The sequence below is a fragment of the Vipera berus genome (assembly GCF_964194415.1).
Source record: "Vipera berus genome assembly, chromosome: 1".
NCBI lineage: Eukaryota > Metazoa > Chordata > Lepidosauria > Squamata > Viperidae > Vipera > Vipera berus.
In genome coordinates, this window is record NC_138202.1 from 272,174,586 (window position 1) to 272,279,519 (window position 104,934).

General features: G+C 38.5%; 2 protein-coding genes across 4 annotated transcripts; both read right to left on the minus strand.

Moving 5' to 3' along the window:
- Positions 1–2,733: 2,733 nt before the first annotated feature.
- On the minus strand, positions 2,734–29,875 carry FBXO30 (F-box protein 30). Of its 2 annotated transcripts, XM_081317470.1 has the most exons (8): positions 29,768–29,875; positions 17,073–17,119; positions 16,687–16,779; positions 15,767–15,806; positions 10,149–10,208; positions 9,965–10,048; positions 6,088–8,149; positions 2,734–5,315 (listed from the first exon to the last, which is right to left on the minus strand). In XM_081317470.1, exons 5-8 carry the CDS (start codon positions 10,154–10,156, stop codon positions 5,112–5,114), a joined length of 2,358 nt encoding a protein of 785 aa, XP_081173596.1. In that variant the 5' UTR covers positions 10,157–10,208; positions 15,767–15,806; positions 16,687–16,779; positions 17,073–17,119; positions 29,768–29,875; the 3' UTR covers positions 2,734–5,111. The 2 variants fall into 2 exon arrangements, with proteins under 2 accessions (XP_081173596.1, XP_081173597.1); XM_081317471.1 differs by lacking the exon at positions 10,149–10,208 and having other exon boundaries at positions 29,768–29,874.
- A 12,555-nt stretch (positions 29,876–42,430) lies between these two features.
- On the minus strand, positions 42,431–104,422 carry SHPRH (SNF2 histone linker PHD RING helicase). Of its 2 annotated transcripts, none has more exons than XM_081313053.1 (30): positions 104,176–104,422; positions 101,656–101,819; positions 97,625–97,754; positions 94,608–94,823; positions 93,812–93,890; positions 93,383–93,533; positions 91,412–91,517; positions 88,888–89,144; positions 87,158–87,829; positions 85,941–86,192; positions 83,623–83,701; positions 82,994–83,157; positions 82,648–82,904; positions 80,687–80,808; positions 72,179–72,267; positions 69,653–69,745; positions 68,878–68,985; positions 64,334–64,476; positions 63,058–63,231; positions 62,624–62,686; positions 62,002–62,227; positions 60,857–61,000; positions 59,506–59,607; positions 57,888–57,959; positions 56,468–56,656; positions 55,932–56,024; positions 55,615–55,701; positions 48,235–48,413; positions 45,030–45,110; positions 42,431–43,843 (listed from the first exon to the last, which is right to left on the minus strand). In XM_081313053.1, the coding sequence occupies exons 2-30, from the start codon at positions 101,683–101,685 to the stop codon at positions 43,747–43,749; spliced, it is 4,455 nt and encodes a 1,484-aa protein (XP_081169179.1). In that variant the 5' UTR covers positions 101,686–101,819; positions 104,176–104,422; the 3' UTR covers positions 42,431–43,746. The 2 variants fall into 2 exon arrangements, with proteins under 2 accessions (XP_081169179.1, XP_081169178.1); XM_081313052.1 differs by having other exon boundaries at positions 101,156–101,819.
- Positions 104,423–104,934: the final 512 nt, after the last annotated feature.

Genomic DNA, 104,934 nt, shown 5'->3' on the forward strand with positions numbered 1-104,934 from the left:
TCCCACCACACTATGTGAACCAACTACACCACACACCGGCCTCCCAAGTCAATTCTGCATAAGATTATGTCCCATTTAAAAGCCTAACAGCCCACGGATAAAAGCTATTTTTCAGCCTCTTGGTACGGCTGGCTATATTCCTATATCTTTTACCGGATGGTAGGAGAGTAAAGAGATACCGTCCAGGGTCTGAGTCATCCCTGAGAATCTTCCTCACTCTTCCAAGGCAAGGAGCCCTGGCGATGTCATCCAGTGGTGTCAGGGAACAGCCCACAATGTCTTGTGCTGTGCTCGCTACCCTCTGTAATACTTTCCTATCTGCGGCTGTCAGACCAGCATACCAAACCACAATACCATACGAGAGGACGCTCTCTATAGTAGACCGGTAAAAGAGGGTCATTAGCTGTTGTTCTACCCTGTTCTTCCGCAAGACCCTAAGAAAGTGAAGCCTCTGTTGGGCCTTTCTAGCCACCTGGGTTGTGTTAACTTTCCAGGTCAGATCTTCACAGAGGTAGACTCCCAGAAATTTAAAGGAGGAAACTCTCTCTACACAGTTCTCTCCAATGTAAAGTGGGGCAGGTTCCTCCTTTTTTCTCCAGAAGTCTAACACCATCTCTTTCGTCTTGCCGATGTTTAGGTGCAAGTTGTTGTTACTACACCATATGGATAGTTTTTGTACCTCCGCCCTATATGCTGTCTCATCCCCACCTGTTATAAGACCCACCACAGTTGTATCATCTGCAAACTTGATTATCGCAGTGGATGGGTCAGATGATACACAATCATAAGTGTATAAAGAGTACAGGTAGGGGCTAAGCACACAGCCCTGTGGCGTGCTGGTGCAGAGCTTCAGGGGGGTGGACAAAGCAGAGCCGACCCTCACAGAATGATCTGGTTCCATCGAGTCTGTGCGCTCTTAGGAAAGCCGGACCCCCTAGGCAGGAGGGGAGACTCAGAGGACAGTGGGCAGGCAGGCAGGAGGAAGAATCGGCGCCGATTTAGGAGAATTTCCTGGGGACTTGATAACAAAGACCCAACCAGACAGGACGCTGCTTAGATTTGTCGAGATTAATCAAGCGGACCTGGAGATATCCTAACTAGCTTTCCCACTTCCAAGCAGAATAAATGTCTTGCTGCCAGATACTGAAGCAAGGCTCCCAAATCAAAGGTACAAAAACAGAAATTTCGCGGAACCAAAAGTCCTTCCAAAAGGTGCTGCGCACTGTATAAATGTTTCATAAAAAAAATCCGTGGGAGTAAGAATCTCTATTGTGTTTGTTAACATTGGCATGTATTTTGCTAAACCCGCCTACCTGTTGAGGGGTACTCCGTCTGTATGTCATTTAAAGGCCAAGTACGGCCCATTCCCTCAGAACTTGTACCCACCCAAGGAAGCAATTCAGGTTTCAAAATGGAAGTGTTTATTCTCCATAAATGATTACTTTTCTAAGACTGAGATGAAAGAATAAAAATACCATCATTTAGTGAGATAGGCTTCTATATTCCTCAAATTAATTTCAAAACTTATAAGAACTGATCGATGGAACCAACTTCTTGAAACCCTTCTTCCTGTCTCCTCATATATTACTGGACAACGCGTATAATTTCACAGTGTATTCTCAAATAATTTATTAAAACTGGAATGAAGTATTGTAGAGATATATAACAAATCTTCCTACGAAATCAGGAACTCGTTTTGCAAATTTAATACAATGATCCCATTTGATCATATGTAGCTTTTCATAATCCCATCTCTTTGTAAGATTATATCCAAATAATTATGCATTTTTGCTACTGCACGTTTGCTTGAGAAAAATATATACTGCATTTCTTGCTTAACACCTGTATTGGATATTATACAACAGTCTTATAGAGGTAAAGGATCCAAAATTAAATGTACCTGATACTTAACATTTATTGGCAAAGAAACACCTTTTGTTATTTGGAGAAAGCTTAATTAAATTTGTAAACATCCTTAGGGAAATGCAGAACTATTTTTGTAAAATAATGAAAAATGCATTAAGATGGCTACTTAGAACTGAATTGTCAAACCCTAACAATTTTTTTTAAGGCCAAAATAATTCCAAGCCAATGTGTATGATTGATCAGTAGGTACATTTGACTGAAGTTCTTGCTACTTAAAAATAAATCTTCATTTATTTCCAAGAAAAAGTGTGAATATTGGCTGTTTCAATAAAGTCATGACCCAGGACATTCTATGATGTAGTGTTTTTTAACCAGAATCTTTTCATGCTACTGGGACTTAAATTATTACATTGTAGCTCACACAGCAGTACAGAAATATGGACAGTTCTAAAGAGTTCACAGGATTGATCAACATATCAAGTCTAAACACTAAATTGTTAGATCATATTGCTTTCACTTCTAAAATATCTGTTTTTAAAAATCTCATGATTTAAAAACCTATAGATTATAAACAATAAACAATTTATGACGTATTCCCACAACTGACAAATCATGGGGACTTTAGTAGCAATATTAACTATAGTACTAGTGCTAGAATGAATTAATGCTAATGAACTAAAGCAACTAATGCTTTTAAAATACAACTTTTCTTCATAAGTTTTACCTTTTTAATTAATGACATACTGAGCTATAAGAAATGCTAACTCCAGCAATAAAATCATATTTGATGCTTCACCTTAACTATATAAGAATGGAGATTTATTAAGGAAAAAGTTATTTCCCAAATTATAAACAAAAATCATGTGCTAAACAAATGTCAAGTGTTTTTATTAGTTATACTAAACATTGCAAAACACAGCATTAAGTGAACATTAAAACAAAGTAATGGATTGCCAGTAAGAAAAACAGTTGTATATGTGAAGTTTTAAAGGCAATTCAAATGGAACAAACTAGGAGAGGTTTCAGTGTGACTTTAATATGGAAAGTATACTATTGTAGAGGAAATTAGGTATTGACAAACTACTACTTTGGAAAACTGCACAGCAGTATAAAATACTGATACCCTTTTAACTGTATTCCTCCTGTTTGTGAGAATATTTTAATATTTAATTATTCTTTACAGCAATAATGTTTAATAACTCAGGCATAAAACAAGAAACAGTATTGGAATTTGAAGGCAGAAATGCAAGTAGTGTTAAGAATGAACTGTTCAAAATGCTTAATGTAAACAAATAAACTAAGCATTCATTATAGGTTAATCCACATTTCTTTAGAAGCCAAGAGATTTCTTGAATACTGCAGGAAGCCTTTACAATTACAATATACGTACTCCTTACATAAGGGCTGAGGTATATTTTGCCCATCTGTTCTTGAGGAAAAGGTAGAATGGTTTATGTATTGGTAAAATATTTGATGAATAACAATACATGCATAAACAGCTTCCAACGCCTGTAGAATGAATATTCTTGGTTGTTTTAGGTTGATAGTACTTTTGCAAATGAAATCTCTATGTGTCAGGGTCAGGTTTCCTGGCTCTAGTATAAACCTCTGTAAAAAAAATCCAATATGTTATCAAAACTAATATGATACTGATGTAGCATTCATTCTTTTAAACTGCTAAAACTATAAGTGTTTTTGCAGCTGAAGATTCCACCAATTGCAGGAAACTTTTTCTCCCATGTTCTTCAAAGAGAAAGGCAGCATTGTGAAAATAATTAACTGATCCCAAGATCCAGGCATTGTAGATAATAGCTATATAAAACATATTCCTTAATGATCTAGCTATATGGCACCAGAATGAGACTTAGCTTTTTTAATAGAACTGCTTAATAAGACAATTACTTTCCAGACTAAATTTATGTCAACATAGTCTTAATCAAGTATATTTGAATGATTTAATATATTGCCAATATATAGCTAACTTTCCAACACTTTGTTCTTTAAACTGAAACATTGTATTATTTTTAAACAAACTTGTTTTTTTAAAAATTTGTGGCACCAAGCTCAGTAAACTAACTGTATAAGAATTAAAGCTTTTGAATAACATCAACAAAGGCATTTTGTAAGTAGAAAAAACAATCACCAACATTTCCTCATTATGGAAGACTATGAAAAATATGGAGTTATGAAATAAACATTTAAAATACACTTTATCCAATGAATTAGTTCTCATCTTATAAAGATGGTGTTTCAAGAGCCCTATCCTAACCACATTTGCTAGGACAGAAATTCCAATGGAATTTAGTGTACTGAGAATGAATCCTAAACTCTAAAGTAGCCTTGAAACCACATACTACATCCAGATTTGTTAACATAACAGAATGTATCTCAACACGATAAAACTTAAGCCCTTTGTTAAATGTATTAATCTAAGTATTATGAAATCTGTATAGCTAATTACAGCAAAGAATACATTTTTTCAAGATTACCTTTTATTAATACCAAACAATGAAAAAGTGTATTGATCCAAAATTCTAGCCTAGGTATTTAGAGCCTAAAATGAAATCGAATTTTGTTCCATTGAACTAACAGAAGTTTATGTTGAATATCAAGAGAAGGTACTATTAGGGAAAAAAAAAGATCTACCTCAGAATTCATTTGATAGGATTTTGCTGCATTAAATTAGAAGTTTTGATCCTAACTCCAAATACTTGTGGATTATGCTCCTATTCCATTTGCATTTAACACTAAAATCACACTTTGCAATCTTAGCAAGAAATGACATTAAATAACACTGTATCCAGCTTATATGAACACAGCAATCCAAAGAATGAAAAGACTCACCAAAACATATGCTACTAAATTTCAACTAGCATTCAATGTTACATTCAAATTTGCAAAGAGACAAATTATACAAAGACTTTTAGCTTGGATGAGCATCTCTCTTGAACTCACTAAAAAGAAATGGATACAGTTAGTCAGGGAAAACCCAAAAGAAAAAAAAACCCTACAAATGATAAAAAGTCATACAGAACTCCCCTGACCAGCAAGTTCCATTTTTAAGGCAATTTTTGTTCATTCTAACCAGACCATATTATAAAAAAATAAATGCCACTTCAAAACATCATGTACATTATGACAAATTTATCCAGAAATCATATTTAGTAAATTAATAAAGTGTCACAAATTATCATCCAGAGGTTACTTCAGGTGCTTGAGTGTGCAATTAGAATTATTCTTCATCTTTAAAGTACAGGCTTCAAGACTGAGCGCAACGACCGTCCTTCTTTTGTTAGTTCTCTTGTGACACACATACATGGCAGTGGCACAGCTTCCTCCCGTTTCTCTACAGCATTGTAACTGCATTTCTTCAAATGATCAGCCATGCTTACAATGTCCGCAAATTTCCATTCATTTACAGTACAAAAAGCTGTGCTGAATCGCCACACCTAAAAAAATAAATTTCTCTTAGCATGATGATATATTTATTAGGACTCATTCATGTGCACGTCATGTAGAACTGGCATTTATAGCACAAATGTTAAGCATAGACTAGATTTTTTTAAAAAAAAAAAAGAATCTCCAAACATCTTTTCCTATGAAGGATAATGTACAAAACATGCCACAAATTTCAGTATAAGCATTAAAAAAACCCTGCAAACTAATATGGAAATGTGATGACATACTGTATATTTACGTGTATTGATCTATAAAATGATACAAACGTATTGGCTGATAAGGCTTTGAAAAAGTGACCTGATTTTCCAAATTTCTGTTTGATTCCAGAGTTTTGCCATTTTTAGGACACACACTTTTCTTGCTTTCTCTTAATTAACTTAGCTGTAATTAGCTTGAAAAATCTGGATACAGAAAGCAGCTGTAGGGCAGATACCAGTATGCCCATCACCTGAAAGTTGAACTCTTTCTTGTATTTATTATTGTATTAACTATACTGCTCAAAAAAATAAAGGGAACACAAGATAAGACATCCTACTATTAAATACTGTACACTGTGTTGTTTAAGTGTTCCCTTTATTTTTTTGAGCAGTATATATTTAGTTATACTGTTCTCCAAGTTGTTTCTATTTCATTGTTCCCATACTCTAGACACCTGCCTCCCACATAGGACTTGAGAGAGAAATATCGGGACTCAATCTTTATGCAAAGATCATTCCAATTCAAAACAGAGGTAAGCAAGTTCTCATAATTAAATATACAAACCTTTTCTTTTATTTGCCATGAAAAACTTCCATCTGGATATAACCTCTTTTCCCACAACAAGATGACCATTCCGCGTGCGTGAAGTAAGCTTCCGCATACATCCCTCATTAATCTTGACACTTGTGACAGCTGACATAAACTGAAACCATCTAGAAAACCTGCAATGTGTTGTAGGACCTCAAAAGGAAGATTACTGAGATTGTCACTATGCAGCCCTAAGCAGCATCTCTTATCAGGCTCTGACAACACAGTCGATATAGAAGGCTGAACCCCAAAGGACCGAAGATGCCGATCATGAATAACTTTTGCTCCTTGTGTCGAAGGACAAAATCTGCGCTGAGAATATGTACATCCATAATATGCCAAAGGACATCGCTGCTCCATCCAGCCATTTAGGCCAGCATGGATATCACCGTGTACATTCTTAAAATGTGAAGAAAATTCATTTCGTCTAAACAGTTGTCCGCAAACAAATGTAAACATGGAACGCTTTGTTTGGTATCTAGTCACACATTCTAGTACCAAGTCTAGCCCAAGAGTCTGAAAAGGGCTTGGATTTGACAGCTGTGGATTTGCATGATCACAAGCAGATGCTGAAGCAATTTCCCCTACCATTGTATTTGTGGCCAGAATTGCAGAAGGGAGAGAAAATGTCTGAGTCCCAAAATCAACATGGTATCCATCAATAATACGACAATCTGATATTCCCCTGCCACCAGGAGAATCTCCGAGACAAAACAGCAATGCTGCTGTGATTAAGTCTATTCCCTGAAGATCCATAGGATCCTCTGTTATTTCCAAATCTGATGTATCTACTGCTTTGTCTTCCTTTGATGCAGATAAGCAGTAATTTGCCAAGTAATTGTAGGTGTGGTGAGGAATTAAAGAAAATACATCATTTCTGAGTTTTTCTTGTTCTAGTTCTCTCTTTAGTAGTTCATCGTTACAGTCATGTGACGTATATATGTGGTCAGTGGTGCCATTAGACAAGCTGTGCAGAGGTATTTCATATTTAACTTGTGCTACAGGAACTGAGTTACAAACATTCGCTGCTTTATCACAGGGAGATGCATTGTGAATAATATTTGCTACATTAAACTGGCTGGAATTACATATATTTAGTTCTTCATTCTGTTGCAGTTTCTCTGTGCTTGAATCATCTAGATGAAAGCCATTACATAAAGAGATATTATCATGGCTCATATTCAGTTTGTAGTGTTTTGTAGTATCATAACAAATGTCACTTGACCCGTTTTGTTCTAATTGTCCATTTTGATTCAAAATATCCAACTTAATACCACCAACTGCTCCCATGCCATTTTCCTCTACAGAATCATGTTCCACCATGGTTTGCATGCTGCTATTACATATTTGTTCTTTTACACAGAAATCTGCATTTGTTTTACATGGTAAGATACTGAGTTTTGAACTTAGCAAGCTGGTAGCAGTGTTTAGAATATCTAGAGCTGTAGCTAAGCTTTTGGTTGTTTCCACAGTGGCTTGATAAAGTGCACCAAATGATTCTTCATCAACAGGCAATAACCCATTTGCAACTGTAGCATCTGGGACACTTACAACAGAAGATTTTTCTCTGGGTTTTAACACAGGATCAGGAGTTTTTGATGTCATAGTTGCAACTTTGAGAGATTCAAGAAGCATCCGCTGATCTTGAAGGGCAAGAGCCATATCTAACTGTTCAATTTCATCAACATCTTTACTTAGATTCTCATAAGATTTTCGATCTGCATAACTGACTGGCCATCTATTCCATTCCATAGTGCAGCATACAACACTTGCAGGACAGGTTTCTAGATGTTCAGCAATTTTGTTTCGGGTTACAGTAAATGGGCAGCCAAAGCCACTGTTGAGACAAGGCACTCGTTCAAGTGGACATAAAAGGCGATGCTCTTCAGCTTTACATAAATGAAATACTGCTCCACAAACCATAGGGCAGCCAATTAAGTCACAGGAAATCCCAGCTTCTGATCTAGTCATACAACGCCGACTAATACAGTTGACACAATGTAAATGCTGAAGATCTTCCATGGTGGCAGCTTCAGTGCTAGATATAGAAAACAAGAAAGCCAGAGAAGATATCAAAGCTTTTGGTTGCAAGTTAGAACAAACTATTTCTGCAAGGAAATGAAAGAAGAGCTAATATGTTCAAAATCGGAAGAAAATTTTGAATACATCCTGTTTTAAAAATTAAACCCATATTTTATTCCCCCCCCCAAAAAAAAAGAAATTTATGACTGTATGCAGAAAATTAAACTATCCAATGCAATGAAAACAATATTAAATGAGATAACAAAAGAGTAAAGCCAAGGAGAGAGGAAAGACAGAGTACAATATTGGGGCCAAATGTGCTAATCTAGAAAAGTAAGCAAGCTGGAGCTCACCACAGAGAAGGTTCTTCAAATTGACAAAATTAATAGTTTTTACTATAGTCTTTACATGCTCATTTTTACACATATTAAGTTGGGAAACTTCTATGTTGGCAATTTAGAGCACTGTAAGACAATATTCATTTATTTATTTATTTTTGGGACTTATATGCCGCCCTATCTCCCGAAGTACTCAGGGTGGCTAACAACAATAAAATACAACGATACAAAAGTTAAAAAGAATTAAATTAACAGCCCCAATAAAATAAATTAAAATTGAAGTTAAAAATTAAAAAAAACAATAGCTATGGTAGCAAAGCACCTGCTCAGGATGCTCTGTGGCAGACCTCAAACCGATTATTTCAGAAAAAATGAAATTTCACCTCCACCTTTCAGCACACACTAAAAACATTTCAGACAATCTCAGATCTCAACCAACACAATGAGATTCTAACAAACATTACACGTTTCAACTGATAAAAGATACTTTTTAATCTGTCTCACATGTAGCCTGCATTTCCATAACCAGCCGTTTTTCCGTTTCCCTTCCCCTCTGCCTCACTCCAATTTAAATCCTACCTCAGTATAGCCACAGTATGGCTCCGAGGAAGTAAGCGATAAAAGGTGTTAGTTGTAAAAGGTGCTATTCAGACTTCTTCCAATTTATAGCAATAATATAAAAATTGAGTATCTATTTAGAATCACATGGTAGAATTTTTTCAACTTCTCATTTTTCATCTTGTGGTAAAATATAGAAATTTATTGGGCTTATGACAGGGGTCGGCAACCGGAAAAAGGAAAAGAGCCACTCAGAACCGGTTCCATCACACAAACAAAAAAGTGGGAGCCGCAAAAAGTGCGCGCGCGTGCAGGAGCCGGCTCAAAGAGCCGCATGCGGCTCCGGAGCTGCAGGTTGCCGACCCGTGGCTTATGACTTACTCAAAATTCAACATGGATGTAATACTATTGGAAACTATATTAATATGTTAAATATTTCAGGTTTGTTTTATTTTTTCTTCGGGCCTTTGAATCGGTGTTGACTCAACTATATGAACAAGTTCCTGCAGTTTTCTAGGCCAGATTTTGTTTGTTACTGCCTTCTTCTTAAGGATGACAGACTGACTGGTCCTAAGTCACCCAGCTGGCTTCATTTCTAAGGCAGGACTAGAACTCACTGTCTCCAGTTTCTAGTCTGGCGCTTTTAACCACTACCCCATCAATTATTACATCAAACTGGTTATCTTCAATCACCTACACAATGTATTACAGTACAAAAGTAGAATACAGCCTACAACATAATTTTAAGTACTGTCAAATTTTCTCTGAACAGTCTTAAAGACAAGTGCATGTTGTTTTTATTTATAAGTTTGCATTTTATTAATATATTATTGCACTGAATTGGATTACATTATTATTATATTTAATTTCAAAATAATCACCAGCTTGGAGACCAATCTTATCTGAAAATCAAATTAATACACGTTTGAACTTACTTTTCTTCAGATGAGCTCATAGCTGGCATAGAAGAAAGACCAATCCCTACTGATACAGTAAATGATAAATTTTTCAGGTGGCACCTATAACCAAGGAAATTTTGATCAATCACCAACTAACTTCAAAGACATTTTCTTTGTTCTATATTTACACAGAGATTATAGTTACATTTCAATAGTATACCAGTACATATGCTTTGATCGTGTTCATGGTAAATTTGCCTTGATTGGATATTATCTGGTTCTGGAAAATTAAGTTTAAAAGATATTGTGCTGCTAAATTATATCCCCCAAGTTTGGAATCTGTCTTCTCTTTGCATTCATTTTGTTAATTTGTTTGCATTTTTATACTTCATTTTGTTTGAATTGGACTGTTTGGGATGTTTTTACTATCACTTATATACTTTTAACAAAATTTGTAACATGATCTAAAGTAATATGATTACAGAAAATCATACTGGTGCTTCATGCTATATGCAGACCCCAGATAATGCCATTGGATTTTAATGGAAAAATGTGAGGAAAAAAAATCAGTGGCATGATTTGGGGCCTTTACACCAAGGCATGAAGAATACAGGTAGGGCTTAACACACTTGTTTTCTCTCAGAACTGTTCCTCCAAACTCTAAAAACTGATGGCATATACAGTCATGGCCGAAATTGTTGGCACCCCAGAAATTTTTCCAGAAAATCAAGTATGTCTTACAGAAAAGTATTGCAGGAACACATGTTTTGCTATACACAGGTTTATTCCCTTTGTGTGTATTGGAACACAACAAAAAAGGGAGGAAAAAAAGCAAATTGGACATAATGTCAAACAAAGCTCCAAAAATGGGCTGGACAAAATTATTGGCACCCTTAACTTAATATTTGGTTGCACACCCTTTGGAAAAAATAACTGAAATCAGTCGCTTCCTATAACCATCAATAAGCTTCTTACACCTCTCACCCGGAATTTTGGACCACTCTTCCTTTGCAAACTGCTCCAGGTCTCTCTTATTGGAGGGGCGCCTTTTCCCAACAGCAATTTTAAGATCTCTCCACAGGTGTTCAATGGGATTCAGATCTGGACTCATTGCTGGCCACTTCAGAACTCTCCAGCGCTTTCTTGCCATCCATTTCTGGGTGCTTTTTGATGTATGTTTGGGGTCATTGTCCTGCTGGAAGACCCAAGATCTCAGACGCAAACCCACCTTTCTGACACTGGGCTCTACAGTGCGACCCAAAATCCTTTGGTAATCCTCAGATTTCATGATGCCTTGCACACATTCAAGGCACCCAGTGCCAGAGGCAGCAAAACAACCCCAAAACGTCATTGAACCTCCACCATATTTCACTGTAGGTCCTGTGTTCTTTTCTTTGTAGGCCTCATTTCGTTTTCGGTAAACAGTAGAATGATGTGCTTTACCAAAAAGTTCTATCTTGGTCTCATCTGTCCACAAGACGTTTCCCCAGAAGGATTTAGGCTTACTCAAGTACATTTTGGCAAACTGTAATCTTGCTTTTTTATGTCTCTGTGTCAGCAGTGGGGTCCTCCTGGGTCTCCTGCCATAGCGTTTCATTTCATTTAAATGTCGACGGATAGTTCGCGCTGACACTGATGCTCCCTGAGCCTGCAGGACAGCTTGCATTCCTTTGGAACTTGCTTGGGGCTGCTTATCCACCATCTGGACTATCCTGCGTTGCAACCTTTCATCAATTTTTCTCTTCCGTCCATGACCAGGGAGATTAGCTACAGTGCCATGGGTTGCAAACTTCTTGATAATGTTGCGCACTGTGGACAAAGGCAAATCTAGATCTCTGGAGATGGACTTGTAACCTTGAGATTGTTGATATTTGTTCACAATTTCGGTTCTCAAGTCCTCAGACAGTTCTCTTCTCCTCTTTCTGTTGTCCATGCTTAGTGTGGCACACACAGACACACAATGCAAAGACTAAGTGAACTTCTCTCCTTTTTATCTGCTTTCAGGTGTGATTTTTATATTGCCCACACCTTTTACTTGCCCCAGGTGAGTTTAAAGGAGCATCACATGATTGAAACAATCTTTTTTATCCACAATTTTGAAAGGGTGCCAATAATTTTGTCCAGCCCATTTTTGGAGTTTTGTTTGACATTATGTCCAATTTGCTTTTTTTCCTCCCTTTTTTTGTTGTGTTCCAATACACACAAAGGGAATAAACCTGTGTATAGCAAAACATGTGTTCCTGCAATACTTTTCTGTGAGAAATACTTATTTATTTATTTATTTATTTATTTAAATCCCATTTATATCCCGCCCTTCTCCGAAGACTCAGGGCGGCTTACAATCTAAGCACAAATCAAATGTGCTTAGCAATAGCCTTCATTCTATGTATATGCCTGCTTATTAGGGCTTTCTCCCCCCCCCCCAAGCGGCATTATTACAAAGTCAGCTTATTGCCCCCAACAATCTGGGTCCTCATTTTACCTACCTCGGAAGGATGGAAGGCTGAGTCAACCTTGAGCCTGGTGGGATGCGAACCTGCAATAATTGCAGGCAGCTGGTGTTACTTAAGGAGGCATTAGCCCACTGCTCCACCAAGGCACTTGATTTTCTGGAAAAATTTCTGGGGTGCCAACAATTTCGGCCATGACTGTAACTATAATATGGTATAATTATACCAAAATTACAATATCATACCCATAGTTGGGGGGGAAACAGGCCTCCAGAATTCTGAAATTCTGGAATTCTACAATTCTGAAATTCTACAAATATTGAAGATTCAGAGTGGGAAAATTACCCCTTTCAGTACGTTTTAACAAACAATTGTGTCTTATTTCTGTATTATCAATGTCTTCACATGAAAAGATGTCAGCATTGTATCTTCTGCTAAATCTATCCAGACTCAGTCCAGTTAAAGTTTAAGAGCCAAGTAGATTTATAAATAATCATCTCATGGGACTAGAATGGAAGTTCGCCCAGAAGAATGGGTAGTTAACATTATGTCTCTGAAATCTGAACAGTTTAAAATTTTAATAACTCCAATAAGTTCTCCTACATGCTAGCCTAATTCATAGTGCTAAAACATAAACTTGTTTGTTTTTTGGCAGGATATGTGAACCTACATATTATGGCTTCACAATATATCTGAATAAGGCCACCAGTTATAAGGGCAGCCTTATACATTTCTAAAAAAAATTCTTAAAAAGCTTATTGATAAATCAGCTTAAGCTTCCTGATTATACAACAGAATCTAGAACATGAACAAAATGTTCACGTACAAAATGTTTTTAGTTCCCTCATTTATTATATAGATGACTATTAACATTCACAAAGAAGTCAGATAGCACCTTTTCAAAATAACACGTTTTATTATAAGGCATAATTTTTTGTCAGCTAGAGCTCATTTGCAACCAAAAAAGGGAAATAAAAATATTACATATAGAAAAAACATCCACCCATTTTAACATCCATTTTAAACATGTCATTAAAATCGGAGAATATTTACATGGCATGTGTTGGAAACTCCCTAATGAAGCTAATTTAAAAACTAATTAACACCTAAATAACTAAGTAACTAGAGAAACAAAAATGTAAGGAACCAAATAATACCTTAAATAATACTATGCCCATATGTCCTATATTGCAACAACTCTAACTTAAGCAAGACAATTCAAATTTGGAGATTAAGAGTAAGCCATAGTTATCAATATTTGGAATGCTTACTTAGACAACATAAATCATAGCTGCAGATTCAGAAATAACCCAATACTTTCTGGTGAAAAGAAATGTATGCTTTATAGGAAAAGAAATTTGAACACACTTTGAATGCTGATATCAAATATGAATTAAATTACCAAGAATTAGACACTACTTTCTGGCATTCTGCATTAAAGTCTAATATAACACTACATGTAATTAATGTATAAATCCTATTGAAGGGATTTTATTATGCATAAGGTTTATTTATTTATTTATTTTATTACATTTATATACCGCCCTTTCCCGAAGGACTCAGGGCGGTTTACAGGGTGATTAAAAAACAAAGATACAAAAGTTAAAAACAAATTAAAAAAAATTATATTCGTCCCTGCATAAATAAAACCCCAGTTAAAATTAAGATTAATTCTCAGCCTGGGCCAGAGAGCTTGAAGAGCCAGGTCTTCAGGTCCCAGCGGAATGAACGGAGGTCGGGGGCAGTCCTCAGCTCCACTGACAGCTGGTTCCAGAGGGCAGGCGCACCCACTGAGAAGGCCCTATCCCTGGGTGTCGTCCGCCGGCAATCTCTTACCGGTGGCACCCTGAGAAGACCCTCCCTGTGGGAGCGCACTGGACGAAGGGAACTTGATGCCGGCAGCAGGTGTTCCCTCAGATATCCCGGACCCAAGCCATTTAGGGCTTTATAGGTCATCACCAGCACCTTGAATCTCATCCGGAGGGCAACCGGGAGCCAATGCAGCTCGCGGAGTAGAGGTGTTACATGGGAGTATCGTGAAACCCCCATCACAACTCGCGCGGCCGCATTCTGCACCAGCTGAAGCCTCCGAGTGGTCCTCAAGGGCAGCCCCATGTAGAGAGCGTTGCAGTAGTCTAAACGGGAGGTCACGAGCGCATGAGTGACTGTGCGTAGAGCATCTCGGTCCAGATAGGGTCGCAACTGGCGCACCAGGCGAACCTGGGCAAAAGCCCCCCTGGTCACGGCTCCTATATGGTCTTCAAAATTGAGTCGTGAATCCAGGAGAACGCCCAAGTTGCGAGCCCTATCAACGGGGGGTAACACCTCACCCCCCATCGTTAGATGGAATAGTCTGGTTGACCCGAGATGCCGATATGCACAGCCACTCAGTCTTGGCGGGATTGAGACGAAGCCTGTTTCTCCCCATCCAGACCTGGACCGCCTCCAGGCAACGGGACATCACGGCGAGGGCATCGCTGGGTTGGTTCGGGGTGGAAAGAAAAAGTTGGGTATCATCAGCGTACTGATGATACCCCACCCCGAAACCACGAATGATCTCACCCAGTGGCTTCATATAGATGTTGAACAGGAGGGGCGAGAGAACCGACCCGAGGAACTCCACAAATGAGAGGCCTCGGGGCGGATCTCTGCCCTCCCGTCAACACCGACTGCGAACGGCCCAGGAGATAGGAGGAGAACCACCATAAAACGGTGCCTCCCACTCCCAACCCCCTGAGACGCCGCAGTAGGATACCATGGTCGATGGTATCAAAAGCCGCTGAGAGATCTAATAGGACCAGGACAGAGGAGCAACCCCTGTCCCGAGTAATATTGATATTAGTAGTGATACTTTGTAATCATCTTTGTTTATGTGCAAGCAGCTTTGTAGGAGCTTTATATTGGGAAATTAGTTATATAAAAGCAAATGTTTCATGCTTTAGGTACAGGGGATTGCTTACATGAAAAGAGCATGGTAAGGGGAGGGGGAAAAGGAGTTATGGTGGAGCCTGGGTTGTTGTGTACGAGTCATCATCTAGGAATTATTTTTCTGTACCTTTTGGTTCCTAGTACCAAGACCAGATCTCTTTGTTCTGGAAAGGTATAAAAGGTGGAAGACATCTTTCCTGGTTGTTGCCTTCATCTCTCTACCAGCCACGAAGAGAGATGTGGCCACCCAACTCTATTTTGATCAAAATAAAAGTTGTTTGCTTGCTGAAACCTCGGCTCAGGAGTTTCTTTTGGCTCTTTTAAATTCCTGAGTAATGCTGGGGCAATTGTGAGGCTAAGTGTAAAACCTTACACTATAATAAGATATTCCAAAGATTTTTTGACATTTAAGTAGTCTTTATAGAAACCAAATGTTGTATATATATATATGTATACATACTTGAATCTGTTCTCTGAAAATTCCTAAGTCATTAGAAGTCCTGAAAGTGAAAAAAATGTTAGTCAATGAAATGTATATTTCTAGAAAACTCCTACATATTACTGCAAGCATTACAGTGCTTTGGTTGATGCTGATTCATATTTCACATGTGAATAAAATTTATAAACTTCCATCATACTCTAAAACAGACAGCCCACAGCCAAAATAATGTATACCAACTCTACTTTTTTAATCAATAGGAGCAGATGAAATACTAAATGTATGAAACATATGAATAAGCTATTACACAGAAAATCTAACATTGAAGATTGGTTTAAGTGGCTGGGCCACTCCCCCCCCCCCCAGTATATTAGGAGCCCTTTTCCTGGTTATGTTAACCTCTACTGATTATAATTTTTCTCAGGTGATTGGTTGTTACTCAGAATCATTTCATTGAGATAGGTAGCCCTATAAATTTAATGGATGGATGGATGGATCTACAACAGATGACTTTCCAGTCTTTAAACACATCCAGTAAAGAATTATTGATGTCTAAGTAATTAATCCAATTACTTATATATACTCAATCTTAACCTTCACTTGCTTTCTAGTAAATTCAAGCCATTGTTTAAAATTTTGCTCTCTGGTATGACAGAGAATAGAATTTGGCTTTCTGTGTGACATCTTTTCAGATAATCTAATAATGCAATTTCATATCCTTATCCCTGACACTTTTAACATGACTAAACTTTCACCTTTGTGCATAGGTGTTTCTTTTTTTCAAATTCCATGATCATCCTCACTGATATTTTCTGAATGACTTAATTTGTCTGAATCCTTTGGTGTCAGAAATGAACCTATCAGTTGGGGGGTAACATTTACTCAATGGAGAATAAGCTAAAAAGGTAAAGGCACAAAAAGGAAAGAAACAATCAACTTACCAGATTAAAACTTTCCAAGAAACAATACAGCAGTCGAGTTTTTTTGTATAATCTCCATTCTTATTATATTTAGATGGCGGCACAGCTAAAACGCTACAAAGATACAGAATCATATGGATACATTCTTTAAAAAGCCCATAAAGCAAAGTCTGGAATATCACTAGATTTTTTAAAAAAATCCTCTTCATGTTTTAAATTGTAAACATGTGAAATAACTCCTTTTCTCTCTTAATTTATTAAACTGCAACCAAGTAAACAACACAAATGTATATTTAAAACTGTATATAACATTTTAATAAAATTCCTTCCCATGTAATGTTTCTATTCAGTGCTTCTCCCCTATTTTCTTCCTCTCCATATGTCTTTCATCTTCTTGCTTTTATTACCTTATTGCCAGAATAGATTTTCAGCGGTTGTGGGTTTTTTCCCCCTCCTGTAACAAAAACAAATTAATTAAATTCAATAAAATGTCACCTCTGTTTTAATGCAGTTTTATTCTTTAGACTGAAATAAACTGTGATGATTAGGAAAAATCTTCAGTCACAATCATCTGAATACTGATGTGAACTTCAAAACAAAAGAAACCATACGTTTACAAAGGAATTTTCTCTTGATAGAGAAAAGTGAGACAATGAAACATATATGAGCTATACCCAGCTCAGATTTGTCTGCCCACGTAACAGAAATCCACGATACAAACAATTGCAAAGATTATCCAAACTCTTCTTTTACATATATGACAGAGCATACTCCATCTGTTTTCTGGGAATTAAACAACTGGCAATGAGCTGGCAAAATTTAAGGGACTCAGAGACTGACAGAATCTAAGGAATTCCTAAATGCTATGAGGGATTTTCCAATCTCAGTGGTTAGTCCACAGGTCTGCAACATGCGGCTCTTTCAGCCGTCTCCTGTGGCTCCTGGTCCTCTGCCATGTGCAGTCCAAAAAAAACAAAAGTGGGACTAAAAAAGTTCAACCAATCAATTCAAATATGCAGGGTAGGTGCATATCTCACCTTGGCTCCACTCTTCAGTCAAACCCTGTTCTGCGCATGCGCGCATGTACACCCATGCGCACATATTTTTTGAGGCTCCCAGTTTTTCCTTTTGTGAGGGAACCGGTTCCGAGTGGCTCTTTCACTGTTTTGAGGTTGCTGACCCCTGGGTTAGTCATTCAGAGACCCTGATCAGTACATGCTGGTGTACTGTTACAAACTGAGAGCTGATAAGAGTAATATCAGTATTACTCTTATCTTATCTTATCTTACTTACAAGTAAGTAAGAGCTGATAAGAATACTGTATATCTTGTAGTGAATTAAATCAGGCACATACCAGGGTGCAGACTCAAACCTACAATGTTGAATAGCAGTGGTGGTAGATGATTTTTTTTTAAAAAGCTCCTTTCTGCACTACCATTGCAGGGTTTCCAGGGGACGGGGTGTTGTGTGGATCTGATCTGTTCAAGACTAGCCATGAGGAAATCTCATTTGATTACATTGCTCACATCAGCTCTTAGACACGGTCCTTGGAGATATTATTGACTTGGAAGGGAGTGCCATTTGATCAGAAAGTATAAAATCAGTTTGAATTATTTTGACTAGAAGTACACAAGACACCTCTAGGGGTTAAGCCAACTCCTTGTATTCTGATCTCTAAAATTCAGCATGGACAGCTTGCATGGGCCCAGGAAGAATCAGTAACTCTTTAAGAAAAAGTTATGTCCATTGTTACATAAGAGGTGATAATCCTCTGGATTTTAAAATTCTGGGCAACAAGTGGCAGTTGCAAATATTAAAAATATTCCTTATAATACTGTCCAATTATAAGCATGGTGGGAAGGCAGTAAGTACAAAATTAGACTCTGATTTCAGACCTGCATATAACACAAAACTCTGTTACCATGAGAGAGAAATGCAACTGAATCTTCTGAAACTCTCAGCAAGCAGCCTGTAGAGCCCATAACCACGAGGTATCTACATGGAGAAGTTCTACATCGACATGAAGATGTATCTGAAGATTTCAGCATCTATTTCTTCTTTGGAGTTGAGTCAGGGATGATTTTACTGGCACTTGAGAATCTGATGGATTCATAAGCACCAATAAGCTAAAGAAGCCAAGATAACACAGAGGTGCAACAGAAAGAAGCCTGGGAAATTAGCCTATAGTTGACCAGGGAGTATTGCTTCTGAAGGTACAGATATCTTAGCTGGCACATCAGATACAAGTCTGCTGGGACCAAAGCAGACCAGTTTTGGCAATCTATGCTCTAATATTAATCTTTTTATTGCATAGAACTATCTATTCCATGTAGGGTGACCCTTGGAGACTTAACTAGAAGCTAAATCTGACCCAGAACAAAGTTGCCTATTTGTTGTGTGGGATAGTTATATGGGACCATAAAGCACTCTTCCTATTAACACTGCACTGGTTGTCCTTGAGCCACCAGACCCAATTTAAGTTGTTTAGCGTTGGTCTATAGCGGTGGCTCTAAGGGACGCGGTGACTCAGTGGGTTAGGACGCTGAGCTTGTCGATCAGAAGGTCGGCAGTTTGGCGGGTTGAATCCCAAGTGCCGCGTAACAGAGTGAGCGCCTGTTACTTGTCCCAGCTTCTGCCAACCTAGCAGTTCGAAAGCACGTAAAAATGCAAGTAGAAAAATAGGGACCACTACGGTGGGAAGGTAACAGCGTTCCGTGCGCCTTTGGCGTCTAGTCATGCCGGCCACATGACCACGGAGACGTCCTCGGACAAGCGCTGGCTCTTCGGCTTTGAAACGGAGATGAGCACCGGCCCTTATAGTTGGAAACGACTAGCACGCATGTGCGGGGGAACCTTTACCTTTACCTATATAGCTCTAAATAGCTTACGACCAGATATGCTTCAAGTAATGTCATATGACTGATGTGTTTAGATTAAATTTAAAAAGCCTGGCTCATGATCCCATTGGCTGGTTCGGCTTATTGCGCAAAGGCCAAAAATAGTGTCTTCCCAGTGCTAGTTGTCCCAACTACAGAATTCTCATCCAAGGTCACTATCCTTTTTTAATGAACAACTGAAACTGCTCTTCACTTAGAAATGTGTAGGAATAATACAATAGTGCCTCTGTTGTTATTATGCTGATCCATGATTTTTAAAAAAATTTTTTAAATTGTTACTTATTGTTAATAATTATTGGTGTCACGGTCCTGTTTTATCTAAGTCCAGCCTTTCTCCCCTCCTCCCCGACACCTCTATTTCATATGTAATTTTCTCTGGTTACTCTGAAAAAAGGACAATACAAAATTAAATCCTACGTAAGTCCCAAGCTATGGAATGCATGCCCTCAGTAATTTTATTTGGCTCCTGTCTATCTGTGCCTTTAGGAATTGGAATAAACATATTTTTATCCTTTCATTATTAACTTTAGCATTATTTTTTAAAAAAAATTCCTAATTTCTAATCATTATTTTAACAATATTAAACTTAAGAGTATCTGAATAGGAAAGTGAGATATAAATCAAATAAAGAACTAAGTAGTGAAACCACTTATTCTAATTAATGCTATAAAATTTATCAGCACTTGATGAACACTTGTATTCAAGAACTGATAACAAATGTCCTGTTAGAGAACACTTCATGATAGAGAAGTTTAGAGCAGGAAGTAGATGAAAGAAAAGCAGTGATATCCCCAAAATCAGCCTTCCCTTCCCAATAGATTTCCAGATGCATTAGTAAACATGCTTTAAAATGCTACATGAAGATCAGAGGAAGAAGTTACTTTTTTGGCAATTGCAACTGGTGCAAATTTGATTAAAAAACAGACTAGGAAAATAATAGATCTGATAAAAAATGTGCATTTTCCTATATTTCTCTCTCTTATATAATGGTACCTTACTGAAGCTAAACCAGATATAGGGGTATTTTTAGATTTGTAGTCATTCTGCAGTTAGATTATAACGTTATAACTAATGTTGATATGATGCTGCACATTTTCACAGGACTGACAACTGAATGCTCAGTAACATGCATTAGATCACCAAATACAGGCAAAGAATGCAGAGATTTGTTAGTACTTCACAACCTTTCATGGTTTACTAGGTAATTCTTCATAATCTTAGCATTAATCCAGTTCTTAAGACAAATATTCTGTCTTTTTGCTGTCCCACTGAACTACAAAAAACTAATGTGTCCCATAAATAGCATTCAATTATCACATAATTGAAATATAGAACTGGACATTCTTATTCATAACAGTTACATTCCAGCTTATAATCATGGTTAATGAAATCACAGATGAGTCACCAGGCCTATGATACTTAAGAGTTAGACCTGGAAAATAACTAAAAAAATTACAAAACAAAATCATGAAAAAATATAAGGAAAACATTGAAATAAGAGTAGTTATAAAATTATTGAATCAAAATATGGAAAGAAGGGGAGTAATCTTCCACTTGCTCCTGCTCTGAACTGTCTGTGCTGCTTCCTAATGAACCTTAGTTGTGGTGGGTGTGACTGTATTGAAAAGTAGCAGATAATTACGCTTTGCCAGGTCTTGCTTTTCAGAACCTGTCCTTACAGACTTGAAAAGCAACTTCTAGCTGCCTACTGAACTGAACGCTGTCATTCATTAGTGGGGCAAATTAAAACACTTTATCCTCTATGGCACTTTCCAGCTGCAGAATCTTATCTTTTCTCTCAAAGGCAAAGCTAACATGAACACTTGCCACATCTCTTAGCAAAGTTCTCTGTTATACACTTGCTCACTTTCATTATGTGCAGGAAGAGAATGAACATATAAAGTCAAAACAGTATAAAACACTGGGAAACAGAAGCCAAATCTGTAGCCTTTTGCACATGTACACAATGGTGGAGTTCAGAACTGATAGCCAAAAACTGCGGACAGGCAAAACCTGTGTACCACAGATAATGAGCTCTGGTTTATATAAACAATGGTAAATATCTGAAACCCCAGATAACAAAGCCATGGATAATGAAGTCCAGTTATAGAATTTTCCCTTAATTGATAATCAAGATGTACTAATTGCCCTAGTGGACAATCACTTAAATATGAGCCAGCAGTGTGCTGCAGCTGTCAAAAAAGCCAACACAGCTCTAGGTTGCATTAACAGAGGGATAGAATCAAGATCACATGAAGTGTTAATACCATTTTACAATGCTTTGGTAAGGCCACACTTGGAATACTGCATCCAATTTTGGTCACCACGATGTAAAAAAAGATGTTGAGACTCTAGAAAGAGTACAGAGAAAAGCAACAAAGATGATTAGGGGACTGGTGGCCAAAACATATAAGGAACTGTTGCTGGAATAGGGTATGTCTAGTTTAATCAAGAGAAGGATGAGGGGTGACATGATAGCCGTGTTCCAATATCTCAGGGGTTGCCACAAAGAGGGAGGCAAGCTATTCTCCAAAGCGCCCGAAGGCAGGACAAGAAGCAACGGATGGAAACTAATCAAGGAGAGAAGCAACCTCGAACTAAGGAGAAACTTCCTGACAGAACAACTAACCAGTGGAACAACCTGCCTCCAGAAGTGGTGAATGCTCCAACACTGGAAGTTTTTAAGAAGAGACTGGACAGCGATTTGTCTGAAATGGTATAGGGTTTCCTGCCTGAGCAGGGTTTTCAACTAAAAGACCACCTTCAAAACTCTATATTTATTTTTATTATTTTTATTATTATTATTATTTTTATTATTATTATTATTATTATTGTTATTATTATTATTATTATTATTATTATTATTATTATTATTATTATTATTATTATTCCTTTACTTGAGCACTTAACCCAAGTTCCCATAATTGAGACACCCTTTCTTACTTTATTAGTTTCCAATTAAATCTGCATTTTTTTAAAAAAAATAATTATTGACAAAAAGAACAAAAATGCAAGAAAAAGTATTGCAAATGAAATAAATCTTCTGCTGCCGTTTTGTAAACACTAGTGTCTTAAATCGCAACAATACCATCCTTCAGTTCCTGGAAGTTGTTCATGAAATATATCAAGGGTTCTTTCATCTCAAGTTTCTTAAAGTCCATAAATCCAACCTCTCATTTTCAATGTAAGTTTAACGAGAGAACATTTCCATCTACAGAGATATTGTTGAAAGAGTATTCTATATAAACAAATATATTTTTAGTAAATCTGCCAAAAGACAACCTTAGCGACATTAGCCAAAATACTACTGTCATAGCCAAGAAAAGCAGGGAAAATAAAGCCCCAAATACTGAAATACTTAAATCTTTCCAATGTATGTAATTTATTGCATATGAAGATTTCTAACATATGCGTTTTACAATTTTGTTTCAAATTTCTTGAATGCTAGTATTTATGCTGTTATCTGCTGCAATAAACTTTTAAAACTTTAGCAATGCATCTGAGGGGCTTATTATTCTAGAAAATACTTTTTGCACTCTTGTGGATGATTATTGACTAAATCACAGCTGTGTTTTAAGTTATTCAAATTGAAAAAATAGTTCAAATGAACTGGAGCCAAATCTATGAGCACGATTTTGAAATATTTCCTTCCAAAGGTCGCCAAATAAAGTAAATATTTCTATGATTCCTTCCAGCCAACATCATCTTTTAATACAGTTCAACCATATTTTTTTCATATAAATAATTGTCAATTTGAGACACAAACTATATCCGTTGGGTAAAACTAGAAAATAAACCTGGGAAATACAGGGAGTAGAATGTGTGCATAAGGAGCTGACTTGTTATTCAGCAACGTATATTTAATTACACTTGTCACCGCATTCTTGCTTGCAAGAACCAAGTTTCGCTTACTGCAGTGAAAATGCCCAGTCATAGCAACAGAATAATAGCCTTTGATATGCTGTGCCTCATTAATGATCAAATCTTGTAAAGCAGCTGCTCCTTTCTCATTAGGCAATGTCAGCAAGTAGGTTCAGTTCGTCAGATATGTTGAAGTACTTGTGGCTTGCCTGTTACCAACCAAGAAACCTAAAAATACACACAGTTCTGGTGAGATGTACACTGCTCTTAGAAGGTCCAGGCCACCTGATGTTATTGTACATATTACAATCAGCTGACTACAGTTGCCAAAGCATGTTTGGAAAGTCTGCTAGCACAAGTAGAATTCCAGCAAGCCAATCACCAATGTTTACATGAACAGCAAAGATCATGTTAATGATTTGACACAGAAATTACTCCAAATACCATCTACCTCTTTGGTAACCAATTACTTAGTGCAACAGATGTAAAACCTGATAGCTGAGTTGTAATTCCACTTCTGATCATCTTTTATCCATTTTATTTTTATTATTTTATGTTAAATTGTTGTCTTCCTGTTAGCCGGATTAAATCAGACTTCAGCAGCTCAGAACTCCCAATGCTACCCACAGGAACCTCCAAGTGGAGAAAAGAAAAACAGTTTACAGCTGATTTACTTTTTTTTTAATCCCATTTATATCCCGCCCTTCTCCGAAGACTCAGGGCGGCTTACAATTTAAACCACAAATCAATGTGCTTAGCAATAGCCTTCATTCTATGTATATGCCTGCTTATTAGGGCTTTCACTCCCCCCCCCACCCAAGCGGCATTATTACAAAGTCAGCTTATTGCCCCCAACAATCTGGGTCCTCATTTTACCTACCTCGGAAGGATGGAAGGCTTCTTTTAATCATTTCTAAAACTTGATAAATTCTTAAATTTAAATGCCATGAGGCAACTCAATGACAAATTCAACCTAACTGGCATATGGGTAATCAAACTTAATGACAAAAATTGCTTGACTTTTATCCATAGTTTGTAGCCCTCTTTTTCCCTTTCTTTTGTTCCTCCCCTTATATAAATGGGGAAAAAGAAGATACGACGTTAGTTACGGTATATTTTCTTGGTACATCTGAATCTGGGAACAATGCCTATTAGTTTCTAAGAAAAGAAGCCAATTTTAATTAAAGGATTCAAGATTCTGGTCTGAATGGAAATCTGCCAAGTTCACATATCATAGTCAAGCATAAAAACCAATGCATAATTCATTAATACACAGCCCTCACATGAATATATTAGCAAAACATTACACCAAAAGTATAAATATGATTATATAAGCCAGGCATGTCAAATTGCCGGCCCACGGGCCGGATGCATCACAACGAAACCGCGCCCTCCCCATTGCCGGCAATGGGGAAAAAGTTGCAATACGTTGCGCGACGAGTTTGACATGCCTAATATAAGCTATATATACTATTATGTGAACATATTTAAGGAAAAAAAGCTAAGAAGTACACAGGAAGTATGGGTAAATCTTTTTTGCCAATGATTTCTATTCTACTAGTGGAGAATTTGGACTGAATAAAACCCAATTATAAAGTTTTTAGAACATTCGGTTTAGGCGCGACCTGTGATTTCATGGATTTCCTTTAAATTAAGAAATAAAGATAAGATTCTTATTCTTGATGCTGCATTCCATAGTGAAACTTTATGTGTCAAGGTATCACTAGATCAGAGAGATCTGTTTAACAAATATTCAGCCATTACAGTGTAAAGGAAGATATTAAGACATAGAAGTGATCGTCATGTTATCCTAAAAAAATAATACAATTGCCATCTATCTTGGTAACTAATTTGCCACTTATTCATTACCAGCTGCTATGTTTTCCTTAAAATTTCAACAGAAAAATATTATCAAAATCAAAATTTATAAAAATAGAGAAGCGCACTTGAAAAAACTCTTAACACAGGTGACTGAAACAAACAGCATGGCAAGAAAGGTCATAAAATGGGGGAAAATTCAATTAACAACTGTCTTGCTTAGCAACAGAAATGTTAGGCTCAATTGTGATCATAAGTCAAGGACTACCTGTAGTCTTTGAACATTTGATGGTGGATGATGTCTAAAACAAAAAATTGCCAACTGTACTTGACGTCTACTAAATTCATAACTGTTAAATTGAGGGTCTACTTGTATATTTGACTAGAATTTTCCATAATCTAATAATAAATCATTACAAAAACTCTAGATGTGTTTCGGCTCAATGTCAAAAACCTACTTTTTCTTTTTTCATTTTCTTCCTATTTTTTCCTGCAGCTTTTTTGGATCAACCAAATGTCAATCCATTGGTGGTGACAGAAACTGACCAATGGGATTGTTGCCTAAGCCTGAGATCATGGACTGAGAGACTGACTGGCTGAAAATCACCCAGCTGAGTTTTTTGCCTAAGGTAAGACTAGAACTCATAGGTTTTTGATCTGAAGCCTGAACCACTAGATCAAACTGGGTCGCATCAAACACCTACATCAATATTGTATTTTACTTCCATCAATATTTCTCATTTGAATATTTCTAGGGGAAATGATATGTAGACATTTTTTTAAAAATGCCTAACTAAAGGTGTTGGCTAAACTCCTCTGAAAACTAATGTTCACAATTTGGATAAAGTGCTTAAAAATATCAATTCTTTAATATGCGAGTCCATGAATATCCGAAAAACAAAAAATATAGCATAATTATATGCATATTGGTTACCTTTCAGTGACTGCAAACAGCTTATTCTGTACTCAGATGCAAATGCTATAGCTGCAAATAAACTGTCTGCCTATTGAGACTGGAAATTATTGAATACTGAATTTTAATTCAGACAATATAACTTCATAAGAAAATTAAATATTTTTCAAATATTAGTTGCTATAAGTTATATTACAGCATTTGCACCCTGACAGTTTTGTAAAGTAGAATATACAAGAAAAGCTGCCCAGAAAACCCTGCACGTTGCATCCACTAATGTTTTATGGCATGGGAGGAGATTTACACTTAATTTAGGAACAACAGATTCCAGACACATCTCTCTCTTCAACTCAATAAAAAGAATTGTCAATGCTCTATTCATCCATGACTTCCTCTACACAATTTACCTCTCAGCGTGTACAGATGTTCTCTGAATCAGAACCATAATGTATTTTAAATAAAACAAAAGCATACTTAAAAATCTTGTAAAAGAGTTCCCAGAAAAAAAGAAATGCGAGTTAGGCATGAAATATATTTCTAAATTATTTACTTCTCATCAACTATGATCTGAAAACACAACACACACTTCTATGCTTCATGCCTAGCTACTCACTGACATGTTTTTCATGTGGTGATACAAGTAATCCTCAACTTACAACTGTTTGTTTAGTGACCATTCAAAATTATAATGGCATTGAAAAATGTGACTTATGACTCTTTTTCAGTTACAACTACCAAAATTCAGATGCTTGGCAACTGGTTCATATTTATGACCATTGCTGTGTCATAAGGACATGTTGTACCTTTTGCAACCTTCTGATGAGCAAAGTCAATGAAAAAGCTAGATTCACTTAACCACCAGGTTACTAAGTTATCAACTGCAGTGATTCACTTAACCATGGCAAGAAAGGTTGTAAAATGGAGAAAACCTCATTTAACAAGATCAATTTTGGGCTCAATTGTGGTCATAAGTTGAGGATTACCTGTAGCTACTTAACCAGCAGCCATCAATTTATCTCTTCACTGTCCTAGCTAACCTAACATTCAAGAGGAAACCCCTACACGTCATATGAATGGCAACTAATCTGGAAAAATAGGGATTTTTTCCCCAAAAATAGTTGTGATTTAAAATATTTTTTAATCAGAATTAAGGCAATTGTACATAAACCTACTTAGAAATCATTACTGCAGATCTCAAAGACTAATTTCAAGGTCTATTTCTCAATATGTATAAGTTTGTATTGTTCATGTTTTGGTTTATAAAAACATGCATTTCTGCATGTAGTCGCAGCAGGTGGCAGCACCCCTGGAAATGCAGCAGGATCAAGAATATCAAGGCTGTAGGCTAAATGGAGAAATGAAAAAAAAATCAGAAAAAGGCAATTTTAAACTATTTCAGTATTACTTCCCAGAATATTATATGGACATGTTCATAAAATCACCAATACTCACACTCTACCTGAATATGATTTGGGGTTTTTATTTCATCCTATAATTTCTGAAGAACTTTCAGAAAAAAATGCTTTATTGTGGAATATGGAAGAGCTTAAAGATAAAACAGCAGACAGTATTTCAGCAGAACTATTTAAAAATAAAACATGGTCCCCTCACATCCCCCCAATGAAAATGTTAGTGTTTCTTGGCTTACACAATAGTCCTTAGCCTATAATACTCTACCTGAATCAAGAACTATTCCAAATTTCATTTTCAAAGAACTGTTGACCATTATGACTCAGCTAAAGTCAAAACATTATTATATGACACTATGACACTATCATATATGATGAATTACTTAGTATTCATTTTCCATTTTCACCAAAATCCAGAGCTAGGCACATGAAATAACTAACATTCACTCTATTCTTTCATTGCTAGAGGTTTTGACATGTAAACTTCACAAGGTTTTGTACTGTTCCCTAAGATACCAACCTGAGGATGAATTGCTTCCTGATATACTCAACAGGAGAAGCACTGTAGTGCTCCTTTTGTGGCTTCAATTAAATCAGTTGCTGTAAAAAATTAACCGCAGTCCTAACAGTATCTGGTTTCCAGCTTTCAGAATGTCAGACCGACTTAACTTTCAGCAGAGGAAAAAAAGCAGCATCTTTTCAGATATTTACTGTATACACAAGACTACAATGCTTCAATTAGGGATCATCTCAAGAACCATCCAGCCTTGCCTATTCATCTTTACGGAAAAAAATGGTACACCACCAGCTGCCTGCAATTAGTGCAGGTTCGCATCCCACCAGGCTCAAGGTTGACTCAGCCTTCCATCCTTCCGAGGTAGGTAAAATGAGGACCCAGATTGTTGGGGGCAATAAGCTGACTTTGTAATAATGCCGCTTGGGGGGGGGGTGAAAGCCCTAATAATAAGCAGGCATATACATAGAATGAAGGCTATTGCTAAGCACATTGATTTGTGCTTCTTAGATTGTAAGCCGCCCTGAGTCTTCGGAGAAGGGCGGGATATAAATGGGATAAAAAACAACACCTTTCTCTACAGTCAAACACAAGGGCGCCTCTTTCTAAGACACAAGTTTTCCTTCCAGGACAGTTTTTGTTGTTGTTGTTTTGTTTTAATCTAGACTCTCTAGAGCAGGGGTCGGCAACCTCGTCTCTTTTATGACTCGTGGACTTCAACTCCCAGAATTCCTGAGCCAGCATAGCTGGCTCAGGAATTCTGGGAGTTGAAGTCCACGAGTCATAAAAGAGCCGAGGTTGCCGACCCCTGCTCTAGAGGCTAACGCAGAAGAGGGCTGGCTGCACTCCCACTTGCTTCGTGTTCTCGTTTATTTCGAATGCCCCAATTTAAAGAAAACCTTCGACGGAATAATTTCACTTGGCCTGGAAGGAACAGTGGGAGGGCTAAGAAAGAAAGCAAGCAAGCAAGAAAGAAAGCAAGAAACCGCGATGACTTGCAGCTGTTGTTCCTGCGCAGCGAACAAAAGAGCTTTCTTGGGAGCAGCAGGCGGAGTTGGGCGTGCCCGAGGTTGTGTGAATCTGCGCACCTTCCCCATTATTAAACCACCGATACAAACTACGCGAAGTCATCAGCCCGGGATGAAGAAGGGGACGGCCTTCTCCCTCCCTCCCCCCCCCCCCCACACACACACTCTTATGCCATTGTCTCCCGGGTGGTGGAAGGAGAAGGGGAAGGGGAGGGGAGGGGGGGTCGCCAAGGGAAGAAAGGCACCTCGCCGGACACATAACGCCTTCGCCCATCCTTTCACCCCGGAGCCTGCCAACGTAGCAGAGACCAAAGCCTACTCTTCTCTCCTTCTTCTTCCCACCACCCACCCCACCACCCTCCGGGTCAAGCAGGCGCCGAGCTCCCCGGGCCACCTCATAAAGGCACCGGCTGTCAAACAACGACGGCAACCTGATCTCTCCCGGTCTTCCGGGAAGCTGTGGCCGCCCGCCTTAGGAAGGCCCGGACTCCGCTGGCCTGGGCAGGTCCCCAGCCGCCAGCAACAGCCCGAACGACAACCCCACCGTTGGGCCGATTACCCGTCTGGCCTCAGCAGCAGCAGCTGCAGCAGCAGCAGACCCCGGGCCAAACCAAACCAAGCCAAGCCAAGGGACCCTCCACCTCTCGCGCACTAGGACTCACCGCCCAGCCGGTCTTTCCCCCCCCCCACCTCCTGCGTCTGAAGGATCCCCCCGAACGGTACGCCAGCCTTCCCCGAGACGTTCTGGGGCTCGTTCCGGTGAGGGGCGGGGCAGAGAAGGCCTCGTTCCGGGTGCCGCTCCTTCGCCCCGCCCCTCCATTCCACGCCAGCTGGGGAGTCGGGGGAGAGGCCTCTAAAGGCGTCGCGGCCAGTCACGTTAATGACGTAGAGACGCAAGTGTCTTATTTCCCCCCCCCTCCCCTCCCCTCCCCTCCCCTCCCCAAAGGAGCAGGACAGGGTTGTTCCAATGTGGTAATTGCGCCGCTTCTTATAAGCGGCCTCAAAGCTCGCTCGCGGTGTTGCCGGAACGTTCGGTGTTCCTTTTTATTAACGAGAGGTTGAGGACTTGGCGGTAAAAATCGCCCTCGTCACTTCCACTTTATGCTAAGTCACCAACCGTTCTTGAGTGGAAGAAGAGCGAACGTCACCAGTGGGGTTTTTATTGGGGTAGAATCAGGGGTAGGCAACCTCGGCTCTTTTATGACTCATGGACTTCAACTCCCAGAATTCCTGAGTCAGCTATGCTGACTCAGGAACTCTGGGAGTTGAAGTCCATGAGTCATAAAAGAGCCGAGGTTGCTTTCCCCTGGGGTAGATCAACAGGTTTTAAACCAAATTACAAAGCAAAATTACCAAATTACAATTACCAAATTACAATTTGTAAACCAAATTACAAATTGCAAGACAGGGAAATAAAGGGCATGAATATGATTTTTAAACCGACCACTACTATTGAGTTAGAACTCGGCACCCCGAAACAAGCAAGTGATTTTTAACTGTTAGAGAAAGAACTCTCCATAAAGTTAGTTTTCAAAATTTACATTGGAAGTAGCGTCGTGCGTTGTACAAGTAAAATTTTATTATCGAATTTATTTGCTACCTTATTGTTCGAAGCAACTCTGAGCAGCAAAATCAAGGCTCGGATATAAAATTGTTATGGCATATTGTTTTTAGGTAGATCATTGTTCTGAACCAGCCCTCTTCTGGCCTTGAGTAAGGCAACCCCTATTCAGAAAGAAGAGACTGGAGAGCGTCCAAGGCTAAAAGGCATCTGCCAAGATTTAATTACGCAGTTAACAAAAACACTAGAGCTTGTCTTCTCAAGCGGAAAAGTTGCTTTCAGCAACCAGCCCCTCCCCAAACACTCCTTTTATAGAGAGCTCAGGGCGTGGTCTCCCTGTGCCTCCTCCCGAGGAGTCCCACATTCTTTCTTTGTTTGTTCCTGCTCGACTGCCTCCTGCATCGGGCGTCCTTGAACAGGGCCAGCTCTGGGTCATCATCTTCCGCACTATCGGGCTCACACAGCTGAGAAGAGGGCCCCGGCTGGGAACTCTGCCAAGCCTCCACGCCATCATCAACCGGTTCGTCTCCCACACGGTCCTCCTCCCCCTCATCTGAGTCATCCGACACCTCTGAGCCGGCTGCCGAAACCACAGGCTGGCCCTGAGTCACAACAATCATACCAGATCTGTATGGAAAGGAAGAAGAGGGTAAGACAGAACTTTAGTTCAGTCATTGGCCAACAAAAGTACAATCAATAAAACGAACTAAAATTATCCCTTTACAAGAAGTACTATTAGCATGAATGACTGAACCTTTATTATTAAAGTACAACCATGTACGGGCGGCGGTGCCTCCAAAGGATCCACACCAAAGGAGACGCTGGGCCATGGAGGCGACGGCGGCGTGGGCCACAGCAGCAGCAAAAGCTTCTCCAGGCCCCGGCCGACCACTCTCACCAGGATCCTTCGATGCCGGCAAAAATGGACACGGCGTAGCGTCTCCGGCCTGCACTCTGAGCCGTTTGCAGCCACGCCGAATGGGTGCCAACGACTCCTCTGTGCCCTGTACGGCGGAAGCGGCGGGGGCGAGGGCGGCGGTGACAGCCTCTCCGGGCCCCGGTCGACCGTTTTTGCCCGGGGGCCTTTGACAGCGGCGGTAGCGGCGGCGGCGAGGCATCTACGGCCCACACCCTGAGCCACCTCTTCGAGACACCTTGAACGGAGACGGCAACAGCAGCGACATGACACCAGGGACTCCCATGCCTCTGGGAGGCCGTGCTCCGGACGGTCCCCAACCAATGGGGGCCTATGGAGCTGCGGCCGGGAACAACGCCCAGAGGATCAGGGAGGAAACTGTTTGGGCGGCTGAACCACCAAAGCTGACGCCAGTTAATGAATCCCTCCACCTTGCCTTCTGCCCACTCTCAACCATCCTTGCCCATTCTCTCCCCACAGGACATAACGGGCCTGGGTGCAAGCCACGGTGGCAGAGTGGCTTGGCCTTACACCTGCAACCCCATAGAGGTGAGAGCTCTATGGGGTATGCTTCACCCAGAGTACGTTCTGGACCACCTCCGGAAGCAGAGACACAACCCATCGTGAGAGGATGAGGAATGGCCTGCTTCTGGGGGTTCGCCCGGCCAAGTGGCAGTGGCAGGGTGACGATCCAGAAACCCACCTACCCGACTCGACCCTCCTGCAAATTCACCATCCAGGGGACTGCCTTCCCGGAACCCCTTGTGACTATGCTCCTTCAATACTCCAGCACAGTACTGCACGCCCTCAGGGGTTCCCCCCTCTCCTGGGTGCGACCCGCCTGCACTACATCCAATCTCGATGACGGGCCCGACCACTGGGCCTCTGAGAGATGGCCGGGCAGGGTCAGGGGCCTCCAGCATAAGCCCAACAAGAGGCCCCTGATTAAGTTCTTAGTTAAGTTTTTTGTGGGGTTAGGGAGGGGGGTGGGAGAAGACTATGGTTGCGCGGGAAAGGCACGCCTTCCAGCCACCATAACGCAGGCCAGGCCTACGACCATTCGCGACGGTGTAAAACGAGGACCAGTCGCCGATAATACCCAGTGGCGTACTGACAAACAACCCATTCCCAGGATGGTGGGGAACGGCAGAAGGTGCACAGACAGAGGGCCATATCGTCACCGGGAGTGTCATCTCCGCTCTGTACAGGCGGTGAGACGCTCCGACCCTCTGTACTCCCCCGGAGGACCCGGGAGCGAAGGTGTGCAGCCTCCAATGCTAAGGCTGGTCTACCTGAATGCCAGGTCCGTAGCTAACAAAGCTCACCTCATTCGTGACCTAGTGGAGAGCGAGCATGCGGACCTGGCTTGCATCACGGAAACCTGGCTAGGCCCAGAGGGTGGTGTCCCTCTGGTTGACCTCTGCCCGCCAGGTTTCCAGGTGCTGCACCAGCCTCGGACCCATGGGAGGGGCGGGGGAGTGGCAGTTATCATCAGGGAATCCCTTAGCCCGCGAGAGACCACCGTCCCTCAGATGGTCGGGTGTGAGTCTCTCCTACTGAGATACGGCCCAGGGGCGCAGTTGGGCCTGCTGCTGGCGTACCTACCACCTAATCGTGCAGCGGCGGCCCTGCCCGAGCTACTCGATGTCCTCTCAGGGTTGGTGGTTGAATTCCCAAAACTCATGGTCTTGGGCGACTTTAACCTACCGTCCCTGGGAGGATCGTCAGAACTGGCTCGGGAGTTCATGGCTTCCATGGCGGCCATGGACCTGTCGCAAATAATTTCTGGACCGACTCATGAGAGAGGCCACACCCCAGACTTGGTTTTCTTGTCTGGACGGTGGCGTGATGATATCGGTGGGGGTGCCACGACTGTTACGCCCCTGTCATGGACCGATCACCACCTCCTGCGGCTAGACTTCCCCTTTGCCACCCCCCACCGTGGGTGCACGGTGCCAGTCAGATGGTACCGCCCTAGGCACCTAATGGACCCTGATAAGTTCCAGGCAGCGCTTAGGGACACACATGCACTCCCTGCTCACAGCTCGGCGGATGCCTTAGTGGAAGCCTGGGAAAAGGCAGCCACGGAGGCTCTGGACCGAGTTGTACCCTTGCGGCCTCTGACCCGGCGCAGATCCCAGCGAGCCCCATGGTTCACTGCGGAGCTCCAGGAGATGAAGCGTCGGAGACGGGGCCTAGAGAGCCGTTGGAGATCCAGTCGATCCGAATCCGACCGATTGCGACTAAGAATCCTCACCAGGTCTTATCTCGCTGCGATAAGGGTGGCAAAATCCAACTACTTTTCCACCCTCATCGCGTCCGCAGATAATCGCCCGGCTGCCTTGTTCAGGGTGACTCGCTCCCTATTGAACCAAGAGGTGAGGGAGGAACCCTTGCAGGGTCGAGCCGAGGAATTCGGTCAATATCTGCTGGATAAAATTGCTCGGATTCGAACTGGCCTGGACTCCAACTGGGCTGAGCTGGAAGAACAAGACATGGACAGTCTTGTCGACATCATCTGGGAGGAATTTGATCCTGTGACTCCTAAGGAAGTGGACAGGATTATGAGAAGGTTGAGCGCCTCCACATGCTTACTGGACCCGTGCCCTTCCTGGCTGGCCTATGCAGCTCGAGAGGGGACACGAGGCTGGTTCCTAGCGGTCATCTCTGCTTCTCTGAGTGAGGGTCACTTCCCCACCGCCTTGAAGGAGGCGGTGGTGAGACCTCTCCTCAAGAAGCCCACCTTGGACCCATCCTCTTTGAATAACTTTCGTCCTGTCTCCAATCTTCGCTTCCTTGCGAAGGTTGTTGAGAGCGTGGTGGCGCACCAACTTCCTCAGATCCTGGATGAAGCGGTTTATCTAGACCCGTACCAATCGGGTTTCAGGCCGGGCTACAGCACGGAGACGGCATTGGTCGCTCTGATGAATGATCTCTGGAGAGCCCGGGACAGGGGCCATTCCTCTGTCCTAGTCTTATTAGACCTCTCGGCGGCTTTCGATACCATCGACCATGGTATCTTACTGCGACGCCTCAGGGGACTGGGAGTGGGAGGCACGGTTCTGCGTTGGTTCTCCTCCTTTCTCCAGGGTCGCTCGCAGTCGGTGCTGGCAAGGGGACAGAGGTCGACCCCGAGGCCTCTCGCTTGCGGAGTCCCTCAGGGGTCGGTCCTCTCGCCTCTCCTGTTCAACATCTACATGAAACCGCTGGGTGAGATCATTCGCAGCTTTGGAGTAGGGTACCATCAGTATGCTGATGACACCCAGCTTTTCATCTCAACTCCAAACAATATCAGTGATGCCCTCGACGTGTTGTCCCGCTGCCTGAAAGCGGTCCGGGAATGGATGGGGAGGAACAGGCTTCAACTGAACCCGGACAAGACTGAATGGCTGTACGTACCGGCAAGCCAGGATATTCAGAACGTCCCATCCCTTAACATCGGGGACAAGTTACTACCCCCTGTTGATAGGGCCCGCAACCTGGGTGTCCTCCTAGACTCGCAGCTCTCCCTGGAAGATCACATAGGAGCTGTGACCAAGGGGGCCTTCTCCCGGGTTCGACTAGTTCGCCAACTACGGCCTTATCTGGACCTGGATGCCTTACGTACAGTCACCCATGCCCTTGTGACCTCTCGCCTAGACTACTGTAACGCTCTCTACATGGGGCTGCCCTTGAGATCCACTCGGAAGCTTCAACTGGTGCAAAGTGCAGCGGCACGGACACTCTTGGGAGCCTCCCGATACTCCCATATCACACCTCTCCTCCGTACGCTGCACTGGCTTCCGGTTGCCTTCCGTGTGAAATTCAAGGTGCTAACAATGACATACAAAGCCCTACATGGCATGGGTCCGGACTACCTACGGGAGCACCTTCTGCCAATGTCAGCACCCCACCGTCCTGTGCGCTCCCACAGGGAGGGCCTCCTCAGGGTGCCACCGCTCAAGGAATGTCGGCTGGTGGCCCCCAGGGGGAGGGCATTCTCAGTGGGTGCGCCAGCCCTCTGGAACTGCTTGCCAACCGAAATCCGGATGGCCCCCGACCTCCGCACCTTCCGGCGCGACTTAAAAACCTTCCTGTTCCAGCAGTCCGGCCTGGCCTGATAGCTTTAATTGGGGTCCCAGTTGGTTTTTACTATTGTTTTTATTGTTCTATCTGTATTTTACCTACCTTACTCTGTACACCGCCCCGAGTCCCTCGGGAGAAGGGCGGTTTATAAAAACAAACAAATAAATAAATAAATAAATGTATATATTGAGATTGGCTGAGCCCCCCCAACTCACAGTGACAACAAACCCTCCCATCTTATTACACCTTGTGAGCTAATTGCACAACACACCGGCCTCACAAGTCAATCATACATAAAATTTATAAAATTATTTCCTGTTCAAGAGCCTAGCAGCCCATGGATAAAAGCTGTTCTTCAGCCTGTTGGTATGGCTGGCTATACTCCTGTATCTCCTACCCGATGGTAGGAGAGTAGAGATACCGACAGGGTGTGAGTCGTCCCTGAGAATTTTCCTCGCTCTTCCAAGGCAGTGAGCCCTGGCAATGTCATCCAGTGGTGTCGGAACAGCCCACAATGTCTTGTGCTGTGCTCACCACCCTTTGTAATATCACATAATTTTGCTACTTTAAAAGAAATTTCTCTTCATTATTTAACAATCAGAGTTATCAGAGTGCCCTGGAAATTTAAATAAAAGAGGGGTAATCAACTGGCAGTAAATATTCCTGTAGGATTGGCAATGCAGAAGAGCATGGACTGTGGTTTCTATGATAGCTATATCATGGGTAGTATCCGGTTTCACATGAGGTTTGCTATATTTCTTTCCAGGACAGCTGTGGGGAAAAGTGGATAATCAATTCCTCTGCAGGTTAACCTTCTTAATTCCTGATATATGACTTTTTGGTGATTTGCAAGAGAAAGAGAGACTACACGTGCACAGAAATAATCTATTTCACTTTTTCCATGGAGAGGGTTACAAATAATAGCACCTACCTATTATCCTGTAACGTTGGTCCAATGAGTTTTATTTCCTAGATGTTTTGCATTTTGATGCAAGAAATGCATATATCTGTACAATGGACCCCAAAACAGACATGACACAGTTAAAATGTGAAAATATGCAACTCTCTAAAAACTGCACTTTTTCTTTAATACTTCCTGGTTTCATCCATGTAAGTGATGCAGGGTGCCTGCTTTATGTTCTGTTTATATTGAACAGACAACAAGGTAAACTGCACACTTTGTGAATGGTATCTCCATATATTTAGAAGTTTAAACTCTTTTCTTATATTGTTGCTGTACACAACATACTTCTAAAAGACCAGAATTGTTTATATGATTTTCCCTTTTTCAAAGTTAAGTAACAAAAAATTTACTCTTTAACTCCATGTAGAATTAAATAGGACTCTGAAGATCTTCATAGCAGTTTGGAAAACAAATGAGGCAGTGGAAGCAAGTTTATAAACAATTTAAAAACTGCAGTAGTGTTGTATATATACCGGTATTACCATTCTTGTTGCACAATCTGTGAAGTTGGTCTTAATGTGGAACACATGGAGGCCTCCCACTTTTCTGTTACAATATTCTGGATCATTAAAGTGCAGATCAGAGATCCTCAAGGAAAAATATGCTTTAAAAACAAACATCAATAAAGCAGTTCACAGTCTATCATTGTGCAATCTAATCAATGTATGTGGGACACTGAAATGTGATTTTTTCCCCCCAAGATCAGACATACTAAAATGAGGGCAGGCATTCAAGCACCACTGATCCATTGTTACAGATAAATTAGAAGGCCAGGACAAAGTGAATGTCTTCTCTTGCTGTCTTCTCTTTTATTTCCTTTTGCTTTTTACTTCTCAAGCAAAACAGGCCAAGAAAAGTTGGCCCGATTAATGCTAGGCCTTTCGCATTATGTGGCATTATAACTAGGTTGCCCATCTAAACTTGACAATTTTAAGATACAGGTGAAACTCGAAAAATTAGAATATCGTGCAAAAGTTCATTTATTTCAGTAATGCAACTTAAAAGGGGAAACTAATATATGAGATAGACACATTACATGCAAAGCAAGATAGTTCAAGCCGTGATTTGTCATAATTGTGATGATTATGGCGTACAGCTCATGAAAACCCCAAATCCATAATCTCATAAGCATGCATATGTACTCAGTACTTGGTTTGGGCCCCTTTTGCAGCAATTACGGCCTCAATGCGGCGTGGCATGGAAGCTATCAGCCTGTGGCACTGCTGAGGTGTTATGGAAGACCAGGATGCTTCAATAGCGGTCTTCAGCTCTTCTGCATTGTTCGGTCTCATGTCTCTCATCTTCCTCTTGGCAATGCCCCATAGATTCTCTATGGGGTTCAGGTCAGGCGAGTTTGCTGGCCAATCAAGCACAGTAATCCCACGGTCATTGAACCAGGTTTTGGTGCTTTTGGCAGTGTGGGCAGGTGCCAAGTCCTGCTGGAAAATGAAGTCAGCATCCCCGTAAAACTCGTCTGCGGAAGGAAGCATGAAGTGCTCCAAAATCTTCTGGTAGATGGCTGCATTGACCTTGGACTTAATGAAGCACAGTGGACCAACACCAGCAGATGACATGGCTCCCCAAATCAACACAGACTGTGGAAACTTTACACTGGACTTCAAGCATCTTGCAGTGTGTGCCTCTCCATTCTTCCTCCAGACTCTGGGTCCTTGGTTTCCAGATGAGATGCAAAAGTTGCTCTCATCAGAAAAGATGACTTTGGACCACTGAGCAACAGACCAGGTCTGTTTTTCTTTAGCCCAAGTAAGACGCTTCTGACGTTTGTTGTTCAGGAGCAGCTTGACAAGAGGAATATGACATTTGAAGCCCATGTCCAGGATCCGTCTGTGTGGTGGCTCTTGATGCACTGACTCCAGCCTCAGTCCACTCCTTGTGAAAGTCTCCAACACTTTTGAATGGCCTTTTCCTTACAATCCTCTCCAGGCTGCGGTCATCTCTGCTGCTTGTGCACCTTTTTCTTCCACACTTTTCCCTTCCACATAACTTTCTATTAATGTGCTTTGATACAGCACTTTGGGAACATCCAACTTCTTTTGCAATTACCTTTTGAGGCTTTCCCTCCTTATGGAGGGTGTCAATGATGGTTTTCTGCACAACTGTCAGCAGTCTTCCCCATGATTGTGATTCCTACTGAACCAGACTTGAGAGACCATTTAAAGGCTCAGGAACCCTTTGCAGGTGTTATGGCTTAATTAGTTGATTAGAGTGGGACACTTTGAGCCTAGAATATTGCACCTTTTCATAATATTCTAATTTTCTGAGATTGTGGATTTGGGGTTTTCATGAGCTGTACGCCATAATCATCACAATTATGACAAATCACGGCTTGAACTATCTTCCTTTGCATGTAATGAGTCTATCTCATATATTAGTTTCCCCTTTTAAGTTGCATTACTGAAATAAATGAACTTTTGCACGATATTCTAATTTTTCGAGTTTCACCTGTATGTGGACTTCAATTCCCAGAACTCCTTGGCCAATATTGAGGCCCATGGATCTTAAAGTTGTCATATTTGAAAAGCACTATTTTAGCATTATTTGCCTAACATAGCCTCTATTTTTCATGTTGCATAATAGCTCAAGCTTTCTCAAATCCTATTTTTCGCCTAACATATATTTATTAAAGGAAGCGGAACTCAATCTATTCCCTACCCCAGTCCCCTAATACATACAAAACAATGATATACAGAAGGAAGACTAATTATGACCACTCACAAAATAAAAGTGCAATGTAATTTAAAACATTTTTATTTTTATCCCACCATTAGCATAAATAACTCAAGGCGGCAGACATATCCTTACTCCTCCTATTTTCCTCACAAGAACAATCCTGTGAGGTGGCTTGGGCTGACAGAGAGTGACTGGCCCAAAATCAGCCAGGTAGCTTTCATTCCTACAGCTGGACTAGAAATCACAAGTCTCCCAGTTTGCAGCCTGATGCCTTAAAACACTCAACCAAACTTGTTCTTATTGCAAAAGGAGTAGATTTATCAGGCTGAAATCATTTTAATATATTTTAATTGATTTTTGCCTTTACTGGCAGCTTCATGGAATCGATCAGTTAAGTTCTTACATACTAAATTCTCTTGAATGTCACTGAACCATTAGCTTGAAAGTGTAATTTATATTCTATGCAGCATCATTAGTCATTAGATATGCCTTAAAAAAGGATGGAAGTTACCGCTTCTAATGGAATATATATTGAACAGGAGGAAGACATACAAAACAAACATCAATAAGAAATTCATTTTCAAAATATCACTAATTCTGCCACTTTTATTAAAAAAAAAATCCTGGAAAAAATTGAGCTGTTATTCAAATGATGGCACTATTGAAAGAAATTGAATTGTTTTCTGCCCTAATTAGCAACATGATTTGAGTGCAGCTTGAAGGTTATAAGCAGTCTTGTTAAGGAACTCTGTTCATAAAAGCATGCCTTAATCAAATCAGAATTCTTTAGGCAGACATGCTAGGCATTTAAAAAGGTCTGAGATAGGGCATAAGAAAAGCTGGGCTAGTATGACCTAGTTGCACAGTAAAAAATATTGGCTTGGCTTGGGAAAGTATAGCCCTGTCTTTTTTGAAGAAACCCCCCCCCCCCTGCAATATAAGCTTTTGACTTATCTGGCTGGTTCTGTGGGGGAGGTATGCGTTTTCATTTTTAAGTAGTTTTAACTATTTTTAAATACTGTTCTACCACTTCAGGAATGAAATATCTTTCAATAAATTCCCCAATGTGAAAAAGATATAAAGAGCCAAAGATTTTAATACACCAGCCCTTGTTCTAGTTGGGACAAGTCTCTGGGATGTCCCAGAATGCCAAGGCAAGCTCCCTAGTTATTTCTTCAGTAATGTGATTTAAGAGGAATCATGCCTGTGAGAGATAGCTAGCCCCCCTCCCGTGTGTGTGTGTGTGTGTGTGTGTGTGTGTGTGTGTGTGTGTGCTAAGAACTTTTCTCTCAAAAGTATTTCAGTTTTTCCAGAATTTTAATTCTAAAATGCACTTTTCGTAACAGCCAGTTTATGGACTGTGATTCATCTGCTCTTTTCCTTAAATGGAGCAAGTAAGGAAAAAATAAAGTTATATCCTTGCCTAACCTATCCCTGCCCCCCCCCCACTCTAGTTTGGTATTTCTTTAGCCTCTGTTAATAGTACGACAATTCTTGTAAACAACTTTTATGTTCCAGGCAACCAAAAAAGGAAGTAAAAGGCTGGTTCTACTGAGAGGGATGCTTTGCTAGCCAAGTCTTCAGACTGCCTGAAATGGTAGAAACTTTTGTCACAACTGACCCAGCTAGCTTGTAGTTAAGTAAACACATAAATATTGCTTGTTTGATGGAGAAAGCACTTTGTTATTTCCAGGTTTTGCACATTTTACCTATTCTAGGTGGTAAAATGTTTTCTTTAAAAAAATAAACTGATAATTTAAAAACTTTACAATAATTAAAAGTTCAGCAGCTGAATAGTTAGTTGTAGTAAAATTGTGTTTACGTACCATCCAAGCACAAACTGTAGCTCTAGCAACCAAGGACACACTGCCAAGCCACTAAGCCCCAGGGAATCTCTAATCCAGCCCTAAACCAAGGACAGTTCCCATTAAGTCCCAGAATGTTTTTCCAAAAATAGGAAGATTCAATTATTGGCATTGTGGAATAACTCAGATTTGCCATCTATTTTTTGTCTTCTTGTCAAACCCAATAGCTAAATCACTTATTCTCACTTTAAAAGACAGGAACTATTACCGGTACTATGTGCAAGAGTAAATGATTCGCCAAATCAAATTTTGCAAAGGCGTCTGAATCAAATGGTGTACAAGGTTCCAAATCAGTTATATCTGCCCTGTTATTTTCCCAGCATATTATTTTTGCTGTTGTCAGTATGTCTATTAATACATCACACTGTCCATTTTCTGCATGAAAGAAAAAAAACAACAGCCTTCCCATTCGAAGAATCCTAAGGGTATAAAGATGCAGCAACCTTTTACTGTCATGTCTGGGTCTTAGAATCATATAGGTTGTCCTGGGCTTATGATGGCAATTGGGACCAGAATTTCTGTTCCTAAGCAATGCAGTAGTAAAGCAGAATGTCATGTGACTGCACCACCTATAAATGGTAATCATGGCAGGCCTGGTTGCAATCGTTTAACACCAGGATCATGCAGGTCATTAACTGAGCTCATATGGCTGCAACATGGAAAGAGGCAGGAGTTCTAGGCAAACAGGCCAGGAGGTGACAACTACAGGACAGACGGTAGGGAGTGTGGGCAAATGTTGCCACCCTGCCGGGAAGGGAAAGGTCCATAGCCCCAAGTCTTCTGCACCACACCATGCACCGATGCCAGCTGGGGTGATCCTCCTACTGGCCAGTGAGACAGGGACATTTCCCCAAGCATGCCCAGGATGCCTGGTGGGTACTTGGTTGAGGGATTCTTGCATGGCAAGGTGGCCAGAGGGAGAGGTGGCAGCAGGGCCTTGCATATGGCCAATGAAGCCCATTCTTTGTAGGGCTTGAGGCCAGCCAGAATTGGTGTGCCCAATGAAGGGTAGGCAGGCAAAGGTATGCTGGGAGGGGTGGCGGCAGTTGTAAATGCAGGTTGATTACCAAGCACTTGGACCAAGCAGGGGCATGGCGTTGACTAGAACTTCAAGGACCAGTTGTAAATCCATCTTTTTCAGCACTGTGGTAACTTCAATGGTCACTGAACAAATGGATGTAACCACTGACACACTGAGCTTGATTAGGTAAATTTGTAAAAAAAACAAGGGACTGAACTTGATATCCCATGTATACCAGCGTATGTGTGTGCTATTTCCTTTATTTAAAAATATTTTTTTCTGCCTGGAAAGAGGCCTCCAAACTAATAATACATAATAAATACAAAGAAAGTAGGGGGCAAAGCTTAGGTACAAATGTTGACAACATAAAATATCCACAATGAAACTTTCAGCCTGCAAATATGACTTTAAATCTGCATTCTAGTCTTTACCTATCTAGAACTGCCAATTTTGTAAAATTATTCTACACAGATACTTTCTAAGAAATTCATATGAAATCTCAATGAGTTTAGTTTTATTATTATTAAATTCTTCACTCTTTGGATACATTTATTTTTTTTTATTTTTTCTACTATGAATGGTTAATAGTAAAAATGAGTGAGCAATACAACAGAGCTAGTAATTAGCAAGTTTATCATTCTTTGCTTACAATCGTTACCAATTTGAATGCAAGAGGAAGCATTGCCATTTTTAACAGAATACAAATACCCAAATTTTAAACAAAACAATACAAATTTAGGAATCTTTAAAAATCTGAACATATCTAAACAGATATGTCTAGCTGTCATTTTAAGACAAAGATCATACAAAAGACATTCATTTACAAAGGGCACATTAACAGCAAACTTAAGAACAAGAAAAAACAAATTTAAATTGGAGTATCATAGCATAAATATTGTTTTATAAAAACCAAAATTGTTTCTAAAGATTAGCAGGTTAAGAATAAATGATACTCTGTTACTTGCATGATCTCACAGGAGCACCATTAGAAGTTCCCTCAAAAATGTAACTGCTTATTTTGAAACCTATTTGAATTATTAACTGCAAAAAATAAAATTGAGACAATACTTATTTAAGATATCTTTCTTGCCATACAAATTATTTCTTCAATGTTTAGTTGAACATACTGATGAAGCAAACAATATGTGCCTCTTATTTAATTCTCTTAGATCAGAAATTCTAGGCCTAATTCATTTGTGCATCCAAGCAATGATGCCATCTATTTGCTCCCACTGCTTTCAGATATATTTTCTAACGTAACAAACTACAGTGAATTAACAATTTTATGCACAATTCAGGATGGATTACAGTTCTTACGTTCTTTGGAAGTACAAAGTTATAGTTTATTAATTTCTAAAGTGCATTTTCATTAACCAAAATAATATGTTGAAGAAATTCAAAATCACAGAACTTAAAATTATTTATCCATATTGCCATCCTAAAATGAATATGTAGTTGGTGACATCTACCAGAATTTCTGACAGTTAACCCATATCATCTCGTCTCTTGGATAAGTCAGTGCCCCCTTCCATCCTCAGTGAGTCTGAAATAGATTATTTCATTCGAGTTCTTCCGTTTCTTCTGAGAAAAGATCTGCCAAGTCAGCTACAGTTAACACAGAGGCCTCCGACTGTTTCAGGGAAGAATTAGAATGACTTTGGAAACAAAACAAGAAAGAGGAACAAATCAAGATGACTGAGAAACAGAAGGTACTCTCAGAGGTCTGCACTAGATGTTTATTTTATAATGATCATTGAGGAAAAAGCGGTTTACCAAGAACACCACTTCGTTTCTAAGGACTACAAAATCATGGCTGATAATTTTGAATTTTTTCCAGGATGGTTTTATAATGGCATTTAGGTTTGAAAAGGTAAACTGTTTTCCAATCCTATTTTGTCTAATTTCTAAGTAAAATGATTCACATAATTAGAAATTAGGTCATAAACTAAGCTACCACTTCATACATAAAAAATGTACGGTATATATTGTGTAAAACGTTATATAATAAAAATGTTGATTGATCTCTTAGTCCACCAGAGAATAAAAAGTTGAGATTTGATTCTATCATTTTAATAAGCCATACAATAACCAAACATAATTCCTTAGTATAAAAGCAGAAAATAATTATATTTGTGAGGTCAAAAAGATAGCCTAATAATTTATCACCAAAACAAATAGACTTCCTATGCACACAGTCTTGTATGATTCTTGGGAATTTGGCTAATAAAAATGAGATAATTGATTTAACAGATAAATTCTTTTGGTGTAGAACAGACATGTCAAACTCTCGACGTCATGTGATGTCGCGCAGCGTATTGGAGCTTTTTCTCCATTGCCGGCAATGGAGTGGGCGGCAGTTTCCTGATGACACATCTGGCCCACGGGCTGGCAGTTTGACACCCCTGGTCTAGAAAGTTAGCTTCCAAGATCACTTTCATGAACTGATTCAGTTGTAGTAGCTTGATGAAGTGTTCAAAATACAAACAAAGGTAATTCCTAGGAACTTTCCCAATCATTGGATATAGCAAATTCCAGTTGTTCTTATTTGCTATATTAGTCTGAGACATTTTCACTGAAGAAAGTTTTTATTATGTTTCAGATTCTTTTTTCAACAATATTCACTACAATTTGAAAATGCCTGCAATTGAGAGTTCTTAATGCCTCTCCCTTTTTACATCTTAATTCTAATTCCTGATATAATTCTACACGTCCACTCCTGTTTTAATTCCATGGTACCTATTCCTATATATATGTGCACAGAGTTGAGTGTTACATGATTTTACATATTGGGTGGCTCATTTACACATTTGTATGTCAATTTGATTATCAACTTTTACCTACCTCCTTTCTACAGTTTTCATCATTGTTTGCATACGCTCTTCTATTGTTGCTTTAATCAAGAATCTATGAACAATGGTAGGTCTGCATTTTGAAAACAAAACATTAACAAAGGTTACTGTATATCATTAGGTAAAGGTAAAGGTTCCCCCGCACATGCGTGCTAGTCGTTTCCGACTCTAGGGGCCGGTGCTCATCTCTGTTTCAAAGCCGAAGAGGCAGCGCTTGTCCGAGGACGTCTCCGTGGTCATGTGGCCGGCATGACTAGATGCCAAAGGCACACGGAACGCTCTTACCTTCCCACCGTAGTGGTCCCTATTTTTCTACTTGCATTTTTTACGTGCTTTTGAACTGCAGGTTGGCAGAAGCTGGGACAAGTAACAGGCGCTCACTCTGTTACGCGGCACTAGGGATTCAACCCGCCAAACTGCCGACCTTCTGATCGAAAAGCTCAGCGTCCTAACCCACTGAGCCACCGCGTCCCCTACTGTATATCATTACTCAGAAGTAAATTTTACTGAGCTCCAAAAGCTTTATTTACTAGTAGGGAGTTTATAGTCTTAATCTTTTTAATTAATGGTTTCAATAGTCATGCATATTTTAAGAACAAATTAGAATCAGTTGATATTTTAAAAAATCAAATTAACTATAGTTTCAATAATGTAGCCATGTTTATAATTCAGTTTTAGAAAAATGATATACAGGAAATAGTCACTATATAAAAGACAAGGGCTGTTTTTTTTTAAAAAAGCACCAGACATATTTTCAATCTATTTTGTTCCATTAATCAAATTAACAAATCAAAGACATAACCAACTGTAGTTACAGTACTTGCCAACTGGAATGGAACAGTATTTTTCTAGATCAATTAAAGGTATCTCTTTCCTTCACATTTCATGGAGGAGAAATACCATAAGAACAACAAAGTGCAAACTAAATATATTTATTTAAGATGATATTCTAAATCAGACTTCTATAATTTAGATGTCCTCCAAACGTGTGGACATTAATTCCTAGAATTCACCAGAAAGCATGGTCACTATGTGAATGCTGGAAGGTAAAAATCACTGTATCTGAAAGATATATAGACTGGTATTTTTTTATGTATTTGTATCCTGCCTTTATTTTTACAAATAAGGATGCAAACATATCCAACATACCTTCCTCCTCTTATTTTCCACCCTGTTGGACTGGCTTTAAGACAGGACTTGAACTCACGGTCTCCTTAATATTAGAACAACTGGCTTTAATACTGTTTTAACCTTAGATCCTCCAGTACATTCATGTTAATGTTAAACTATTTAGGGTAAGATACATGGAATCCAGAAGTTGCAACTGATACAGGGCAAAATAATTGCATGTCTATTCTGAAATATCTGTACTAGCTGCCCATTAACCACTAAGAACAATTTAAAAAGTGTAAAGTTCAACACCAGCAAGTTTAAGTTTAAGTGGTTTGGGCCTGACTATAGGAGGGACTGTCTTTCCCACAATGAATTTGTCTGTCGTATCAACATAAAGGCCCCACTGCCAAAAGCTTGGCTGGTATGTAGGGGATAAATTTATGGGAAAATCTGTAAATGTTAATGTAGGATTGAGTTATATACCAAAGTTTTGGAATTTGATGGTATATCGGGAATTGTAGTTGTATCAAGCATGGAGGATGGCAAAAAGAATTATATGAAGAAAATGGAGAAATGGTATTAGTCCAGATGTCAAGAAATGGTTGTTATAAATGTATGTTTTGGAAAAGGGGATATTTTTTGCTAATTAAAGGTTGTGGATATATGTGTTCTTATGGCAGAAATTCTGTGATATCTTACAATAGTATCTCATACTGTTGTATTATAGCAGTGAATTCCTTGATAAACTAGTAGCTACTGCTGAATGTAAAATAGGTAAAGGTAAAGGTTCCCCCGCACATGCGTGCTAGTCGTTTCCGACTCTAGGGGCCGGTGCTCATCTCCGTTTCAAAGCCGAAGAGCCAGCGCTTGTCCGAGGACGTCTCCGTGGTCATGTGGCCGGCATGACTAAACACCAAAGGCGCACGGAACGCTGTTACCTTCCCACCGTAGTGGTCCCTATTCTTCTACTTGCATTTTTACGTGCTTTTGAACTGCTAGGTTGGCAGAAGCTGGGACGAGTAACAGGCGCTCACTCTGTTATGCGGCACTAGGGATTCGACCCGCCAAACTGCCAACCTTCCGATCGACAAGCTCAGTGTCCTAACCCACTGAGCCACCGCGTAAAATAGAAAGATATAAAATGTTTTATTTTCCATCTTGGTCTGCATGCTTGTACTTTTTCTTTAAGATTAAATATTGTTTTGTTACAAAAATATATTGAAAGTATAAGGGAACTATTCTAATTAAAATACTTAATTAAAATATTTTTTAAAATGTAGGGGACAGCCTTGGTCTAAAATTCCTGAGTTATAGAATGTTTTCCCTGGGAAGATGTATTTGCCTCTATTCTCCTGATTTTTAGAAAATGACAATGTTTTGTTAACTCATTTTCATGGTGTCAATTTTACCATCATATTTTATATTTTTTTATATTTTTATTAGTTACACTTAATACATGCATGTGCAAAAAGGCAGGGAATAAGCGTAATAATTTAAGAGGTAAAAAAATAGCTGTCACTATTTAAAAATAGTTTAAACAGAACAGTATTAAGGTTGAGAAGTATCCACTCTGAAGTCAGAGCAATTTAGTGCTTTGTTACATTTTCTGATACAATGTTAAGTTACTTTAACTTACTGGAGTCACTATGTTAAATCCTAAACTATTTCCTGTTTCTTCCCCCCCCCCCCCAGGTGGTGTTAAAATGTCATGTCTGAAAAGTTTCCCCCCAATTGTGTAGGTAATTGATCCTTGTTGGGATTATGGTGTGGGTACATAAATTCACTGAGGTAAAAATGCCGCTTGGGCCCCCCGAAAGCCCTAATAAGCAGGCATATACATAGAATGCAGGCTATTGCTAAGCACATTGATTTGTGCTTCTTAGACTGTAAGCCGCCCTGAGTCTTCGGAGAAGGGCGGAATATAAATGGGATTAAAAGAAAGAAAGATTAAAAGAAAGAAACTAAAATAAGTGGATGTAACTGACTGGTGTGTAAAAGTCACTGGTTGGCAAAAAAGGAACAAGAGCCTCTAGAACCTTTATGAAGCTGGGATTAGATTACATAAACCAGATTTTGGAACATACTTAGTTTGCCCAATACGATGAACTCTGCCAATGGCCTGTAATTCATGTGCTGGATTCAGTATGGGCTCAACCAGCAGTACCTGGGTTGCTTCGATTATGTTTAGACCATTAGAACCAGTATGGAGAGGCAAAAGCAGAATGTTGATCTTGGGATCATATTTAAATGCAGAGAGGTTTTCCTGGAAGATAAAAATATTGTTGTATCATTTCAGTGAAGGATAAGATTGGGTGGGAGGAGAGAACAAATATAAATTCACCACTTTTCAGTGTATTAAATAAATGTAACTAAAGGTTAGTGACAGTACATCCTACCTTACACATACAAAACAACCAATATGATGTGCAAACATAACATGGGCTCCTTATCATCCCTGACTAAAAACCTTTCCCATTATACTGTGGATAAATTACCCTCCTCGGTTTAAGCAATTCATCTGCTGCATTAACTGCAATAAGTTTCCATTCAAATGGATTTGAGATAGGTTTCAGTTTGCCTAAGGCTACCCAAAATTAACTTCATCTTTAAAAAAAGCAGGCTTGTACTTTATTCCACGGTACAGTCAAAACTGGTCCCTAGAGTTTGCCAACAATTAACTACACTGTATGCACAATTATTAGGCAAGTTGTATTTTGGAGGATTAATTTTCTTATTGAACAACTACAGCACTCTCAAGCCAATCCAAAATGTTAATACATTTCAAACCTGAATATTTAAGAAAGCAAAAGTGAGCTTTTGGCTTTCTTAAGAGAATATCTATGTGTGCACAATTATTGGGCAACTATTAGTGTGTAGAATTATTATACAACTAAATGAAAAATGAAAATTTGCCCCTCTCACTCGTTTATTTGCATCTGTTAAAGTAAGAATCATAAACAACTCAAAATGTACAAATAAACATTTCTATTTCAAAAAAATAATAATAATCGGTGACCAATACACCTTTCTTTTCAATAACAGTCATAAACCTTCCATTCACTGAGTCTGTCAGTTTCTTGATCTGTTGACGATCGTTTTGTGCAGCAGCAACCACAGCCTCCCAGATACTGTTCAGAGAGGTGTACTGTTTTCCTTCACTGTAAAATCTCCCGTTTAAGAAGGGCCCACAAGTTCTCAATAGGGTTTAGGTCAGGTGAGGAACGGGGCCATGCCATTATTCTTTCATCTTTAAGGCCTTTACTGGCTAGTCACGCAGTGGAGTACTTTGATGCATGCAATGGAGCATTGTCCTGCATAAAAATCATGGTCTTCTTGAAAGATGCAGGTTTTTTTCCTGTACCACTACTTGAAGAAAGAGTCTTCTAAAAACTGGCAGTAGGTTTGGGAGTTGATTTTGAGTATCTTCAACCCGAAAAGGTCCAACTAGCTCATCTTTAATAATACCAGTCCACACCAAAACCCCACCTCCACCTTGCTGGTGTCTTGAGTTGAAGTGGGTCTCTGTGCCCGTTACTGATCCAGCCACGGACCCATCCATCTGGTCCATCAAGAATCACTCTCATCTCATCAGTCCATTAAACCTTTGAAAAATCTGTCTTCTGATATTTCGTGGCCCAGTCTTGTTTAATGGTGGTCAGGTTTCAGCCTTCCTTACCTTGGCCATGTCTCTGAGCACTGAACACCTTGTACTTCTGGGCACTCCAAGTAGGTTGCAGTTCTGGAATATGACAGCAGTGGAAGATAATGGATTCCTAGTAGCTTCATGTTTGATTCTTCTCAAATCTCCGCCAGCAGTAGTGTCAAGACTGATTTGCCCTAATATTCAAGCAAGTTAACAATTTGTCTTACATTATTTTTCATATACCTCCCAGATATAAATCCCGATTGGTCACTATGAATCATTTGTTTCAAAACTTGCATTAATCTATTAGCCAATACTTTAGCAAAGATCTTATAATCTGTATTTAAGAGCGATATAGGTCTATAATTTTTAGGTTGGGTAAGATCTTGATCCTCCTTTGGGATCAACGATACAAAAGCTGTCCTCCATGATGGAGGAACTGCGCCTCCAGTCTGAATTTCATTAAACAAAATCTTTAAGGGTTCAATCATTTCAGGCAGCATTTTTTTATAATAAATTGCTGTTAATCCATCTGTTCCTGGAGTTTTGCCCAATTTCAACTGTTTAATAGCTAAAGAAATTTCTTCTGGTGTAATTGGGCAATTCATCTCAAGTTGTTGTTCTTGTGAAAGTCTTGGAAAATGAGCTCCCTGTAGATACTTATCTATATCTAGAGCTTGTATATTCTCTTTAGAATATAATTTCGAGTAAAAATCTAGGAAACTCCTCTTAATCAAATTTTGTTGGTAGACTTCTTTTCCTTTATATTCTATTTTGTCTATAGTACATAATTTCTGTTTCTTCCTTAATTGATAAGCCAGCCATCTACCAGGCTTGTTAGCGTTACAGAAAGTATTGTGTTTGGCATAACGCAAATTAGTTGCTACTTGATCAGCCAATAGCATATTAAATTGTTCTTTCAATAAATGTATTGAGATCTTTAAATTTTTATCCAATGGATTCAAAATAAACATTTTCTCTTTAGTTTTAATCTCTTCCTCGATATCTAAACGTTTTTGCACTTGCTTACGCCTATAAGCATTATTCATATAAATCAAAATCCCTCTCATATAGGCCTTACTAGCATCCCAAACCATTTCCATCGAAGTACTTTTATGCATATTCGTGACAAAAAATTCTTTCATATGTTCTCTACATTTCTGCAAGAACAAGTCATTTGTAAATAAGTTCTCATTCAGCCTCCAGGATCTCCTACTAGTGTCTTCAGTAAAGAGCTCCAGCCAAACAGGACTATGGTCAGACATTGTCCTAGGGAAAATCTTAACATTCTTAACCGAGGAGGAAAGGTCAGTAGTAATCAAAATGAAGTCAATCCTGGAAAAAGATTTGTGTCTATCCGAAAAAAAGTAAAATCCCTGTCTCTCATATTCCTTTCCCGCCATACATCTCTTAATTCCAGATCTTCCTTCAAATCGAAAAAGGCTTTAGGCAATTTTGAGTTACAAAGGGTTTTAGAAGACCCCTTCTTGTCTTCAGATGGCACCAAGACCCCATTCCAATCCCCCATCATAATAACAGATTTGTAATCCAGTTCAATTAGCCTTTGGTGTAAGAATTTAAAATTTTTTTGCTGTTGTTGATTTGGAGCATATAATCCAATAAGAAGAACTTTCTTTCCTTGTAATGTTAATTCAATACTAACATATCTCCCTTGCTTATCTGATTCAATCAATCTTGCCGAAAAGTCTTTTCTTAAGTAAATAACCACTCCAGCCTTCTTGTCCGGAGCAGAAGATGCAAAATATGTTCCCAATCGGGAATTAGTCAAATATTTTTGATCTCTTAATGCAATATGTGTCTCTTGTAAACAAACAACGTCATTTTTATGTTGTTTCAAATAAAAAAATACTTTCTTTTCTGTGGTGAATTTAGCCCGTTAACATTCCATGTCAGGAACTTCACCATCTCTGGTGACCATGAGCCTTTGGAACATGGCCTGAAGATCAGCTGTTGCTCTCTTAGGACGTGCTCCTCCCACGGGCTCTAAAACAGTCGCATCTTGCGTAGCTGAACCAGTTGCAGACTTCTGTTTTTGTTCCTTTTCCATACGCTTATGTGCAGCTCTTGTCATCCTCTGTTTTTTGGGTTGAATATTTGGATAAGAACAACCAAGTCTCCGCAGCATTGATATTTTTGGATGCAGAGAAAGCCTTTGACCAATTGAATTGGCAGTTTTTATTAAGAGTTGTTGAGGAGATGAATTTTGGAGAAGGTTTTCTACATGCTATTAAAGCTATATATCAACAACAAACTGCACAAATTATAGTTAATGGGGAATTAACAGAGACTTTTAGAATTGAAAAAGGTACAAGGCAGGGCTGCCCCCTATCACCATTATTGTTTGTTTTAACATTAGAGATTTTACTAATTAAAATTCGAGAGTCCTCTTTGATAAAGGGAATTAAAATAAAACAGAATGATTATAGACTGAGAGCTTTTGCTGATGACTTGGTTGTGACAGTATCCCAACCGCTACAGTCGGTTGTAGACTTGATGGAAATTATAACTCAGTATGGTAAGGTTTCTGGGTTTAAGGTGAACAGTAATAATATCCAAGAATTTATCTACGAGTGAAAGGGATATGTTATCTAACTTAACAGGTTTTGAAATAGTGAAGAAGGTTAAATATCTAGGAGTGCATATTGCAGCCTCAAATGTAAAATTGTATAAGAATAATTATGAAACACTATGGTTGAAGGTACAAAGGGACTTAAATAATTGGAAAAAATTACAATTATCACTACTGGGAAGAATTGCAGTTGTTAAAATGAATGTTCTACCAAAGTTCCTCTTTCTGTTTCAGATGATACCTATACTGAAAAAGGATGCCAACCTTGATCAATGGCAGAAGGGTTAACAAATTTATCTGGGCGGGGAAAAAACCAAGAGTTAAATTCAAGATTTTACAGGATGCCAGGGAAAGAGGAGGACTTAAGGCGCCGAATTTGAAATTGTACTATGATGCGGCTGCTTTGACCTGGGTTAGTGATTGGCTTAATTTAACTAACAAGAGAATACTTCATCTTGAGGGATGGGATTTGATATATGAATGGCATGCATACTTGCTTTATGATAAGAAGGTAGACAGGGCTTTTAAATCCCATATTCTTAGAAGTGCTTTACTGCGTGTCTGGAAAAAGTACTATAATAAGTTAAATTATAAAATACCGATTTGGGGAATTCCTGGACACGCGATAGAGGGTGTATCTATGGGAGTGAGTATGGATATGGTTTCTTATAAGGAACTACTCAAATTGCAAGGGAATGATTGGCAACTTAAATCAGCAGAGGAGTTAAGACAAGAAAACATAAATTACTCTTGGTTTCAATATACCCAATTGAAAGCTAGGTGGAAGTCAGATCAAAAGGTTGGTATCACAATTACAGATCAAAATTTAGTAAAGCAAATTAGAGATCCAAAATGTGCACATATAAAGATATATAATGCTTTAATTGAATTGGATTCGGAAACGGAATTGGTTAATGATTGCATGATAAAGTGGGCACAAAATATTCAGGAACCAATCTTGTTGGACACCTGGGAGATAATTTGGGTCAGAAATGTTAAATTTACCCAGGCTCAAAATTTAAGAGAAAATTTTTACAAAATGTTTTATAGATGGCATCTGGATCCCAAGAAGTTGTCCAACATGTATCCTAATCTGCAGTCTAAGTGTTGGAGGTGTGGTAGCTTAGAAGCTACCTATTTCCACATGTGGTGGACTTGTAGAAACATAAAAGCCTTCTGGATTAAAATTTGGTGGAACATTCAAAAGATTTTTAAGAGGAAGATAAAGTTTTCCCCGCAATTGTTCTTACTGGGTATTGTTGTAAATTGTGATGTCAAAGAGACTAATCTGATGTTGAATATGATAACGGCAGCACGGTTACTGGTGGGACAATATTGGAAGAAGGACAATCTGCCCACGGTAGAAGAATGGGTGTTTAAAGTTTCTAATCTTGCAGAAATGTCCAAGATTTCTGCTTATTTAAAGGATCACTCACAGGAGAGATATATTTCAGTTTGGAGGAGATGGATAAATTATATTGAAAACAAATATGGGACCAAAAAGTTCCATTTAGCTTATGAGTAGAATTTAGTGGGATATTGTTATTGTTAGTAGTTATGCTAAGAGAGAGTTAAAGCGCAGTACGAATTTGGTTGATTGTATTGTGTAAATTTTTATTTAGAATATGATTGTTGTAACTATAATCCTGTATTTAGCTCTGGGAAGTGGGGGGGGGAAGTGGGGGGGGGGTTGGGGTGGGAGGGATTTGGGGATATATTGTAAAATATTGTAAAACTCTTTAATAAAAAAAAAAGACTGATTTGCCCTTTCACCTATATTTTCTGCCTCACTCATATCTTGACAATGAGATGGAATGCAAAGGGGGGAAGAGTGGTATCTAGACAACCAAGGCTTCTGAGAGACAAGGTCATGCTTGATGGAGTAGTGGACTGTTTCCATAACAAGAAGAAATGTTACTATTGGACAATGTGAACACCTGGGGGGTGGGGATGAGGGAGTCTACTGTTTAACTAAGCAAGCCTTTGAGCAGGAAAATAAGAGCTGGTTTTCCTTCTTCTTTGCCAATGTAAATTTTCAGTAAAGCATTACACACTTGGTAAAATCATGTCCCAGGAGTTTCTTTTTCTAGAAATACAAAATGGACAGTTGACAGCTAGCTTAATGTTAGTGTGATTCTGGTGGTGCTAAGAAAAAAGGGTTCCTATTTTGATTCCTTGCAAGCCTTTCCTCTCCAGCCAGCATTAATTGGTGCAATTTCTTAGCACCACCAGTTCTAGTTTTACGCTAATTTTACACTGGTACAGCAGAGAAGAAACCCCATCTCTCTTGCTTCCATGGCAATCTTTTCCTCCTCAGCCAGGGTAAATCACTACCAATTTATGCTGGCTGGGAAGGAAAGGCGTGCAACAAACCAAAATTGATGCAATTTCTTTTTCGCGCCAATAGCATCAAGCTAGCACTGGCGGAACCAAGAAATCCAGATGGTTTATGTTGGGTGGAAAGGATTGCAATGGAGGCGAAAGTGACAGGATTTCTTTTTCTTGATTGTGCCGCATGGCCCAGAGAGTGAGTGGCCATCTCTACCCTGACTTCCTGAGCTCATCAAAAGGTAAGTAAGCAAAGGGTATTGGGGACGGGTGTGGAGGAGGCCCATAGGACTTTGGGGAAACCAAGGGGCAGGAGGCAGAGCATGGGATATCTTGGAGGAGAGGAAGGCCTCATGGGACTGCCTGTGCCTAAACTAGGTCTCCCTCCGTTTCTCCCATCCCTGAGTCACCCCATGCTCTACCTAACAATCCACATATTCCTTTAACGAATTCATTGGAGAAAGCAGGGACAGAGAGGTCGCTAGGTGCTTCATTTAACGTAGTCCTTGACTTCTGATATGAATGGGCAGGTTCCATTACTGTCAGAAGTCTAGGACTACCTGTATTCCTGCATTCCCAGATATTTATGCAAATCCTCTGACTTCTTGTTCTAACCTTGTAATTTCTTTTTTTTTAATCAAAGCTGGAACTAATGCAACTATGGAAGAATAGATAGCTGAGATGAGCAAAGAAGCTGAATGTGCAAAAAAAAAATCCCTCTCTCTCCATGGCACAAGTCTCAAAACACAACAAAAAACATTTTTTTTTGGTCCAGATAATTCCAAAGGTACGCAGAACATCAATCTTGGTACAATTTTGGTACAAATGTCGGTTATACTTACTATGGCAGTATTAAGAGGAAAGAAAAAAGAAAATATATAATAACAATAATGAAATCAATACCTGAAATTTGTGGATTCCATTGATTTGAGCAAAGTCCATGTTATTATCATACAAAGCTTTTGCAATGATATCAAGCACATCTTGCCACTGCAAAATATAACAGAAAGTTGTTTACATATTACAAATAAGATGGATAGTTGTACTAGTTATGGGAGCTTTCTTGTTTATTACTTCAACAATAAGTAGTAGTACGGCCAAATGTACAATTGTCAATGCTGACCACATTTGGCTTCAATCAATTTATTAATACTCAAGAACCCAGTTGAATAACACATTCACAAACTGGTCTTTTTATAAGTTTAAAATGTTAGAAATACCGTTGAGAAAACTAGAGATTTTGCCCCTGGATCTTTGAACTGAATTTTCTTTAAAGTTCGGACCACAGCTTCCACTTTAGTTGAGTGGCTTCCCTTTCAAGAAAAAGAAAATAAAAATTAGTTTTCATTTATTCAGTACAGATCATACTAAAATTACAAAGTAGCATTATATATTATGTGTTTTATAACACTGTTTATAGCATATCAATTCATGTGCACCAGGAAAAACACAGGCATATGATCTGAGACGTTTTGTGTGGCTATCAAGTTGTTATAAAACTGTTCCCATGAACATAATCCATCCAACTGATATGTCCAGTTACTTCGGATGCCAGAGTTAAGCACTAGAATAACTTAAAAAATTAAATTTCATCCTATGAAATATAATTGCCATTTAGAAAAGCAGAGAACTCTCTCTGGATAACATAATATTTTGATAAAAATGTGGAAACTACTAATTCCACAAAACCGACTTCCAAATAAATAAAATGTAATTTTTTTCTAATGAAATCATCAATAATGTGCATAGAGTCTACCTTCACAGGTATATCATCCTCCTGGTTTGCGGTCTCTGCTGTGAAGACATAGGAGATTTCTTTATGTGAAGTTGTTTGCCTGCAGATGGCACACTTGATTGAACTTCTGCGGGTGCCAACACTGTATTGTTCTATAATAATAGCTATGCATTCATTGCAAAAACAATGTCCACATGTCAACACTGCCCACTAGATGGAGAAAAATAAGACAAAATATTTATTTGTTATTCCTAAACCAACAAGAAAACTAGAAAAGGACTACCCAGTTGTTTTTTAAAAAGTGAAACAATGCATATGTATGAGAGTTTTAAATTAACCAGTCAGCCTGAAATACCACATTAAAAATAGTGAAATCTTGCAAATAATTGAAATACAAGACCTGGATTTCTTTAACTGCCTAATGTTATTTAATGATATTCATGATATTTAGTCTGTATTTAATCTTTTGCAATTCTAATCTGTTTTTATATTGATAATTGTTTTATATCTCTGTTTTTAATATGTATTTCTATAGTAAAATATTACATATATATTTTACTTAAGCTGCCCAGAGTTGCTTCGGATAGCAAGATGTGTGGCATATAAGTTTAATAACTAAAAAATAAGCAAATACATTGTTTACTACGGGCATATAAAAGTATGCTGGAGTGAATAACAGGGAAATGTGTACCATGTACATAAACATCAAAACAAAGGAAAAAAAATCAAACTTCCAAGTGAAGGTTTTCGTTTGGAGGGTAGGGTGATACCCAGTTTCAGAATGACATGAAAGCCCAAAAATTAATTTCCAGGACAAAATATAATTTCATTTTATGAAACTTGAAATTAAATTTATATAAATACATTTGCTGTAGGATTCTTCTTCTTCTACCCTATTGGAAATCAGAATTTAGCTGCAATATTCAGAAAAGTTTGAAAATCTATAGCCAAGGTTTCTTTTGCTTGTAGAATGTGCAAATATTAGATGAAACAAAAACAGCTAATTATGTAGATTTGCACTTACACTGACATCAATTTTTAATATTTAAAAAAAGGACAAAAACTTTCACACTACACTGAAATTCTAGGAATGCCTAGAATATCTGCTCAGCGGCCTGGTATTTCATCAGGTAGTACCATATACTTCAATAGTTATTTTCAGAATTTTAAGAGACAGATATAGAAGCATATTTCATATTTCTATATGAAAATTATAATACTTGAGATTGTCAAAAAGCAACATTTTGCATACACATTCTTCATTTGGCAGCTATGTGGTCCAACAGAATACTTTTAAAAATAAATAAATACAGAATTATAACCATATAGGATTGTTTCGAAAGACAACAAATTTGTAAGTGTAGTTGGATAAAGAAAATTATTTTACATATGCCAATAATGAACTAAATTATCTACTAAAAAGCCACAGTGGAGAATTTACCTGTTTTCCCAACTGCCTTGCACAAATTGGGCAGGGCTCTGGATTAACTCCTCCAGTTGTTTTATCTTGAGACTATGTGAACATTAAAGAAAAGCATTTTTACCACAAAAGTAAAAAATCAATTATGTACTGCTTAAAATAATTATCTAAGTAGTTTGATGTTAATACTATTCATTTTTATTAATAAAATAATTTTTTCACAATAATCAAAATGATGATACTCAGAAACATGAAAGAATGCAGATGGATCCCAAGAGATATAAATAGAATTTAAAAATGTAATGCAAAGTGATAGAAAACATTTCAAAAGAGTACAACCTGAAAGCCGATTACAGTATGAACAATGCAGTAACCAACTATTCTATTCTATTCTATTCTATTCTATTCTATTCTATTCTATTCTATTCTATTCTATTCTATTCTATTCTATTCTATTCTATTCTATTCTATTCAGTATATTGTTAAAAGGGACAATTGGAGACTGTGATTATGATTCTGCTACAGCTAGTTTTTAGTTGATGTTCTGTTCTTATTGTTGATTATGCTCGTTCTTATATGTATTGTTTTTATTTATAAGCTGCCTAGAGTCATCAAGGGGTCAAATGGCCTTGATATTTGATAAAATAAATAAATAAAAACCTAAATATGTGCATCTTGTCTTAATGTCTGGATTTTATAACTCAATTGTTATATATAGCTAAATTCTAATATACTGTCCAAAATGTTAGGCAGACTTTGGCCACCCATCGATCAGTCCACCATTAATTGCAATACACTATAATGTCTTGTTCTGCTCTATTTTACTTTAATGTTTTCATTTTACTCTGGTCTGTGACACTAATGAAAGATTGAATTGTATTATACAATTATAATTATGGATTGTTGCACAGTAAGCCAGATGTTCAGACTGAATGGACATTTTTGTTCATCTATCAAGTCCTTCCCAAGGATCTGGGATAGGCAGATGTGGATATTTGATGGTGTTACAGATATTGTCACAGGATTAACCTGGTCCAAGTAAAACTGCCTTTTGCAACTAACTGATGGTGGATTTGTCAATGCCAATGGCATTCAAGTGGTGCTTCAAATGGTTTGGGATTGCACCCAAATCATTCTCATATATATATATATTTAAGGTGGTTAAAATAGGTATGGATTATTTTAGATTTGTTTTCCTAGTTAGCAAAAAAATATATTGAAGACAGATAACTATCAAGTCTTAAACTAGATAGCAACTCTGGAAAGGCAATGCAAACCTGAAACAAACCCTAGTAGCAGTTATTATTGCTAATTCCAGGCACGCTGGAATTCTCTGGCATGATCCTAGTGATTTCACAGTGGTAAGCAATACTTTTGTGCTGTTTAAAAACTGTTAGCAGATACTATATTTTGGTCTTTCAAAATCCATGAAATAGGCCTTAAGAGAAAATCCTATTTTGAAAACAATTTATCCTGCCCTCATGCATTCCCATTCTATTGGTCTTTGGTTGGTTTATGGCCAGAAATTGTATAGGATCACACCAACTAAATATAAAAGCCAATGTATCTGAACACGCTGACAGGGGAAGGATGATCCAAAGGATTAGTATAACGTAAGCCCAGTAAAGTTCCATCTTACCTTTTCCAAATTAGTGAGGTAGAGTAGCTGGCCTAGTTTCTTCTGCAGCTGTGATTTGGCAACTGCTTTGTCATTCAAAAGTTTCACTCTGTTTTGTTCCACCTAGAAACCAAGTTTATTTTCAAAAAACTCTTTATTACATTGTGGAAAAACTTTGTCGAATATCCCAACTTCTCTAGCATTACTGCTAAATAAGAGAGATCTATTTTGTTTAAAATTATTCTGTCTTTCAACCACCATCAATCAGGAAGTTCAGATGGAGAGGAGAGTATGACATATATTATATGACATGGTTTGATTAGCTTACTATTGCTCCTCCTCTTTTAATTTAAAATGGATTTAATTTTGAAATGTTTTATGGTGTTTTTATTGTAAACAACTCCAAACAAGTTGGAGTTAAGGCTAATGAGCAACCTATCCGCTATATACAAACAAATCTGAGAAATATGACTTTCAACATAATAATAAAAGAGTTGCTAAAAAATGTTAGTGGTGGAGCAGTGGGCTAATGCCTCCTTAAGTAACACCAGCTGCCTGCAATTAGTGCAGGTTCGCGTCCCACCAGGCTCAAGGTTTACTCAGCCTTCCATCCTTCCGAGGTAGGTAAAATGAGGACCTAGATTGTTGGGGGCAATAAGCTGACTTTGTAATAATGCTGCTTGGGGGGGGGGGCGAAAGCCCTAATAAGCAGGCATATACATAGAATGAAGGCTATTGCTAAGCACATTGGTTTGTGCTTTAAATTGTAAGCTGCCCTGAGTCTTCGGAGAAGGGCGGGATATAAATGGGATAAAAAAATAAATAAAAATACAGGCATATTTCATTTTATTGTACTTCGCAGATGTGTTTTCATAAGACTCTTCAGCAGTGCAATGGTTATGACTCATTGAAGGCTGAGATGATGATTAGCATATTTTTTTTAGCAATAAAGCATTTTTAATTAAGGTACCTACCTTTTTTAGACATAATGCTAATGTACACTTAATAAGTACAGTATAGTATAAACATAACTTTTATATGCAATGGGAAACCAAAAAAATTCATGACTCTCTTTATTGCGGTGGTCTGAAACAGAACCTGCAGTATCTCTGAGGTGTACTTATAACAGTGTTGAACATTAAGTTATTTTTAGTTTCAGATTATAGCCCTCAGTGACTGCTAATCATTAGGACTATGTAGTTTTGAACTAAAATGTTACTTCAACTCCAGCTGAAGCAATCTTTCAAAGTAGCAATTTGTGCCAAGGCCCTCATTACTGAATAACGTTAGCCTCCAACTCAGTGGTTTACAAACTGATCCACCATGGCTTTTTAAGCAATATTTGAGCTTCTCAAGTATAAAGATATGTCACCTCATGTGGCTCAATTATGTGAAGAACAGGGTGATTGGGTTTTGGCTCCTCTGGATGACGCATTCTAAGGCGTTCGGTGGCCATAGCAAGTTCATCAATGGCAGAGACATGGTCTCTCAAGACCATCCAGTATTCATGAAGCAACTGAAAGGTTAATTATTTTAATCAGAAAAAAAATCTTACAACTGTGTTCAACACAACATATCAGCATGTAACATAAATTATGTAGGAATTGTACATATTCTAAAATTACAGGGGCAGAAAACATAACAGGAAGGAGTAACTTAGGTTTCCTCTCTGTTATTTTCAAATGTGTTGTATGACAAGCAATTCCATCTCTACAGAATACAGGGAAACTATGCAAAAAATCTCTACCAGTAATATATATGTATATGTACAGTATGTGCATATATACATGTGCATATATACATGCACACATATCCAGGAGTTAAAGATATAACTTACACTTAAATAATATAAAGTACATCATGGAAATCTGTACATATGTCCTGGATACATTTGTAAACACAGATTTGGCAATTAGCCTAAGTATTTTCAAACAACCAGAAATGAAAAAATTGTTCCCCCATGTTTAGTACTGATTAATGCCAGCAGAGTCAAATTCCTTGCAACAACTTCCCATTCCAAACAACTATTTCTTAGTAGATAAAGCAAGTGATGCATGAGCAATAAGAATAATACAAAAGTCAAGTATATATAGACACCTATCCCTATCTTATATGCCTGCTATTAATCAATTATCCTAGAACTTACTCTATTTAGCATACCCACTCTCAGACAAGAACCCAGCTACCTCTAAATGTGGCAAAGTTTTTTTCCCTATTAATTACAAAAATTGGCACGACCTAGTGAATTAACAATTTATATATATATATATATATGTGTGTGTGTGTGTGTGTGTGTGTGTGTGTGTAATGATCTGTTATTTCATTACTTTTTTATATATTACATGTGTTTTTAGTGTTTTGCAATGGTCTACATAATAAAGTTAATCCGAATCTACATCTTGCAGCTTACTTAGTGGCATATAGTTTCAAGTTATGCTCGAATTGCCCACATGCCTGGTACCAAGCAACTATTGTTTATATTAAGATTTCTTCTGAGATTTATTCTTCTTGTCATACCTTATATTCTTTTTTCCATGCTTCAAAAAGTTCCAAGAAGATATTGCCTTCTTCAGTTGCCTTGGAATCTAACCTATGAGCTTTGGCAAAAGACAATATCGCTTTCAAGGAGCGCTCAGTTTCACTTGCTGCCCAGAGACCTCTGCTGGTGGTAGGCAAACGGTCATCAACCAGGCCTTCTTCATCTTCTATCATTTCTTCAAAGATCGCCATCTGGCCTTTTACACTTTAATGCAAACATATGACAGCTGTCATCATATCTGAAGATTCTATACATCTTAATCAAAGCAAGGATACTGGGCAAAACAAAGCCCGTAACTCGAAAGAGGTACCACAAGGGCATGAGAACACATGATGGGATCTCATTATCTCAAAAAAACACATCCACCATACCCAAATATAATTTCTTCTTGAAAGAGCACAGTGACAGAAAGCAATTCATTTAAGCTGTATACACTGGATAAGGGGCACAGAAGTTCATAAAAAAAAGAACACATCTTTTTTTGCAGCACTAAAGTTCAGAAAGTACACAGGCCTTCCGTGAATTTTTATCAGTAACTACTTGTGGATGTTTGATTTTGTCATTAAGTGCAATGAAAAAAAGAAAGCAATAAGCACTTACGTGTGGGAAAACAGTTTTGATTCATATTCTGTGAACAACTCGTCAGCTTTACAGAAAACACAACTGGAATACAAATTTTACAAAAAGAAGATCAGTAAACAAAGGTGCTTGCTAAGTAAGGAAGCTTTATCAATAGAAATATACAAAATCAATTCCCATTAAGTTTTAATGAGAATTTGACCAATAAAAAATTTGCTTTTCTATGTAAATAAATCAAACAAGATAAAAGTGTATATCTGTCAGCTGCATACCTTATGTTAATTAATCAATTAACTGAATAAATCATAACACAGTATAGTAACCAGATTTTTTAAAGTCATAAAACAATAACACCTATTACATAATCTCATGACAGTTTCACCACAACAAACAGAAGAAAAGCAGAAGGAAATCTCTATAGTTTGGTCCATGGCCAATATTTTTTTTACACTTACTTGTTTAGCGGCAATCTTACTGGCCGCAGATGGCAGATAGTGGCAGCCTCAATAACTGCTTTGGAAGGAGGTCCTTCCAGATTTTTCACAGCCTCTCTCACTTGCTTCTGCAGTTTCTTCACTTCTTCCATTTGTGTTGTCAGAAGATACTGCAGTCCTCTGCAGTCACGAAATCTAGGAGGAGATAAATGGGTATTCAAGGAGTTAGAATGTTATTCTGGAACAGATCTATTCAGTCACGTATCTGAAATGGATGGGCTTTAATCGCAATCTGGTATTTCCAATGTGGTGTTCATAATTAACCACATAGATTTTTAAACAACATGGCAACCTTCAGAATAATGTTGTTTTTAGGGAAGCACTTAGATATGTGTAGATTCCATATTATATCTTTAGAACATAAAAATGGTAAACTGTTTCAGTCAAGTGCTATCTATCTATCTATCTATCTATCTATCTATCTATCTATCTATCTATCTCTATCTATCTATCTATCTATCTATCTATCTCTATCTATCTATCTATCTATCTATCATCTATCTATCTATCTATCTATCTCTATCTATCTATCTATCTATCTATCTATCTATCTATCTATCTATCTATCTCTATCTATCTATCTATCTCTATCTATCTATCTATCTATCTATCATCTATCTATCTATCTATCTATCTATCTATCTATCTATCTATCTATCTATCTATCTATCTATCTATCTATCTATCTATCTATCTATCTATCTATCTATCTATCTATCTATCTATCTATCTATCTATCTATCTACATATACATATCCCCCCAAAAAGTAAAGCTGGGAAGATAGTGGAGCATGGAGATCAATTTTCAAGAGATGTGCTATGAAAAAAAGCTATGTCCACTCCATAATAGTTGCCGTCTTTGTTTTAATGTGCCAGGACAGAAAGTTATTTCCTTTTAATTTAAATTATTTTAACTGTATTTACTCCTCTGATTGGCTATGGATAGATAACATAAGTTAACAAACTATGCTGAACAGACCCCCTGTAAGTCTTATTAGAATAGACATCGTGATACCATGAAGAAGAGAGCTCGTGCAATCTACACATTAACAACCAGCATGAGAATTTCTTACATCTCTCCCTCATTTAGTCAAGATTGCCCGGTATGAATGTAAAACCATACAGATCCACTTAATATTGCAAGTTTATTGCAAATGTTTATGACTTCTCCCATAAACAACATAACTGTAATAAAGAAGTTGAAATTTAGCAGCATTTTTTTCAATTTCTGACTTACTTATCTGCCATAGAGAGCTTATTCATTTGCTGTTTGTAATTGCTGGTTAGATCATTTTGTACTCGCTGTACAAGCTCCTCATCTATCGCATACTGTATTGCTGACTGAATCACATCCAACCACCAAGGTGAACCGGAGCGTATCTGGGTATAGCAAAAAAATTGTGACTATAATAAATGTCCCTTAAATCATGCTTTCCTGGAACAGGTTGGATCATGACAGGCTTAACAGTACTATGAGATCAAACTCACGATGAGAAAAAATTGTCTTCTCCAAGTATCAAATAAAAAATACATTATGCAAAGAAACTGAAGTAATGTAGTAGTAGTATGATTTAAAAAATAATAACCAAAAGAACCTCATACACAGATATGCAATAATACAGGCCCAGCTTGTTTTAACAAGTTCGCTAGGGAATCTTTAGCAACTTACTTAATTTTAAGACAATCTGAAAAATCCAGCTCTAGAAATATGTTTGTCAATGTGTCTATCTGTATCAATTTTTGATAGCTGTAATATTTCCATCTTGCAGTGTATATGCTCATGTATAACCAGAGCTGCCTTACAAAAATAGTCTAATAATATATATTTTTTCCTAACATGCCTGGCAGAACAAAAGACTATAACAAGACTATTTACTATTGGACCAATACTGAGTTACAAAATTTCTATCTATCACCACCCTTCTTTGTGAAATTCTCAAAAAAAAGTAGTAAATGCTCCAGATACCTTAAGGTAGTTTATGAAGAAAAAAAATACAAGATCTACCTGATGCATGGGGTTTTTTTATTCCTGAAAAACAGCACTCTCAAAGACATTGTCTTGTGAATAACCCATTGCTAATGCTTCCAAAGATGAATGCCTCCATGATTCAGTGGGTCATTCCGTAACTACATCTGTCATTTCTAGTGCTGCACAATGCTCTCTCTAGCATGGACAAGCAGTGTCAGACTTTGACCAGCAGGCATGGATGAAGTCCCCGCTGAGCTGTAAAGCTCAATCATCTGTACTGTCTTACCTCATGTCAGTTTTATGAAGTTAGGCTTCATGCAAAATATAAGTTAGGGAGCCGATATGGCAGCTTCTGTTTGATTAGTATGTGGTTTGGATGTCTGTATCCATCCATTAAATCTGGAGGAACTACTAAACTCAGTGTGTACTGTTCTGTTCTCAGTTTAATTTGTGTGTGTGTGTGTGTTTATGCATTATGTTTTTATAAAGAATTCTTTTTAAAAAATGTTTTATTGATTTTTGAAAATTACAATCTTTAGCACTTAGTAAACAACATGTTGTCTGGGTTCACATATTAAACATTAACCTCTTCAGCCTAAATCTGTTTAATACTGCACAATCCAGTATTTTTTCCCCGATCCTCCTTTCTTTCCCATATTTTTTCCATTTTCCTCTCATTACACAGTTATAATTCTTAGTACTATTGATGTATAGTTAGATATAAACATCTTCATCATATTTTACTAATATTATACAAATAAGAATAATGTCAATTCATAAATCAACCTCCTGTTTTTCGTGCTCTTGTTAAAGTTTGATTTCCCGTCAATATTTGAAGTATCCTTGTCAGTTATGATTTTCTCAATATTAATTACATTTATATAGCTAAAGATTTTATTCATACCAATCCTCCTCTTATTTTCATATTTCCCATATAAATAAAGAAAAAAAATGCTATTTTAATTCTAAATCATATGTTTTGTTATAAAAATCTAGTTATATCTAAGGATAATCTATTCTTTTAATCATATTTAAACAGATATTTAAACAGATAATACCACCTCTAATAGGTCAAATCCTCTGTTTTTAAAATCTAACTCTCGCTTTCTTTCTTTGCCAAGTAGCTTTCCAAGCCAGGGTAATTAAATCGCCCAGGAATTTTCTTTCTATGTTTGTGAAAGCTGCTTGTCATGAGGAAAAAAATTAGACAGGGTATTTTTGGGGGGGAATTCGCCCATCCACATTCCCTAAGCAACTCCCACCTTCCTTCTCTCAATTTCTCTTTTTAGTCTCCCAAGTTGTGACATTTCCCCTGGCAGCACTATATTCCATTTTTAAAAATCTTTTTCCTTGTCATCAGGTGAATTTTGGAGACCTAAGGAGTAAAGGGTATTTTTTATTTTCATGGTATTAGGTAAGTCTTGCAGTATTTATCTCCTCCGTCTCTAGGTCCATTTCCCTCTGCTTCATCCTTTGATTTCTGGTTTATTTGTTCATATTTGTAGTCATTGTCTGGGAACTTTCCAGTTGTAGCTTCAGTTTGTAGATTTGCTCATTTATATCATCTAAGTTATTTTTAGTCTCATTATGGTTTCTTTTTATGTCCTCTGTGTACAATTGTTTGGTGAATTAGCTGTAGCATAGAGTATATTCCCTTCTGAAAGGTGTTTTTTTTTCTTGAGGCATCATTCCTAGAAATCCTCTAGTATCACCCATCTCAGTCAGAGTGGAACAAAGTTTCCTCTAGTTTTCTGGTCTTTATATGTAGCCTTCATAATCCAGTCCTAATGGCAATATTTTATTGTGATCCTTTGTCTCAGATATCTTAAAAATTGTCAGTCAGGCAAGGTTGTAATCCACAATGTTCAAACTGTTCAAAATGTTCAACTTCCCTGAAAACAGCTCAAAAGTCTCTCACAGCCAGTTATTCAAAAGTCATTTTTTTCTTTCTCTCCCACTAGCTCTTGACATTAAAAGTCCAAGCTCAGTAGGTGTTTATAGTCCAAGAAGTTCAGGATGATAGGTATGCCAAAATATTTTCCTATATTGCTAGCTGTTCTCCCTTAAGCTAAAAGTCACCAAGCAGCCAGGGAGCTAGTTATAGTGCTGTACTCAAATCCACCACTAGATGTCATTCAAAATCCATTTCCTCTTAAAACAAAGGGTTGATTTCTTATATTTCACGTCAATGATTTTTTTCCAAAGAGAAAATCTTAAGAATTATCTTAGTTCTCAAATTTATCAAAACTGTAGCTTTATGTTACTCTCACTTCAGTATTATGTATTTCTGTCCCCCGTAAAAAAATTAAAACACCGCTTCCGTTCACATCCAGAGATTTTTAGCTTCTTGGGAGCCTTCCCCAGGGAATTCAGTTGTAAAATAGGATCAATATTCTCATCCAGTTCCAAACATGCTGTTTATGATGTGCTAATTGGTGCTTTTTCTTCTTCGGCTGTTAGCAGCTAATGGTCAACCATAGGAATGTAGCCGGTCTTTCCCCTGCCAGTTTGGAGGACTTTCCTCGGATTGAACAGAAAGACCGCCATCTTTTGGGAGAAAGATGAGGCATCCCTCATCGCCTCTTTGGGGTGACTTTAGGCCAGTGATGGCGAAGCTTTTAGAGACCAAGTGCTCAAACTGCAACCCAAAACCCACTTATGTACAGTCAGGTGCTGGGTGGGCATGGCCCATTGGGTGGGTGTGGCCCATTGGGTGGGCATGGTCCATTGGGTGGGCATGGCCCATTGGGTGGGTATGGCTGCGGTGGTAACAGCAAACTGGGTGGGACTAAAAAGTTCAATCAATTCCAACTTTGTTAGATCTTTTTTTCCCCACGAGAAGTTGAAATTGATTGATTGAAACTTTTTTTTTGTACACAGCAGCGGAGGCCTAAAGCGAAAAGGTTTTATAAAACCCAGCTGAAGGCCTAGGACTGGGACGATGGTGCATGTGCCCACAGAGAGGGCTCTGCGTGACAATTGTGGCACCCGTGCCATAGGTTCGCCACCATGGTTTTAGGCCCTTTACAGGGCCCTCAGCAGGGCGAAATTGGGCATGGAAGGCAGAGCCCTGCCTTCCTGTGTCTGTCTCGCTGCAACACAAAACTGAAAGTCTTTATAGAGAATTCTTTGAAGAACATGGTGAGAGACATAGTTACTGTCCTGGCAGATAATTCTAACGAGGAGACATTTTTTAAAGTTATCTGAATATATGATGGCAATATGTGTTTTAACAATTTGGCTAAATTAGTCTTAGAACAATTTCTATACTGGAACTAGTTTTTTTTAGTACTTTGTCTTCTTAATAAAGGTAACAAGCAAGATGTGACCATTTAAACATTTCTAAAGAACCTAATTAGCTTTTGAATGAAGGCTGTTAATAAACAGCCTTTAATAAACAATCATATTTATTATTCAGTAAACAGATTATAACAGATCCTCAATTTGTGCTGTGCAAAACATTTCAAAACAAACCATTCTGAATTTGGAATACCACTATTTGAGTGTGAAACTCCTATATACGATGCAGCAGCTTATCTGAGCATATTGGAACATATAGTTTCAAGCTCAAAACATCATTGCTTCAAATGTAAAAGCTTGAAGCACTTCTGAAATGCCTGAAACGGCCCATTTCATGCTTTAAAAAGATGTTCTGCACCTGAAAACAGGTCGCTGCATACTCAAAACAAATTGTTTCTAAGTCAAAACATCTGCACATCCTGATTTCAAGATGCCCTGTGATAAAGGATGCAAAAATATAGTATCTCTGAATGTTAAAAAGATACAGATCAAATATGGCAGCCATCTCTTACTTTTCTTTGGAGTTCATGAATTGTCTGTATAACTGGTTGCAAAGCCTGATGAGCTTCAGCAACTTCTGCATTTGATTTACTCATATAATGCTGGCGGAGTTGTTCACACTGCGTTTAAGTGAAAGATTAGTGAGTCATATAACCTTGACAGAAATCCTTCTAACAATGAAATACAGTTAATCCATAGATATATTATTGTAATTACATGAAGCTATTCTAGAATGCTAGCCTGGTTTGATTAATGACTTCAATAAAACACAACAAAGTATAATTAACAGATGTTTGCGAAGGGGAATAGTATAATTTGAACACTGGTAGAAGACTCCAGGCAGGTCCAAACAAAAATCTTTTTTCGGATAGGGGGGTGTCAGTTATTCATGGTATCAATCACAATATCTATTAGATAGCCACAGAATAGTTCTAATTTCTTCCTCTGAAGTTAGTGAGACAGCCTAACTTCAGACAGAGAAATCTGGCTTAAAACTTTTTCTTCTTCACCATTCTTCAAAATCATTTTCCTCACAGCACCAGAAAACAAGCATCAACAGCACAAGAAGCTGGGAGTTGGCATGAATATTCCTCAGGAGCCAAAGAATCCCACCCCTAACACTGTGATAATTTTTTGCTAGCCCTGGAATCAGTACAGACTTTATCATGAATTGTCCCATACGGGAATGTTTTATGTTTGTAGATACAACTGATCTGTTTTTATTTTATTTTTTTGCAAATAGGTGCTCCTTCCCACACACTGAAATGTATATAATGAACAAAGTACCTCTTCCTTAAGTTTGCCATCTCTTAAAGTGGGTGGTATCCCAGGATGATTTGCCATCAGAAGTTCCATCAGATTGTGTGTAGAATGAAGTCTCTGTCAATGTAACATAAATGCCTGTCATGAAGTCTATTATATTCTGAAAACTGTAATAGGGAACAATTTAATGTGTAACAGGTTTGTGCACTAAGGAAACTCAGAAATAATTTCTTACTTTTAATTGTATAGTACTGTATATACACATTTTCAGATCAGGGCAACTGACCAGGATGGCTGTTTTTTTACAGTTAATGATCTTTTATTTTTTTAAAAAAATAAGTAAAAGTCTATGAGGGCTGCAAGGAGTATGGATAATGGGATGAAAAATTCTGCCTATTTGAAGGGATTTTGTGAAGGGAGGAATGAAAGGTTTTAAAATGGTTGCCTTAAGCTCTTTGCCTGTTTCGTCCAAAACATGAATTTCTGCATAAATGAAAATATTTTCATTGCTGAAGTTAAATAGTGTACTGAAAGCACAAAATTTGAGCCGTGTGTGTGTGTGTGTACTTAAATTCGTGGCATTCTTTGCTCCAGATTCTGTGTTTGACCTTCACAAACCCTGCCAATAGGCACATCAAAGAAATGGAGACAAAAAGTAGGCTTTTAGAATGGAAATGTGTGATATGAAGAAATATAAATAATTTAAATTAATAACTGGAAAATACACACATTATTTAATTCAAAAGCTTTCAAAGCATTCTGAAGCTGAAGTGAAAGAACCATCATTTTAGATTTTTACTGTCAAACACATTTACACAAATATATCAGTCACCTGGACAATGACAAATAGAGCTATACAACCACACAAAATTGATTCAATAATTTGTTCCAGAAAATTACTGAACTCAATTCAGTAACCATAGAAAACCAACAAAAATGATCTTGGAGAAAGAATATAGGTAGTCCTTAACTCATGACTGCAACTGGGACTAGAATTTCCATTGCTAAGTGATGCAGCTATAAAGCGACATCACATGACCTCATTGCTTAGCGATGGCAATTCTGGCATTCCCCATTGCAGTCATTCAGCAAATTCCAACAAGCCATTCTAAATTTGAAGCCTCCCAGCCCCAAGCCTTGGTTCTTCCAAGGTAAGAGACTGTCTCCCCTTCAACTTCCCCCAATTGCCTATTCCCCTCCAGCCCCATCTCTATTCTTTTAACCACCCTGCATCCTTACAACTTGCAAGGCAGCAAGAAGCCCCAGAACCATGTGGCTTAGGTGCTTTTTGGCATACCATGGCTCTGGAGCTGCAAAAAATTCCCTAGGCTCCAGCACAGCATGCAGCTGCAGCCACCCCTGGAAGCTTCAACTGCCCCAGCATGGCCCAGCAGCATAGCACAAAACCACTGTGCCCTAGGAAACTCCAAGAATGCAATGCAAAGCCACTGCATCCTGAGAAGTTCCAGCTGCTGCAGTAGCACAGGAAGCACCCCAGCCCAGGCCCAGCTGCACTCATCTTTGCCACCCTGAATCCCAGGGACCCTGCCACCTGAGCTGACTATCAGAGTCTTTTGCTCTCGCTACTGATGAGGTGTGGCTGTTCTGGTCCTATGAGGCAGCTGCTGGCCAGGTCTGACCATCTTCTCCAGGTCTCTCAATAATGGGCATGAAATTTGGAGAACAGTGCATGTGATCTGGAGAATGACACAAGCAGGAAGAAGGCCTAGCATGGCCAGCAGCTACCTTGCATAGTGCCAGGCTGGCATACTGTAGGTCTATGGTGTGTAAGGCAGCAAGAGCAACTGAGAGGGGCCCCAAAGAAACTTGGGAGGGTGCACAGGTAGAGGAGATTTACCTCAGTAACTTGTGACTCTCCCTGCTGGCTTTCCCAATGACTTCCTAGAGAAGCCAACAAAGAAAGTTGTGAATGGCAAACATGTGATCATGGGGTACTTGACAACTGGTTGTAAGTGCAAAAGGGTTGCCCATCACCCAGATAGTAATCATCTGATAGCAGGGGTACTGCAAGAGCTATGACTTGTAAATCCCTTCATTCAGCAGTGCTGTAACTTTGGACAGTCATAAGTCAAGGATTACCTATATATCAGTAAAGCAGAATACTGACGTTTTTCATGGAACCTGTTTCCTGACCTGGCATGGTCAAAGGGCTGACCGCAGTCCTGAAAGCCTGTAAAGTACTATGTTCCAAATAGACTGTTGCAATCCTTTCAAAAACACCCATAAAGATTTAAAAAAATACCACACACCAAAAAGCTAAGTTAAGTAATTCAATGATAAGTGGAGCATTATATATGTACACACAATGATGTTCTAATGAAAGATCTTCATTTAAGATAGTTATGCCTTGTTCTTTAACAGTATTATTTAGATCCATCTGCATCAATCACAACTGCAAAATAAAATGAAATGGAGATGTACCTGTTTATTCATAAATGAATTCATAGAGGTTTAGCTTCTTTTAACACAACATTTACTAGCCTATGTGGTCTTTCAAAAAAAAAACACCCTACAAATTAGTGTACATACTTGCAATGAATCTGTTTTGAGCTTCTCTTTATGCTCTTCAGAGGAACGTAGAACCTCTCTATACAAATCTGCCGCCGAAGCATATTCTCCTGAAAAATTAGCACATTTCAGACTGGAACGTTGCATTTCTGTTTTCTGCTTATATAAAATTATGTATACATGATCATTACCCTTTTTTTAAAAGAAGCACCTTTACATTAAAAAATATATACAAGATCAATATATGAATCTAACTGAAAAGGACTTGAATACCAAACTTCCACCCTGAAAATGAAGTTAAAAAAATAAAAGTCTATCACAGAATTGTTATTCCCATAAATAAAAATATAACATTTCTTGAGTTGTTCTCTTCACTAAAGAGGATGGGGAGGAGAAATAATATAAAATGTTGTCCAGGGAATTCTTTTGGAATTAACAAACCAAAATGTCTGAAATCTGAAGCCTCATCTTTGCCCTGCCAGTTCTCCCTTGTTCAGCTAGTTCAGGGTGAATTTGCCATATATTTGGCAGTCTGTTTGAATTACCAGCTGGTAACTCAAACTTCTTACCAAATAAACTTGTGGGATGCTTCCACTGAATTCTTTCCATTGCTATAATCCTTTTACTAAAACTCAGACAAATGAAGTGACCATTGTCTAAAACAGAGTTCCCCAACCTTTTGGGCACCATGGACCGGTTCTGTGGAGAAAGGTTATTCTGAGGACCGGAGAGTGTGTGGTTTTGTGTGCTGCCTGCATTACACAGATGGGACTTGGCTTGTTTGTGCAGACCAGTTGTGGGCAGGCCATGGCCCAGTACTGGTCCATGGACCAGGGACTGGGGAACCCTGGTCTAAAATAACAGTTTCATATTATTTCTGAAAATTGCTTTCTGCTTGCCAATTCTCAAAGTACTGCCCTTGCTATTCCTTGTGGTTGAAATTGTAAAAAATATACCAGGAGTTGACTGTTGTTATTTTTGAAGACAAAATAGGGGCAGGGAAGATAATATTGATTAGTTATGCTATACTTCAAACAACCAGGTCCAGTTCAAGTATAATAGGAAACCACTATCGCTTGATGCCCATGGTTCTTTTTCTGTTCTAATTTTATAATTGCAAAGAAATCAGTTTGATCAGTTTTCAAATTTAAACCATACTTCAATGTGCCTGATATTGAAAAGAGTCTGGGATCAAAGTTGGATTTCAGATTCTGAGCTGTTAATGCAAAGAAGGGATATAATGTGTAACGGTGTTTTCTTAAGCATAAACTTCAAACCCTCTCCTTACAATCATGAAAATATAGACAGGAGAGGAAATATATAAACCAGAAATTCAGGCAGGTTTATTGATGTCCAAGGAAACTGTGGTTTCCCATTGCACTTGAACTCTAAAACTGAGAACTTCACTTGCCACTCGCTGTAACGTCTATGCAAAATATTATTAAATTATTATTTAAAGTTACACTAAACTTGAATGACTTGGACAAGAAATTTCCCTGCGTTATCAAAACTAGTTGGAATGGTCAAAATGAGTATGTACTATTTACGAACAATCAATATTTTAAATATACAGTCCCTTTGGAAAAATACAAACACAACAACATGCTGAAACATGGTGTCAGAATCCATTTATACTATACTATTTTTATATTGTATTTTATGTTGCCCTGTAAACCACCCTGAGTCCTTCGGGAATAGGGCGGCATAAAAATTTAATTAAATAAATAAATAAAAATAAATTTATATCACATTCATAAATGTATGTTTAAAACATTATCCCCCCCCATGGATTCTGCCATCTCCCAAGGAAGGAGGAGCACATGTGGATTCAGCCTGCCTTAGGTTATTTCAAAGACCAAGGGAACCTTTTGAACTGGGGGAACAAAAGGGAGGGTTAGAGAAGTAGGCATCTGGACTGTGTCTTCGTTTAATTCTGTAGAGGAAGAAGGCAATAACCATAAAGATTCAACGTTCCTTTTTTCCCACGAAAGGGATGACACGAAGTAAAATGATGGGGGCTGACCAAAAGGGGTTGAGGGAAGGGGGGTTGAACCGGGATCCCTTTATAGAGTTTCAATTTGTAAAACAACACTAAGTCCTGTCTTGTATTTCCACAACCAAGCATGTCCTAGTAAAAATTCCTTTTGGACTAGAACTGACTCCAAGAGTTTTTGTTTTCCTAAGATGTGGATTGGGGTGGGTCCCGACACATGGTTTAACTCCAGTTCATAAGAAATTAAATACAGGTAGTCCTCCACTTACAACAGTTCATTTAGTATCTGTTAGAAGTTAAAACAGCACTGAAAAAGTTGCTTATGAACATTTTTAACACTTACAACTGTTGCAGCATCACCATGGACATGTGATCAAAATTCAGATGTTTGACAATTGGTTCATATTTGTGACGGTTGCAGTGTCCCGAGGTCATGTGATCACCTTTTGCCACCATTTGACAAGCAAAATCAATGGGGTAGCCAGATTCACTCAGCAACTGTGTCACTAACTTAACTGCAGTGATTCACTTAACAACTGTAGCAAGAAATGTCATAAAATGGGGCAAAATTCACTTAACAAATATTTCACTTAGCAACAGAAATTTTGGGCTCAGTTGTGATCATCAATTTAGAACTACTTGTATCACATCAAGATAACATTAAAATGAGGAATTTATTACACCTCTGAGAGGATTAAGCTTATGCACTGTCAGTTCAATAGACAGTCAATAGTATAACCTCCTAACATTAGAACTCAAGATCCAGGAATCGTTTTCTTCTCTTTCTTCTCAGCACTTATATCCTTTAATAAATTATTTTCCAAAGTTCCATGGACTGAAGTATTAAAATCCCAGATTTCCTAAATCCAAATCCATGTGTTTTTGGGAATTTCCCTTTCTCCCCTCCTAGCAGACATTGACCAGATGTGGAAATCACTATGATTCCATGATAAAGACCAACTCGAAAAATAAGTCAAAATGGTGACTTTTACTACACACATAAGTAAGTTTAGGTCATTTTCCTCAATAAATAAATATAATTTTTTTACACAACTGTTTAATCGGGTTCTCTTTACCTAATTTAAAAACTTATTTGGAGAACAAATGACATTTTAGCTTCACATTTATGCAGAAATATTGAAAATCCGTAAGGTTCACAAACTTTGAAGCACCATGCATTTTATGCTGAAAGGCAGAGCATTTGATGTTTAAGAGACAAAATTATTGGTTTTCCTACTTCAGTCTGCTCTTTTAACCTCTCATTTCTTTGTTCTTTCTTTGAAGGAAGAATTAAAAGGATATGATTTTCTTTCCCAAGTTTGCTACCAGGGCAGGTACTATGACAGGTATCTATGAATGCATTATATTGTTTTTCTTCCTTGAGTTAAAAAAAAAGTTCAGTTGCCTTTTGAAAAAAGCATCTTTGAGACAACTATGGCCTGCATGACTGAGAATCTCCACAGATATTATACCGTAAGAACTAATTCATGACAAACTATTAAATTTATTGGAAATGGTTCAAGAGAGTTTTCTTTTTATTTCATAAATTCATTAGTTGTTTTCAACTAAAACAAACTGCAAAAAAGCTATTTCCTAAGAGTAACATTTCCTTTTGGCCTTTTAAATCCAGAATTGACGTTCACTTGATATTTAAAAGAACTGCAGGCAAACTATGAAAAAAGAATATTTTTCAATTCATTTTAAAGAAATCCAGTGAACTTAAGACCAAAGTTGAAGCTGCTTCAAGTTTCATAAAGCCAGAAAACAATATACAAGACCAATGCATTAACAAATTGTCAGCAAATGGGGTGTGGGGGGGGATGTTCCTAGGAGGGATGCGCAAAGAACATCAGGAATGTTTGCCAACAGTATAGAATCCCAGCAAGATCATTCAAGGCATGAATGTTTTCCAAGCTACCCAGCTGAATTAGCAGACTCCTACACTGGGCAGCAGTGACATATAAGAAGATGCTGGAGGCAGATCATCACTTCAGTGACAATGAAAAAGGCATTATTTCATACTGCACAGGATAGACAAGATAAGCTGATTAACAATATAGTTCTGGCTGAGGGCCCCCTCAGGTTGGATGCTCCTCAACATGAGACTGAGAAGTGCTGAGAATCTTTTGAATTATTAATGGTGTTCATGGCATTGCTAATTTAAAGCTTTCAGGGCATCTAATGTAGATGCCAGTTTCCATGCAGGAAAAGAAAATCTGAAGTTGCAATGATAAAATTACAGTTATAACATGGAATCTAAGAAGGATAAATCTGGTGGATGTTCAGCATACTGAAAGATGAAATGAAGTTGACCAAATACTGTGTTGATATCTTAAGACATCAGATAATTTAAATGGGCTGAAATTGGGTGCTTTCAGACAGAAGATTATACTGTTCACTATTTGGGCACAAAAAATAAAGAACACCCTAAGCTTTCAGTTAGGTAAGATGCAGCAAGAACAATACTTGATCACAGTGCAATTAATGATCGAATAGTGTCAGTTTAGATATTGCAGATCACTCTTTAATAGGACAATTATCCAAGTTAATTCCCCAACCACTGATGCAAAAGAAGAGGAGGTTAATGAGTTTAATAGTCAAGTTAAGTCTGAAATCAACAAATTTAGAGACTGGAATGCCGAAGGGGAAAATATTGAGGATGAAGATGTAATTTGACTATATGGAGCAGGGGAATGACTTATCCATTTCTGCCAATGATTTTTCATTGCTAACATAGTCTTCAAATAACCAAAATGAAATCTATAAACATGGACATCACTACTTGCTACATGCAGAAATCAAACTAACTATATTACTAGTATAAGGAGATAGCAGAGCTCAATTATAACATCAAAGACATAGCTAGAGGCTGACTGTGAAAAAGATCATGAACTGCTCATGATCTTTCATAGTTAAGCTAAAGTGAAAAAAAGAAAGTCAATCAGACTCCATGATATAATTTTGGACACATACAGTAGCCACCATTTTTAAGAAGAACATCAAAAATCACAACGAAGCCTTAAATCTCATTGGTAGGGAACTAGAAGAACTATGAAATAAATTCAAAGGATGAATATGAAAACAGACCAAAAAACTGAACAAAGCAAGCTAAATATCTGAACAAGTATTCCCTACTTGTATTAGAAGATGAAGTTAGATCACCATCCTAGTCATTACTAAGTCAGAACAAATGGATATTTTTTTCTAAACACACTCCTTGGCTTGAACATCTGGCATCTCCTTTCCACATGGGGCTCTAATCTAGCACTATTTTTGCTAGAAAGTAAAGTTAAAGATATTATACAATGGTTGCATATTCAACTATCCTTTCTCTGGTATTAGTATGAAGACTGACCTCTTCAATGGTCTCTGTAATTCTCCAGATTTGCTGCCATCCTTTTGGTTAGAACCTTTACAAGTTCTTCTTCTTGCCATATTTCTATAGATACTCCATCAATTCCTGTTCAAGCTGGCTTTAGAAAAGGCCAAAGAACATGAGACATTATTATTGCTGCACAATGGATAATTGAGAAAGCCAAAGAATACTAAGAAGTCAATATGTATTTCACTGATTATAGAAAGATGTTTGATTCTGTTGATCATATCAAACTGTGGAAAGTGTTTAGAGAAATGGGAATCTCAAAATACCTCATTTGTTTTCATGCAAAATCTGTGCCTGATGTATTTTTTTCTTTTCTTCACTTGCAGATTGGAGAGAAAGAGAATGGAAGAAAATAAGCTGTTTGCTCTTCTACGCACTGAAAGCAATGGAATTGTGACAATAGCCCAGGGATGGGAGCCATGGCACGCTGTACAAACAGATTACACTACTCTCTTTAAATCCCTTCTCCAAACTCTCTGCTCTGCAAAGAAGCCAGAGAAAGGATCTGGCAAGACACCCCCTCCACAAAGAGTGGAAAGAGATTTCAAGAAAGCAAACTGTTCTTCTATTTGTTTGTTTGTTTGCAAAATATACTGGCCACCCGTCCTACCTCAAGGTAACTCTGAGCAGCTTACGATCATAAAAAATAAAAAGGATATAAGCTAAAAATATAAATAAGTTAATACAAAAAGCCAAATACTTTAGCCCAATTAAAAGATGGGGAGGGCAGGAACAGGATGGGGGGGGAGGAGTGGGACCTGTTAATCTATCAACTTCACTGTGATACTCCCTCATTGGAGCCCCAAGCTAACTAGAAGAACCAGGTATTTACATTCCTATGGAAGGTCAGGAGGGTTAGAACTCACCTCATTCCAGGGGGCAAGAATGTTCCAGACAGCAGGTGCAACAGCACCTTCTCCTGAACCCCACCAGCTAGAATAATCCAGCTGATGGGCCGACAGCATGCCTTCTTTGCCAGCACGGGTGGGAGGGGACAGTCCCAATGGGATGAGATGGTCCCTCAAGTAGCCTGGACCCATACCATGAAGGGCTTAAAAGATGATTAGCAACACCTTAAGTTACACCTGGAAGCGAACCAGCAGCCGATGCAGTTTGTGGAGCAGTGGTGTTACATGGGCAATTCTCAGGGCCCCAAGAACTGCCCACGCTGCTGCACTCTGCCCCAGCTGCAGGTTCTGAATGCAGTGGCAGCGGGAAAGGGTTAGGTAAAGGAGAGATTGCCTACAGAAATTGTTGGCTTTTTTTTTTCTCACTCCCCTCGCAGAGCAAGAAAGACTGCAGAGGCAGAGATTTTATAAGTATTGTAAGCTGTTTATGTGGTGCACTGAGGGTGCAATTTCATTGCTTTTGATGTTCAGAAGAGCAAAGCCGAAGGTATGAAACCTACTAGTCTTGTCTTTTTCCAGCTGGAAAGCACAATTGTGATCACATGATTTTCTACTAAGCCTCTGTTTCACTTAAGGGTGAAAGCTTCAATTAGGATGATTAAGGGAGGACTACCTGTATGCTGAGTATGAGGAAAATTGAACGGAAAAAGGTAAGAATAATTTTAAAACTGGAGGAAGAAATATAAATGAACATTCTTGCTGATGCACCTTTAGACAGCTGAGAATGCAAACAATGTGCAAGTTCTAGGAATAAATGACAAGAAGCACAGAGAAAAACTGGGACTAAGATTAAACATAAAGAAGACCAAACTAATTACAACAGGTAGAACAACCAGGATAGAAGTGACAATAAAGATATTGAAGTGATGGATAACACCTGCATTTCAAGTTCAACCATTAACAGTAAATAAAACCAGCAATCAAGAAACACCCTGCAAATCAGAACTTTCTAGGGCAGCCATGAAGACCCTGGAAAAGATAGTCAAATGCCATGACTTTGTAGGTGTACAAAGATCAGAATTGTGCAGGCAATGCTTTTCCCTGTGACACGGTGCGTTAAGTGCAGGTTGGACTTCGAAAAGGCGACATATAAAAATCAACGGTACTTTGAACTTTGGTGTTGGGAGAAGGTTCCTGAAAATACCAGAGACAGCCAGGAAAATAAGTAATTATCAAAATGTATCAACCCACAACATTTTCACTCCAGGCACAAATGTCCAGGCTCCAATTTGGATACATTATGCAAATACAAAGCTTTCTGGAGATACATCATAATGCTAGCAAGTCTGGAAGGAAAGATAAGAGGACAACCAGCAGCAATGAGTATATTATTGTAAGACCTGAAGGGCTAGGCTGGGGCGATTATCCTGGAGAAAACTATTTATGTGGTCACTAGGAGTCAATACCAGTTTGATGGCACACTATCAATTAATCTGTTAATCTACTGATTAATCAAAATATGTTAGCAACATAATACAAAAGTCTGAGATGCTTCAATTCACACATTGTATTATTTAAACTTTACTTAGTTTTATTCCTGAAAGCCAAAACAGTACCATTTCACATATTCATTGGTACTCTCATTAGGTAACTACATTCAGATAATAGCTACTTTTTGCTTGGAAGACTCTAGTGAAAACAGCTTAACTTAACTAATATACAGCTAGTCCTTACTTAATGACCATTTGTTTGGCAATTGTTATGATGGCACTGAAAAAAGGGACTTACAACTGGTCCTCACACTTATGATAGTCACATTATCCCTAAAGTCACATGATCATGATTAAGACACTTGACCACTCCTAGAGCAGGGGTAGGCAACCTGAGTCAGCATAGTCCATGAGTCATAAAAGAGCCGAGGTTGCCTACCCCTGTCCTAGAGTATTTACAACAGTTGCAATATCCTGCGGTCATGTGACCGTCATTTGTGATTTTCTGAGCTGGTTTCTGACAAGCAAAGTCAATGGGGAAGTTGGCAGGGAAGGTTACAAGTCACAGTCACAGTATGTCTCACTTAAAGACCACAGTGATTCATGTAATGACTGTGGCAAAAAATGTTGTGAAATTGAGTGCAGTTACACGATGCCTCATTTAACAAATGTACTGCTTAACAACAAATTTTCTATTCCCTTTTGTATCAGTAAGTTGAGGACTACCTGTAACAAATTAAGATAAAAAAAACACAATATATTTCCAAATCAAATAATTATTCCATTCTATTTCCAAGGTTTTTCTTTTTTCTTTACCTTTAATAATATGGATACCAGCTAAGCCGTTAAGAGCACACACCAATTGACGATGAGCTTCTTCACATTCTGTCCGACATTTTTTCTGCAGAGATGTCAGAAGCTCTTCCATTGTCATTGTGCTGGAACAAAGAACCAAACATGAATGATACACATAATCCTAGCAGCTATCCAAATTACTGCAGAACAAAGAAGGAACAATGCTCCTGACCACAGGCTTTACAACTTGCACAATATGGGAGAGATCATAAGTGTGGACAGAGAATGTAACCCATCAAGGCTACAACATCATCAATTAATAATGGTTGAGGCTGCTAGAACAGCAAGAGCCAAAACTTTGTATCTCCCTCAACAACTGAAGCAGTAAAAGAGGAAGTAAAGAAAAAGATTGATCAACAACAATGCATAGTTAAAATAACGTAGGGGACAACAAAGCGAAAGCAGGGGAAACCGTATGTTCCTAACTATTAGGATGCCAAAATGACAAAAGCACTCTGTGGCACACTGTGAGGGCAAGTGGGGAAGGAGACATTGTAGCTCCCCATGAGCGCAGGCAAGCATGCAAAGGGGCACTGCAGCACCACGCAAATGTGGGCAGGCATGGAAAGGCGTGCTGAGGCATTTGTGTAAGTGAACATGGGAAAGGGCACTGCAGTGCCACACAGGTATGGGTGGGCATGGGAAAGGACACTACAAGAGTGACTTGTGGCCTTCCCTGCCATCTCCATTAACTTTGCTTGTGGAAAGCTGATAGGGAAGTCACCAATGGTAATCATATGATCATGGGATGCTACAACAATTGTAAATGTGAGCCAGCTGCCATGCGCCTGGATCATGACCACCTGCCTGTGGGGCTGCTGGGACAGATGGAACTTCAGGGAGTGGTCATTCATTCAACACTGTCAACCTTCAAATACTCATTGAATGAGTAATCAATAACCGAGGACTAATTTAAGATTAAAGCCACTGTATCCCATCTACACACTTCCTGAAATTGCAATGGTTTAAACAACCATTATGGTAAAAGTTAGTAGAAAAAGTAGCCTCCGAATACAGGTTTGTATAACCATTCTAGTCCAGTGAGGGCCTGAATTGTCAACTACAAATTTCACAATGATGTGCTATTCCTTCCTCAAGAGAAGAAAAAGGAGAAAACAGAAATAGACAGAAAATTATTCACTACAATTATTTCACAGTTGCAGGCCATAATCTGAATTTTAACTGAACTTCATTAATGGTGAACACATTGAAATATTCTTCAACACTATTGATTTAATTGTAAATAATTAACTTTGAATGAAGCAGTCAATTTTAGACATTTTCTAACTAAATTATTTGAGTTATTTACTTGTAAATAGGTTACCTTACAGTAACAAATAAACTTCATCTCTGATATATGTTTGATCTATTTAAACTACACAGAAAGGAGATGCTGCTTTCAAAAATACTACTGTCTAAAGCCGTGGCCCACTATGGGCAGTGACTTATTTGCACCCGGGCCGCAGGCCAGTGCATACCTGCGGACAGCTCAACTCACACAAGCAATAGCCTGGTGAACTCACACACATGCGAACCTCAAGTCATGCAAGTGGTGCTCCGGCATGCATGCACGCGCAGCTCAACTTGCAGCTGAGCTGCGTGTGCATGTGTGTCCACACCAACCCAGTTTCCCCCTCCCACAGCTGGGCCACCAAGCCACATGGCTGGCTCAGGAATTCTGGGAGCTGAAGTCCATGATTCATAAAAGAGCCAAGGCTGCCTACCCCTGGGCACTGCCACTGCTGCCTGGAATATCAGGCAGCGATATCAGTTCCAAATAAATGCTTGACATTTTTTACTTTTCACACAGTAAATTTGCTGAATTTTATTTATTATTATCAGAGTAGCTACGGAAAGACCAAATATTTATATAGCTATATTAATAAGGAGAATCTAAATCCATTTTAAGAAGTGAAATTAACCTTTTCTGCAGAGGCAAGAATTCTCCACGAACAGCCTGTGGATGACAACAGGCCTGTCTCAGACGCAGCAAAGGGTACAGAATAGAAGTCACGGTTCTCCTATCCAAGCTGCTGAGTTTGAGAGACCAGTCCAAAATCTTCCTGAGTTTTACCAATGCATCCTGACAGCACACTTCATGTTGGCGATGATAAAAATGCCTCTCCACAGGAGAAAAATGAAGCCAGTGTATATCTTCTGTCTGAGGAGGGATCTGAATCTAACAAAATGAAGCAAAAGTAAACAACTAAAGTTTGGGTAAAAAATGTTATCTAAAAAAACCCATGTTATTAGAACTGAAATGTTTACTTGATCAATCACGTCCTTCTTTGCTGACCTCCACATTATCTTGGCAATGAAATTGTAAAGAGGCTGTGTATTTTTCCTGCAGTACGGTCGATACAGAAGCTGATCCCACCAATATTTGACCCAATAAGGATCAGCACCAAGGAAAAGTACTAATCCATACAAATCTGTTGCAGAGAAAGAGTAAAGTTTACCGAATGCAGGTGGCAATCTTTCAAAAACTATTTAAAATATGATTTCTTTATTTTTTTTAAAAAAATATAATCTACTTTAGCTCATCATCAGACAAGTTAAACCTCATTAAGATTGTTTTCTTTTGAGGATGAGGGATTGATAAAACTTGGATAGTATGTTTACTTTTTGAAAAATTAAAATGAGTAGCCCATCTTTTTATAAACAGCCTAAATCAGGGGTGTCAAACTGCCGGCCCACAGGCCGGTTGCATCATACAGAGGCCGTGCCCACCCCAGCTCCGGCAATGCAAAAAAAAAGTCACAATACGTTGAGACACGTCACGTGACGTGGCGAGTTTGACGCTTGTGGCCTAAATAATCCACTAGCAATTCATCTAGTATTGCTGGTTTTCAATACACAGGTCAGCAATCAGTGATATCAACTTAAAAGACATTCACCTTCGAGTCCTCGCTGTACCGGTGTGCCACTGACGCACCAGCGATTGATTCCACTCAAACGGAGTGCCATTTCTGCAGCCTATACAGGATGACAAAAAATATAAGACAGGATTGTGACATGTAGGAACAATATTAAATCCAAGAGCTCCCAGTCGGCAGCAAACAGCACTGTAAGATCAAGGTAATGTCCAGTGGAGCCCTTCTCCAGTTTAAGCTGATGCAGTATTAGGAGTAGGAAGCAGGAAGCCTTGGCAAAAGTGACGCATGCTATCGTCATGTGGCCCTCTGAAGATTAACTGGAAACCATACCTTGCACAAAATACAGGTGTCAGGCTGCTGGTAAGTAAAACTTGCTAATGTAACACCTATTTTCTTAGTCAAATACTGATTTCCAGCAAGCTTTCACACCCAATTCAAAATGCTCACGATGATTTATAAAACATTTACAATGGAAGTTCAGGCTATATTAGAATCTGTTTTCTGCAAATTAATCCTCCCCATCCTGCCAGAACGAGAGAGAGCCTACTCCAGACCCCGATTTCTCTCATAGTGAGGGGGTTCCTAAAACAAAAGACAGGTTTTCTCTGTTGTAGCCCCAATGCCATGGAACACTTTAACCCTGATCGATGTGCCAGGCCACTTTGTTCCTTGCATTTCACAAGCTTATGAAAAACAATTTTACTCAGGACAGCTTCTTTATAGTGGCAGAATTGCAACAATTTCTTTTTTAATGTTTTAGTCATTCATTCATCTGCTTTATATGCTTTTTGTGTATAAATGGATGAATGAAAACTATGCTTGTAACTGAAGCTTAAGTGCATACATGTACTCTTATATACTCATTGCGGAATATATCACAGAAGTATTTATAAGATTCATTTATAACAGTTCTACCCCATCCTTCTTTCAGGTGCTCGTACACACCTACACAATCTTCCTCCCGTTTCTCCACCCAAGTGACATAGATTAAGCTGAGAATGTGACTGGCCCAAAGTCTCCCATGAACGTTCATGGCTAAAAATGGATCTTAACTGAGACTTCCTGGTGCCATGGTACAATGTGCCTTTAGGTCCCCCAAATTCCAAGGTTGGCTAACCATTGTTCTAGACCAGGGGCGTCAAACTGCCGGCCCATGGGCCAGATGTATCACACGGACGGCGCACCCACCCCATTGCCGGCAATGGCAAAGCCATCCCGATACATCGCGTGACATCATGTGACGTCGTGAGTTTGACACGTCTGTTCTAGACCTTTACAACTGAACTCCTTTTCTTATAGCAAATCTGCCTTATCCCGATCACATTTCCCATAAATCCCATTTTTACTGAATTGATCCCCTGCTTTGCCTTTTTAACACCTATCCATCTGCCGTGCACGGTATATATTTTTTAAATCCCAATTGAATGAAGATCTAAACAGTTTTTATGCATCTGTGGAATTTTAAAGTTCAAAGCCCAGAGTTGCTTTGATAGTGAGACGGGCAGCCTATAAATTTAATAATAAAAAGAAAGGTCCCTGTGGATTTTACTCTGCTAATCATTGTCAACTATAGGGGGTGGTGCTCATCTCCATTTCAAGTTCACTGAGACAGCACTTTCCAAAAACATTTCCACAGTCATGTGGCCAGTATGACATCACAGAGCAGTTACCTTCCCAAAGTAATACCTATTTATCTATTCACATTTGCATGTTTTTGAACTGCTAGGTTGGCAAGAGCTGGGGCAAGATTGGGAACCAACCCCATAGTGTGGTGCTTGGATCTCAAACATGGGCTGTCAGCTTTCCAGCTGACAAGCTCTGCATCTTAACCACTGAGCCACTGTGCCACCTCATAAATTAAATAAATAATAAAGTTTACATTTCTATAAGGTTCCCTGAACTATCTAGGAATAGATAGCGCATAACATTGTAAAATAAAATAGTAATCTTTTAAAACAATTGTATTAACAGTATCTTCTACCAGCTGCTGGAATGGGCATTTTTAAATTCAATGCTAACAGTTTCATATCTTCTAAACCCAAAGGGCATGTCTTGTGCCTCTTGAAATAGCATTAAATCAATCTCTTGCTTTCAGCCATGAAGCTATATAACAGACATCATGACCTACTTCTTTAAACTGTCAGAATACATTATGTAAAGTTATTATTTTAAAATGGATATGTTTCATATCCTCTCAAACCTCCATCAGGGAAAATATTTAGATGCAAATAACTTTAGGGGAAACTCATAATTTACTCACTTCTGAAGGATAAAGTGCAAGGGCATATTTATATCTACATGGTTAAATAGTAGCTGAAGTTTCCAAGGGATTGCCTCACCTTTGCAGTGGTACATTCTACCATCTGTGCCTCATCTAGGCAAATTCTCCACCACTCCACAGCTACCAAGGGACTAGGAATGGCCATATAACGTTTCTGGTTTCTGAAACGGCGCCCATCTTCACTATTGCTATGCGGAATGTCGACATAATTCAGCTCACACCGGAGGACATCATATGTAGTGATCACTACATCCTGCTCTGCTAAGATGTGAGGTTGCAAGAAGCCATGCTTCTTAACTCCTTGATAAACCTGTATGATTTTGCCAAAAAATACAAGACAAAGTAAATATTGAAAGTTAGAGATTTCATGTAGTAAAAAGTGATTGTCGTTCATAAAGTTAAGCAACCCCTTTCTCATTAAAAAATTAGGTGACAGCTTAATTATAGTTTAATAGAGTGAAATAAAACATGGCCGAAGTACGTAAAAAGAGCATGACAAAATGTGCTGGTAAGAAAAATACATCTCTTCGAGCTTAAGAGGAACAGCGTCCATTGAAAGGCTCACATAGCATTTCAAAGTTGTCTTGAGTTGCCTGCATACAGATGAGGATATACAGCCACCGGGGGCAGGAAATAGTTATTTAAGAAAAAAAATGCTTCACTCATACATTTTGCCAATACCTCTATTGACTGCTTCTAACCGTCCTAATACTGAACACTATTTTTACAGTTCCTCTGTTATACTTTGTTCTTTTTGATAGGAGGAATAATTGTATCAGCAATCAAAACTATGTTCTAAACAATTACAAGGAATTGTTTGGGAAGGTATAAATCCAGTCAGCTTCACATTTTTTCACGAGAGATCTAAATGGAAAAAAAGTACCACACAAAAAGAGAATTAAAATTTCTTCACAAAAGTATACTTAATCCCTTTAATACAGAAATGCATCAAATAATGGTTGATTTTCTACTGGCCACCTGTAATTTCTGAAGCTTGCTAGCAAATCTGAGGAATTTTATTTTATTTTATCCAGGATACAATGAACTTCAAACGGTTTTTGTAAATGATAGCAATAATGATATAATCATGCAGGTACAGATATATATTGAATAACTTTGTATTTCCCCCGTCTCTATAAAGGCATGTAATTCCACCTGTGCTCTACAAAATAATGCTCACAAGAAAATACATTTTCCTTCTGCCTGCTCTTCAGAAATCCATTACATTCTTCGAACTCTTATTGTACTAGTGTTTTTATAAAGAATGTTTCTTACCAGCACATGAAGGGACGAGGATCTCACATGTCTATTAATTTCATCAACCCACTGGTGGCAGATTGAACTTGGAGAAATGATGAGAGTGGCTCCTGTAGGAACTGGTTTCATTGCTACAAGGCAGTGGGGACAGTAAAAGGGCTTGATCTTAAGATTTTCTTCCTTATAATTCACACATTCAGCATGTTGCCATAGGTGACAGTTCAGGCACTGTACCCGAGCTTTATAGTCAACCAAGCCAAGCTCCCCGCAGATGCATTCAAAGCGGTAATCAGAGGTGTTGAATGGAAAAATAGAACCAGGGCGTTGTTTAAAGATGCTAGTGTGTTCTTGACAGACTGAAGCCTGGTCTTCTAAGGCATCCTGCATCTCTTCGGTTTCATCCATATTTTTAGGAACAGCAACACTACAGCATATCTCATCTTTGGATCTAAGCATATTGTCAGTTGACCTACACTGAGAATCTTTAATTTTCCAGCGCTTAGAATCCAGGTTTGATTTACTAGTATCTTTGTTTGTTGCACAGTAATCATGATCTTCTGCTGCAATATCTATCACCTGAGGTAACTTCAGAGCATCTGTAGAACATGCATTCTTATCATCCAATTCTTTGATTTCAGTCTTATGGTCTGGCAATTTTTTCTTCTGAGATCTATTTGAAGTTTGCCTTTTCTGTAAATATAAAAGAAACCAAACTGAATTTTCGTAGTGCTAATTCCTAATTCTCTGAAATTATGAGGAAGAGCTGGAAAACATCAACTCTGCATGGTGTATTCCAGCCTTCCTCAATCTGACACCCTCTAGATGTGTTCAGATTATAATTCATGTAATTCTCACCATAAAAAAATTCTGGGAGCTTTCAACACATCTGAAAGGCACATCTGGAGAGGCTTGTATCACATGTGTGAGCCACTATCTTTTAACCTTTATTTATACAATACCAAGTGGGGATAGGAGACTATACCTCTTTGGAATATACATTTCATAGTATTGAGTACACTTGGCAATCTCCAAACTGACTTTTTAAAAGCTTACTAGTATCAATACAATTCAATATTCTTGTTAATTAAAATTACAGTGCAATTCTTATGATTCATTAAAAAGCCTATTCATGTTCATTTGATATGTAATTTTTTATTTTATAATATTAACTTATAATAACTGGGATCTATGCTCCATTTCACCAAAATTGTGCACAATTCTGTCAAAGTACTTAAAAGATTAGGAACAATTAAGAATATACTTTACTATAAACTATTTGAAAGAAGTCATGAATGAGAATGGGAAGTCCAGAAAGGTTTTCTAAAAGGTAAGACCTATTTAAGTATTAAGTTCTTTAATTGAACATACAAAAAGTAGAAGATATATCAAGGAGGCCCGCTTATAACATTCTATCCATCATGTAACCCTTTCCCTATATCTGCAGATACATCTTGAATACCTACATGGAATAAGACTGGGTTTCTGCATTAGCATCATGCACACAATTGTACTAAGATTATCTTTTGTATAAATTTTGCACTGTATTTTAAACATGATATAATGATGCAGAAATATTTGTTATGTGTAAGATTAATTTTAAATAAAGGGCCTATGTTCCCATAATTTTGTAATTGCTATTCAATGGTCCTGGCAGCCTATTTTTTAGTTCCCTTCCCCAAAAAACCCTTAATTATAGCAATGAACATGAATTTAAATAATCCTAAATAATTCCTTTTCTTCTAGCTCACCTGTTTTTTGGATCTATTACAAAACATCTGTTCCTTGTAGTTTCTGCCCAACTTGAAAGAGCCGGCAAGACCATGGCCTTTGACTTGCTCCACTACCTTCTCTGCAATTAATTTTTCCAGAGTTCTTTTAAGAATCCGACGGTTCCTCTGAACATCGTATTTATATATGGAATGGACATACTTAAAAATTGCAACAATGGATGCTCCCTTCTTCACATTCATTTCTTTTATAGCTGTTAAAAGCATTACTCGCAAACCTATACGAAGAATGAATATTTTTGATCAAAACTGTGAAAAGAGATTGCAAGGTAATTTTAAGATTTTTATTGTAACACTTAAAAGCTCTGGCTTAATTTTTTGTGGCTAGTTTGCAGAGGTAGCTTTTTCTGCTAAACAACTTAAATAGTTTAATTTCTTACTAGCCTCCAGGACTTTTATTCTCTAATAATAATTCTTCAATTATCACATGTAACCAAGGGATATAGAAAGCATCATATACTTAATAATGGAATTGCAAAAAGATTTGATATGGGTCTTAGTTTCTGTACGAGAGACAAAAAAACTCTTCAGCCTAAAACAAGCATTTAATCTGAGGTGAAGCCACAGGTTTTCCAACAATATACAACAGTTAACCTATTTCCCTTATGTAACTTTAGGACCTCTCACTCAAACTTTAACTAGTATATCAAAATAATATACATTATGTAATATATATCTATGCTTCTGTTAATGTCTTGTTTCTACTTTATTGAGAAATCCCAAATAGACTCTCAATTACTTGTGACTGTCACTTATTTTATACTTTAATTCCTCTGCGTGTTGTTGTAAATGAATCACACCTGCCATCAGTATAAATACCGTGGGGCTTACAAGAACCACCTATGCACTAGGAAAATCTTCTAGCGAAGACTGGAAAAAATAAGAACTGGGGGAAAAAATGAAGAACTGAGCTCTGTCTTGAAAGTTCATTAATTTAAAGAACAGAAAATAATTTTACATTAAGCATATTTGACAGGTTCCCCCCCCCCCACAGAACTATCAGCTATCTGAGAAAAATGCATGTTTTATTAATGTGTAAGTAAATAACTGCCTGGAGGAAATAAAACATCATTTTGTTAGGAATTTGATAGTTCCTAGTTTTTAATAATTATGAATACTAACACCTATACAATTGTGTTTATTTACTTTGAACATACTGTGAGTGAAAGTATTATCAGTACTTTAAATAAATAAAAAGGGAATATTTATTATTTATTTAGAAAACATATATGGCAGCCCAACTTATTCCTGGTGATTCCAGGTGGCTTACAGAAATAAAGCCCGAAAACAAAACCCAATAAACCTCCACATCCTGGCCACAATAATCAAACCAGCAACTTGATGGGCTCCATTTCACCCCTGGGGTCCCATGGCCCGCTGGCAAAACGTTTTCAAAGCCTTTCAAAAGTCTATCAAGGTGGTGGCCAATCTTATTTCTGCAGGGATGATGTTCCACAGGGAGGAAGCCTCCACAAAGAATGTCCCTTTTTCTGGTCCCACTAGATGGACCTCCTTAAGAGAGGGGACAGAAACTTTATCTTGCCTTCCTACTCCGGTGGGTCAGGTAGATGTAACTGGGAAAAGATGACCCTTCATATAACCTGGACCCAGACCATGTAGTTTTAAAGGTGTCAAAAGGCACCTTGAATTGGATCTGGAAGCAAATCAGCAACCAATGCAATTCCCGCAAGAGAGTGAGTTATGTACAAATTTAGACTTGCACAAAACCTGTTCTGTTCCAGCCTACGACCGGCCCTGTTTGTGTGTCAGGGACAACCCCTTTTTCCTTTTAACAATCAATAGGCTGGAAAAAACCCAACCCAAATTTATTTACAGTTCCAAATAATAAAGTCTTTCAAACAAAAAAGCAGCAGAATATTTTCTTCGACCAAAAATACATGATTCAAAACATCCAACAAGAGTCAAACAACAAGAGTCAGATTAGCAAGAACAGACCATTCTCTTTGAATGTCTCCAAACGGTTGCCTTCAGCAACCAGCACCGCCCACACCTTCCCCTTTTATTATCAGTCCCAAGGCGTGGCTTCTCAATGCCTTCTCCTCTTTTCACTGAGTTGCCTCATTGATTTTCTCTGCTCTGCTCTGCTCTGCTGGATTGCCTTCTGCTTCTAGCATCTCTGAACAGATTCAGCTATGACTCCTCTGAGTCTGACACCTCCTCCTCACACAGCTGAGCCTCATGAGGAACACGACTGGAGGGGCCAAGCTGAGAGTCCTGAAGTGCATCAGAGCCTCCCTCCGACACCGAAGGCTCTCCAAACCCCTCCTCCTCCTCCTCAGATTCCTCGGACTCAGCTGCTGGGAGCACAGGCTGACACTGAATCACAACAAAGCCATGCAGATTTAAGGCATTGGCTTTGTCAATATATATGTATAAACAAACTTCAGCACTAACTTTTTTCTCTCTAAAGATAGCTGTTTTTCCTTACTGCTGGTTATGCAAATGATTCCTGCTAAATACTTACTTGGATACTGGACTTTTTCCTTCAACGTAAACTCCATTTTCATTATGTTTTTCTTTTTACTTCCTTCAGTAGGTTGTGGTGGAACAAAGAAGTTTACTAAAAACCCCTGAAATATAATTTTAACATTATTATGTCACAATCTACCTAATAATTAACAAAGGCTAGGCATGACAAAAATAAAATGTACATTTAATTATTGGTCCACTGGTTTTATCCAAGCATGTAAGAATTCAGGTGGAAACTTTAACACTGTTATAAAAATTCATTGTCAATCAGTAGAATTAAAACTGGAAAAGAAAGTTGTAAGAATGAAGCATTATTTTCTAGAAGCAGAAATACTAGAAATACTGATCTTTTCACCAATTTAAATATACAGTGGGTTTTGTTTATTCATGGGGGTTCTGTTTCAATTGAACCATGAATAACAAGCCGCTGAAAAAGCATACTGTGCTTATGTGAAAAATGTTGTCAGTCATTTTGTGCATGACATAATACAAAAAGGACACTCTAGAAGAGACTTACATGGCAAATAATAGATACACAAAATGCTTTATTACATACAAAAGGTTCTGCCCTGTATTTTCCAGGAAAACACCTTTTCTCTTCTCTTCACTGCTAATGGCTATTGGTAAACTATATCCACAAATTGGTCAAATTAGCAAGCTTCAAATTCTGCAGATTGACAACTACGATAACAGTTTGCAACACATTTCTAACTGAAGTGTGTTGTGAATAGAAGAATAAAGACAGGAAAAATTTTAAAATGGGATTATCATATTCTAGTTAACTTGATATTTTTAACAAAATGATTTAAAAAGTTTTAGTTGGGATTAGGTTTTTCCCAAGGATAAAGAAATACGATGCAACCCTAAGAATATTGTTTTATATTTTCAATATAAAAAGAACCAGACAAATTATTACAATATAGCTACACCACAGTTACGTAATAGCATAATGATATAGAGCAGATTGATTTTGAACCTTTCTTCATAAAACTAGTATGCATTTTGCATGTTACTTATACACAAAAGTGAAATTTCCATTGTGCTACCGATCAAACCTTTCCCAAAATGTTCTATTAAATTATCAGAATAATTAAATAAACAATTAAATTAATTCTTTTAGCATTCAAGACTCAGATTGAAATGTGATCCTGAAACAACCAGATGAATATCTATATGGTTCATTTATATGATTCATTAACTGATTAACATACCAGTCTTTAGTGAGTAGGGAATGTATAATAGAGAATGAGACAATAATTCTTAATCCATATTTGGATTCCATTATGTAAATAATGTTATGAACACCTATGCCTGTTGAATTTATGAACAAATGTGTTTTTAATCCAGGGACTGACAAACTCCAGAATAAAATGTTGAGGCCCATAAATAAAGCAAATTTTAAACCACCAGAATTTTGTGAGAGACTGTAGAACTTTTTAAATGGCTGGGACAGTGTGTCATTGTATGATGTCCCAGGGAGAGAGTCTGAAAAGGTGACCAAACACTGTGGTAGACAGTGAAAAGTTTAGGGGTAGTAAAGTATCAATGTTTCAAGTAGGCTGAAAGGAAATGAAAGCTCAAGCAGACTGCATAGTCCTTTTGAGACATTCACTAGGATAGATAAATTGGAAATGGAAAACAATGTTAAACTGAGGATTGGGGAGGGAGGAAAATAATGCTTAAGAATGAAGACTGATTATGAATCCTGTAGAATTATGATATGATTTTCTACTTCATTCCAGTTTTTCCAGCAAATTACATTCACAACTAAATCTTTTCTCTTGACACAAATTATAAAAGAAAAATAAAAAGTCATACAAAATTGTTTTACAAACTTTAAAGGTTACAGATTTAGGAGAAATCATTGCTTATATATTCCAAATGTAACTTCCAATTACAATCAATGAACTGAAATGGATTTGAATATTGGGACTACTTTTATCCACTCACAATGCAGGTTTCTCACCTCTGGTAACATCAGAGCATCTTGTCTGATGTCCTTACGAGTGTGTGACAAAATAAGAGCCAAGACTTCTACTGTTTTTCCAAGGCCCATCTCATCTGCTAATATTCCTCCAGGCCACCGAGGCCCAGCAACGGGTCGATCACGGATTACACTGAAAATAAAAAATTATGGATTTTTGTTACAAATGCAACTAACTTACTGAATTCAATATTTAGAATTCTAAATAAGTATCAGCTACACTCGTTTCAATGTTATGCTTTTGGATATATTAAAGCAGACATGTCAAACTCATGATGTCATGTGACATCATGCAACGTATTGGGACGGTTTTGCCATTGCTGGCAATGGGGTGGGCGCGGCTTCCGCATGATGCGTCCAGCCCATGGACCTGCAGTTTGACACCCCTGTATTAAAGCAGTCCATCCTTACCAGCCAGTAAAAGGATTATAGTAGAGCTTTAGTCCATCTAGAGTAATAAATTCTCTCCATAAGTAGTGGATGGCATTATCTGATGAAAGAAAAGAACAAGACAATGAGATTCATTGAACTTTACATCTCCTCAAAATTGGAAGTTGAAATTGAAGTTCTGAAGAAAGTCATTCCTCATTATATGGAACCATTTTAACTAAATTGTACTTGATATAAAAATACAGGTAGTCCTCACTTACTGGCCAAAGCTGGCACTGGCAACTCTGTGGCTAAGCAAAATGTTGTAAAGTGAAACCATACTGACATATCACATCAGTTCCAGCTGTGATCATTAAGTGAATCACCAGTGAATGTTAAACACAATGTCACATGACTGCAACTTGCAACTTTGTGCTAATTTCAATCCCTTCCCACAATATAAAAGCATTCCATAAAATCTCTTCTTAAAACATCTGTGTTTCTGAAATATTAGTGGCTATTCTTAACTAGAGCCTCCATGGATTAATAATATGGGGTCATTTTTTTAGAAAGAAATGCTAGATTAGAATGCCACTATTGATGCAATGCTTAAGGACTGCTTATCTAATATACAATACAGTTTATGTTAACCTTTCTATTGATCTACTATGCAAACTGGACATAGTATTTGCTAATATTTCTATAGTTTCTAAAGATGTCATTAAGCAACATTAACCAAAAGAAGGAGCTGGTGATTTCCTCATAGTACATCATCATGTATTCTACTATTAACATGTTGTATATGTACGCATTCCTGCTGCTATTGTGACATAATTACCATTGGTAGTTATATATCTAAAGTTCTCACGCTGCAGCATCCAATTTACAGCCTCACTTTGATATGGCCTGAGTACAGGAATCAATGCAGAATGTTGTACGTTTTCCTTTAAAAAATGTATCTCTTTTTGGTGTACATGCCTCACATAGTCATACAGCTCTTCAATATTTTGCCGTTCTATATCTCTATCAGATTCCTCGTCTTCTTCCAGAATGTCTAAAAAAATGTACAGAGCTATTGACTATCAGTAACACAAATATTTTTAAAGTACATAAGAAATAAAAAGTTGAAAAAAGTATGAGTATTAAAAACATAATAATTTAGTGCAACAATGTTTCCAAGCTTTCAAAGAGGGATAAGAAAACACCTCAAAATACAAATATATGAATAAATGTCTGATGAAACAATGTTATGAATATATAATAATATTTAAGTTACTGAACCCATTTGAATATTGAATTTTCAATATTTCTCTATAAATATGACCCAAAACATTGTTTTCCATGCAAATCCTAAAACTAGATAAAGAGAACTCACTTAAAGAACTGAGTTAAAAACATTATATTTGTTCATTTTTTAATATAATTGTTTATTCATTTATTGAAGAAAATGAACCACACCTCCATTTTTAATTGTTTTATTTATGCAGAAATATTGCAAATTAATAAAAATGGAAGGATATAAGATGTGAATTAAGGTGGCCTCGAGTGAGGTGATGAATATGTGTTGACTGAGATAGGCAGTTTCAAAATTTGATAAATAAATTGAAGGAATACAGGGAACTGAAACAGCAGGTTTCATTAAAAATGAAAGGGCTAAAATGTATGTCAGAAAGTATAAATTGGTGTCATCTATGTAACTATGGCTCCTTATGAAACTAGGAACCCACAGATTGTGATATATTCCAGTAAACACTGAGATGAATTTGAGGGGAAATTGTGCAAATGAATCCAATCCATTCAGTTAAGTGACATAGCTGGGAGACAGGAAGGAAATAAGAAAGGCTCTGAGGTAAGTTATCTGCCAACAAAGAGAGATTTTTAATAAGAATTTTAAGCATAGGGTTATATATACACATGGTAAAGGAATGAATAGAAATCTAAATCCATAACTGATTCACCTGCAATAAAATGTGAGATCATTAATACTGTAAAGGATACAAAAATGCTGAGATAATTTGAAATAATACTATTTGGTAGCATTAAAAGTGAATCTTGGAAAAAATAGGTGTGGAAGACAAAAAGTAAAATCAATAAGAATGAAAATAGAACAAGTGCAGAAAGAGAAAGTACAAATCTTGTAAGCAAAAGTATGAGAAGAAATATTAATCTCCTAGTAGATTGGATAGTGGAAGATATGAAAACAGAATGGGAAGATTTATGTATTATCAGGAACAACAATTATCAGAGTGCTACACATTAAGTGCAGTGAGTTATATTAAGAAGAATTAAAAGAATAAAAAAGCAGCCTTGGTGAAATGCAATGTGAAAAAAATGGGGATGAGAAAAAATGCACATAAAAAATTATTGTTGCAAAAACTGAGAATGAGAGAAACCTACTGTATATGGTGTCCAGACATTTACAAAGAACAAGAAAAAAGCAGTTAAGCTTAAAACAAGCAGAGAAAACAGAGACCAGTTTTAATATAAATTTTTAAAAACTTTTTTGCAGTTAAAGACTATTAAACAGAGTGAATAAAATTAAAAAAGTAAAAGTTATACAAAACCCAGGATTTAACTAATGTGAAAAAATGCTAGAAGAAGTGTTTTAAAAGATTTCTATAACAATAGCATTAAGTCAGAAAGTGGAATGGAAACAAATGTCATGTTAGTATCCAAGGCCGGAGGGGGGGGGAATGTTGTAAATAAATGTGTGAGAATGTTGCAAAATAGTGAGGACAAAGGCACTGCTAGCGTACCTGAAAAAATGTTAAAATACAGGTGTAATTTCTTTCTGGAGTTTTCAGAATAGATATGGGACTTGTTTAACATGAAAACTGGACCCACACCGGATGAAGGGATGCATTTATTGTGAAAAGAAGCAAAACTAAATGCAAAAAGCAAAAGGAAAGTATGTGTCTGGGAATATATTTGGCAGCATCCTGACCGATACGTTAATGAGAGAGATGACAAAACTGGGAAAGTGGTAGTATGGCTTTTTGCTGGGCAGAGGGGGCAGACTAGATTCTTGCTCTTCTGCTGTCCACTGAAAAATTTATTGAACTTGTATTGATTTTTTTAAAAAGTGTACAATAAAGTGAATAGGCTTGAATTAGAGAATCTTTGTTGAATATAGAGTTGAAGGTTGGTTGTTGAATGGGATTTATTTAAATTTGGAAGGCTGTCTGACTCCCAAATGATTCTGGGCAACTCACATTTTTAAAAAGAGGGGGAAAAAGAATAACTAGATAGGAATCATACAAGATTCCATATAACCATATAACCATACACACACACACACACACACACACACACACACACACACATAATCATTTAACTCTTTGTCAGCAAAAAGAAAATTTGAATATAAGATCATACACATTTCCACAATAAAACATCCAAACTAATGATAACATTCCAAATTGTCTATAAGAATATTCTCACTACTCCAAATACATCTAGTTTGTTCTCTTTAATTTCTCATGTTCCACAAGGGGTAGTACTAGACTAGCTAAGAGAAATGGAGTATCTTCCTCACTCATTTCCTTTTTCTTAGGATTTTATAACAGTAATAATGTTGTAAATCTTACCCTAACTCAAACTTATCAGCATACTGATTTTGAGGGCAGAAAGACAAGCATTTTCCTAGCAACCAACTAATGCTAAATTTATGTTGAAGAAATGAGCAAAGGCTGCCATTCTTAAAAGAACTTGCAGTAAATGGCCAAAACCTAACATAATATAGAGAAAACTGGCAAACAAACAACGGCACAGATTCTGCCAGAATTCACAATTAAGTGATAATTTCATTCATAAACAGATATATTTTAAAGCATCTGGTCTGAAAAATATGATTACCTGGAATTACAAAGTGATAAAATTTTTCCATCAGTTTCTGAAGTAGTTGATTAGCCTTTCTTATTCTTCCCCCACCATCGCTAAGGAATTCTAACTTACTTATGCCCAGTTCAAGAAGATATATTCCAACCTGTGAATTAAACGTTCACGGAAAAAAGTTTAGACAACTTTAGAATATACAAAGAATAAAAATAACAACAAATGAAACCATAATGAGAACATTAAGGCTGCCTTTCCTAACCTAGTTTTCCTCAAATATACTGAACCAATTCTTAAAACAATTCACCAAGACTGGTTGTAATATGAGAACTAACATATTTCATAATGAAAGGGATACCAGGTTAGACAATGGGTCATTAAGAATAGTGAAAGTAATTTAACAGGCTAAGTTATAATGATGAGAGGTCCTTGGTGCTGTCTGAGCTTGCTTGTTTTCTTCCAAACATTTCATTACCCAAGCTAAGTAACATCATCAGTACTAGTAAGAGTGCAGTTTGCTGTCAGCTTTATATTCTGTTGGCCTGCCTGTCAGCGCTGGTGGGGGTGGTCTTAGAGATTCTTTGGTTGGGCTGTTTGCTGTTGGCTTCTTTTGCAGTTTCTTGACCCAACCAAAGAATCTCTAAGACTACCCCTACGAACGCTGACAGGCAAGGCACCAAAATATAAAGCTGACAGCAAATTGCACTCCTTACTAGCACTCATGATGTTACCTAGTTTGGGTAATGAAACGTCTGCAAGAAAACAAGCAAGCTCAAACAGCACCAAGGACCCCTCATGTCAACCCTGAGCTGCACATATTCTCCTTTATTAGTAATAATGATATATTTTAATATTTTCCTAAAAATTGAAATCGTAACTATTATTTGTGATTCGTAAGTATATTCCAATTATTAGCTGCAAGGGAAAAGAAAGCTGGGCACATCCTATTAATGAGGCAAATGATCTTGAGAATCCTGGATGAAAATAACTAAAGGCCAAACTATATTTAGTGAAGGAGAGTCATAATTAAATCACCCAACAGTTATTGGTATGTATTCATAAAACACTGAACCATAATCTAATAATCTAATCAATGATTTGCATTTCCTTTTCCATGATATGATAACCTCTATAGGTGGTATTTAAACCAGCAGAGCAGGAAAATAAATACGTTGTTTCAGTTTCAATTAAATGCAGTGGTGGGACTGAGGGAGTTAAACTGAAATTACAGAAAACATTAGAAGAACCAGTAATTAACTTATGGATAAAATGTGATTTATTCAGTTTATAATGTTTTTTAAAAAAATACCCCATAATAAAATTTGCTAAATTAAAAAAATGTTAACGATTTGATAAAAGAATTGTTTATAACAATATGGCTATATCAAAAGCATTTCCTTTCTAATTAATTAGTAGCTTATATTTGTGATTTACCTTTGGTTATTTAATGCTATACACACAAACACACATCATTTAATTTATTTAATAAATTCAAAAAGCCTGTCCTGGACCCGGCTGTTTTAAATAACTATCATCCAGTCTCCAACCTTCGCTTTTTGGCGAAGGTTGTTGAGAGTGTGGTGGCGCATCAGCTTCCTCTGTTCCTGGAGGAAACTGATTATCTGGACCCGTACCAATCGGGTTTCAGGCCAGGATACAGCACGGAGACGGCATTGGTCGCGCTGGTGAATGATCTCTGGCGGGCTCGGGACAGGGGTTGTTCCTCTGTCCTGGTCCTATTAGACCTCTCAGCGGCTTTTGATACCATCGACCATGGTATCCTACTGTGGCGTCTCAGGGGGTTGGGAGTGGGAGGCACCGTTTTACGGTGGTTCTCCTCCTATCTCTTGGGCCGCTCGCAGTCGGTGTTGACAGGAGGGCAGAGATCTACCCCGAGGCCTCTTGTTTGTGGAGTTCCTCAGGGGTCGGTTCTCTCGCCCCTCCTCTTCAACATCTATATGAAGCCGCTGGGTGAGATCATTTGTGGTTTCGGGGTGGGGTATCATCAGTACGCTGATGATACCCAACTTTTTCTTTCCACCCCAAACCAACCCAGCGATGCCCTCGCCGTGATGTCCCGTTGCCTGGAGGCGATCCAGGTCTGGATGGGGAGAAACAGGCTTCGTCTCAATCCTGCCAAGACTGAGTGGCTGTGCATATCGGCATCTCAGGTTAACCAGACCATTCCACCTTTAACGATGGGGGATGAGGTGTTACCCCCCCGTTGATAGGGCTCGCAACTTGGGCGTCCTCCTTGACTCCCAGCTCAACTTTGAAGATCATATAGGAACCGTGACCAGGGGGGCTTTTGCCCAGGTTCGTCTGGTGCACCAGTTGCGACCCTATCTGGACCGAGATGCCCTACGCAGTCACTCATGCTCTCGTGACCTCCCATTTAGACTACTGCAACGCTCTCTACATGGGGCTGCCCTTGAGGACCACTCGGAGGCTTCAGCTGGTGCAGAATGCGGCCGCGCGAGTTGTGATGGGGGTTTCCCGATACTCCCATGTAACACCTCTACTCCGCGAGCTGCATTGGCTCCTGGTTGCCCTCCGGGTGAGATTCAAGGTGCTGGTGATGACCTATAAAGCCCTAAATGGCGAGGGTCTGGGATATCTGAGGGAACACCTGCTGCCGGCATCAAGCTCCCTTCGTCCAGTGCGCTCCCACAGGGAGGGTCTTCTCAGGGTGCCGGCGGTAAAAGATTGCCGGCGGATAACACCCAGGGGGAGGGCCTTCTCAGTGGGTGCGCCTGCCCTTTGGAACCAGCTGCCAGTGGAGCTTAGGACTGCCCCCGACCTCCGTTCATTCCGCCGGGACCTGAAGACCTGGCTCTTCGAGCTCTGTAGCCCAGGCTGAGAATTTTAATTTTAATTTTAACTGGGGTTTTTATTTGTTCAGGGATTGATATAATTTTTTAATTGTTTTTAACTCTTGTATTTTTCGTTTTAATCACCCTGTAAACCGCCCTGAGTCTTTCGGGAAAGGGCGGTATATAAATATAATAAAATAAATAATAAATAAATAAATAAATAAATAATAAAGATTCCACTAAAATCCAATTTACAGATAAAGAATTCCTTAAGTTTAAATAAATAGGCAAGTTAGGAGTCTGGATAATAAGTTACAGAACTATCTCTATATTCCTCTACAGGAAGGAAATTTTATGACTGAACAGCAGCTTTAAACTTTCTCAGGGGAGAGTTTTACTTGCACATCCCAACTGAAAATTTAAAACATATGAAAACTATACTCCCTAAGATACAGTATGCTGGGGCAAAGCTTTTCATTATTTTAGCTGGCATAATTAACATTTTATTCAGAAATGCTAGTTAATAGGTCCTGCAAAAGAATAAAATCTAGTAAAATCTACTTTGCATATAGAATAAATTGAATTAAAGAAAATACTCCTATCTTTGATGCTAACATATTTTCCATTTGCAGATAAAAGACATTAGTTACAATATTCTATTCAGGGACCTTTGTACATATTCTTCATTTCAAATATATTCACCAGTAGATATGTTCTATTAATTATATAAATTGACTACCTTTACAGAACAAGTATCTCCAGATCTTTGATACAGTACAATTATTTTTTTCTTCTGCAGCCACATTAAATTTTCCATAATTTCATTATTTAAAGACGATTCAACTAAAACATCTAGTTCGTAAGTACTCTGCAATGATTCTTCCCCTTTGTCCACCTTTATAATATCATTTACATGGACAAGAAGATGCAGATGATCACTAAATTCTGCGGTCATCAAGGTCAACACTCTTTTCTGGATATTGTCACTTAAATGTTGTTCAGAAAGAAGCTGAAGTGTAAATTCTCCAAGCAAAGTTTTCCAGGGAGGATCAGGCTGATAAGGAAGTATCAAAATATTTAGCTGTATAGCTATAGATGACAATAGATGACAAGAATCTTCTGCTTCATCTACAAGTGTTAAGATGTTTGGGGATTTGGGGTTCTTTTCTTTGCGAGTCAAGTCTTCATCCCTGCTATCATCATTTATCACAATATGTACAGCAGAAGATGAACTTGTACCAGCAACAGGATGGTCTTCAGCCATGACATCTACGTCTAACATATCATTTTTCTGGTCATCATGCATATTCCAACAGAGTTGCTTCTTTTGCTCTTCATTCATCCTCATGGGAGGAGCACGCTTTCGACGGCGACTCATTTTGATATTTCACTACTGCTAAACGCTGTAACATAGATAAATACCAGTCAACTTACATCTTGAATGGACCATTAAATTTTGATTTAATAAGAATCTGGAACATTGGCCAAAGATTTATTTTAGATATACCTTCTAGCAATAAACCTTGCCCCCCCCAATCAGTCTTTTCACTTTATAGGGTTCAGCATCAGAACTTCCCATCTATGAAAAAGCTAATCTTTTAAGGGAATTCAGAGAAATTACTACTCAAAGCAGGAAGTCTTACTTTGTTACCTTACTTTCACAAGTATATCAGGAGGAATATATCTTATGGTCTCTAGGACTGTGCTTCACAAAACATGGAAATGCATTCTCAAAGGCAATACATTAAAAATCTTTGGATTACATGTGCATATTGGCATTTTATCTTTTCCAGCCACAATTTTAACTCCATAACCAATCCTAGCAATACTACCTTCAATTGTGTCTCTGTGCGTCAGTATTTGAAGTAATACTAAAATGTAGCCAAGAATTTGAAATAATACCAAAATCTAATCAACTCTGCTTTTGCCTCTTTACTGGATCAGAAAAACACTAAATTTTGTCACACTCTTAGACATAATTACGATTTGATGCTTTCTGAGACTAAATGTTTAGGGGCCATGTTTAAGGGATCATAGAATGGTGGTTTCCTAGCATTCCAATTATTTTTTGTATTTTCTTATTCATTTATGTGGTATCTTTTATAAAATTAAAAACTTAATTGTTTCCTAAAGGTGAGCCTCCAATCCTTGCTAACTTTTAAAACTTTTTGTCATATTTTCACTCCAATTTTCAATCTGTCTTTGCAACTTGTGATCTTATTTATTTATAAGCTCAATTGGCTATCCACTCGTTAGACCGGGGGTCTTCAAATTTGGCCCTTTTATGAATTGTGGACTTCAACTCCCAGAATTCCTCAGCCAGGCAAGTCATAAAAGGGTCAAGTTTGAAGACCCCTGTAAGACAACCAAAGTCACTTGCTTCACTTTTTTTTAAGGCATGCTGTTGAGAAACACAATATGGCCTCAAACAACTGGGGTACTATGTCTGCTTTGCATCAGCCGTCTTGAAAGTCCTTCATTCTGTTTTGTCTTTTCTGTGTAGCAGACTACTAAGTAAAACTCCAAAAAGAGTAGGCTGAAGAAGCAACTTTTGTAATGTTGCAAAACTCCAACCACTGCACCTCTGGCCTTTATTTTCATTGCTTTCGAGTTCAATTTAACATGAATCTGCCTCCTGCAATCCTTGGCTCCATATCTAGATACCTTTACTTTAAGTTTGCTGCTTTGCCACACTCCCTTGTACAATTGTAATAACAAAAGTACAGGTAGTCATCGACTTACAACAGTTCCTTTAGTGCAGATATGTCAAACTTGCATCGCGCAATGTATCGGGACGGTTTTGCCATTGCCGGCAATGGGGTGCGTGCGGCTTCCGGATGATGCATCTGGCCCGCAGGCCGGCAGTTTGACACCCCTGCTTTAGTGACTATTCAAAGTGACAACAGCACTGAAAAAAGAAACCTTTGACTGTTTCACACTTATGACCATTTCACCATCTCCATGGTCACATGATCAAACTTCAGAGGCTTGGCAACTGACTCATATTTATGACAGTTGCAGTGTCCAGCTCTGCTACCAACTTAACAACTGCAGTAATTCACTTAACAACTGTGGCAAGAAATGGGGCAAAGCTCACTTAACAAATGTCTCACTCAGCAACAGAAACGTTGGGCTCAATTGTGGTTGTAAGTCGAGGACTACCCCGTGGGTGCCGGCTCATCATGAGCTCACAACTAAAGCGCCATTACAATCAATCACAACATAAGATCGAGCCGACTAAAAAAGTTCTTAAAATAATAAGCTCCGTTTTAAATTATGATGACCATCGGGTAAGCCAGGGGTAGGCAACCTCGGCTCTTTTATGACTCATGGACTTCAACTCCCAGAATTCCTGAGCCAGCCATGCTGGCTCAGGAATTCTGGGAGTTGAAGTCCATGAGTCATAAAAGAGCCGAGGTTGCCTACCCCTGGGGTAAGCAGACAAGAGGCTTCTTTCAAATCCACTTCGCAGGGGCTCCAGGAAATAAAATAAAGAGGCGGCCGTCTTTTCACTGCACGAATGCAAGGACGCCGGTGCCGCGCCTGCACAGAAGACCACAAGAAATCGTTTTGCCTATTTCCGCAGACACCGAGGCAGGCTGGCAGGGAAGAGTCGCCTGCAGCCTACAACAGAGGACGGCTGGGGGGGGGGGTTGGAATCCAAAACTTCGGGCCTGCTCCTAGGCACCGGCGAGCGGGTGGAAGCACCGGAGAGAGGCGAAGCGAAGCCGCCAAGAGATGCTCCGTGGTCCAACGTACCTGACGGTTCAAGCAGCAAGCTGAAAATGCGCGCTTCTGTTCCTGGATGTCCGTTCGGGAAACCGCGCCTGAGCCAGCGATAGCCGATCAACCGTCTTCCGAACAGGAGGGGGAGGGGGGAGAGGAGGAGGAGGAGGAGGAGGAGGAGGAGGCGTACCAACGAACGCCCCCGTCCCCCCCTCCCCCCCGCGTGAAAACCCCGGCCAGCAGATAGAGGCCAACCGATACGCAGGAAAGGCCCAGGCAGGCCCCGCCCTCGCCGGCTGGCGCGCGGGCGCTGGAGTAGTGACGACGACGCGTCCCGGCGGCCGGCCGTGGGAGAGGGGGTGGGGGAAGGGGGTGGGAGAGAATGTCGCTTTGTTTCGGGAAGGTCGGGGCGAAGCGCCGCAGCGGCTCCTCTCGGCGGAAGTTTTATAGCGGGGATCTTCAAACTTGGCCCTTTGATGACTTGTGGACTTCAACTCCCAGAATTCCTCAGCCAGCATGCTGGCTGAGGAATTCTGGGAGTTGAAGTCCACAAGTCATAAAAGGGCCAAGTTTGAAGACCCCTGTTTTATAGCTTACCCCGGTTCGCTCGGGCGCTCGCCAGCTAAAAGATGGAGGCGTCTCCGGGATGAGGCCGCTCGTTCCGCGCAATTGCGCCCTGGGTGTACCTTACAGGGTGAAATGTACCAAAAATGCTGTTGTAGGTTTGGCCGATCTGGGGGGGGGGGGAACCGAAGCGTGGCCGGACTTGTTTTAATAGTTGAATGGGAGGCT

Coding starts and splice junctions, on each gene's coding strand:
- SHPRH (XM_081313052.1), bottom strand. CDS start 101,794: ATGAGTCGCCGTCGAAAGCGTGCTCCTCCCATGAGGATGAATGAAGAG. Junction 93,534..93,811: donor TATAATCCTTTTACTGGCTG/GTAAGGATGGAC, acceptor TTTTATTTTCAG/TGTAATCCGTGATCGACCCG. Junction 64,477..68,877: donor TTCATGAACTCCAAAGAAAA/GTAAGAGATGGC, acceptor TGCTATACCCAG/ATACGCTCCGGTTCACCTTG.
- FBXO30 (XM_081317470.1), bottom strand. Junction 8,150..9,964: donor ATGAGCTCATCTGAAGAAAA/GTAAGTTCAAAC, acceptor TTCTATATCTAG/CACTGAAGCTGCCACCATGG. Junction 5,316..6,087: donor CATGGCAAATAAAAGAAAAG/GTTTGTATATTT, acceptor TTATTTTTTTAG/GTGTGGCGATTCAGCACAGC.